The sequence below is a fragment of the Pelophylax lessonae genome, assembly GCF_965119305.1.
Source record: "Pelophylax lessonae genome assembly, chromosome: 10".
Classification (NCBI taxonomy): domain Eukaryota; kingdom Metazoa; phylum Chordata; class Amphibia; order Anura; family Ranidae; genus Pelophylax; species Pelophylax lessonae.
Window position 1 is genome coordinate 236634945 of NC_138777.1, and position 125210 is coordinate 236760154.

General features: G+C 46.3%; 2 protein-coding genes across 3 annotated transcripts in view; one reads left to right on the forward strand and one right to left on the reverse strand.

Annotated features, from left to right (window-relative positions):
• Positions 1-7445, forward strand: part of ZNRF1 (zinc and ring finger 1) — a 50220-nt gene extending 42775 nt beyond the window's left edge. Inside the window, exons 3-6 of one of the 2 annotated variants that reach the window (XR_014225766.1) lie at positions 1564-1669; positions 3549-3638; positions 5932-6502; positions 6619-7445. Coding sequence is in view for 1 of the 2 variants with exons in the window: in XM_082269616.1 (XP_082125742.1) it covers positions 1564-1669; positions 3549-3606 (164 nt within the window). In the remaining variant the exon portion in view is untranslated. Of the gene's footprint in view, positions 1-1563; positions 1670-3548; positions 3639-5931; positions 6549-6618 lie in introns of those variants that run through there. The other variant, XM_082269616.1, reaches the window with a different exon arrangement.
• Positions 7446-30446: 23001 nt separating this feature from the next.
• PLLP (plasmolipin) lies at positions 30447-78337 on the reverse strand. Its single transcript, XM_082269615.1, has 4 exons — positions 78055-78337; positions 39534-39707; positions 33370-33489; positions 30447-30939 (listed from the first exon to the last, which is right to left on the reverse strand). The coding sequence occupies exons 1-4, from the start codon at positions 78187-78189 to the stop codon at positions 30844-30846; spliced, it is 525 nt and encodes a 174-aa protein (XP_082125741.1). The 5' UTR covers positions 78190-78337; the 3' UTR covers positions 30447-30843.
• Between the last annotated feature and the right edge of the window lie 46873 nt (positions 78338-125210).

A 125210-nucleotide genomic window follows, 5' to 3' on the forward strand; every position in this document is an offset into this window, starting at 1 on the left:
ACAAGTGCAGCAGGCACTGCTGCTCCACTGAAAAGCCATCCAGGTGTATTTGACCGAAGGTGAGAATGTTTCCTCCTCACCATGATTATCCCCGCCTCTTTAAGGTTGCCCCCCCCGGCCTGTAGTGTGTACTTGTCTGTCCAGAGCACTTCTGTCTGCTTCCTCCTCCCTCTATCTTCTGATAAGTTTTCCTGACCCCAAGAGAAGAAAAAGGACAGTTGAGGGAGCTCCAGCACACAGCCTGTGATTGACACTCTTTGCGCTATTCCTGTGTGCGGTGTGAAGGGGGCGTGTCCCTTCCCTCCAATCTGCTCTCACTGAGCTCTGCAGAGCGTAACTTCAGCTCTCCGACCCCTTTTTTTTCACAGCTCAGCTCAGGCTGTATACATTTTGGACTTTGAACAGAGGTAGAGAAGAGAACGCTGATGATAAACGGGTACAACTTCTGGAGGATTTATCACTGTGTATCACCTGAGGCCAGTTACTTTACTGGGGATATCGAAGGGTTTACCACTACTTTAATATCTGAAACTGAGCACTCAGAGTGAGTCAAAGCAGTGACACCCCCCCCCCCCCCCCACACACACACACCACCTCACCTTCTGTACAGTTACATTTGAGGTTTCAATTGGAGACAGGTTGTCTGAAAGGAAGAAGCTTCTGCTCTGTTAGATAATTGTAAAGCTCTGTGAATTTTGTATCATGGGAGCATCCTGTATTAAACATTCGGATTTCTGGCCGATAATTCGGTGTTTTTTTTGTACTTGCTGGATTTTGCACCCAGGTCATACGTTGGAGAGGTGGGAAGCGTACGTTGGAGAGGTGGGGAGAGTACGGTGGAAAGGTGGGGGGCGTACATTGGGGAGGTGCGGAGTGTACGTTGGAGAGGGGGGGGCATACATTGGCAAGGTGGGGGGGAAGCCTACGTTGGAGGGGTGGGGGGGAGCGTTGGGGAGGTGGGAGAACGTACCCTGGAGAGGTGGGAGGTGTGCAGCGTACGTTGGGGAGGTGGGGGGGAAGCGTACATTGGCGAGGTGGAGGGGGGGAAGCATACATTGGCGAGGTGGGGGGGAGCGTACGTTGGTTATACGTTGAAGGCGAGGTGGGGGGAGCGTAGGTTGGGGCGGGGTGGGGGAGCGTAGGTTGGGGCGAGGTATGGGAGCGTAGGTTGGGGCGAGGTATGGGAGCGTAGGTTGGGGCGAGGTATGGGAGCGTAGGTTGGGGCGAGGTATGGGAGCGTAGGTTGGGGCGAGGTATGGGAGCGTAGGTTGGGGCGAGGTATGGGAGCGTAGGTTGGGGCGAGGTATGGGAGCGTAGGTTGGGGCGAGGTGGGGGGAGCGTAGGTTGGGGCGAGGTGGGGGGAGCGTAGGTTGGAGGGGTGGGGGGAGCGTACCGTGGAGAGGACAGAATGATTTATTTTGCTCACTTATACATAATAGTGGAATTGTCTACAAGTGTATGATGTCATAGTTCAAGTCTTATATTTATATATAATTAAGAAGAACCCCCGTCCTGATTTTCATGCTGTAATAACGGAACGTTTTGTCCTTCTTGTCTCTGCAGACGACGTGCTGACGAGGGACGCGGGCGAATGTGTCATCTGCCTAGAGGAGCTCTCACAAGGGGACACGATAGCCAGACTGCCTTGTCTGTGCATTTACCACAAAAGGTACCCCCTCTGCTCCCTCTGTATACACATCAGTGCTGATCCATGCGTGTTTTCTGATTGCTGCTCTTGTACTGAGTGTGTATTAAAGTGGAACTCCAGAGAAAACTTTCTGTAAATATTGGTAAAGTTAGAACCTCTCCGTTTTTTTTGCTTTGGTTTTTACCTGGTCTTCTGGTCCTATTTACTAGTGCTGCCCTTCCCCCCCTCTATAAGCAGAGCTATTCTGATTTGATCAAAGCAGTCGCGCAGGGTGGAGGCGGTGGGGAGGCACGGCACGCTGGTTAGAGTGGGCGGGGGCTTCCCAAGTTAATTTCCACATTAATGCGCAGGTGATTGATTCCTAGGACGCAGGACAGTTCTAACAACCAGTAACTAGTTGGCTCCAGCAGGTCCTGCTCACTGTGCAGTGCTGCTGTGCCTCCCGCCCTCTACTCTTGTGTGCCCCTGGGAGGTAGGAGGGTTAAGGGGCTAGGACAGGGCTGTAAAAGGATGGCAGGGGTTGAAGCAAAGGGGGACAAAGGAGAACACTTATGGGGGTGAAGGGGGGGGCAAAGGAGGACGTTGATGTGGGTGGCGAGTAGAAAGGGGTAGAGGAGGTGGCGAGTAGAAGGGGCAGAGGGTGTATACAGAAAAGCATCCTGCAGCTGCGAGGCATGACGATCCTCCCACTTCTGTGATGGAAGCTGTCAAGGCAACGCGTTTTGAGGCACTTCCCCTTTTCCCCATTCTTGTAGTCCGATTCCACAGGCTTTCGTACCGATGCTGAGACTGCATCCTTTAGTCACATGGTTATGTACTGTGCAACCTCCCTCTCAGGATGTTTGCACAAATCTGGGCGGTGCTCAAACCAGACACGCCTCTACACCCAGTGTTGTATGAATGCGAGTCTTGCGTTTCAGGAAAATGGGGAGATTGCAGCTTGGGGGGGGGGGGGGTTTTGATGGAAGTCATTTGGAAAGACAATCTAGCGGGGGGGGGAGATGATCTTAGGATGGGTGAAGGGGTTAATCCCGCCTGTGTTCTCCTCCCTTTCTATCCTTGTCATCTGTCGTTTCCCCTGTAATTTGGCTGCCATTAGTCAGCGGAGTTCTCCCTGCTGTGCCGGGCGCATCGCCTGTGTCTAGTTGTCCTGGTTACTTGGCGTGCGTCCCGGCTTGGTGTGCCCCGTGGTTACTGTAGTAACCTGACTGCTGGAAGCCGTCTCCTGTCAGGGACCGGCCCCGGGGGGGGGGGGGGGGGATAATTACTGACAAGTAATCCACCTCACTGGGCACATTAACTCCTCTTCTGCTAGGTCACTGCTGTCTTGACTGCTTTAAGGAGAAGTGATTGAAGGTGACCTTTCACCCTGTCACCTGACCATTTCAACAACACGCTTTCCGTGAGATTATTTCTGCATTTAAAGCCCAAATCCATGGGAGAAAAAAAATCAATCTCCCCCCCCCCCCCCCCAGCTCTGCGCCCTGCCCTGTAATTACTCATGTGGGGACACTTCATTTATATTACAGGTAGCAGCAGACTTCAGATAATTTACAACACACAATGTCTTTGGTCACCGGGGGGGGGGGGTGTACAGTTATGAGATGAGGACTGACTTTTAGGGTCTATAAAGCGGTTCAGGTCAGCCACTTAGAAAGTCTTAAAGTCAGACAGCCAGGTAGTTGGCATTTTCAGGAGGAGGGAGATAATTACAGTCTCGGTGTCATGTCAATGATAGGGAGGTGGGATGCCGTGGCTGGGGAGGTGTGATATCGGGGGGGGGGGGGGGGGGGGGGTGTAATGGTCCGTACTGTCGCTCTGATTTTTGGCAGCTTATCTCCTGTATGTCTATAATCTGCACTGAGGACTGTCTGGTCTGACATGTTTCTGTCTCTTCCAGCTGTATAGATTCCTGGTTTGAAGTGAACCGGTGCTGTCCGGAGCATCCTTCTGATTGACTGACGGCCACTCTGTCTGGCTTTATTTTAAGGTGAGTCCAGGTCACCCCCTCACTGCACTGTATGGGTTTTTTTCCAGGCTCAGTATGGCTTTAGACCACTTATGGACCATCAGGGCTGGTGAAATCAGTGAGTGGGGGGGGGGGCTTGAGTCAGTGAGTGGGGGGGAGGCTGGCTGGGTCAGTGAGTGGGGGGGAGGCTGGCTGGGTCAGTGAGTGGGGGGGAGGCCGGCTGGGTCAGTGAGTGAGTGGGGGGGGGGGGGAGGCCGGCTGGGTCAGTGAGTGAGTGGGGGGGGGAGGCCGGCTGGGTCAGTGAGTGAGTAGGGGGGGGGGAGGCCGGCTGGGTCAGTGAGTGAGTGGGGGGGGGAGGCCGGCTGGGTCAGTGAGTGGGGGGGGGGCCGCCTGGGTCAGTGAGTGAGTGGGGGGGGAGAGGCCGCCTGGGTCAGTGAGTGAGTGGGGGGGGAGAGGCCGACTGGGTCAGTGAGTGGGGAGGGGGAGGCCGGCTGGGTCAGTGAGTGGGGAGGGGGAGGCCGGCTGGGTCAGTGAGTGGGGGGGGGAGGCCGGCTGGGTCAGTGAGTGGGGGGGGGAGGCCGGCTGGGTCAGTGAGTGGGGGGGGGAGGCCGGCTGGGTCAGTGAGTGGGGGGGGGAGGCCGGCTGGGTCAGTGAGTGGGGGGGGGAGGCCGGCTGGGTCAGTGAGTGGGGGGGGCCGCCTGGGTCAGTGAGTGGGGGGGGCCGCCTGGGTCAGTGAGTGGGGGGGGGGGAGGCTGGCTGGGTCAGTGAGTGGGGGGGGGGGAGAGGCCGGCTGGGTCAGTGAGTGGGGGGGGGGGGGGGAGGCCGGCCGGGTCAGTGAGTGTGGGGGGGGGGGAGTCGGCTGGGTCAGTGAATGTGGGGGGAGGGCTGCGGCTGTGTCTCAGCTAATCAGGATTGCGAGTCCCGGACAGCTGAGGGACTTGTGTACATTGCTGGACAGAGATGGGCTCAGGTAAGTTAGGAGGTGAGGAGGGCTGCTGCACACAGAAGGCTTTTTATCCTAATGCATAGAATGCACCTTCTGCCTTTACAACTCCTTTAAAGAATGGTTGCAGTCATGGTATTTTTAAATAGTTACATTGTTCCGATGTATACATCATACCTGGCCGATGCCCCTGGAAGCTGTAAATCGCTGTAGTAGACAATACTATTACAGCGCTACTACAGTGATCTTTACTTTCCAGGTCCATGCTGAGCGGCCGGTCTGATGCAATCTGAACACAGGAGGTTGGCTGCTGTGCACACACTCTATTCAGAAAATGAAAAGCTTTCTGTGATTGGAAGAGGTGGGCTGGTGACGTCCCTTTAATCCGTCATCTATCCAAAACTTTAACTTTTTTTTTTTTTGGCTACTGAAATACTTTACTGTTGCTTTGCCTGCCTCACCAGATCCCAGGTCATCCCTATTCGAAATTATTTCTCTTTCGTTCATCGACGGACACAGCGCTCCATGAATCATACCTACTGGGTTATATTGCCTCCTCCAGGAGTAGGACTAGGCAGAAAAAACACTTGGCTACGCCCATGGGCCGTCCTCAGCTGGTATATAACCCCCCTCTGCCCCTGGGCCGTCCTCAGCTGGTATATAACCTCTCTGCTCTAGGTAATCTGCTTTTTAGTCTGTCTAGTCAGGACCTAGGCTCCCAGCTGGGATCTCTTGGTCCGAGCGATTTTATTCTCCTTCCTTGCGCCTTTTTTTTTTTTCTTGGGAGGTCTGCAATTAACTGCCGGTCCGGGTTGGCCACGGGCTGGATAATCTGGTCTCCCCCACCATCCCCCCTCTGTAAGAGACCTGGGGTTAGTGTGTCCTGCCCTGGTAGTATGGAGGGATCTCCGTATAGGAGAACCCCCTGGGTGCATGCCCTACTGGTTGGTGCAGTGTGGTTATAGTGCAGGGGGGCTCCCAGTGTAGAGAGCGGTGCAGAGTACGCAGCAGAGTCTTCCCTAATGTAAAATCCATTTCTCTGAGTTCGACGGACACAGCGCACACCCCTTTATAGACTTCCGATACTTCTCATACTGCTTGCTACTAAACTGATTACCTAGAGTGCAGAGGGGGGGGGGGTTATAAACCAAGCTGAGGATGGCCCATGGGCGTAGCCAGGTGTTTTTTGTTCTGCCTAGTCCTACTCCTGGAGGAGGTGATATAACCCAGTAGGTATGATTCATAGAGCGCTGTGTCCGTCAATCTCGGAGAAATGGATTTTACGGTAAATTTCATATTTCGCTTCTACTAGCAATGCCACCAGCTCGCTATCTCAGGCACTGACTGACTGACTCTATTTTTGTTTTGCAGGTTACTGGGTCTCGCCCGCTTTAGGATCACAGAGTTCGCACTCCGCGTCCTCTCCGGGATGTCTAAACTGCTTTACACACACGTCCCCTCTTTCATGCGTTCCCTGTGTAATCCAGACCGGAAGATCTGGGGAATGGCAAAAGCCAAACTGAAGCCTCTTCCTATCATCTTTTAAGTCCTTACGGGAGCGAGCGTCGGGGGAGAAGCCGCAAGAGGCGTAATCTTTTGTGCAGCCCAGCTATCGTTCCTCCCAAATGTGGACAACGCCAAGAGGGCTTTAAATCAGCAGCTTTCTTTTTTAACGAGGGACTGAACCCACGCAGTACGAGGACCCTGCCCACATTTTAGCCCTTTCACTGCTATTGAACACAGCAGAACGCGTTGTATAATGTGACGCCACGAAGGACACAGAGGGATACATTGTGTAATGTGACGCCACAATGGACATCAAGGAACGCGTTGCATAATGTGACGCCACGAAGGACACAGAGGGTTTGCGTTGTGTAATGTGACACCATGAAGGACACAGAGGGTTGCATTGTATAATGTGACGCCACGAAGGACACAGAGGGTTGCATTGTATAATGTGACGCCACGAAGGACAGAGGGTTTGCGTTGTGTAATGTGACGCCATGAAGGACACAGAGGGACGTGTTGTAGAATGTGACGCCACAAAGGACAGAGAAGGATATGTTGCGTAATGTGACGCCACGACGGACATAGAGGGATGCGTTTTATAATGTGACGCCACAACGGACACGTGTAGTTTTTATTTCCTTGGCAATTTGCACTGAACATTTGAAGTTTATAAGGGCACGGAGACGCTGCCTGCATGCAGTGGTCTAGAGTTGGAGGACTGCGCGCACAATGGCGTGCTTGCGGATAGACATTTATTTGGTAAGAAGCTGTAAGTGGAGTTTCTTCTAAACCAGGGTCCTTTCCCAGTGCTTCCCAGAGGTCTGTAGGAGCCAGGCACTGGCCTGTTTAGCGGGGAGGGGGATGGTGATGGTGGTGGGGGTGGAGTTTGGCTGAAAACCATCTCGTCTCCAGCCGAAATGAGGTTTTTGCACATAACTTTATCGCAGAGCTGAGGAGAGTCCGGAGAAAAAGCGTATTTTACCCAAATGAGGATACAAGGTCGGGGTAAAAAGGTGTTTACTTAGACAAGCTTGTAATTGCCAACTTCCCGGTCCTTTTCCTGTATATTATAGATAGGATAAATAAATTATTTCTGCTGGATAGTGTCAGACACATTTTGAGGGATCTGTTGGTGTTTACAATCTGTTCCCGCCCCCCCATTTCCCCTTCCTGATCCCTTCTGTTGCCCCCCCCTCCTTGGGGTGGCCACATTACATTAGTGTTATTTTGTATATATTGCAGTAATAGTACATCTTAAGGTGCTGGAATTTGGGGACTCCTCCCGTTTTACACATTGCTGGTCCTTGCCGCTGTAGCTGAGCCATCAGTCATGTTCGCTGCTCCGCTTCCATTTTGTTCCAGGACTTAGAGAACTTCTTAGGCGCTGAAGGTGGTGCTGAGGTGCCGGTGTTGGGTTTAACCCAACGATGAAAAGGACACGGCTATTGAGGACAATGTCAGACCGGTGTTTATAAACCCCGCTGCATTTTTCTTACTAGAAAACCTCAACGGATCTTTTTAAAGCTGAATTCCAGGGATGGATTTTATTATAGTCACCTTGCTCCATCTTGGACCAATGTAAGCATTCGTATGCCATGCTTGTTGGACCGCCATGGAAGTGGAGAATCGCTTTAGGAAGCCACTGTTCCATACCTATCTTCTAGGTCCGTGTCAAAAAAGCGACCCCCACCCCCTCACCCCCGTGGCTACTATGAAGTAGGGCAGCTGCTCATTTGGCACGGGCGCTATTCACAGAACGCCTTGCAATTTTCTCAATAAATGTAATGCGTTCTCCTGGACGAAGTTGAAATTGTGACGTCATCTTCTCATCTTTTCCCCCTTGTCCAGTCAGCAAACACCTTCCATTCATTAAGAAAAATGCAAAGCATTCTGTGAATGGCACCCACACCCTACACTGACTCCACTGCACTGGTATGTTTCCACACATGCGGTAGTTCTGATAAATAATATACACAGATTAGCGAATTGCACAGACTGTATTCCATTATATTGTTAATGGCCCTTCACAGTAACTGCAAGGTGTTCTCTTATTGGGCGAGGTGGAAATTGTGACGTCATCTTCTCGTCTTTCCTTTTTATCTTTGTCCAGTCAGTAAACCTCTTGCATTCATTAGGAAATATGCAAGGGGTTCTGCAAATGGCCCCTGGGAAAGTGAGCTGGTTATCGTGGAGATGGTGGCAGCCTCAACTTACTCAGGGCAAAGCGTGTTGAACGTGGCCTAGACTCGGGGCTTGGTCATGGAGATCCAGAATTGACTAATTTCCAGCCTTCGCCCTCCAGAGGCATCCACCAATTGGGGCCAGAGAAGTCTGAGCAAAGATCCAAAGCTGAATTCAGGTTTAAAATGCCCCCCCCCCCCCCCCGGGTCTTCTGCTCACTTGACCCAGGCGCCGCTTACAGAACTAGGCGTTCTTATTAGACAAGTGAAAATTGTGGTGTCTTCTCCTCTCTTCCCCTTTTCCCCCTGCACAGTCAGCAAACTCCTTTCATTCTTAAAGAAAAATGCAAAGCATTCTGTGAATGGCACCCACACCCTACACTGACCCCCTGCACTGGTATGTTTCCACACAAGAGGTAGTTCTGATAAATAATATACACAGATTAGCGAATTGCACAGACTGTATTCCATTATAATATTAATGGCCCTTCACAGTGAATGCAAGGTGTTCTCGTATTGGACGAGGTGGAAATTGTGGCGTCCTCTTCTCATCTTTCCCTTTTTATCCTTGTCCAGTCAGTAAACGTCTTTCATTCATTAGGAAAAATGCAAGGTGCTCTGCAATTGGCCCCTGGGAAAGGCATAGAAAGGATTGCAGTAACGGCACACTCTACTGAGCTGTTTATCGTGGAGGTGTTGGCAGCCTCGGCTCACTCAGTCTAGGCCACGTTCAACGCGTTTTGCCCTGTCTTGGGGCTTGGTCATGGAGATCCAGAATTTACTAATTTCCAGCCTTCACCCTCCAGAGGAATCCACCAATTAGGGCCAGGGAAGTCTGAGCAGAGATCCAAAGCTGAATTCAGGTTTAAAATGCCCCCCCCCCCCCCCTCCAGGGTCTGCTGCTCACTTGACACAGGCGCCGCTTACAGAACTAGGCGTTCTTATTAGCCGATTGGAAATTGTGGCGTCTTCTCGTCTCTTCCTCTTTTCCCCCCTGCACAGCCAGCAAACGCCTTTCATTCTTAAAGAAAAATGCAAAGCATTCTGTGAATGGCATACAAAGCATTCTGTGAATGGCATACAAGTGGAGCGAGTGACCCCTTGTGGTTACTATGCAGCACAGCAGCTCACTTGACACAGGCGCCATTCAAAGAACGTCTTGCCTTTTTCTCTATAAATGCAAGGCATTCTCTTATTGGATGAGGTTTAGATCATGGTGTCCCCGTCTTGTCTTTTCCTTGTTTCTCCTTTTCCGGTCTGCAAATATCCTTGCATTCATGTAATGCAAGGCCTTCTGTGAATGGTGCCTACACCAAGCAAGTTACCCCTTGTGGCTACAATCCAGCAGGGCAGCTGCTCACTTGGCATGTGCGCCATTCATAGAACACCTTGCATTTTTCTCAACAAATGCAAGGCATTTTCTTATTGGATGGAGTGGAAAATGCGGCATCCTCTTTTTCCAGTCGTCCAGTCAGCGAACACTTAGCATGCTTTAAAAAAAATGCAAGGTGTTCTCTGAATGGCACCAACACCCTTTGCCGACCCCCTGTGGTTACTATGAAGCAGAGCAGCTGCTCTGCACCCAAAAGACAGCAGCAGTCACTGTAGTAGTGGCGCCTACTACCATGATTTTCTGTTTCCACTACGGTCCTAAAGGTATGCAATATGTATGCTTTACATTGGTCCAGGCTGTGCAGTACATGGAGTTCAGCTTTAACTTAATTGAGGAACGCTTTCCTTCTGTCACACAACTTGGAGACCCGACAATCTCTAAACAAATCGAAAGACCAGATCCGGGAGTATGAAGTCTACTCTGCTCGCCTCTGGCGGCCTTCTCTTTGCTCCAATTCTGCATTCTCCATAAGACTTGTTGGCATTCAACTTTTCCAAGAGTGTTGGCACCTAGGTCCCTCGCCACATGGTAAGAGGGGGGTAGAGGGCTGTGGGGCCCGTGCTGAAGGGGGGGGTAGAGGGCTGTGGGGCCTGTGCTGAAGGGGGGGGTAGAGGGCTGTGGGGCCCGTGCTGAAGGGGGGGGTAGAGGGCTGTGGGGCCGTGCTGAAGGGGGGGGGGTAGAGGGCTGTGGGTCCCGTGATGAAGGGGGGCTAGAGGGCTGTGGGGCCCGTGCTGAAGGGGGGTAGAGGGCTGTGGGACCCGTGCTGAAGGGGGGGGGGTAGAGGGCTGTGGGACCCGTGCTGAAGGGGGGGGTAGAGGGCTGTGGGGCCCGTGCTGAAGGGGGGGGGTAGAGGGCTGTGGGGCCCGTGCTGAAGGGGGGGTAGAGGGCTGTGGGGCCCCGGGCTGAAGGGGGGGGGTTAAGGGCTGAAGTCTCTTGGTGGAAGCAGTCCAGTTCCAGATGTTTGCTTTTAGCAGTCTGGAGAGGACCAATCTCCCCCCAATGTTCAACTGATCTAAAGCTGACCAGAGGTCCGGGAACCCCATCTTAATGTGCCTGCTGTGCAGGGCTGTGAATTCGGAGAAATAGAAGAATCTTGGGGCACCATTCACATCTGTGCGTTGGAAAATCATGATGTTCCAGAGGGACAGTTAAAAACCGGATCCGCCTTTTCATTGGCTGTTCAGATTTCTGTCCTGTCTCCTGTTCCCTGGGCCCCTATGAGTGAATGGCAGCTGTTGATGCCATTTTATCATCTTCTGTTTTGCATGGAGAATTTTTAAATATTTACTGCCATCTTTTCCTAGAACATAAAAAACGGATACCAAAGAGAAAACCTGTTTTTTTAATTACATTTTTTTTTTTTTTTTTTAAACTTGATTGTTTACCTGCTTGACTTCATGCTGATAGATGTGAATGGGGCCCTCAGTTGCTTTACTCTCCAGGCTCCCCCTGCAAGTGAAATATGACTTCCACATGGACCGGTCTCCTTACCTGACCTCACCGCGACAAATCTCCAACCACAGGATAGCTAAAACGGACAGAAAATGGTCACCTGATTCTGTGTCGCCTCCTTATTGGCCGGTTATGTGAGGAGTCACTGCGAGGGAGTGATGGCTTTCTCATTGGGCCAGTGGGTGATGGGAGTACTTCTCTACCTTTGTGTGGCCCCCATAGTGATATGTCATCGGACAGGAGCACTAGTGTGACATGGGGGGGGTCTCTCCCTCACTGGCTGGCTGAGTCGTTGCTCCCTCATTGGTGGAAGGGCTGCATAATGGAAGTTCCCAGTGAGGGAGCGATGCCTTGCTTATTGGGCCAGAGGTAAGCGGAGTGTAGACCCGTATGGCAATCTGTCACTAGCAACGAGAATGACCTCTTAGTCATTGGGCCAGAGGTAAGCTTGGTACTTCTCTACCTTGTGTAGACCCAAATGGTGGTCTTTCCCCAAGGACAAGAACATTGGGTCTCTCCACCACTGGCCAGATGAGTGAGGAGCCACTTCCTCGCTTGCAGGAAGGCTGCTCAATGTTCCTAGTGAGGCAGTGACCTCTTAGTCATTGGGCCAGAGGTAAGCTTGGTACTTCTCTACCCTGTGTAGACCCAAATGGTGGTCTTTCACCAAGGACAAGAACATTGGGTCTCTCCACCACTGGCCAGATGAGTGAGGAGCCCCTTCCTCACCCGCAGGAACGCTGCTCAATCTTCTCAGTAAGGGAGTGACCTCTTAGTCATTGGGCCAGAGGTAAGCTTGGTACTTCTCTACCTTGTGTAGACCCATATGGTGGTCTTTCACCAACGACAAGAACATTGGGTCTCTCCACCACTGGCTAGATGAGTGAGGAGCCACTTCCTCGCTCGCAGGAACGCTGCTCAATCTTCTCAGTAAGGGAGTGACCTCTTAGTCATTGGGCCAGAGGTAAGTTTGGTACTTCTCTACCTTGTGTAGACCCATATGGTGGTATTTCACCAACGACGAGAACATTGGGTCTCTCCACCACTGGCCAGATGAGTGAGGAGTCTCTTCCTTGCTCATGAGAAGGCTACCCAATGTAAGTCACCAGCGAGATATTGATGTCTAATTGGGCCAGTGGTTGAAGGTTGGTGGGGTGTGTAGCCCCATATAGTGATCTGTAACCAGGAACACCAGTGCAGCCCTAAAGAAGACTTGTCTCCTTGTTCATTTTCTACCTGTGACCTCATCGGGGGGGGGGGGGGGGTTCCTTCTCTTCCTGTCCTGGTAACTGATCTGCCAGTGGCTCAGGATGTGCGGTAATTTCAGACAGCAATAACCTGGTAAGTTCTAACTTGTCCCCATCTCAGAGCTCGATCGATTGGACCTCCCTGGTCATACAAGCTCGGTGGGGAGAGGGGCGCCATATGCTGTAGATTTGGGCATGGATTTCTGCGCCCCCACATCAGACGCTGGTCATCAGGTTGAGGGAATTAGGCCATGCGGTTTCTTGTACATACTCCTGACGTTGCCCCTAAAAGTCCAAATTTCCTTCCATTTGAGGGTTTCTCTGATTTCTTTTCCTGTGCTGCCTGCAGCCCATTTTCCGTTCTTGGTTGGGTAGCGGGGAGACGTTTACAGTCCCCAATCTTCTTTATGAGCGCCAGATAAATGGCTAAATACATTAACCAAACCATTATACCTGCCATTGGATTTGTAATTCTGTTCAGCTGGTCCTGTGATTCACACACCTGCACAGCCAGAAAGGTGAGGCCCCCCCCCTTTCCCCCCTCTTGAGCTTTGCTGCTCTGATTGGGCGGTGGGGCTTCTTCAGTGATAAGATCTACAGAGATGAATCTGTGCCGCCATCTTCCTGGCTGTACGGTGTGGGAATTGCAATCCGCTGACCCAACAGAAGCCTCCACTTCCTAAGGAAGGTGAAACTTCAGAATTTTTGTTCAGTTGCTTGCTTAAAATTCAGTTTTAAACACCAACCAGACCAAACTTAGTGCCAAAGTCAAACCTCTCAGACGTCCAATTGATTATTGATACATAGAAGCGGTGGGTTTCTAGTCTGAACCCCTTTGCTGATATTTTAGTTCAGAGTGACAGCCCTGTTATTGGGACATGCTGTGTTCTGATTGGACAACACTCTGACCATGTGACATTACATGTCTTGAGTTGAGTTGCTCATTAAATACCCGATCGCCCTTAAATATATTTTTAAAAAAAAATCCATTTTGTATTCCGTCTCTTCCTCACTTGTGTCATGCTGTATATCTGGATAAGGCAGCCTTTGGCTCTGAATGGAAAGAACATATCCCAACAGGCAAAGCATGCTGGGATTTGTAGTTCTCCATCAGCCCTGCTGCTCCACCAATGCTGTATAGTCGATTGTTTTCAGGCCAGTAGAGACGGCTGTAACTGTTGATCGCCACCTAGTGGCGAGTTCATATAGTACAAGTTGTCCTTTTGCATTCTTCTTCCTAGGGATTGGTTGGGGGGGGGGGGGAGGTGCCAATGTATCATCCATTCACATTTTATCCTGATAGAACAAGGCCAGCTTTATTTTTTAATTGAAGTTCTATTTAATTGCTTCATTTTGTGGTTTCATACAGCATATAATGCTGGAGTCTGGCACGCTGTTTATTCCATTGCTTCTTTTCACCCTCATTGAAGGACATTTATTAGAACCCATATTGACTTTTTTTATTTGCATGTTAACGGAGAGGCGCATACAAGGCGGATGTGAGTCAATTTCCCCTTGATGCCCCTTCGCTTCCCTGGGGGGAGGAGTTTGCACTGTCTTTTTATTGCCCCAAAACTGCTGGAATGACCCTTTTTGTTGACCTAACAAAGCTTTGGGGTCGGGGATTCCCCCGGAAAGGCCAAACGTCATTCGCCCTCTTCTGATTTTTTTTTTTTTTTAATTTTATAAACTCGGAGGGAGGTGAGATACAGACTGTGTTGTATATCTGTTGTTATAAAATAAAGGAATGTGTCTTTGCAGATCTGTGACTCCGGATTGTTGTCTGTATTTTACTTTGCTGAGAAATGGAATTTTAAAGCTGATCTCTGGGCACCGAAATTCCGGCCCCTACCTAGAGGGGGCCCCAGGAGGACATTAAAGGCCCATTCACAGCAGGTGCAGGAGGATGCATTTTTATGTCTGCCTTCTAACTGCATAGAGCAGAGTGTCCCAACCACTGAGTGCATAGAGCAGAGTGTCCCAACCACGGACTGCATAGAGCAGAGTGTCCCAACCACGGACTGCATAGAGCAGAGTGTCCCAACCACTGACTGCATAGAGCAGAGTGTCCCGACCACTGACTGCATAGAGCAGCGTTTCCCGACCACGGACTGCATAGAGCAGCGTTTCCCGACCACGGACTGCATAGAGCAGCGTTTCCCGACCACGGACTGCATAGAGCAGCGTTTCCCGACCACGGACTGCATAGAGCAGCGTTTCCCGACCACGGACTGCATAGAGCAGCGTTTCCCGACCACGGACTGCATAGAGCAGCGTTTCCCGACCACGGACTGCATAGAGCAGCGTGTCCCAACCACGGACTGCGTAGAGCAGTGTGTCCCAACCGCGGACTGCATAGAGCAGTGTGTCCCAACCGCGGACTGCATAGAGCAGAGTGTCCCAACCGCGGACTGCATAGAGCAGCGTTTCCCAACCGCGGACTGCATAGAGCGGCGTTTCCCAACCACTGACTGCATAGAGCAGCGTTTCCCCAACCACTGACTGCATAGAGCAGCGTTTCCCCAACCACTGACTGCATAGAGCAGCGTTTCCCCAACCACTGACTGCATAGAGCAGAGTGTCCCGACCACTGACTGCATAGAGCAGCGTTTCCCAACTACTGACTGCATAGAGCAGCGTTTCCCCAACCACGGACTGCATAGAGCAGCGTTTCCCCAACCACGGACTGCATAGAGCAGCGTTTCCCCAACCACGGACTGCATAGAGCAGCGTTTCCCCAACCACGGACTGCATAGAGCAGCGTTTCCCAACCACGGACTGCATAGAGCAGAGTGTCCCGACCACGGACTGCATAGAGCAGCGTTTCCCGACCACGGACTGCATAGAGCAGCGTTTCCCAACCACTGACTGCATAGAGCAGCGTTTCCCAACCACTGACTGCATAGAGCAGCGTGTCCCAACCACTGACTGCATAGAGCAGCGTGTCCCAACCACGGACTGCATAGAGCAGCGTTTCCCAACCACGGACTGCATAGAGCAGAGTGTCCCAACCACTGACTGCATAGAGCAGCGTTTCCCGACCACTGACTGCATAGAGCAGCGTTTCCCGACCACGGACTGCATAGAGCAGAGTGTCCCAACCACTGAGTGCATAGAGCAGCGTTTCCCAACCACTGACTGCATAGAGCAGAGTGTCCCAACCACGGACTGCATAGAGCAGCGTTTCCCCAACCACAGACTGCATAGAGCAGCGTTTCCCCAACCACGGACTGCATAGAGCAGCGTTTCCCCAACCACGGACTGCATAGAGCAGCGTTTCCCCAACCACGGACTGCATAGAGCAGCGTGTCCCAACCACGGACTGCATAGAGCAGCGTGTCCCAACCACGGACTGCATAGAGCAGCGTGTCCCAACCACGGACTGCATAGAGCAGCGTGTCCCAACCACGGACTGCATAGAGCAGCGTGTCCCAACCACGGACTGCATAGAGCAGCGTGTCCCAACCACGGACTGCATAGAGCAGCGTGTCCCAACCACGGACTGCATAGAGCAGCGTTTCCCAACCACGGACTGCATAGAGCAGCGTTTCCCAACCACGGACTGCATAGAGCAGCGTTTCCCAACCACGGACTGCATAGAGCAGCGTTTCCCAACCACGGACTGCATAGAGCAGCGTTTCCCAACCACGGACTGCATAGAGCAGCGTGTCCCGACCTCCTTTCAGTTAGGGCAATGTTTAAAAAGTATGAAAACAATTCTAATAGTGCAGCACCATCCGCACATAGGACACCCAATGTTGGAGGTGATTCATTCTTCCAAAGCAAATACTTTTGAGGGGGAAGAGAAACATTGGACTAGTATTCCAATGTTTCTCTTCCCCCTCAGTTTTGCTCCATCACTTAGCTAATGTGACCCCCAACACTGAGGGAGAGGGGCAGGGGGAGGGACAAACAAGAATGCTATGCAGGCAACTGACATCCTTCTTATCACCTGATGATGCTCTTCGTTAGGATGCCGGCAGCTAGAAGGTTATAATGGTGCACAATGAAAACTCTGTAACTAAAAAGCTTCATCCACACACCGGCTTGTATACAATTTTTGGGTAATTTTTTAGGCATTTTTGCCAAGGCACCGCACCTTGGTTGCAAAAGGCTGGCGTAGACCACGGGTGTCAAACTCCATTTTATTGCGGGCCGCATCAGCATTATGGTTGCCCTCAAAAGGCGGTTTGTATCTGTTAGACTGTATGTCCAGAGCACCCCCCCCAACCAATTACATTAGCTGTCCAGAGCAACTCCCCCCCCCCTCTTACATTAGATGTCCAGAGCACCCCATCCCCTCTTGCATCAGATGTCCAGAGCATCCCACCCCCCCTTACACTAGATGTCCAGAGCATCCCACCCCCCCTTACATTAGATGTCCAGAACACCCCCCCCCCCTCTTACATTAGATGTCCAGAGCACCCCCCCCTCTTACATTAGATGTCCAGAGCATCCCACCCCCCCTTACATTAGATGTCCAGAACACCCCCCCCCCTCTTACATTAGATGTCCAGAGCACCCCCCCCTCTTACATTAGATGTCCAGAGCACCCCATCCCCCTTACATTAGATGTCCAGAGCACCCCCTCTTACATTAGATGTCCAGAGCACCCCATCCCCCTTACATTAGATGTCCAGAGCAAACCCCTCCCCCCCCTTCTTACATCAAATTTCCCCCACCATCAGAAGTCCAAGAGTCCCCCACTCTCCCTTACATCATAGTGTTCTCCACTTACCATGTGCTGCTGCCAGGAAGGAGCTGGGAAGCAGAGAGTGCAGGGTCTGGAGGAGGACCAGAAGAGAGCTGGAGTCTGCTGCATGCTGAGACCAGGTGAGGTGGAGACGAGGGGGGTGCTAGGAATTCTGTCCTCCTCTCTGCTGCCAACTGCTGAGATGGGGAGGCGGAGACAATCCTAGCTGCAGATGCACAGAGAAGTGCAGGATCTGTATAAAAGAGTTCTGTTCTCTCTGCTGCCGATTGCTGAGGCAGGGTGGGAGCGGAGATGGGGGGGGGGGGCACATTAAATGCCTTGTGCCTGACATGTGCCTTAGACAGTCCAAAATCCATTTTTATCCTGTGGGCATGTTTCACACTACTGCAGCGCAGTGAAAAAGGTAGAACAAGCTGCATTTTTCTGCATTGCAAATTTATGCAAAATACACGGCAATGGAGTGCAGTGGCCATCGGGGGATATTCACACCACATGCGGTGGGACTGCGTTGGGTGGCTATTCAAGCACAGTCACTGCATGGACAAGGCAAAATGCCGTTTCTCCTATGTGCCCGGTTCACATCATTGCAATGCGGTGGTATGCGGGCACAGTGTACTGCGTGCAGGACTTTTTTTTTTTTCTTGTTTCTATTTTTTTTTTTTTTTTTCTTTGTTTCTATTTTTTTTTTTTTTTTTTTTTTCTTTTTGTTTCTTTTTTTTCTTTTTTTTTTTTCTTTTTCTTTTTTTTTTTTTCTTTTCTTCTTTTTTTTTTCTAATCTTTTCTTTTTTCTTGCATTACCAGGTATTGGTAATTTTGGCAGTGTGGGCGCTGCCAAGTCCTGCTGGAAAATGAAATCAGCGTCTCCATAAAGCTGGTCAGCAGAGGGAAGCATGAAGTGCTCTAGAATTTCCTGCTAGAGGGCTGAGCTGACTTTTTCTTTTTTTTTTTTTTTTTTTTTTTTTTTTCTTAAGATCCAATTCACTGGCTTGCCAGTTATACTTTGAGATGTCTGTGGCATCTCAATAAAGTCTTTTTTTTTTCTTTTAAAAAGAGGAAATGGTGCGATCCGCCAAGCCCAGAGCACTTTTAGTGTGCATAGCTCCGCCAGGTTGCATTGCACAGCTGCTGCGCGGCAATGCAGTGGCTGGTATGAACCAGCTCGAAATGCACCACAAATGCATGCAAATGTGCATAACATAACACAAATCAAATGCGTAAACCTCATTTCTAGTATGAAAGTTGCTAATTTACTGCAACAAGGTATTTTTTTCTTCTCCCGAGGTCGGAGGGCTCCAGAGAGTTGTGCAGCAGTGGCAGTTGGGAGCAGGAGTCTGCAGGGCATCCTATGTTGTATCCTTATACTGTATATATATATAGCCCCCACTATACTGTGTGTGTGTATGTATATATATATATATATATATATATATATATATAGCCCCCACTTTTACACATACAGGATCATCTCATAAAATTTGAATATCATTAAGTGAATTTGCTTTAGTAATTCAATTCAAAAAAGTTAAACTCCTATATTTTATAGAGATGTGTTACACACAGAATGATATATTTCAAATATTTCTTTCTTTTAATTTTGATGATTATGGCTTACAGCCGGTGACACCCCAAAATTCAGTATCTCAGAAAATTAGAATATTACAGAAGACCAATAAAAAAAAAAAAGGATTTTTAATACAGAAATGTTGTCTTAGTGAAAAGTCTGTCCATGTACAGTATAGTGGGAGAAGTCTGTCCATGTACAGTATAGGATGAGAAGTCTGTCCATGTACAGTATAGGAGGAGAAGTCTGTCCATGTACAGTATAGGAGAAGTCTGTCCATGTACAGTATAGGGGGAGAAGTCTGTCCATGTACAGTATAGGGGGAGAAGTCTGTCCATGTACAGTATAGGAGGAGAAGTCTGTCCATGTACAGTATAGGAGAAGTCTGTCCATGTACAGTATAGGGGGAGAAGTCTGTCCATGTACAGTATAGGGGGAGAAGTCTGTCCATGTACAGTATAGGAGGAGAAGTCTGTCCATGTACAGTATAGGAGAAGTCTGTCCATGTACAGTATAGGAGGAGAAGTCTGTCCATGTACAGTATAGGGGGAGAAGTCTGTCCATGTACAGTATAGGGGGAGAAGTCTGTCCATGTACAGTATAGGAGGAGAAGTCTGTCCATGTACAGTATAGGAGGAGAAGTCTGTCCATGTACAGTATAGAAGTCTGTCCATGTACAGTATAGGGGGAGAAGTCTGTCCATGTACAGTATAGGAGGAGAAGTCTGTCCATGTACAGTATAGGAGAAGTCTGTCCATGTACAGTATAGGGGGAGAAGTCTGTCCATGTACAGTATAGGATGGGAAGTCTGTCCATGTACAGTATAGGATGGGAAGTCTGTCCATGTACAGTATAGGAGGAGAAGTCTGTCCATGTACAGTATAGGAGGAGAAGTCTGTCCATGTACAGTATAGGAGGAGAAGTCTGTCCATGTACAGTATAGGAGGAGAAGTCTGTCCATGTACAGTATAGGAGGAGAAGTCTGTCCATGTACAGTATAGGAGGAGAAGTCTGTCCATGTACAGTATAGGAGGAGAAGTCTGTCCATGTACAGTATAGGATGGGAAGTCTGTCCATGTACAGTATAGGGGGAGAAGTCTGTCCATGTACAGTATAGGATGGGAAGTCTGTCCATGTACAGTATAGGATGGGAAGTCTGTCCATGTACAGTATAGGATGAGAAGTCTGTCCATGTATAGGATGGGAAGTCTGTCCATGTACAGTATAGGAGGAGAAGTCTGTCCATGTACAGTATAGGGGGAGAAGTCTGTCCATGTACAGTATAGGATGGGAAGTCTGTCCATGTACAGTATAGGATGCACTCAATACTTGGTTGGGGCTCCTTTTGCATGAATTACTGCATCAATGCGACGTGGCATGGAGGCGATCAGCCTGTGGCATTGCTGAGCTGTTATGGAAGCTCAGATTGCTTTGATAGCGGCCTTCAGCTCATCTGCATTGTTGGGTCTGGTGTCTCTCATCTTCCTCCTGACAATCCCCCACAGATTCTCTATGGGGTTTAGGTCAGGGGCGAGTTTGCTGGCCAAACAAGCACAGTGATCCCATGATCATGTGACCAGGTATTGGTAGATTTTGCAATGTGGGCGGTGCCAAGTCCTGCTGGAAAATGAAATCCACATCTCCATAAAGCTGGTCAGCAGAGGGAAGCATAAAGTGCTCTAAAATTTCCTGCTAGAGGGCTGTGCTGACTTTGGACTTGATAAAACACAGTGGACCAACACAAGCAGATGACACGGCTCCCCAAATCATCATCATCATATGGTGAGTAGCTGTCCCCCCTCTCCCCCTGGAGGGTTTTGGGGTGGACGTGGGCCCCTCCTTGGGTGGTCAGACCCCGGGTTCCCCTCCTTTCCGTCAGGCACCCCCTCATCCATTCCCCTATCCTTCCCCCCCCCCCCACCCCCACTTCTGCTGCTTCTGTGTGGGTGGTCTGGGCCATCTCTACGAGTAGGGGCAGGGCGCTATGCTGGGGGGGGTGGGTGCTGCTGGCAACTGGACCGATCGGTTGTGGGCGGGGGAGGGAAATGAGGCTGCCCTGTTGGGGGCTCCTACCTGTGTCTGTCTTTAAAGGCCTAGGGATCCCTCCTGGTGCTGCCATTTTGTTGTAGCCTGTGCGTTCTATGCACGGTGGCCATTTTGCCATGGTTTGCCATAGACCACAGCGGCTGTGGTGCTTTCTGGGTGGCGTTTTTGGCGGTGGGAGCCCCTCCTCATCTGGTGGGGACTCTTGGATCCTTTCATTTCCTAATCGCTGCACGTACAGTGCAGATTATACTGGTGACTGCAGGTGCCTGTTTCTGCTGGGTGGTGAGTCTGGTGGGGTCTTCTCCCTCTTTGCTGAGGATTGATTGGTGCTCTGTGACTGGCAACCGGATGGTGCTGCCAGAGCGGTGGGGGTTGTCCCTTAGCAGCGTTTTACACTTTTTTTTTGTGGGGTCCCCCTGGTGACTCATAGAGTCTTTGGAGCACATCTCCCCACCTGATTTCCTCTCTGAGGCTGTGGGGCCCTCCGGGTCCCAACCATCCATTGATGCACTGACGGCGGTCCTGGAGTCGTTTGTGTCACAGGTGGAGGTGGCTGTTTGGCGACGGGCTAGCGAAAAGCACCACCTGCCTCATCAGAACCTGAATCTGATTCAGCCGTCGCGGATGTCACCTTGCTGGGTCTGTGACCACGTGCCCTAAATCCTCAGATAGTGAGGATGGTTCCTCCACTTCTGCAACCGCGCACGAATAGGCACTGTTGGACGCACTGATTGTATCTGTGCGTGAGACCTTAAAGATGGAGGCTGCAGCTGCAACAGAGGCGCAGGTTCTCTTTGGCACCCACGAGCCATCCGGAGCAGCAAAGATGTTTCCTTTCCGCTCCTATTTTGACAAAATTATCACTACCAGACAGAGCGTCCCATTGGGGTCCCTAAATGATTTGCTTGGGCAATACTCCTATGAGGAGTCCCTTCTCAAGAAGTGGACTGGTCAACCGGTGGTGGACCCCTTCGGTTTCCGGATTAAACAAGGCAACCATGATTCTGGTGGAAGAGTCTTTAACCTTCCTAGCGGTATTCCCGAGCGTGACAGGGGTTAAATTTTAGAGCCAAAAGCGGTAACCCCGAGCCACACTCGGGGTATCGCTAGGAAGATCGCCGGATCCTGGTAGAGGTTTTACTTACCTTGTCACCGAGATCCAGCGATGTATGCGGGCGGTGAGCGGCGGCGGCGGAAGCTTCCTCTCGATAGTCTGTGAGCCCCGGCTTCCGTCTCCTGCGACGTGACGTCCGCAGGGGGGTGGAACTGGCGGCAAATTCAAAAAGTATAACACTGATACACTGTAATCCTATTGGATTACATTCCCTAAATAAAATAAATTGACCTTTGATTGACCCCCAGTGCTTTCTCCATTGCACTTCCTGCATTTTTCCTATACATTGTGTCTGGACATTGCAGAGCGACCATGGCCTCAAACAAGCGCGCCGCAACCTCAAAAGCGGCATATGACCTGCTGGGCGAGAGCGACAGCGATCCTGAATCGCTTGCAGAGTGGAGTGACAGCGATTCATGGGGAACTTCGTCATCTGACGCAGAAAGTGAGTTCAGTGATGATGCTGTGACTGTACTGCTGCGTGATCGACTGCGGTACGGAGCACGTAGCGCCCCCAAGGTTCCCGTTTACCGGAGCGCCTGGTATCAAAGTCGATGTTGAGGAGGACAACCCCTTGGCATACCTGCAACTTTTTTTTGACCGATGAGGTTATCGAAAAAATTGTTGTGGAAACCAATCGGTACCAGGAGCAACAAGCTGCAGCGCATCGGCGGTTTTCAAGGAGCAGGATGTGGGAACCCGTGACCAGTGTGGATATCTGGAAATTCCTGGGCCTAATTATTCTGCAGGGAGTGGTGGGGAAATCCCTGCAGAAGTGGTATTGGACCACCAACAAATTATTGGCCACTCCTTTTTTTGGCACCGTTATGTCGGAGTACAAATTTTCCCTCATTATGAGGTATTTGCACTTTACCAATAATGACGATTTTGATGAGACTTCTCATCCAGCTCCGAAGCTCAAAAAGATCTGGGACCAGGGCCAGATTAACATAGGGGCTCTTGGAGCTGCAGCTCCAGGCCCCTACCTTAATATAGGCCCCGGGTTGGCCATATTCACTGTTACCGCTCTTCTGTCACTTGTAAACACAGAAGTCTGGCTTCTATGCTCGCTTCCCCAGGCAGCACCCTCAGAACCTCCCCACACAGCATGAAGGCCGGACAAGGAGGGACAAATGCCGATGCATGGATGTGTTTTATGGGCTTCAGAGACAGCATCCCATGTTGAATTAGGCATGCATGGCTGCACCCTTCCTCCTCTGGGTGCATGCCAAGGCACGGCCCTTAAGGCCCTTCAAAATCCTCAGCACCAAGCCCATGATGCTCTTAATCCGGCCCTAAAAAACAATAAGGTGTAGCCACCCTTCTCCTGCGCTTGGTATCCAGACCCCTTGACCACACACTTCACAGGACTGACAACTGGCTTCTCAGATGGCTAAGGTCTTGCTGCCCTTACGCACTGGGGTAGTCCACCGATACTAAAGGCAAAAAAGAACAAAAAAGGGGCGCACCGACATTGCGCATTATCCTCAATAAAAGGCTTTATTTAAATAACATAAAAAAATTAATGCTCTTAATCCGGCCCTGTCTGGGACATTTACCAACTCATTTTGAAAAGTTTCCAGGAGTCCTATGTCCCAGAAAGAGACATTTGCATAGACGAAAGTCTAATGGCCTATAAAGGGAGACTGAGCTGGATACAATATATTGCGTCCAAGCGAGCACGCTTTGGAATCAAATCATTTATGCTGTGTGAATCCAGCTCTGGCTATATTTGGAACTCGGTCCTATATACCGGAAGAGGAACCAAGTTCAACCAAAGGTTCAGCAGCTATGGGATGGCAACCGCTTCTGTTCTGACGCTGATTGAGCCTCTGCTGGATCAGGGGTACTGTGTCACCACAGACAATTTTTATACGTCCCCAGAACTATTTGAGTTCCTCCTACAACATAAGACAGATGCGTATGGGACCGTCAGAGCAAACCGGTGTGACATGCCCCCAACCTTTGCCAACAAAAAGCTGAAGCCGGGAGAATTAGTTGCCTGGCAGAAAGGAAAAATGTTGGCACTGCGATGGCGTGACAAAGATGTCTGCCTGATGAGTACCATCCATAACACCGCCACTGTCATGGTACATACAAAAGGGGGAAAAGATGTTCTGAAACCGCAACTGGTCCTGGATTATAACAACACCATGGGAGGTGTGGACAGAGCTGACCAGGCCATGACTTTCTATCCGGCAATGCGGAAACAACAGAAAAAATATTATAAAAAAATATTCAGGCACCTCCTGGAGCAGTGTTTGTGGAACGCATTCATTCTCCTAAAAAAGAAAAGTGACCGGCCTATGATCCATGCGGACTTTGTGTGGAAAATTGCTGAGCTCATTTTTCTCAGGCACCAGAGACCAACAGTAAGTCGATCCAGACGCCGTGCTGCTGGTGTTGTGAACCCCGAACGCCTGACCGGTCGTCATTTTATGGACCACATTCCACCGACGGAGAAGAAGACTGCACCCACAAGGATGTGTGTGGTTTTCTGTTCTAAGCACGACGACACCGGGCGGAAAATCAGAAAGGAAACGCGGTACTACTGTCCTGACTGTGACGTTGGACTTTGCGCTGTACCCTGTTTCAAAATTTTCCACACCCGGGACGTTTATTGAAGCAATTTGACCACTAATATTGCATCCTTTTTGGGGAAAAAAAAAAATATGTTGCATCCTTGTTTGACAAAAAAAAAATGTCAGTGTTTTTGATTTATGTTATTTACTATAATTTATTGAATAAAAAGTGTTATTTTTTGGAAAAAAAAGTGTTATTGTTATATTATTATTTTATAGTTATTTATTATATTCTAATTTAGGATTTTGTGTTTCAAACTTTATCATACCCGGGATGTTATAAAGAAGGACGCACAGTAAAAATAAATCATATATAAATAGTTGGTTTGGGCTGCTCATTAAGAATTACATGCAAAATAATGGCACCGCTTTCAGCACCTAAAATCGGAAAGAATCATACCGCCAGGGAGGTTAAGAACCCGGCTGACAGGAAGGCGGTGGCTGTGGCCCGCAATACGTACACTCTGGCTGGTTTGGCACTGAGGCCGGTTCTCACTATTGCCCTGGTGTCGCAGACTCTGACCAAATGGGCTAAGCTTTGCACCGTGACCTGGACGGGGAGCAGCTCCCCCCTGCCTTTGCTGAGCTGGTGGCCCAGCTAGTCCAGGGGTTGCAGTTTATCGGTGAGGTCTCTTTGGATGCGGTTTCCCTAGTGCCTCGGCTCTGTTTTGGCAATGGTCTTTTGGCCTCAAATGCTGGTCTGTGGACCAGAATTCTAAAAAGGCCTTGACTGATCTTCCCTTGCAAGGGGATCACGTGTTTGGTGCTGCCCTGGATGACATCATTAAAGGTCTCACAGGGGAAAGAGAACCTTTCTTCTGCAGGCTACTAAGGGCAGGGACACGTATCGTAGACGTCGGCCTTCCTTCTCGGCTCATAAGAAGTTTTTGTTGGTCCCTCAGCGTCGACTGACAAGGGATTGAAGCCTTTCAGGGCCTCCACTGGAGGATCCAAACAAACCTGGTCTGGCAAGTCAAGAGTGGGCTTCTCCAGACCTGCAGACAAGGCCCCTTCAGCATGAAGGTGCACCCTCACCCGTATCTGGTGTGGGGGGAGGACTTTGCTGGTTCCCGGACCCATGGACTTCCCTGGTACAAGACGAGTGAGTCCACAAAGTCATACAGTCCGGCTACAAGATAGTTTTGTTCTTACCCTCTGGAAAGGTTCTTTCCTTCCAACGTGCAACTGTCCTTGGTCCACTCACAGGCTTTCTTTGGGGCGCTGCAAGACCTTTTGCTTTAAGGGGTGATCGTCCAGCTTCCGACATCGGAAGGATTTCAGGAATTTTTACTCAAACCTGTTTACAGTCCCCAGGAAGGAAGGGAAGGTGTGTCCAATTCTGGACCTCAAGGCGCTGAACTGCTTGCCCCCATCGCCATCAAGGATGCTTACCTTCACATTCCACTTATGCATCGGTCACCAACGCTTCCTCCGCTTTGCTGTGGGAGAGAAGCATTATCAGTTCTGGCATTACCCTTTGGTCTCACCTCCACTCCTCGGGTCTTCACGAAAGTGTTTCATCAGTGTATCAATCGATCCCTAATTAGACGGGGTCCTAACCTACAACAGGGGTATTTAAACTATGGCTATCCAGTTGTTCGGGAACTACACTTCCCATCATGCCTAGTCATGTATGTGAATGTCAGAGTTTTACAATGCCTCATGGGTTGTGTAGTTCTGCAACAGCTGGAGGGCCGTAGTTTGAGGATCCCTGCCCTTCAGCATTCCCATTCCTATCCCTAGTACTTTAGATTTTTCCAGTTTAGGCCACTTCTACTGTGGATGTTTATTGCCACCTAGTGACAAGTTCTGGAATTACATTTCTTCTCACTTCTGATAAGATCCAGGGATACCGCATAAAGAAGTCATATTATAACAAAATCTGCCATTGTAGAAAAGCAATTGTATCAAATGTTTCTACGGATCGTCGTCCTTGCGGGTGCAGGAGATCGTAGATGGTGACACAGTGGAGTTGATTTACTAAAACTGCATTGTGCAAAATCTGGTGCAGCTCTGCATAGAAACCAATCAGCTTCCAGGTTTTATTGTCAAAAGAAAATATTTATACAGGATTAGGAGGTACTGGGAATAAATGTCCTCTTATCGAGGGGTGCAATTACTGACTCTGAGGGGGGGAGCCCTATAGAAGGAGCTTTGCACACCTCCCAAATGTTGCACTGGATTGGGATTTCCACCTTTACACTACAATAATAAATTCACGTTAATTGAAGAAGAAGGTGATGTGCTTGTTTCCTCCTATGACTCTGTTCTGTACAATGCTGCAGCACCCTACCAGGTAAGGCTTGGGTCAGTATGATGTGCGTTGGAGGTACTATAGCAACTAAGGGTAAGTCCAGCATGGTGTTCAATTGTGGTGCTATAGAACCCTATTCTATCCAGCATGGTATGACTGGAACAATGAGGGAGTGGGACACCTTAAACATTGGGGACTGTCCTACTGGAAGAAGAACACTTGGCAACTATGGATAAGCAAAGCCTCTAGAACAACCATTCTCAACCAGAGTTCCATGGAATCCTAGATTTTTCCAGAGGATATGGATACTTAAGCAGTGGCTGATTGACCTCTCATTTAATGGTACCTTCTTTGGGCCAACACCACTTAGCAGAACCAGCACCGGTGTTCTTTCTGGTCAACGATTCCCAATAGTTCAAATGAATCATAGGGTTCCTCCAGAGGTTTCTAGGGCTTTTGAACTGTGGTTGACAGATCTTCTGTCTGATGGTGCCTGCAAAGGTTTGGGGCCAACATCACTTGGCAGAACCAGCAGCACAGCACAAATTATCCTTTTGATCAGCCATTCTTAACCAAAGTTCCAAGGAAACCTAGGGTTTTTCCAGAGGTTGTTATAAGTACCCTTAGCTCTAGCTGATTGACCTCCAATCTGATGGTGCCTTCATAGTCATTGGGTCAACACCACTTGGTAGAACCAGAAACATGACACTGGGGATCTTTCTGATCAGCCATTCTCAATATAAGTTCCAGGGATCCCTAGGGTTCCAAAAAACAACAATATCTCTCCTGCGCTCAAGTGGTATGCGGGAAGGTGAATCTTCTAGGCGGTTTTATGACACAAAAGAAGTGGTCTTGCTGCCCCCCCCCCCCCCCCTCAGGACCAAGGGTATCCAAAAGGCACTACAAGAAAATCGAGTGGCGATTTTGGCTCTGAAGAAGAGGGTCCTCCCTCGAAACGCGTAAGCCACATCAGGTTTTGAGGACGCCATCACGCTATCCAGCAGTAGAGAAGTGTCCTGGAAGCGAGCGGTGCCCATTTCTTATATGCTTGTTCATATGCTACGTTTGTGAGTATATTGTATGCTACCTTCTTTGATTTTAATAAACTTTTAAGTGGTAATGCACAAGGTCGGTGCACCCTTCTCTTGTTGTTTTCTTGTAATCCCTAGGGTTCCTCCAGAGGTTTCTAGGGTTTTTTTGAACTGTGGTTGGCAGATCTTCTATCTGATGGTGCCTGCATAGTTTTGGGACCAACAGCACTTGGCAGAACCAGAAACATGACACTGGGGATCTTTCTGATCAGCCATTCTCAATATAAGTTCCAGGGATCCCTAGGGTTCCAAAAAACAACAATATCTCTTCTGCGCTCAAGTGGTATGCGGGAAGGTGAATCTTCTAGGCAGTTTTATGACACAAAAGAAGTGGTCTTGCTGCCCCCCCCCCCCCCCTCAGGACCAAGGGTATCCAAAAGGCACTACAAGAAAATCGAGTGGCGATTTTGGCTCTGAGGAAGAGGGCCCTCCCTCGCAACGCGTAAGCCAATTCAGGTTTTGAGGACGCCATCACGCTATACAGCAGTAGAGAAGTGTCCTGGAAGCGAGCGGTGCCCATTTCCTATATGCTTGTTCATATGCTACGTTTGTGAGTATATTGTACGCTACCCTTCTTTGATTTTAATAAACTTTTAAGTGGTAATGCACAAGGTCGGTGCACCCTTCTCTTGTTGTTTTCTTGTAATCCCTAGGGTTCCTCCAGAGGTTTCTAGGGTTTTTTTGAACTGTGGTTGGCAGATCTTCTATCTGATGGTGCCTGCATAGTTTTGGGACCAACAGCACTTGGCAGAACCAGCAGCATGGCACCAATAATCTTTTTGATCAGCCATTTTTAACCAGCGTTCCAAAGGAACCCTAGGGCAGTGATGGGGAACCTTGGCACTCCAGATGTTTTGGAACTACATTTCCCATGATGCTCATGCACACACTGTAGTTCCAAAACATCTGGAGTGCCAAGGTTTGCCATCACTGCCTTAGGGTTTCTCCAGAAGTTGTCAGGGGTACCTTGAGCAATGGCTGATTAACCTCCCATCTGATGGTGCCTGCATAGTTGTGGGACCAAGACCACTTGGCAGAACCAGAAACATGGCACCAGTGTTCTTTTACGATAAGCCATTCCCAATAGCGATTTCAAGGAACTCTAGGCTTTCTCCAGAGGCTCCTAGGGGTTCTTTGAACTGTGGTTGATTGACCTCCTACTTGATAGTGCCTGCATAATTCCAGGGCCAAAATCAATTGGCAGAACCAGCGGCATGGCACCAATTGTCTTTTTGATCAGCCATTCTCAACCAGAGTTCCAAGCAACCCTAGGATTCCTCCAGAGGTTGTTACGGGTACCTTGAGCTGTGGCTAATTGACTTCCCCTTTAATGGTCCTTCATAGTCTTTGGGTCAGCACCATTTGGAAGAACCAGAAACATGCCACCAATATTCTTTCTGATCAGCCATTCCCGATAAGAATTCAAAGGAACCCTAGGCTTCCTCCAGAGGTTACTATGGGTTCTTTGAACTGTGGTTATCTGACCTTCCATCTGATGGTGCCTGCATAATTCAAGACTGTAAGGGTGGTATTCTTACCAATGTAAGAGACATTCTTCCCACTGATCACCAATGTAAGGAGCATTCTTCCCACTGATCACCAATGTAAGGAACATTCTTCCCACTGACCTCCAATGTAAGGGACATTCTTCCCACTGACACCTAATGTAAGGAACATTTTTCCCACTGATCACCAATGTAAGGGACATTCTTCCCACTGATCACCAATGTAAGGGACATTCTTCCCACTGACCACCAATGTAAGGGACATTCTTCCCACTGATCACCAATGTAGGGATATTCTTCCCACTGATCACCAATGTAAGGAACATTCTTCCCACTGACCACCGATGTAAGGGGCATTCTTCCCACTGATCACCAATGTAAGGAACCTTCTTCCCACTGACCACCAATGTAAGGGGCATTCTTCCCACTGACCACCAATGTAAGGGACATTCTTCCCACTGATCACCAATGTAGGGATATTCTTCCCATTGACCTCCAATGTAAGGGATATTCTTCCCACTGACCACCAACGTAAGGGACATTCTTCCCACTGACCACCAACGTAAGTAGTATTCTTCCCACTGATCACCAATGTAAGGAACATTTTTCACACTGATCACCAATGTAAGGAACATTCTTCCCACTGACCACCAATGTAAGGAGCATTCTTCCCACTGATCACCAATGTAAGGGGCATTCTTCTCACTGACCACTGTAAGGGACATTCTTCCCACTGATCACCAATGTAAGGGACATTCTTCTCACTGACCACCAATGTAAGGGACATTCTTCCCACTGATCACCAATGTAAGGGGCATTCTTCCCACTGATCACCAATGTAAGGGGCATTCTTCTCACTGACCACCAATGTAAGGGGCATTCTTCCCACTGATCACCAATGTAAGGAGCAATCTTCCCACTGACCACCAATGTAAGGGGCATTCTTCTCACTGACCACCAATGTAAGGGACATTCTTCCCACTGATCACCAATGTAAGGGACATTCTTCCCACTGACCACCAATGTAAGGGCCATTCTTCCCACTGACCACCAATGTAAGGAGCATTCTTCCCACTGATCACCAATGTAAGGGACATTCTTCCCACTGACCACCAATGTAAGGGACATTCTTCCCACTGTCCACCAATGTAAGTGGCATTCTTCCTACTGAGGTTCCCTGAGACCTAATATTTCTTTCAAGAGTTCCCTTAGGGTAAAAACATTGAGAGGCCGACCTAAAAGGTATAAAAGTCCAATAATATAATATTAGTGTATGGAAATATCATATCTCTAATCAAGGCAAGCATTTTATATGACCATCAGTAAAATTTGATTCTGTCCTGAGGAAATTGAGCTAATTGTACAAATCCTGTTTGTATAAAAGCAATCCAATAAAGACCATTATAAAAACATCTTTATATTGGTGGCTCCCATCACACTCCGAGATCCAGAAAGCCATTGGGTTAGAAGCTGCATATTCAGACTTTGTCCGATCTCTAGATTGTTTCGTCAAACTTCCTGGTGGCGTTCAGATTCACAAGTGAGATGTCCGGTAAAAGTTTATGCGCGTCAATATTTCTTTTACAAAAAATATGTATATATATACATGGGGTCTGCAGGAGAGGAAGATCAGGCTTAAGCAGAAGCTGCGTTCGATCCGGGACCTCGCCAGTCGGTGAAACTGAAGAAGGTGCTTGCACCGTAGGCAATCATCACCAGGCAGGCAAAGAACTGTAAGACAAAGGTCAGAGGTCATCAGGGTGTTTAGGTGATTGATAGGGTTCATCAACTGACCCAAAGCAAGCATGTGCGTATCAGGTGACTAATTGTCAGGAATATAGTGATGTGACTGTGGAAAGGGTGATTAGTGGGCCGGCAACTCCGGCACACCTAAGGATTCCCAAAATGGCCTTGGGTTTGTGGCTGAGATAGGTAAATCTAGAACTGAAGTGCCACACTGTAATATTTGGGTCCAAAAGAATACGTTTTTTTCAAAGCACATAATGTATATAAATGCCAACGTGTTTCAAGAGCTAAACTCCACCCCCTTTTATCAGAGCTTGACGAAGCAAAGAAAGAGAATCAGCTGCTGATGGTTGTTGTGCTTATCTATTTACAGCCATAATATTCTCATCATCGTCAACACACTTAGTTTCTTTGCTTCTTCAAGCCCAGATGAAACAACAGACTGTAGCCCCTGAAACATTTTGGCTTTTATATATAAGCCCTGATGAAGGGGTGGAGTGTAGCCCCTGAAATTGTTGGCTTTTGTATACAAGCCCTGATGAAGGGGTGAAGTGTAGCCCCTGAAATATGTTGGCTTTTATATATAACCCCTGATGAAGGGGTGAAGTGTAGCCCCTGAAATTGTTGGCTTTTATATACAAGCCCTGATGAAAGGGTGGAGTGTAGCCCCTGAAACGTGTTGGCTTTTATACATAAGCCCAGATGTGGGCACAGATTTTAGCCCCCAAAACATGTTGTATTTTTTATACAAGCCCTAATGAAGGGGAGGAGTGTAGCCCCTTAAATGTATTTTCTTTTATATGCAAACTCTGATAAAGAGGCTGAGTGTAGCTCCAGAAACGTGGTGGCTTTTGTATACAAGCCCTGATGAAAGTGTGTAACTTGGCCCTTCAAACATGTTGTTTCTTATAAAATAAAGCCCTGATGAAGAGTTGGATTTTAGCACCTGAAACGTTTGCTTTTATATACAAACCCTGATGAAGGGGAAGAGTGTAGCCCCTGAAATGTGTTGGCTTTTATATGCAAGCCTTGATGAAGAGGTGGTATTTAGCCCCTGAAACTTGTTGGATTTTATATTTAGGCCCTGAAAGGGGCAGAGTTTAGTTCCTGAAACGTGTTGGCTTTTAAATGCAAGCCCTGATGAAGGGGCAGAGTTTAGTTCCTGAAACGTGTTGGCTTTTATGTGCAAGCCCTGATGAAGGGGCAGAGTTTAGTTCCTGAAACATGTTGGCTTTTATATGCAAGCCCTGATGAAGGGGCAGAGTTTAGTTCCAGAAACGTGTTGGCTTTTGTATACAAGCCCTGATGAAAGTGTGTAACTTGGCCCTTCAAACATGTTGGTTCTTATAAAATAAAGCCCTGATGAATTTATTGGATTTTAGATTTAAACCCTGATGCAGGGTCAGAGTTTAGTTCCTGAAATGTGTTGGGTTTTATATGCAAGCCCTGATGAGGGGGTGGAGTTTAGTTCCTGAAACTAGTTGGCTTTCATATACACGCCCTGAGGAAGAAGTGTAGTTTAGCCCCTAAAATGTGTTGGATTTTGTATATAAGCCCTGATGAAGGGGTGGAGTTTAGCTCCTGAAACACGTTGACTTTTATATGCAAGCCCTGATGAAGGGGTGGAGTTTAGCTCCTGAAACACGTTGACTTTTATATGCAAGCCCTGATGAAGGGGTGGAGTTTAGCTCCTGACAGGCTTTGGCTTTTATATACAAGCCCTGATGAAGGGGTGGCATTTAGCCCCTGAATCTTGTTGGATTTAATATTTAAGCTCTGATGAAGGGGCAGAGTTTTTTTCCTGAAACGTGTTGGCTTTCATATACAGGCCCTGATGAAGTGTAGTTTAACCCCTAAAATGTGTTGGATTTGGGGTGGAGTTTAGCCCCTGAAGTGTAAAACCCAGCCTAGCGGTGTGTTCATGATCCGGCTGCCATTGGAAATTGTGGGACCCCATACAGCCTTGCCTGGCAGCGCCGGGCCCCCACCACTCCACCCCACATAGGGAAGGGACTTTACATACCTTATAGAGCATGGACCGTAATCCTGCCTGGCTCCCCAGCAAGGCAATCAATGTTTCCCGGGGCCCTTCAGTTCAGCAGCAGGGCCGGGATAGAGAAGGGAATTTTTACTTATTTTCAGGATCAGGCAGAGTAATCCGCCATGCCAGGATTACTTTAAAAATGAGTAAACAGCCCCCTCCCTGTCCCGGGCCCCGGCTGCTGAACTGATAGAGCCCAGGGAACTTGGGAGCCATGGCTTATGGGAGTACTGTGCATGCACACAAAGGTCTCCTCTATGCCCCCTGCTAAACTGATGGGGCCCAGACCGGTACAGAAGGGCCGACTCTATCAGCGGCTCATGATCTGATATCTCTATAAATTACCCCCCGGCCCGGGCTCTGTTCTCACTTACCGAAGCGGCGGCTCTTTTGTTGTAGTCGCTGTAGTATACGATACCCACCCGTGTGGAGGCGGCGCAGGTGATGAATCCGGTCACATAGAGGATGGTGGCTGCAGCATGATAGATGAACAGCTGGAGGAAGAGGATGTCAAGATGTAAAGAATTCCTCTACATACAATGGTAACATCAAGCCACGCCCCCAGGGATTCAAAATTCTGTCCCCGTGTGCGTCAAAACCTTTCCCATGATGCAACAGGGGCATCCCCTTTTTCTGCTCTATGTTGTCATGATGGGGTGGATTTACTAAAACTGGAAAGTGCAAACCTGCATACAAGCCAATCAGCTTCCAGGTTTTTTTTTTTTTTTGTAAAAGCTTTATTGAACAAGCTGATTGGCTCCCATGCACAGCTGCCCTAGATTTTGCACTCTCCAGTTTTAGTAAATCTACCCCTATGGCCATAGACCTGTGTAGGGGGTGTGCCTGGGCACACTGTAATTTCCCCCACTCATAGGCGTGCGCACAGGGTGTGCCAGGTGTGCCTGGGCACACCCTAATCACCCCATCTACATTAACATTATCACTTTTTATGCTGGCAGGAAGATGGCAAAAATCTCTCTTACTGGCTCTGCCATAAGAGAAGTCTTTAGGCACTTGCCTTTCAATGTGCCAGCAAGGGAGATAAATGTGCTGGGGTCATATATATGTAGACACACACAAACACGTGTGTTTGAGCTTTGGGGTGCACACCCTAATTTAATAGGCTGCGCACACCTATGCCCCCACTGCTCGGGCTCACCCCTGTGTTGCACCCCCTGCAGTGCTGCTGGCTTTCCTCCTCTTCTCTCCTCTCCCCCCCCCCCCCCCCCGGCTACTGCAGGGGATGTTTTAGGATGGAGAGCAGGGGAAGGGGCTAACCATTATGTCATTTACCGGCCCCTTCCTTTTCTAAATAAACACACTCACTCACTGTGTTCATTCATAGCTGAAGCATAGTAAAGAGTTTTACTTACTGTTTACTATGCTTCAGTTTGTGAATGAACTGGAGAGGCCTCTCAGCACAGAGCACTTCCCATTCATTCACTGTCCAGTGCAGCTGAGGCTGCAGAGAAAGCCGTGTGTTTGGGCTTTGGGGTGCACAGTGTAATGTAATAGGCTGCGCACACCTATGACAACACCCCAGGCTGTAATTGCATTGCTACTTACTGTTGGTTGCACACCAAAGCACATATATAATGAGCGATCGCACACCATAACCAGCAGGTGTGAAAATGTGGTGCAGGTGCTATTTTTCATATGCTGCGTGCGTTTATGGCCTTCTCAAAATGAACGAGCTTCCTAATGCAATGCGCCTTAGGCCCCTTTCACACTTGTGTGCGACTTGTCCTGCGATTTGGGACTGCAAAGTCGCATGATAAGTTTTACTCCGGGATTTCCAATGAGTACCGTTCAAAGTAATCCCTGCACTACTTTGGGCCGATTTTAACCACTTTACCACCGGAGGATTTTCCTGCTTTACGTCCAGGCCACTTTTTGCGATTCGGCACTGTGCGACTTTAACTGACAATTGCGCGGTCATGCAACGCCATACTCATACGAAATTTACATCCTTTTTTTCCCACAAACAGAGCTTCCTTTCGGTGGTATTTGATCACCTCTGCGCTTTTCATTTTTTGCGATATTAATAAAAAAAAAGCGACAATTTTGAAAAAATAACAATATTTTTCTACTTTGACAGTTAAAAAATATCCAATATATTCAGTTATTGTCATATATTTAGGCCAAAATGGATTTAGCTACATGTCTCTGACAAAAAAATTCTTAATGAGCGTATTTTTAACCGCTTTAAGACCGGTAGATTTTACCCCATTCCTGACCAGGCCATATTTTGCGATTCGGCACTGCGTTACTTTAACGGACAGTTGCGCGGTCGTGCGACGCTGTACCCAAATTAAATTTATGTCTTTGTTTTCCCCACAAACAGAGCTTTCTTTTGGTGGTATTTGATCACCTGTGCGATTTTTACTTTTTGCGCTATAAACAAAAAAAGAGCGACAATTTTGAAAAAATAATATTTTTCACATTTTTTTATATGAAATTCCCCCCCAAAAAAATTTAAAATTTAAAATTTTTTAACATTTTTGGCCAATTTGTTTTCTGCTACATATGTTTTGTAGAAAAAATTGCAATAAGAATATTTTGATTAATTTGCGCAAAAGTTATCGCAGCTACTAACTACGGGAAATTTATGTCATTTTTATTGTTTTTTTTTTTTAACTAGTAATGGCGGCGATCTGCGATTTTTTTTTGCGGGACTGCGACATTGCGGCAGACAGATCGGACCCTTGACTGACATTTTTGACACTGTTGGGGGGACCAGTGACATTACTACAGTAATCAGTGCTAAAAATATGCACTGTTACTGTAAAAATGACACTGGCAGGGAAGGGGTTAACTTTTATTGGTGATCAAGGGGTTAATGTATGCCTGGTGCTTACTGACGTGTGTGGGGGGAGGGGATTGTGTGACACAGACACAGATCGCAGGTTGAGCTATGCTGAATCCTGTAATCTGTCTCTGTCTGTCACTTAGGAGATCCGCCCGCTTTTTTCCCCAACGATCGGGGAAGAGCAGCAGTGATCACTGCCGCTCCTCCCCTGGCCCGACTCCCACTGTGTCATAATACAGCGGGAGCGAGCCTCCGGCGGCGCACGCTGCCCACTTGGGGAGGAGTCCAGCGACGTAGGTCTACGTCGCTGGACGATATCGAGCCACTTTGCCGCAGTACGCTCCATGTGAGCGGTCGGCAAGTGGTTAATGCATTTTGAGGTCCATAGACATAGGATTCAAGTCCAGTCAAAATCGCAGGAAAAAAATCACAGTAAAATCGTGCGACTTTTAGGTCGCACAAGTGTGAAAGGGGCCTTAACCACTTAAGCCCCGGAAGATTTTACCCCCTTCCTGACCAGGGGGTATTTTGCGATTCGGCACTGCGTGACTTTAATGGACAATTGCGCAGTCGTGCGACGCTGTACCAAAACGAATTTGACGTCCTTTTTTTCCCACAAACAGAGCTTTCTTTTGGTGGTATTTGATCACCTGTGCGATTTTTTGATCACGCGCTATAAACAAAAAAAGAGCGTCAATTTTGCAAAAATAACAATATTTTTCACATTTTTTTATGTGAAATTCCCAAAAAAAAAAAAGTAAAAATCAAAATTTTTTAACATTTTCGGCCAATTTGTTTTATGCTACCTATGTTTGGTAAAAAAAATCGCAAAAAGCGTATTTTGATTGGTTTGCGCAAAAGTTATCGCGTTTACTAACAAAGGGAAAGATTTTTGTCATTTTTGTTGTTTTTTTTTTTAACGCGTAATGGCGGCGATCTGCGATTTTGTTTTGCGGTACTGCAACATTGCGACGGACAGATCGGACCCTTGACTGACATTTTTGACACTTTTGGGGTTACCAGTGACATTTCTACAGTAATCAGTGCTATACATATGCACTGTTACTGTAAAAATACACTGGCAGTGAAGGGGTTAACTTTATTTGAGAGGGAGGGGCTGTGTGTGTCCCTAGGGGCGTGATTCTAACTGTGATTGGCTGTGGCTTGAGGTGTAGTTACACTGATCAACGGATCTACATAGTAGAGCCGTGTGATCAGTGTCTCTACACAGGGAGAACTGACAGGCAGCTTGTTTCTCCCCCGACGATCGCAGAGTGACCGGCGGACATCGGGTCTGCTGGTCACACGTGCGGGGGGGGGGGGGTGCGTGACCGCGCGGGAGCGCGCCGCGCGCTCGCTCCCCAGACCCTCCCAGGCTAGTGACGTACCGCTACGTCACTCTGCCTGTGAGGGGCTGACCGCCGACGTATATAGTCGGGCGGCGGTCGGCAAGTGGTTAAAGAGTAACTCCACTTTTGTTGAGAATAAGCCCCCCCCCCCTCTGGGTGATCTCTGTACATTGCAGGGATTGTAACAAACTTTGTTGCAGATTCCTATCTTTTGTTATTCTAAATAAATAGCTGTTTGTTTCTCTGAGTGAATGTGAATGGGAGTGATTTTATAATTATCAATCAGCTGCTGCACCTGCAGGCTTCTGAGGAAAGTAGTGGGGCCTGCATCCCTTTAGATGTGATTTTCCGTTGGGAGTATCTCACAAAAAATACATTTGTGTTGCAGGGGATGCCCAAAACCTGACTTGTATCTTATTGCAGACTTCTGGGAAAAATCAGTGAGCAAATCACAATAGCAGCAAATGACATTTCTGGGGGGAGGGGGTCTGTATACCATCTGTGTACAGAGCGCCTCCAGGTGGCCATATTGCATTTTACAGAAAATTACAGCGGCTGCAGATTGAAAAGGAAAGGTCATTTTTAATATCATTCAATTATGCAGGGCCATCCGATTCCTCCTGTATTGAATTGTATTGTAATTGTATTGTCTGCGCTCATGTTGTAAAGCGCTGTGCAAACTGTTGGCGCCATATAAATCCTGTATGATTATAATACTTATAATATGACTTGCGTTGCAATTTTATACCCTAGATTATTATTTATTTGGTTTTTTTTTGCAATTTTTTTCCAGTTAACCTTTCACTCCCAAAAATGTGAGGGCCACAAAGCATGCGCTCTTTATTCCTGTTCTGGTGACAACATTGAATTTAATCTCACTTTCTATTTAATTGACAACAGTTACCATAACAAAGAGGGTGAGTCGCCCCACTGGGGACACAGGAAGCAGAAAAACAGACAGGGGTTCTAACCTTTCCTCTTCTTCTAAAAAAAATAAAGTGTTGGCTATATATGCACTTCGGGGTATTTTTATAAAACATTCTTTGGATGAACATTACACATTCGTGCAAGCTGAACAAGTTTTAGCTGTAATTTATGTAACAGATTAATTCCTAGACTCATCAGCTCCATCTGGTGGCCAAAATGTGGGTTTTCTGAACTACCTTAATGAGATAATATACTGCATTTCGCCCACTAGATGGAGCTGCTGATCCTAGGAATTGATATACTACAGAATTTATTGCCACAATTTGTACAGTCTGCATGAATATGCATGACATTCGTCCAACTAATGTTTTATAAATAAACCCCTTTATTTTCAACCCTCCCACTGGGTGCACTGCATTGCACAGGGACCCAGTGATGACATCACTGAGTCTAAAATTAGGTAAGTACTGAAAAGAAAATTATTTAATTTCTCGAATTCTATCCCCCCCCCCAAAAAGAAGTGTTGGCTATATATGCACTTTAGGGTCTTTTTATAAAACATTCTTTGGATGAACGTCACACATTCGTGTAAACTGAACAAGTTTTGGCTGTAATTTCTGTAACAGATTAATTCCTAGGCTCATCAGCTCCATCTGGTGGCCAAAATGTGGGTTTTCTGAACTACCTTAATGAGATAATATACTGCATTTTGGCCACTAGATGGAGCTGCTGATCCTAGGAATTGATGTATTACAGAAAAGATGGCCAAAATTTGTGCAGTCTGCATGAATGTGCATGACATTCGTCCAACAAATGTTTTATAAATAAACCCCTTTATTTCCAACCCTCCCACTGGGTGCACTGCATTGCACAGGGACCCAGTGATGACATCATTGAGTCTAAAATTAGGTAAGTACTGAAAAGAAAATTATTTAATTTCTCGATTTCTATTCCCCCCCCCCCCCAAAAAAAAGTGTTGGCTATACATGCACCTTAGGGTCTTTTCATAAAACATTCTTTGGATGAACATTACACATTCGTGCAATCTGAACACGTTTTAGCTGTAATTTATGTAATAGATACATTCCTAGGCTCATCAGCTCCCTCTGGTGGCCAAAATGTGGGTTTTCTGAACTACCTTAATGAGATGCATTTTGGCCACTAGATGGAGCTGCTGATCCTAGGAATTGATGTGTTACAGAAATGATGGCCGAAATTTGTGCTGTCTGCAGGAAAGTGACATTCGTCCAACGAATGTTTTAGAAATAGCCTCTTTTATTTCCAACCCTCCAACTGGGCACAAGCCCGCATTGCACAGAGACGTCTAAATATCACTGAGTCTAAAATAAGGTAAGTACTGAAAAGGAAATTATTTAATTTAAAATGTTGATGGGGGGGGGGGGAGCAAAGGAGAGCAAAATACTTGAAAATTAAACAGGAAATCTGGACTTACCACCATTGGCCACGGAATAACAGGAATTCTCCTCTGTAACTGGAAAATGAGGAAGATGAAGAAGATGAGGGTCACCACCCAGCAGAAGATGGCCACGAACATCACCCAGCCATATGCAGGGGCCCACCAATAATGACTGTCCGCCACCAGCGCCCAGACCAGCAGTCCAAACACCTGAGAGACGGGAATAGAAGACACATTGAAGTAAATAAAACGTCATTTCAAAAGGCGAATAAAAATAAATTAAGTTGCTTTTAATCTTTAACAATCTGCAGCTTTCATCGGGGCCCAATCACACGTGCGCATTGTGACCCTGGGTGCCAAAACACGCATTAACTGCATTACAACAATGCATTGCAACGCACCGGTTCTACATGACAGTCATTGTGAATGGCACATTCTGTGAGAATAGGTGTAGGTACTCACCTCTTCCAAGCTACCACATGTCTCCACCCCCTACCCACCTCTGAGTAAAGTCCTTTGGTTCAGCCCCCTACCTACCTCCGAGTAATGTCCCTTGGTTCAGCCCACTACCTACCTCCAAGTAACGTCCCTTAGTTCTGCCCCCTACCCACCTCTGAGTAACGTGTTTTTTATCAGCCCCTCACCCATCTCTGAGTAACGTCCCTTGGTTCTGCCCCCTACCCACCTCTGAGTAACGTCTGTTGGTTCTGCCCCCTACCCACCTCTGAGTAACGTCCATTGGTTCTGCCCCCTACCCACCTCTGAGTAACGTCCCTTGGTTCTGCCCCCTACCCACCTCTGAGTAACGTCTGTTGGTTCTGCCCCCTACCCACCTCTGAGTAACGTCCATTGGTTCTGCCCCCTACCCACCTCTGAGTAACATCCCTTGGTTCCGCCCCCTAACCACCTCTAAGTAATGTCCATTGGTTCCGCCCCCTACCCACCTCTGAGTAACGTACCTTGGTTCTGTCCCCTACCCACCTCTGAGTAATGTCCCTTGGTTCAGCCCCCTACCCAACTCTGAGTAATGTCCCTTGGTTCAGCCCCCTACCCAACTCTGAGTAACGTCCCTTGGTTCAGCCCCCTACCCACCTCTGAGTAAAGTTCTTTGGTCCCGCCCCTCTACCCACCTCTGAGTAATGTCCCTTGGTTCCACCCTCTACCCACCTTTGAGTAACGTCCCTTGGATCAGCCCCTTACACACCTCTGAGTAATGTCCCTTGGTTCCGCCCCCTATCCACTTTTGAGTAATGTCCCTTGGTTCAGCCCCCTACCCACCTCTGAGTAACGTCCCTTGGTTCTGCCCCCTACCCACCTCTGAGTAATGTACCTTGGTTCCGCCCCCTACCCACCTCTGAGTAACGTCCTTTGGTTCTGCCCCCTACCCACCTCTGAGTAATGTCCCTTGGTTCCACCCCCTACCCACCTCTGAGTAACGTCCCTTGGTTCCGCCCCCTACCAACTTTTGAGTAACATTCCTTGGTTCAGCTCCTAACCAACCTCTGCGTAACCTCCCTAGGTTCTGCCCCCCTACCCACCTCTGAGTAATGTCCCTTGGTTCCACCCCATACCCACTTCCCAGTACCGCCCCTTTTGGAGAATATAGAATCAAGTATCATTTTGTGGTGCTGAGTAATTTGTAAGAAATGTGTTAATGATAACAAAAAAAGCAGTAAAATCTGCCAGGAACAATAGATCCCCCCGCAACAACAGGATCCCCCCCCCCACCAACAATAGATTCCCCCGCAACAACAAACCCCCCCCCCCCTTCACCAACAATAGATTCCACCCAGAAGCAATAGACTCCCCCAACAAACCCCTCCAGCAACAATTGATCCCACCAGCAACAATAGACTTTCCTTACAACAAAAAACTCCACCAGCAACAATAGATCCACTCCTGCAACAAGAGATCTCCCAGCAGCCAGCATCAATAAACCCCCTCCCTAAACAGTAGATCTCTCCCAGCAACATAAGACCCTCCCAAAAAGCAACAATAGACCCCCCAGCAACATTACATCCCCCAGTAGCCAGCATCAAAAGACCCTCCAGCTAGGGTGACCACATTTCCAAACTGCCATTTAGGGACACAGTGCCCCCCTCCCCAAAAAAATATATATTTTTGATACTTTTTTTTGCTAATTTTTGGAGAAATAAAAGCAAACATTCACCAGTTTAGACAGATGATATACTATCAATGCAACATCTTGTTTAAAAACTATTGTTTTTTAGTGATGCTTAACGTGCAACAATAAAAATGAAAAATTCCTTTTAATATAGTGCCTGGGGGGTCCTTAGACTGCCTGTATGTGGCGCATCTGTAGCATGTATAGAACCTGCTGCAGAAAAAATAGCATTTCTAAAGAAAAAAAAATGAGCCCAAAAAAAAATAAAACATCGTAGGTCCCCCCCAAACCGTACCAGGTCACATGGCCTCAACACGGGAGGGGGGGTGTTGCTTTGGGGCAGGGGGGATCTCTTCCCCACAACCCTGGCCAGTGGAGAAAAAGCGAGAAAGTACATATACAGTACAGTAGAGCAGAGACAGGACGTAGATGTAGAGCTAGGTTTGCAAGAAGAAGCATGCTAATGAGCAGGCACGCGCCATGGCGCTCGCAGAGGTTCTGGTGCCTATTTAAACCCGAGTCCTGCTTAGTATCATTGCTGGATCTTCAGCTTTACCCGGTGACTTGCGTCCCTGCTTGTTTGATCCTGTTACTGTCCCGGCTCCGTCTGACTCTTCTTTGGGTTCCTCTTGCCTGCTATGTCTGCTGCTAATTCCTGTTCCTGATCCCAGCCTGGACTTTTGACTAGAATTCTGTCTGCTGATTTTGTACTTCGACGCCGACTCTGGCCTGGATCCTGATCAGGATTCTGTAGCGCTACCCCAGAAGGGGCCACTGGCCTTAACTGGTACTTCCCTAAGGCTGGGTTCACATCTCTGAGGGCGGTTCCCGCCATGGGTCCGCGCCTGTTCCTGCAACTGCAACCACCCGCACAGTGAAACGCAGCAGGTGTGTGCGGGTGCCATTAATCCTAATGGCAAGTCGCACCCACAGGAAATCGCTCCCGCAGTGGGAAACGCACTGCCCTTGCAGTTCCTGTGCGAGCTGCGATTTCTAAAATGCTGCAGGGACTTTTTCCCTGCGTTTCAAGAGGCACAGCAGCCCATCCATTTGATGCAAATCCCAGGTCGTAGAGCCACAGAAGTGTGAACCTTGTTGTCTAATAGTACAGAGGGTGCCCACCACCACAGGCACCAGTCCATGCATTCCAGCACCAAAAAAAGTCTAGGGATCAGGTGTCAAACACAAGGCCCAGGGGACAAATCCGGCCCTCCAGGTCATTTCATGTGGCCCTTGCACCTCACCTGCAGCTGTGGCAACCCCCTTTGTTTCTACTGCCACCTTGTCTCAGCAGAGAAGAGAACAGAACTCCTCTGCCAGATCCTGCACTTCTCTGTGCAACTGTGGCCACAGCATCTCCTCATCTCCACCTCCCCTGGACTCCAGCAGCTGATTTTAGTCCTCCTCTGGTCCTCCTCCAGACCCTGCACTTTCTGCTTCCAAGCTCCGCCTCCAGCTTCTTCCCAGCAGCAGAACATGGTAAGGGGGTGCACTGTGATGTAAGGGAGAGTGAGGGACTCTTGACTTCTGATGTAGGGAGGGGGGTGCTCGGGACATCTAGTCTTAGGCCCCTTTCACACAGGCGGACCGTTCAGATCCACCTGTCCGTTTTTTTGGCGGATCTCAACGGTCCCCTCATGCATCCCTATGGGACATCAGATGTCAGCAGAGACATGTCCGCTGACATCTGATCTGATCCGTCAAATCTGAACGGATGGAAACCCTATTTTCCATCCGTCCAGCGGATCGGATGGGATCGGATGAGAACGGACCGACGGTCCTTTCCCATCCGATTTCCCCCATAGAGATGTATGGGGAACTGAGAGCTGTGTCTCCGCACACAGCATGGAGACACAGCTGTCATCCTCCTGCTCGATGGACGGACTGTTGGAAAGGGGCCTTACAGATACAACTGGTCCTTTGATGGGCAACCCATAATGCAGGTGCGGCCTGCAATGAAATTGAGTTTGACACCCCTGGTCTAGGAGATATCATTTTTGGATGTATTGCTTGAAGAAACTTTAACAGGTAAGAGGATAGCACAAAGCAGCTAGAGGACAATCCTCTCCTTATTTAGGATTTGTGAGGGTTGGACAGTCTGATACCTCACAGCTGGGGACCATCAGGCAAGTCTCTTTGGCATCCGGTTACCTTGCGCCAATGCACAATATAAGGCTGGCACCTTCCAGCTCCCTCCAGACACGGTCCAGTGAGTGAGACAAATACTGTAAAACTATCAGCGCAATAATTATATAGAAATTGTGCAAAAATAAATAATTGTGACACACGATGTAGAAAATATCAAAAGCAAACTAACAATGTCCAGCTGCAAACACTGATTGCGCTCCCACTACACAAAACAATAATATAAAGCCAAGAAAGTGCAGCGCTACACCATAAATATCTGCAAAATCCCAGCACATTTTAACTTAAAATTAAATATAACACAACTTCTCCTCATTCACACCTGAGACCTTGTAACACTAACGAGTCACATGACACCGGGGAGGGAAAATGGCTAATTGGGACCAATTTGGACATTGTCACTTAGGGGTGTACTCACTTTTGTTGCCAGCAGTTTAGACATTAATGGCTGTGTGTTGAGTTATTTTGAGGGGACAGAAAATTTACACTGTTATACAAGCTGTACACTCACTACTTTACATTGTAGCAAAGTGTCATTTCTTCAGTGTTGTCACATGAAAAGATAGAATAAAATATTTACAAAAATGTGAGGGGTGTACTTACTTTTGTGAGATACTGTATATACTTTGGCAAAGTGGCGCTATTGCGTGAAACTTTGTACCTGTACGTCGTTCTGTTCAATAGCCACAAGATGGCGCCATCGCGTCGCCGGGGGGGGCAACCATGAATGCCAAGATGTACTGTGACATACTGAAGCAGAGCATGATCCCCTCCCTTCAGAGACTGGGCCGCAGGGCAATATTCCAACATAACGACCCCAAACACCTCCAAGATGACCACTGCCTTGCTAAAGAAGCTGAGGGTAAAGGTGATGGACTGGCCAAGCATGTCTCCAGACCTAAACCCTATTGAGCATCTGTGGGGCATCCTCAAACAGAAGGTGGAGGAGCGCAAGGTCTCTAACATCCACCAGCTCTGTGATGTCATCATGGAGGAGTGGAAGAGGACTCCAGTGGCAACCTGTGAAGCTCTGGTGAACTCCATGCCCAAGAGGGTTAAGGCAGTGCTGGAAAATAATGGTGGCCACACAAAATATTTTTGGGCCCAATTTGGACATTGTCACTTAGCCCCCGTTCACACTGGGGCGACCTGTGAGGCGACCTGGTCGCCTCACAGGTCGCCGTAGGTCGCCTTCCATAGGGAAGCTGCGGACCCGTTCTAATAGGAGCGACACAAGTCGCTCCGACTTAGAAAAAGGGTCCGGAGCTTCTTTGGGGCGACCCGGAGGCGACCGCCATAGACTTCAATGTTATGAAGTCCGTGGCGGCCGCTCCGAGGTCGCGGCGCGCTGCTCGCACCGCGACCTCTGAGGTCGCCCCTGGAAGTAGCGTCGCTCGTATGTGAACGGGCACTTAGGGGTGTACTGACTTTTGTTGCCAGCGGTTTAGACATTAATGGCTGTGTGTTGAGTTATTTTGAGGGGACAGTAAATTTACACTGTTATACAAGCTGTACACTCACTACTTTACATTGTAGCAAAGTGTCATTTCTTCAGTGTTGTCACATGAAAAGATATAATAAAATATTTACAAAAATGTGAGGGGTGTACTTACTTTTGTGAGATACTGTAACTTTTGGTCGGAGGAATAGTGATATTAAAAACTAAAATGACATTACATATAAACATATAATATAACTGTAATTCAAGAAAGCTTCCTTGTCATTATATTTTAGATCAAATCAATATTATTTTGATCCGCTATTACAGGGACCTTAGGCTGGTGCCTACTCTGTCTATTTGGTAATCCAACAATGGGCTTGTTCACACTAGTAATTGGGAGAGGGCGGTAAATGCTTGTAGTTGAGCAACACTTTTCCTGCCCCCCCCCTTCAAAACTCTACCCCCTTTAACACACAGGGGCAGCAGTTGGGGGTGGGGGTGGGGGTGCACATGCCATTGGCGCAATGCTTCAAAGCTGAGAAAAATAACCTCCTGACGCTTAAATGAATGAAGTCGCTCTGCATGTCTCCTGTAATGGGCATGCTGGTGTGGGGTTCAGGGGGGTTCAAGCATTTGGTGAGTAGCCACAGCCTGTCACATGCCCTCTGAAGAGCCCTCTGAACATGGATTGCTCTTTAGAGACCAAAGCATGTGTGAATGAGGCCTTAGTGTGTTTTTATTTGTTCTGTAGACAACGGATTCTCTCCATTATCATTCTGGTGTCATTGGGAGAGGAAATGAGACAAAATCCAACCAATGGGGTCACAGACAGAAATAAAAGAATGTTGGGAATTTCAGCACTTTCCTATTCTATACAAAGTTTATTTTGCATTGTCTGGTGTTCGGTTTTGGAGAGAATAGAATATCTGGAATGGCCGCACAGATCTGCGATGTTTTGTCTTCACGTTGAGGCTTTGCCCAAGGTGTCCCCTATGAGGTCATCGCACCAACTGGTTTGCAGTTTCGGGTGCTCCCCCGGGGCTCGGGGCGGAGAAACGCTGACAGCGTTCTGTAATAATAAGCCGCCTATCATTTATTTATCCTGACCACTTCTTCATAGCCGCAATTCCAGGGGGGGGGGGGGGGGGGGAGAGGAAAAAAAAATCACAACTTCCAGAAACACATTTATAGGAACTTGTTGTTTTCTTCAAGGTGAGGATTGTGCTAAAAAAAGGTGTCGGGAGCGTTTCCACCATCAGATACATAAATACCATGCAAGAGGTATGAGGGGAGGCGGAGGTAGCCAGGGGGCACGAATGTCCCAAAAATGAGCTAAAAACTAATTACCAAAAAAAAAAACGTACATGGGGGGGAGTGGAGGAGCCGGTCATACATGGTTAGATTTATGTTCAAACATAAGTAGACAAACTACTTGTCGGAATGTTCTTTCTCCCCATCATGGAGTCTACAAACTTCACTTGAAATCCTTTAAAGTCTGACTATGGACATGATACAAGAGAGGGTCAGAGACTGCAGACATGATACAAGAGATGGTCAGAGACTGCAGACATGATACAGGAGGTGGTCAGAGATTGCAGACATGATACAGGAGGTGGTCAGAGACTGGAGACATGATACAGGAGGTGGTCAGAGACTGGAGACATGATACAGGAGGTGGTCAGAGACTGCAGACATGATACAGGAGATGGTGAGAGACTGCAGACATGATACAGGAGATGGTCAGAGACTGCAGACATGATACAAGAGATGGTCAGAGACTGCGGACATGATACAGGAGATGGTCAGAGACTACAGGCATGATACAAGAGATGGTCAGAGACTGCAGACATGATACAGGAGATGGTCAGAGACTGCAGACATGATACAGGAGATGGTGAGAGACTGCAGACATGATACAGGAGATGGTCAGAGACTGCAGACATGATACAGGAGATGGTCAGAGACTACAGGCATGATACAAGAGATGGTCAGAGACTGCAGACATGATACAGGAGATGGTCAGAGACTGCAGACATGATACAGGAGATGGTGAGAGACTGCAGACATGATACAGGAGATGGTCAGAGACTGCAGACATGATACAGGAGATGGTCAGAGACTGCAGACATGATACAGGAGATGGTCAGAGACTGCAGACATGATACAGGAGATGGTCAGAGACTGTAGACATGATACAGGAGATGGTCAGAGACTGTAGACATGATACAGGAGATGGTCAGAGACTGCAGACATGATACAGGAGATGGTCAGAGACTGCAGACATGATACAGGAGATGGTCAGAGACTGCAGACATCAGGGCTGATCCTAGGGTAGCAGACGCCTGGGTGCAGAAATATTTATGGCGCCCCCCCTGCCGTGTGCCTGGGCTCCCGACAGCTCTGCCAGCTTCCCTGTCCCTCCAGCGGCTGTGGGTACACAGGAGCATCTGTCAGGATGGAGAGTAGTGAAAGTGGCCAGTAAATATGTCATTTACAGGCCCCTTCCTTTAGTGAATGAATGGACATAGTGTGCGATCGGTACTGATCGCTCCTGTGTCTACTGATAACTAAGTATAGTAAACTGTGTTTACTATGCTTCAGTTTATGAATGAACAGGAGCCTCTGTCTCCTGTTCGTTCTTCTACAGTGCAGCTAAGGCTACAAAAAATGGAATTGAAGAATGTGTCCTCAAATCCTTCCTCTGTCTCAAAGATGAGATATCAGGGGTCTGTTTAGACCCCTGATATCTCACCAAAGGACCCCCCCCCCCCCTTCCTTAACAGAGTTGTAAAAAAAAAAAAAATATTTTAAAATGTAAAAAATATATTGTTAAAAAAATATTATTTTTAAGAAATTGTACAAAAATAATTTTCAAAAATGATGAAAAAAATTTACAAAACGTAAGGTCTTGTTCAAACTGGTTCTCTGACCATAAAGTGTGAATGAGAAGTTTGCTGGAGCCACCTGTTACTCTATGAGGATGCAATGGCTGTATAAATACAGCCACAGTTCCTAAATTCTCAGGTGTGAAGATGAGAGGCCCCGAATGCATACTGTCTGTGCTTAGGGCCTTCCACCTGCACCCACACACCTATCAAATTACCACCTGCAGGTGTGTTCGTACTGCTGCTGCGTCCCCATAGGGTAACATAGCCGGCCTGGACACAGCAATAGCCACTAATTCACACTGTATAGGCCACAACACCTATGTGAATGAGCATGAGGAGAACATGGGATAGAGGAGATGAGACTGGAAGAGGAGGAGGACATGTGATGGAGAAAGAGGACATGGGATGGAGAAAGAGGACATGTGATGGAGAAAGAGGACATGGGATGGAGGAGATGGGACTGGAAGAGGAGGAGGACATGTGATGGAGAAAGAGGACATGTGATGGAGAAAGAGGACATGGGATGGAGAAAGAGGACATGGGATGGAGAAAGAGGACATGGGAGGGAGGAGATGGGACTGGAAGAGGAGGAGGACATGTGATGGAGAAAGAGGACATGGGAGGGAGGAGATGGGACTGGAGGTGGAGGAGGACATGTGATGGAGAAAGAGGACATGGGAGGGAGGAGATGGGACTGGAAGAGGAGGAGGACATGTGATGGAGAAAGAGGACATGGGATGGAGAAAGAGGACATGGGATGGAGAAAGAGGACATGGGATGGAGAAAGAGGACATGGGAGGGAGGAGATGGGACTGGAAGAGGAGGAGGACATGTGATGGAGAAAGAGGACATGGGAGGGAGGAGATGGGACTGGAAGAGGAGGAGGACATGTGATGGAGAAAGAGGACATGGGATGGAGAAAGAGGACATGGGATGGAGAAAGAGGACATGGGATGGAGAAAGAGGACATGGGAGGGAGGAGATGGGACTGGAAGAGGAGGAGGACATGTGATGGAGAAAGAGGACATGGGAGGGAGGAGGTGGGACTGGAAGAGGAGGAGGACATGTGATGGAGAAAGAGGACATGGGAGGGAGGAGATGGGACTGGAAGAGGAGGAGGACATGTGATGGAGAAAGAGGACATGGGAGGGAGGAGGTGGGACTGGAAGAGGAGGAGGACATGTGATGGAGAAAGAGGACATGGGATGGAGAAAGAGGACATGGGAGGGAGGAGATGGGACTGGAAGAGGAGGAGGACATGGGATGGAGAAAGAGGACATGGGATGGAGAAAGAGGACATGGGATGGAGAAAGAGGACATGGGAGGGAGGAGATGGGACTGGAGGTGGATGGAGGATATATAAAGGTGTAAGAATTTTAAAAAAAAAGTGGGTGCACTGAAGGATTCTGTGGGAGGGCAGTGGGGAATGTTGGTGGTCAGGCCTGGGGGGACCCAGGCCTATAGCTGTGTAAAGGACCCCATCATTTCTGATGGCTGCCCTGACAGGAAGCCTGTTATCCATGGCAGAGAAGTACTCAGCCCCACTTTTTTAAATCTATAGGGGAAAATCTTGAAAGTAAATTCTGGTCAATTTCAAGGCTAATAGGAAAGGAATTGTCAAACAAAGGACATGATGGAGAGCCAGTCACTGCCACAGAGGACATACAAAGAGAAGAGGGTCCTCCTTTTTATGTGACTGTGGTATGTTTCACTTTTAAAAAAGAGACATGCTGCCTTGGCACTGAGAATGAGTGACCAAGCTCTGCTGTGCCCTGAAAACTATTAGGGACAAGCGGGAGTAAACAATATAGGAGTATATTTATAGGCATGCACAGGGGGTGTGCCAGGTGTGCCTAGGCACACCCTAACTACTGTGTGCGGTGCCAATTGCCCCCATTGCCTGGCCTCCCCCCCCCCCCCCCATATCACGCTCCCAGAAAATTGGTCAGTCCCTGATGAAGCAGCAGAATTTCAACTTATCAGATTCTATGGCCAGCTTGAAGAGGATACTACAATAACTGATGGAGTCAGTGACGGAGGGGATCAGGCTGCAGCAGCCAGCGCTGATCTCACATCCACATGGGGGGAGGAGAGCTCACCTATCTTGGTCCCTAGCTCCGGGGGGATCCTCCGCTCGGTCCCGGGATCTCCTTTGCAATGGAGAAAAGTGCGGCAGTGTGCCGACGGAAATTACCTCGCGTCGCCGCTAGATGGCAGTGAAGAGGCGGCAACAGCTAAGCAGGCAGAGTCTGCGCGTGGCAGTCACGGTGTACAGAGTCTCCGTTCTCTCACTGCTGCAGTGACAAAACTCCCGCGACTTGCGGGAGATTTTTAGGGTTATGTGCGCCCCCCTCACGCGGCGCCTGGGCGCGGGGCACCCCCCGAACCCGCCTAGGATCGGCCCTGGCAGACATGATACAGGAGATGGTCAGAGACTGCAGACATGATACAGGAGATGGTCAGAGACTGCAGAGATGATACAAGAGGTGGTCAGAGACTGCAGACATGATACAAGAGATGGTCAGAGACTGCAGACATGATACAGGAGATGGTCAGAGACTGCAGACATGATACAGGAGATGGTGAGAGACTGCAGACATGATACAGGAGATGGTGAGAGACTGCAGACATGATACAGGAGATGGTGAGAGACTGCAGACATGATACAGGAGATGGTCAGAGACTGCAGACATGATACAGGAGATGGTGAGAGACTGCAGACATGATACAGGAGATGTTCAGAGACTGCAGACATGATACAGGAGATGGTCAGAGACTGCGGACATGATACAGGAGATGGTCAGAGACTGCAAACATGATACAGGAGATGGTCAGAGACTGCAGACATAAGTCAGGAAATAATCAGAGACTGTGGGCACTCTACAGGAGATGGTCAGAGACTGCAGACATGATACAAGAGATGGTCAGAGACTGCAGACATGATACAGGAGATGTTCAGAGACTGCAGACATGATACAGGAGATGTTCAGAGACTGCAGACATGATACAGGAGATGGTCAGAGACTGCAGACATGATACAGGAGATGGTCAGAGACTGCGGACATGATACAGGAGATGGTCAGAGACTGCAAACATGATACAGGAGATGGTCAGAGACTGCAGACATAAGCCAGGAAATAATCAGAGACTGTGGGCACTCTACAGGAGATGGTGAGAGACTGCAGACATGATACAAGAGATGGTCAGAGACTGCAGACATGATACAGGAGATGGTCAGAGACTGCAGACATGATACAGGAGATGGTCAGAGACTGCACATGCCATTGGCACGATGCTTTGCAGCTGAGCAAAAATTGACTCCTGTCACTTAAATGAATGAAGTCGCTCTGCATGTCTCCTGTAATGGGCATGCTGGTGCGGGGTTCAGGGGGTTCAAGCATGTGGTGAGTAGTCACAGCCTGTCACATGCCCTCTGAAGAGCCCTCTGAACATGGATTGCTCTTTAGAGAGCAAAGCATGTGTGGATGAGGCCTTAGTGTGTTTTTATTTGTTCTGTAGACAACGGATTCTCTCCATTATCATTCTGGTGTCATTGGGAGAGGAAATGAGACAAAATCCAACCAATGGGGTCACAGACAGAAATAAAAGAATGTTGGGAATTTCAGCACTTTCCTATTCTATACAAAGTTTATTTTGCATTGTCTGGTGTTCGGTTTTGGAGAGAATAGAATATCTGGAATGGTCGCACAGATCTGCGATGTTTTGTCTTCACTTTGAGGCTTTGCCCAAGGTGTCCCCTATGAGGTCATCGCACCAACTGGTTTGCAGTTTCGGGTGCTCCCCCGGGGCTCAGGGCGGAGACACGCTGATAGCGTTCTGTAATAATAAGCCGCCTATCATTTATTTATCCTGACCACTTCTTCATAGCCGCAATTACGGGGGGGTGGGGGGAGAGGAAAAAAAATCACAACTTCCAGAAACACATTTATAGGAACTTGTTGTTTTCTTCAAGGTGAGGATTGTGCTAAAAAAGGTGCCGGGAGCGTTTCCACCATCAGATACATAAATACCATGCAAGAGGTATGAGGGAGGCGGAGCTAGCCAGGGGGCACATATGACACAAAAATGAGCTAAAAACTAATTACCAAAAAAAAAAAACGTACATGGGGGGGGAGTGGAGGAGCCGGTCATACATGGTTAGATTTATGTTCAAACATAAGTAGACAAACTACTTGTCAAAACTTGACTAAAATAATAGACGGTGGAGGTGCAGTAGACATTGCATATCTAGATTTTAGTAAGGCTTTTGACACTGTCCCACATAGAAGACTTATCAATAAACTGCAGTCATTGAGCATGGACTCCCATATTGTTGAGTGGATTAGGCAGTGGCTGAGTGACAGACAACAGAGGGTTGTAGTCAATGGAGAACATTCAGAACAAGGTCATGTTACCAGTGGGGTACCTCAGGGATCTGTACTGGGACCAATTTTGTTTAATATCTTCATAAGTGATATTGCAAAAGGCCTCGATGGTAAGGTTTGTCTTTTTGCTGATGACACAAAGATATGTAACAGGGTTGATGTTCCTGGAGGGAAACGCCAAATGGAAAAGGATTTAGGAAAACTAGAAGAATGGTCAGAACTCTGGCAACTGAAATTTAATGTGGATAAGTGCAAGATAATGCACCTGGGGCGTAAAAACCCAAGGGCAGAATATAGAATATTTGACACAGTCCTGACCTCAGTATCTGAGGAAAGGGATTTAGGAGTAATTATTTCAGAAGACTTAAAGGTGGGAAGACAATGTAATAGAGCAGCACGAAATGCCAGCAGAATGCTTGGATGTATAGGGAGAGGTATAAGCAGTAGAAAGAGAGAAGTGCTTATGCCGCTGTACAGAACACTGGTGAGACCTCACTTGGAGTATTGTGCGCAGTACTGGAGGCCATATCTCCAGAAGGATATAGATACTCTAGAGAGAGTTCAGAGAAGAGCTACTAAACTAGTACATGGATTGCAGGAAAAAACTTACCAGGAAAGGATAAAGGACCTTAACATGTATAGCTTGGAAGAAAGAAGAGACAGAGGGGATATGATAGAAACTTTTAAATACATAAAGGGAATCAACTCGGTAAAGGAGGAGAGCATATTTAAAAGAAGAAAAACTACCACAAGAGGACACAGTTTTAAATTAGAGGGGCAAAGGTTTAAAAGTAATATGAGGAAGTATTACTTTACTGAGAGAGTAGTGGATGCATGGAATAACCTTCCTGCAGAAGTGGTAGCTGCAAATACAGTGAAGGAGTTTAAGCATGCATGGGATAGGCATAAGGCTATCCTTCATATAAGATAGGGCCAGGGACTATTCATAGGATTCAGATATATTGGGCAGACTAGATGGGCCAAATGGTTCTTATCTGCCGACACATTCTATGTTTCTATGTTCTTTCTTCCCATCATGGAGTCCACAAACTTCCCTTGAAATCCCTTACAGTCTGACTGCAGACATGATATAGGAGATGGTCAGAGACTGCAGATATGATACAAGAGATGGTCAGAGACTGCAGAGATGATACAAGAGAGGGTCAGAGACTGCAGACATGATACAAGAGATGGTCAGAGATTGCAGACATGATACAAGAGATGGTCAGAGACTGCAGACATGATACAAGAGATGGTCAGAGACTGCAGAGATGATACAAGAGATGGTCAGACACTGCAGACATGATACAGGAGATGGTCAGAGACTGCAGACATGATACAGGATGTGGTCAGAGACTGCAGACATGATACAGTAGATGGTCAGAGACTGCAGACACGATACAAGAGATGGTCAGAGACTGCCGACAAGATATAAGAGATGGTCAGAGACTGCAGACATTATACAATCAATGATCAGAGACTGCAGACATGATACAGGAGATGGTCAGAGACTGCAGACATGATACAGGAGATGGTCAGAGACTGCAGACATGATAAAAGAGATAGTCAGAGACTGCAGACATGATAGAGGAGATGGTCAGAGACTGCAGACATGATAGAGGAGATGGTCAGAGACTGCAGACATGATAGAGGAGATGGTCAGAGACTGCAGACATGATAGAGGAGATGGTCAGAGACTGCAGACATGATACAAGAGATGGTCAGAGACTGCAGACATGATAGAGGAGATGGTCAGAGACTGCAGACATGATAGAGGAGATGGTCAGAGACTGCAGACATGATAAAAGAGATAGTCAGAGACTGCAGACATGATACAGGAGATGGTCAGAGACTGTGAGTATATTATAAGTGTTCTGTAGACTGGGGAAATGCTTCAGGAGATAATAGACTGGGGACATACTGTATGACATGAGACTTCTAGAAATCACTACTATAACAGGGCAATAGGGAAACACAGATTAGCGTCTGCAGGGGCCCCGAGGGTGGCAAAAAAGGTCTTCCCCTGGGTGCAGGTTGGGCACCGGGGCTTTCACACATTGTCCCCTCCAAAGCAGGTTAAGTTATAATATGTATGATGATTTGATATGATTATGATTTGTTGAAAGAAAACCACATTTACATTTACAAAATTTGTTTATTCAAGAAAAATCTTCCATTACGCTCCTCAGATTTTCTCATCGCTCTGGATGAAAACAAACGCTGATTTTCCCTCAGCTGACCATTAAAAAATCTTACAAAAAAAAAAAACATGGTTCATTGCCAGCTCTAGAACCTCTGTCAGGTTTTTATTGCTAATACAGAAGAGAAACCCCATCAGAGAACGGGACGGAATAGAGAAACCCCCCCCAGAAAAATCGCCCTTTATGCCGATTGTCAGCTTCGCTAAAAAAGAGCGCAGGTTCTATATATATACAGTATATAGCCAATGTGATTCACTTTATTAGATTGGTGCTGATGCTGTGGCTCATCCACCAGTGTCCTAGCAACCAGTGACACTGTGTGGTTCTGTGGCTTTGATTGCTAGGACACTGGCGGCTGGGCCCCCATAATGTTAGTGGTTGCTGGGATGCAGGCAGCTGGGCTGTAGAGCATCATTGGTTGTTATAGCATAGGTGGCCATCAATGGTTGCTAGGACACTGGCGACTAGGTCCCTTAATGTCAGTGGTTGGTAGGATGCAGGCAGCTGGGCTGTACAGCATCATTGGTTGCTATAGTACAGTTGGGAATCATTGGTTGCTAGGACACTGGCGACTAGGTCCCTTAATGTCAATAGTTGGTAGGATGCAGGCAGCTGGGCTTTACAGCATCATTGGTTGTTATAGTTCAGGAGAACATCACTGGTTGCTAGGACACTGGTGGCTGGGTCCCATAACGTCAGTGGTTGCTAGGATGAAGGCAGCTGGGCTGTGCAGCATCATTGGTTGTTACAGCGTAGGCAGCCGTCGCTAGTACACTAGCAGCAGGGCTTCATAATGTCAGTGGTTGCTAGGATGCAGGCAGCTGGGCTGTGCAGCATCATTGGTTGTTATAGTGCAGGCAGCCGTCACTACTTGCTAGGACACTGGCATCTGGGCCCCATAATGTCAGTGGTTGCTAGAAAGCAGGTAGCTGGGCTGTACAGCATAATTGGCTGTTATAGTGCAGACAGCCATCATTGGTTGCTAGGACTGGCGGCTGGGCCCTATAATGTCGGTGATTGCTAGGATGCAATGAGCTGAGCTGCACAGCATCACTGGCTGTTAAGTTGGGTGCAGGTGGCCGCCTGCACCATAACGACCAATACTGCTTTGCATCCTAACTGTCAAATAGGAGATTTTCTACCCCCCCCCCCCCCCCCCGCGTTGTATCTCAAGGACAGGAAGTGAGAGGTATTCTCCCCAGCAGGACTCAGATACAGTTTACAGAATGCAAAGTCACATTTGCTCTTTTTTTGTTAGTGGAGAGGCCTAGTTATGCCGTAGTTAGCCGGGGAGAAATGAGAGGGGGCTGGAAAAGAAGCACTGAGATGGAAGATGTCTGTTCTGATTAGATTGTGAGCTCTTCTTCAACGCTTGCAATGGGCGCCCTCAGCATCCCTTGAGATGAGCACAGCAGGGGATGTTGTATTACAAATTTAAAGGTGGAAAACCTCTTATTCTTTTCCTCTCCATTCTATATCCGCTTACCCCGAGGTGCCACAGCCCAGGAGGGGTCTTGCTGAGCTGCATAAAACTGCCACCGACCATTCATTTTAAAGCTCAGCCTGAGTGATACCAAACTACAAATTATGTATCAGAGAAGCAACAATCAGACCATTAACCTCTGCTAAGCGCTTTTTCATACATGCAGCCAGGGGACAGCAAAAAAATGGTGGCTGAGCTGACTCTCTATGGGTGGAGCTGGCTCTCTGTGGGTAAAGCTGGCTCTCTATGGGTGAAGCTGGTTCTCTGTGGGTAAAGCTGGCTCTCTATGGGTGGAGCTGGCTCTGTGTAGGTGAAGCTAGCTCTATATGTGTGAAGCTGGCTCTCTATGGGTGGCGCTGACTCTCTGTGTGGGTGAAGCTGGCTCTCTGTGTGGGTGAAGCTGACTCTCTATGGGTGAAGCAAGCTCTCTATGGGTGAAGCTGGCTCTGTGTGGGTGAAGCTGGCTCTCTGTGTAGGTGAAGCTGGCTCTCTATGGGTGGAGCTGGCTCTATGTAGGTAAAGCTGGCTCTCTATGGGTGAAGCTAGCTCTCTATGGGTGAAGATGGCTCTCTATGGGTGGCGCTGACTCTCTGTGTGGGTGAAGCTGGCTCTCTGTGTGGGTGAAGCTGACTCTCTATGGGTGAAGCAAGCTCTCTATGGGTGAAGCTGGCTCTGTGTGGGTGAAGCTGGCTCTCTGTGTAGGTGAAGCTGGCTCTCTATGGGTGGAGCTGGCTCTATGTAGGTAAAGCTGGCTCTCTATGGGTGAAGCTAGCTCTCTATGGGTGAAGATGGCTCTGTGTGGGTGAAGCTGGCTCTGTGTAGGTGAAGCTGGCTCTGTGTGGGTAAAGCAGGCTCTCTATGGGTGTAGCTGGCTCTCTATGGGTTGAGCTGGCTCTCTATGGGTTAAGCTGGCTCTCTATGAGTGAAGTTGGCTCTCTGAGTGGAGATGGCTCTCTATAGGTGGAGCTGGCTTTATATGGGTAGAGCTGGCTTTTAATGGGTGGGGCTGCCTCTCTATGAATTAAGTTTGCTCTCTATGGGTGGAGCTGGCTCTATGGGTGCAGTTTTCTCTCTATGAGTGGAGTTGGCTCTCTATGAGTGGAGTTGGCTCTCTATGGGTGGAGCTGGCTCTATGGGTGCAGTTTGCTCTCTATGAGTGGAGTTGAATTTCTATGGGTGGAGCTGGCTCTCTGTTGGTGGAGCTGACTTTCTATGGATGGAGCTGGCTCTGTGTGGGTGGAGCTTGCTCTCTGTGGGTGGAGCTGGCTCTCTATGGGTGGAGCTGGCTCTTTGTGGGTGGAACTGGCTCTCTATGAGTGAAGTTGGCTCTCTATGAGTGGAGATGGCTCTCTATAGGTGGAGCTGGCTTTTAATGGGTGGAGTTGGCTCTCTATGAGTGAAGTTTGCTCTCTATGGGTGGAGCTGGCTCTCTATGGGTGCAGTTGGCTCTCTATGGGTGAAGCTGGTTCTATGGGTGCAGTTTGCTCTCTATGGGTGCAATTGGCTCTCTATGGGTGGAGTTGGCTCTCTATGGGTGCAGTTGGCTCTCTATGGGTGGAGGTCTCCTTATTTTTATTTTGCTATGCAGAGTTTGGTGTCATATTATTTTCCTGATTTATAGATGGAGGTTTATTGGAGTCCTCTTGTTTACAGTCACATTCTTTGAAATTCTTTGTGTCATTGCATAACAAGCCGTGTCGTAGCCAAGAAAACACAGTGAAAGCCTTCAACACACACTTGGAGCACACACTGCGGCCAAATTCCACCATTTAGCATTTCTAGTGGCTTATCGGGCATTTGCTGTTGCTGGGCAACTTTGTTTTCTGACTCCTGGCATTCATCCTTCACCCGATGGCTGCCACACTCACTCACACCCAACTTCAGCCAAAACTATTTCTTTTTTTTTTGTAGTTGCAGACTGATTCTCCGTACGGATCAGTGGGAGTAATGATGCCGAAGGATCACCATGATTCAGGAAAGCAGCATTTTTAAAGTCATAGGCTGGCAGTGGCAGGCTCTATCCTTCCGGTCTGACAGGTTTCCTTTACCGTCCATTTACATGTTTGTGGAGCGTTCTTGCACGTGTGTGCATTGCATTAAGATGTCCGAAAATCGGAGTTGCCACAGAATTTGTAACGCAACGCACTGTGGTGCATTGTTGTGCGCTGCAAGATATGTGCATTGCGTGAATGGCACCACTACACCGCAATGCATGTAACACGGGATGCTGGAAGCTGTGATAACGCACAGATATAAATGAGCCCCCGAGGGGTACGACGGTGTTGGCCAAGTTATTTCCCCACTCTCTGCATCTCTCAGCACGTTCCCAGTGTCCAACTGACAGCACTGTTTAAAAAAGAGGCTCAGATCTATGCAGCCGGGGAGGGCTGGCAGCCTTTGGCCTGGGGGTCAAGTCCAGTCAAGTGGCCCATTGAACCATCGAATGAGCTCACCATCCATGCCCACCTGGTTTTGGACTGACAGCTGTATACAGTGCCTGGCCCCTACATTACTCCAGCCCTGAGTGCAGCCTTTTTACCAGTTTTTACCACTTTCCAGAGTGGCCCGGGGGGCAATTGCCCCCCTGCCCCCCTTGCCAGTCCTCCCCTGCTATGCAGGTTGGTGCGTTGCTTTTTTGACACGTTTTGCAGGTTTTTTTTGCTAATAGGAAAGTATGAAAGTTCTGTTTGTGCAACTTTCATGCAACTTTACACTCTCTGGCACTCAAGTAGCATCAAAGAAGTGCAGGAACCTTCATGTGTCCAAAGTCAAATGTTAGAGTTAACAGAAATAGTTAGGGATGGGATTAGCTGTAATTGTTAGGCTAAGCATTAACCCTCACAATTACCGCTAACCCTAACTCTATCTGTAACCCTAACATTTAACCCTAGCCCTGAACCCTAACTCTATTTCTAACCCTAACATTTAACCTTATCTCTGAACCCTAATTCTAGCCCTTAACCCTAAGATTTAACCCTAGCCCTTAATCCTAACCCTATCACTTAATCCTAACCCTAACATTTAACCCTAGTCCTTAATCCTAACCCTATCAATTAACCCTAACATTTAACCCTAGTCCTTAATCCTAACCCTATCAATTAACCCTAACATTTAACCCTAGTCCTTAATCCTAAACATATCACTTAATCCTAACCCTAACATTTAACTATAGCCCTGAACCCTATCTCTATTTCTAACCCTAACATTTAACCTTATCCCTGAATCCTAATTCTAGCCCTTGACCCTAACATTTAACCCTAGCCCTGAACCCTAACATTTAACCCTAACCCTATCACCTAATCCTAACATTTAACCCTAGCCCTGAACCCTAACTCTAGCCCTTAACCCTAACCCTAACATTTAACCCTAACCCTATCACCTAATTCTAACCCTAACATTTAACCCTAGCCCTGAACCCTATCTCTATTTCTAACCCTAACTCTTTTTCTAACCCTAACTATTTCTAACCCTAACATTTAACCTTAGCACTGAACCCTAACTCTAGCCCTCAACCCTAACATTTAACCCCAACCCTAGCCCTTAACACTAACCCTAACATTTAACCCTAGCCCTTAACCCTAACTCTAGCCCTTAAACCTAACTATTAACCCTAACATTTAACCATAGCCCTGAACCCTAAATCTAGCCCTTAACCCTAACCCTAGCTCTTAACCCTAACCCTAACATTTAACCCCAGCCCTTAACCCTAATTAACGCTAACATGTAACTTTAGACACAAAGTTTACTGCACTGCTTTGATGCTACTGGAGTGCCAGAGAGTGTAAAGTATCAACAAAGTCACACTGCATGAACAGAACTCTCATACTTTCCTATTAGCAAAAAAAAACAACACAAAATGCATCAAGAGGACATGGGATGGAGAAGGAGGAGGACATGGGATGGAGAAGGAGGAGGACATGGGATGGGGGAGGAGGAGGACATGGGATGGAGAAGGAGGAGGACATGGGATGGAGAAGGAGGAGGACATGGGATGGAGAAGGAGGAGGACATGGGATGGAGAAGGAGGAGGACATGGGATGGGGGAGGAGGAGGACATGGGATGGAGAAGGAGGAGGACATGGGATGGAGAAGGAGGAGGACATGGGATGGGGGAGATGGGACTGCAGAATGAGGAGGATGTGGGAGATGAGAGTGGAGGAGCAGGAGGACATGGGGTGGAGGAGGAGAACATGGGATGGAGGAGGAGGACATGGGATGGGGAGATGGGACTGGAAGAGGAAGAAGATCACATGGGATGGAGAAGGAGGAGAACATGGGATGGAGGAGGAGGAGGACATGGGATGGAGAAGGAGGAGAACATGGGATGGAGGAGGAGAACATGGGATGGAGGAGGAGAACATGGGATGGGGAGATGGGACTGGAAGAGGAAGAAGATCACATGGGATGGAGAAGGAGGAGAACATGGGATGGAGGAGGAGGAGGACATGGGATGGAGGAGGAGAACATGCGATGGGGGAGATGGGACTGGAAGAGGAAGAAGATCACATGGGATGGAGAAGGAGGAGGACATGGGATGGAGAAAGAGGAGGACATGGGATGGAGGAGGAGAACATGCAATGGGGGAGATGGGACTGGAAGAGGAAGAAGATCACATGGGATGGAGAAGGAGGAGGACATGGGATGGAGAAGGAGGAGGACATGGGATGGAGGAGGAGAACATGCGATGGGGGAGATGGGACTGGAAGAGGAAGAAGATCACATGGGATGGAGAAGGAGGAGGACATGGGATGGAGAAGGAGGAGGACATGGGATGGAGAAGGAGGAGGACATGGGATGGAGGATATGGGAGTGGAGGAGGAAGATGACATTAAATGAAGGATATATTAGGTTGTAATGTATTTAAAAAAAAAGTGGGTGCACTGAAGGACTTGGTGGGATGGCCAGTGGGTGGATTTGGTTGGACAGCCAGTGGGCGAGCCTTGAGGAATGTTTGTGGTCAGCCCCAGGGGGGCCCAGACCTAAAGCTGTGTAAGGGGCCCCAAAATGTCTGATGGCTGCCCTGTCCCATTCAATCACTGTCCAGTGCAGCTGAGGCTGCAGAGAAAGACACGTGTTTGAGCTTTGGGGCGCACACTCTAATGTAATACTCTACAGCTGCGCACACCTATGACAACAAGGCTAATGTAATGTTGGAAGACGGGCAAAGTGTTGTCACCTCATAACAGGAAGTGCCTGAACAAAGACCTCCATGGCAGGATCAGCCGGGATTATTTCATGAAAGCTGAAATGGCATTTACATTTTTAAATGTATATATGAGATTTCGATGATTGGGTTCACATACTGTATATATATATATATTTTACAAATTCAGTATTGGATTGGAGAGTCATTTTATAGTTTAATAATTGTCTGGAATTTCTCCGTAGTCACTGTGAGACATTTATCTGTGACAGATAATAAAACGTTCATAAACCGAACATTCTTTGTCTACAAAAGTTTCTCAACCAGGGTGCCATTTGGGTTCCCCCGGGGTGCTGTGAACACAGGACCCAGTCTACCCTGGATCAGAGATGGATGTGAGGAGGAGGGGGGGACTCTGATATGTTGAGGAGATTAATGTGATGAGGGGACTCTGATGTGAGGGGGGACTCTCATGTATGGGGGGGGCTGATATTTTGAAAGCCTCTGATTCTGTTTGGGTGACTCTGATGTGATTAGAGCCTCTTAATCTGTGGTAGGGGGACTCTGTGATGATGAAGGGGGGGTACTCATGTATTGGGGGGCCTCTGATGATGGGGGGGGGCTCTGACATCAAGGGGGTACTCATGTATTGAGGGGCCTGTGATATGATGTGGACCTCTAAATCTGTGGTGGGTGGACTCTGTGCTGATGGGGCTCTCTGATGTATTTGGGGGGTTTTGATGTGATAGAGGGACTCTGATGTTAAGGGGAGGCTCTGATGTGATGAGGGGACTCTGATGTGAGGGGTAGCTCTCATGTATGGGGGAGGACTCTGATAAGTGAAGGCCTCTGACTCTGATGTGATTAGGACCTCTGATTCTGTGGTAGGGGGACTCTGTGATGATGATTGGGGTAAGGGGGTACTCATTAAGGGGGTACTCATGTATTGGGGGGACTCTGATGTGATGGAGACCTCTGATTCTGTGGTGGGGGGGACTCTGTGCTGATGGGGATCTCTGATGTATATGAGGGGCTTTGATGCGATAGGGGGACTCTGGTGTGATGAGGGCACTCTGATGTGAGGGGTGGCTCTCATGTATAGGGAGGAGGACTCTAATATATTTAAGGCCTCTGATTCTGTGTTTGGGATACTCTGATGTGATTAGGGCCCCTGATTTTGTGGTAGGGGGACTCTGTGATTATAAGGGGGGGGGGACTCCGACATCAGATATGATGGGGACCTCTGACTCTGTGGTGGGGGACTCTCTGGTGATGGGGCCCTCTAATGTATATGGGGGGGGGGCTGAGATTTTGCAGACTTTTAAAGGGGCCATGACAGAAAAACGGTTTTAGAAACTCTACGCTGTCCCGGGAATAATTCTAATAAATATTCAATCTTGGACTCCTTTAGTAAGACTCTGCTCAGGAAAAACACCCGATTTTCATGTTTCCGCGCATCAACACACCGCAGTGCATTACTCTTTGATGGCGCTGAGACGTTTACATTGCAAACAAACTTTATTTATGTTTCCTATGGTGAGAATGTGAACTTTTCACACACTAAACCGTCAAACGTTCTAATTGGAGATCTCAGCTATTACCTGGTCGGTCGGTCAGGATGATGAATGATTCCACTGACTGACATTGAATAAACTCACCAGTAATGGTCACCTGTAGGAGGGCCGCCTATTATTCTGGGTTGATGAGCCAGTTCCCGGAGTCAAAGGAGGCCCCATGTGGTCCTCAGCTTTGAAGGAACAGAGAGCTGAGATACCTCACGTGTCCCATGGAGCCCAAACTACAAACACTTCCCAGGTTCCACCTGTGTTCTTGTCATTGCTGAGGCCTCTCGGTACCTTGGTTGTAGGAGGATTCCAGTATGGTCACCACCCATATCTGAAACCTGTTTAACATGGTGCCCAGATATTTCAGTAGGTTCACTGGTGGAGCCTTCCCAGTCATGGTAGACAACGACCACCATTCCCCATCCTAAACTGGTTGCTACCTTGTCAGCCAGGCTGATGAATGATTGAATATTTGTCTCCCTCACCTATTGATTGAAGACCACAATATTTGTTCAGGGGTTGTCCACTGCAGGATTAGACCCTGCCTCACCCCACTTGGGTAATTTGGCTGGCTGGTATATAATAAACTCACATGTAGTGGTCACATGAGGGGGGGGGTTGATTGAAGACCACAATAGTTGTTCAGGGGTTGTCCACTGCAGGATTAGACCCTGCCTCTGGGTGCAGACGGATTTAGAAGTGCATGAGTAATGTGTACTTTGTTGACCGCACCCACTTGGGTAATTTGGCTGGCTGGTATATAATAAACTCACATGTAGTGGTCACATGAGGGGGGGGTTGATTGAAGACCACAATATTTGTTCAGGGGTTGTCCACTGCAGGATTAGACCCTGCCTTTGGGTGCAGACGGATTTAGAAGTGCATTAATAATGTGTACTTTGTTGACCGTACCCCACATGGGTAATTTGGCTGGCTGGTATATAATAAGCTCACATGTAGTGGTCACATGAAGGGGGATTTGGTTAATACCTGATCCGGGCCTAAAGGGAGCCCCATGAGGTCCACAGCTTTGCAGGAACAGCAGGCCAAAGCTCCACACTTGTCCCATCAGTTCCAAAGTATAAACACTTCTTGGGTTCCACAACTCCGGCTGCAGGCCTACTTGGAAGTATTAGGGCCCTGCCACTGCAAAGGCCTCTATGTACTGTGGTTGTAGGATAATTCCAGGATGGTCACCACCCATATCTGAAACCTGTATAACATGGTGCCCAGATATTTCAGTAGGTTCACCAGTGGAACCTTCCCGGTCATAGTAGACAAATACCACCACTGGTGTTAATGAAAATAACAACAGGTGCACTACATGAGCAACAATGAGACAACTGCCAAAACAGGAAGGGTTTTACAGGTTGAGGGATACCTAGACCCTATAGAGGTTGCACAGGCAGTCCAACTCCTCCAGGATGGCACATCAATACGTCCCATTGCCAGAAGGTATGCTGTGTCTCCCAGCACAGTCTCAGGAGCATGGAGGAGATTCCAGGAGACAGGCAGTTACTCTAGGAGAGCTGGACAGGGCCGTAGAGGGTCCTTAACCCATACCAGTATAGATCCTAACACATTACTCAGTCCATACCAGTATAGATCCTAACACATTACTCAGTCCATACCAGTATAGATCCTAACACATTACCCAGTCCATACCAGTATAGATCCTAACACATTACTCAGTCCATACCAGTATAGATCCTAACACACTACCCAGTCCATACCAGTATAGATCCTACCACATTACCCAGTCCATACCAGTATAGATCCTAACACATTACTCAGTCCATACCAGTATAGATCCTAACACATTACCCAGTCCATACCAGTATAGATCCTAACACATTACTCAGTCCATACCAGTATAGATCCTAACACACTACCCAGTCCATACCAGTATAGATCCTACCACATTACCCAGTCCATACCAGTATAGATCCTAACACATTACTCAGTCCATACCAGTATAGATCCTAACACATTACCCAGTCCATACCAGTATAGATCCTAACACACTACCCAGTCCATACCAGTATAGATCCTAACACATTACCCAGTCCATACCAGTATATATCCTAACACGTTAGCCAGTCCATACCAGTATAGATCCTAACACGTTACCCAGTCCATACCAGTATAGATCCGAACACGTTACCCAGTTCATACCAGTATAGATCCTAACACATTACCCAGTCCATACCAGTATATATCCTAACACGTTAGCCAGTCCATACCAGTATAGATCCTAACACATTACTCAGTCCATACCAGTATAGATCCTAACACATTACCCAGTCCATACCAGTATAGATCCTACCACATTACCCAGTCCATACCAGTATAGATCCTAACACATTACTCAGTCCATACCAGTATAGATCCTAACACATTACCCAGTCCATACCAGTATAGATCCTAACACATTACTCAGTCCATACCAGTATAGATCCTAACACACTACCCAGTCCATACCAGTATAGATCCTAACACATTACCCAGTCCATACCAGTATATATCCTAACACGTTAGCCAGTCCATACCAGTATAGATCCTAACACGTTACCCAGTCCATACCAGTATAGATCCTAACACATTACCCAGTCTATACCAGTATAGATCCTAACACGTTACCCAGTCCATACCAGTATAGATCCGAACACTTACCCAGTTCATACCAGTATAGATCCTAACACGTTACCCAGTCCATACCAGTATAGATCCTAACACATTACCCAGTCCATACCAGTATAGATCCTAACACATTACCCAGTCCATACCAGTATATATCCTAACACGTTAGCCAGTCCATACCAGTATAGATCTTAACACGTTACCCAGTCCATATCAGTATAGATCCTAATACCTTACCCAGTCCATACCAGTATAGATACTAACATGTTACCCAGTCCATTCCAGTATAGATCCTAACACATTACCCAGTCTATACCAGTATAGATCCTAACACGTTACCCAGGTCATACCAGTATAGATCCGAACACGTTACCCAGTTCATACCAGTATGGATCCTAACACGTTACCCAGTCCATACCAGTATAGATCCTAACACGTTACCCAGTCCATACCAGTAGAGATCCTAACACGTTACCCAGTCCATACCAGTAGAGATCCTAACACGTTACCCAGTCCATACCAGTATAGATCCAAACACGTTACCCAGTCCATACCAGTATAGATCCAAACACGTTACCCAGTTCATACCAGTATAGATCCTAACACATTACCCAGTCCATACTGGTATAGATCCTAACACATTACCCAGGCCATACCAGTATAGATCCTAATACGTTGCCCAGTCCATACCAGTATAGATATCCAGCATGAGATTTTTCCCCATTAAGATCTGATGTGTTTTTAAAGTTTTCCTTTAATTATTTTGAAATATTAATTGTTAAATAAGAGAGTGACATGCCACTTTAAATACTCAGAATGAATATGACTTGTTTATGTATTGCTGCGGTATAGGATGGAGGGATGAAGGGCGGGTTGGAATTTTAATTGGATTTTTTTTACTGTGGTTTTTTAACAATCTGCTTGGGTAATAAAGATCTAAACAAGGGCACAGCTCTATAATTATTTTTGTATGTGCAATACATTGAACAAGAGAAATCTATACAGTTTAGTCCATGTAGACATTTTTAATGACACCCTAATGCATTTCCAATAAAAACAAACAAACGCACCTATATGCTTACATTACCAAAAATAGTGCAGGTGCGTTGTTTCATAATCAAGGGCAGATTTTTGGGGGGAAAAAATGAGCAAATAAAAAAATAATAATAATATAGTGTATACAATTGCTACACAAGTCATATTATAATTGAATGTTAATAAAAATTCCCTTTCCTTTTCAATCTGCAGCTGCTGTAATTTGCTGTAAAATGCAATATGGCCACCTGGAGGCGCTCTGTACACAGATGGTTTACAGACCCCCTCCCCCCAGAAATGTCACTTCCTGCTTTTGTGATTGGCTCACTGATTTTCCCAGAAGTCTGCACTAGGATACAAGTCAGATTTTTTGCATCCCCTGCAACACAAATGTCATTTTTAGTGAGATACTTCCAAAAGCAAATCACATCTAAAGGGATGCAGACCCTGCCACATTAGAACCCTGCAGCTGCAGCAGCTGATTGTTAATTATAAAGTCACTCCCATTCATTCTGGCCCCAAGCTTCAGGCTGTGGGTGGTCCCTCGGCATCACCATGTACAGTGCAGGGCTATTACAGAGCGTGCTTGCAACTGCGGCCTGAAAGTGATTGTAAAGGCAGAAGGTGCATTTTATGCATTAGGATACAAAAACCTTCTGTATGTAGCAGCCCCCCTAATACTTACCTGAGGTCCATCTTTATCCAGCGATGAGGTCATTGGCTGAGACAGTGAAAAAACAGAAACGACCAGCGCTATGGTATGTGGGATAAGAAAATGATATATGCAGGTGTAAGCAGCCACCAACCTTCCTTTGTGAAACAAGGGTACAAATGTGGAAAAGGAAGAACAAAGGTTGGGAAGGGCGCTACCTGTTTCGAAGTGGAATAGTGCAAAAAATCTTATAAAACCATCTCCATAATAAAAATGATCCAACATAAAATAAACAAATAAATAAACGGTATATTGGTGGTGAGTAAAGTGCATGTGCCAGAAAGAAACGTTGATTGGGCTTAATATCAAAGCACCCAAAAAGTGCTCAGTGCCCAAAGCATAATAATTGTATGCACTATAAATAAATCAAAGGCATTGGCTCTAATTGCACCATTCAGAACTGGAATTTTAGGTAGGGGGACCAGACGTCCCCGGTTTCCGGGGACAGTCCCCAGATTGAGGACACTGTCCCCGGTCCAAGTCTGTCCCCGGTTTTGTCCCCGGATTCAGGGCCGGATTATTGTAGACAGGGCATCCCATGCTGGCTGAGAAACAGCCTATTTGCTGAGATGCAGACGCCCCCTGCTGGACGATCTCACTGCCGCTCCTGTGTATTATGCAGTCCTGTGCCCAGCGTTCTGTTTATTATGCTGTCCTGTGCCCAGCGCTCTGTGTATTATGCAGTCCTATACCCAGAGCTCTGTGTATTATGTAGTCCTCTGCCCAGCGCTCTGTGTATTATGCAGTCCTGTGCCCAGCACTCTGTGTATTATGCAGTCCTATACACAGAGCTCTGTGTATTAGGTAGTCCTGTGCCCAGCGCTCTGTATTATGCAGTCCTGTGCCCAGCACTCTGTGTATTATGCAGTCCTGTAGTGTACCCAGCGCTCTGTGTACTATGCAGTCCTGTGTCCAGCGCTCTGTGTATTATGCAGTCCTGTGCCCAGCTCTCTGTGCATTATGCAGTCCTGTGCACAGCGCTCTGTGTATTATGCAGTCCTGTGTCCAGCACTCTGTGTATTATGCAGTCCTATACCCAGCGCTCTGTGTATTATGCAGTCCTGTGCCCAGAGCTCTGTGTATTATGCAGTCCTGTGCCCAGCACTCTGTGTATTATGCAGTCCTGTGCCCAGCGCTCTGTGTATTATGCAGTCCTGTGCCCAGCGCTCTGTGTATTATGCAGTCCTATACCCAGCGCTCTGTGTATTATGCAGTCCTATACCCAGCGCTCTGTGTATTATGCAGTCCTGTGCCCAGCGCTCTGTGTATTATGCAATCCTATACCCAGCGCTCTGTGTATTATGCAGTCCTATACCCAGCGCTCTGTGTATTATGCAGTCCTGTGCCCAGCGCTCTGTGTATTATGCAGTCCTGTGCCCAGCACTCTGTGTATTATGCAGTCCTGTGCCCAGCACTCTGTGTATTATGCAGTCCTGTGCCCAGCACTCTGTGTATTATGCAGTCCTATACCCAGCACTCTGTGTATTATGCAGTCCTATACCCAGCACTCTGTGTATTATGCAGTCCTGTGCCATTTGCCAATAAAAAAAAAAAATATGTCCCCGGATTTCATTTAAAAAATCTGGTCACCTTAGTTTTAGGACTTCCTTGCGTTCCCTGTTAGAAGTGATAATGGCTTTGATTCTCAGGGGTCAGAAGTCACTCAGCTGCAGTAAAACTTTTCCTCTAATTCATATTTAATGAATTTATGAGATGGGTGTCAGAGAGGATTTGGGTTTCTTACACATTTGTGGTCACAATCAGGATATGTGGTGGCCTAACCTGCTTAGTCACCAACAAAGGTGTCAGGAAAAGATGCCGGCCAAAATCTGAACGGGGGATTTCTATGCTAATTGTATTCATTGGGTTTCCTACAATTGTCTGTTATGGTAATGCTATCTCTTTTTATTACTGAAAGCAATAAAACATATTTAATAAAAAAAAAGGATTTCCTTTTGTCATTGTTTAGGGAGGAAGCATTCATTCAACAAACTTGTAAGTAACCGAGAGATCAAAGTTTAAACTACGTGCAAACGCAATCACTAACATCCGATATAAGCACCAATTTGTTTTATCCCTCCATGCCTAAACCTTTTTCTGACATTTGTTGTTTACAAGTTAAAATCAGTATTTTTTGCTAGAAAATTACTTAGAACCCCCGAACATTTTATATATATATATCTTTTTAAGCAGAGAATAAAATGGCGATCGTTGCAATATTTTATGTCACACTGTATTCGCACAGCGAATGCAATTTTTTTTTGGAAGAAATACCGGTACACTTTCATGAATTAAAAAAAAAAACAACAGTGAAGTTAGCCCAATTTTTTTGTATAATATGAAAGATGATGTAACACCAAGTAAATAGATACCTAACATGTCACGCTTTAACCACTTAAGCCCCGGAGGGTTTGGCTGCTCAAAGACCAGGGCCTATTTTGCGATTCGGCACTGCGTGACTTTAACAGACAATTGCGCGGTCGTGCGGCGATGTACCCAAATGAAATTGACGTCCTTTTTTCCCCACAAACAGAGCTTTCTTTTGGTGGTATTTGATCACCTGTGCGATTTTTACTTTTTGCGCTATAAACAAAAAAAGAGCGACAATTTTGAAAAAATAACAATATTTTTCACAATTTTTTATATGAAATTCCCCCCAAAAAATGTAAAAATCAAAATATTTTAACATTTTAGGCCAATTTGTTTTCTGCTACATATGTTTGGTAAAAAAAAATCACAATAAGCGTATTTTGATTGGTTTGCGCAAAAGTTATTGCGTTTACTAACTACAGGAAAGATTTATGTAATTTTTATTGTTTTTTTTTTTAACTAGTAATGGCGGCGATCTGCGATTTTTTATGGGGGACTGCGACATTGCGGGGGACAGATCGGACCCCTGACTGACATTTTTGACACTTTTGGGGGTACCAGTGACATTACTACAGTAATCAGTGCTATACATATGCACTGTTACTGTAAAAATGACACTGGCAGGGAAGGGGTTAACTTTATTAGTGATCAAGGGGTTAAGTGTGTCCCTAGGGGCGTGATTCTAACTGTAAAGGGGCGTGGCTTGTGATGTAACCACAGAGACATACGATCCTACATAGCAGGATCGTATAATCTCTGCTGTTACATCAGGGAGAATGACAGGCGGCTTTGTTTACATCAGCCGTCTGCCTTTCTCCCTCTCCAGCGGGAGATCGCGAGTGACCGGCGGACATCGGAGCCGCTGGTCACTCGCGCGGACATGTCAGGGAACGAGCGGGGGCGGGAGCGTGCCCCCTAGAGGCTCGTAGGCGAGCGTCGTAGCCCTACGTCGGTTTGCCTGTACGGGGCTGACTGGCGCAGTAAATAGTCGTGCGGCGGTCGGCAAGCGGTTAATTAAAAAAAAAAACAATAGTGAAGTTAGCCCAATTTTTTTGTATAATATCAAAGATGATGTTACACCAAATAAATAGATAACCAACATGTCACGCTTTAAAATTGCGAACACTCGTGGAATAGCGACAAACTACGGTACTTAAAAGTCTCCATAGGTGACGCTTTAACATTTTTTGACAGTTTCCTGTTTAGAGTTACAGAGGAGGTCTAGGAATAGAATTATTCCTCTCACTCTAACGTTTGTGGCGATATCTCACATGTGTGGTTTGAACACTGTTTACATTCGCGGGCGCGACTTACGTATGCGTTCACTTCAGCGCGCAAGCACGAGGGGACAAGGGCACTTTAATTTTTTTTTATTATTTATTTTATTTATTTATTTATTTTTTACACTGAATTTTTACATATTTTTTTTATCACTTTTTATGCTGTCACAAGGAAGGTAAACACCCCTTGTGACAGTAATAGGCAGTGACAGGTACAGGTGTTACGTTTGCATGAAGGGGTTAATGTCATTACAAAAGTAATTTTCAATTTGTTTTAAAAATCTGCACCCTTCATTGAAGTAATCATCGGTGATCCTGCCATGAAGGCTCCTTTATAGGCATTTCCTGTTAAAGTGATACTAAACACACGCTGTGTAATTTCCATTCTCCCTTCTATTTCTGTTTCTGTTTAAAGTATCTTTTTCCTAATCAATATCCAGCTGTCACATGACCCGGCTCTCTCCCAGCCTGTATGCAGGGAAACATAAGCAGGAGGAGCTTCTAGTTCTCTGCTGCTGCTGGTCACATGTTCAAAAAAGAAGAAAACAGCCTTTGGAATACAGAGAAAAATAAATAAATAATATCAATAAACTGTTTCACATTGTATATATTTGAAATCAAATCTTTATCATTTTTTGGCAATAACATGGTGTGAGTGGAATGCTGCCAGTCACAGGCTGTGGCATACCCACCCCCCTCCAGCCTTTGTATTAGAATAACAGGGAGGTGCAGACATGATACAGGAGATGGTCAGAGACTGCAGACATGATACAGGAGATGGTTAGAGACTGCGGACATGATGCAAGAGATGGTCAGAGACTGCAGACATGATACAGGAGATGGTCAGAGACTACAGACATGATACAAGAGATGGTCAAAGACTGCAGACATGATACAAGAGATGGTCAGAGACTGCAGACATGATACAGGAGATGGTCAGAGACTGCAGACATGATACAGGAGATGGTCAAAGACTGCAGACATAAGCCAGGAAATAATCAGAGACTGCAGACACAATACAGGAGATGGTCAGAGACTGCGGACATGATACAAGAGATGGTCAGAGACTGTGGACATGATACAGAAGATGGTCAGACACTGCAGACATGATACAGGAGAGGGTCAGAGATTGCAGACATGATACAAGAGATGGTCAGAGACTGCGGACATGATAAAAAGAGAGAAAAGGTAAGAGGGTGTGAAAGGAATAAACCTAACAATATGCACCTAGGAAGGGAAAACAATGACTGTTGGCTGCTGGGGCCCCGCGCCACATAAGAGGTGTCAGAAGGGCCAATACGGGTTGGGCACCCGCGGCCTGGACCAATCAGTGTTAGAGGAAGTACAAATATTTCCATTCTTTGGCGTTCCCCAGCCGATGGGTTGGCCAGAGGTTGCACAAGAATGGAATGAGTCCAATATTGACTGTAGCCAAAGACATCATCCTTTCCATGATACACTGCATTCCTGACCCACAGAGCTTACCATCTGATTACGCTAACCAATTCAGCAACTAGATCTGAGATGAGATGTACGAATTCTGTGTCCCGTTTTTTGAGACAAGAAACATAAGTCCCCGTTTACTGTCCCTGTTATCTTTGTACATGTGACTGTAATGGATACAGAGTACAGGGTTACAGATAACAAGCAATCGTCACACTTGTACCTGGCAGCACAATGGCTCCCAGGGGCACCCGGGGAGGGAGAGGAGAGGAGGAGGAGGAAAGCAGCAAACAAAGACAAGGATTTCACTAAAAAAAAATCTAAAGGATCACTTTAACTGCTCCAATGGGAACTCTAATCTGTAGATCCAAGAGGACCAGCAAAACATAGATCCCTGGACGAGAAGCTATTCATTAACATAACAAAGTGAGATTGCACCATAGACAGCAGAGGCGGTCCTGGCAGCGGTTTTAGGAAACGTCACGTTGTAGATATCTCCAGGGTTTGGTTCCCACACCTTAGCAAGCCCAAGACCTTCCGCAATCCAACATCAATAGGAGAAGGACAATGAATAACAAAGGTTCAGCACCCTAAATGGAGGCTGAGGCTAGGGTTGCCACCTGATTGCCTTTAAACCCCAGCTTGGTTAGGCTGTAATATAAGAGCCTTCATTGCTATATGGCGATATGCTGTGCCATAATACTATGGATTGCCACGTGGTGGGCTTCAGTTTCTTGTGTACACCCCCCTACCCTTTTTTCCTGAATTAAACATTGGAGTGTATTATTGGAAGGACAATAGCCACAAATACTGTACAGTGGCTGGACAGTTTGTAAGCAGCTTTGCTAGTCCATAATGTAGGAGGGGGAGACCAGGTAGGTTTTACACATTAGAGTAGATTATTCTCTTTAATCCTGTCATTGGTGCTCCAACGAGCCACAGTCCTTACCGGGGGGTGCTGCCCTTGTTGCTGGAAGCCTAGTTTAATTCATCTGAAGAAAAGAAGTGAGACACCCTTCCCTGGTTTGTATACTCCACCACCGGAGATCCTAGAAATCTTCTGAAGCATCAGCCTCAGCTAGGGTTGCCACCTCATCCCTTTAAACTCAAACAAATATGAATTACACAGGTTCTGGGGCTAATTTAATACAGACAAGGCTCCAATTGAGTTTAATTACCACCTTATTCAGCCCCAGTACCTGTGTAATTAATATGTAGTGGGTTTTAAAGGGATGAGGTGGCAACCCTAGCTGAGGCTGATGCTTCAGAAGATTTCTAGGATCTCCGGTGGTGGAGTATGCAAACCAGGGAAGGGTGTCTCACTTCTTCTCTTCAGATGAATAAAGTAAGTTAGGTTTCCAGCAACAAGGGCAGGAACTCCTGGTAAGGACTGTGGCTAGTTGGCGCACCAATGAAAAGATTAAAGATAATAATCTACTCTAATGTCTAAATCCTGCCTGGCCTCCACCTCCTATATTATGGCCTAGCAAAGCTGCCTACAAATTGTTCGGGGGGGGGGGGGGGGGTACAAGAGTATGAAGCCCATCGCATGGCAATTCACAGTAGTATAGTACATCATATCACTATATAGCAATAAAGGCTCTTATATTACAGCCTAACCAAGCTGCTTATGAAGATGAAAAACAACATGGGTTTACTTGAGGGAGATCATGTCAAACAAATCTTATAGATTTTTTTGACTGGGTGACTAAAATAATAGACGGTGGAGGTGCAGTAGACATTGCATATCTAGATTTTAGTAAGGCTTTTGACACTGTCCCACATAGAATACTTACCAATAAACTGCAGTCATTGAGCATGGACTCCCATATTGTTGAGTGGATTAGGCAGTGGCTGAGTGACAGACAACAGAGGGTTGTAGTCAATGGAGAACATTCAGAACAAGGTCATGTTACCTGTGGGGTACCTCAGGGATCTGTACTGGGACCAGTTTTGTTTAATATCTTCATAAGTGATATTGCAAAAGGCCTCGATGGTAAGGTTTGTCTTTTTGCTGATGACACAAAGATATGTAACAGGGTTGATGTTCCTGGAGGGAAACGCCAAATGGAAAAGGATTTAGGAAAACTAGAAGAATGGTCAGAACTCTGGCAACTGAAATTTAATGTGGATAAGTGCAAGATAATGCACCTGGGGCGTAAAAACCCAAGGGCAGAATATAGAATATTTGACACAGTCCTGACCTCAGTATCTGAGGAAAGGGATTTAGGAGTAATTATTTCAGAAGACTTAAAGGTGGGAAGACAATGTAATAGAGCAGCACGAAATGCCAGCAGAATGCTTGGATGTATAGGGAGAGGTATAAGCAGTAGAAAGAGAGAAGTGCTTATGCCGCTGTACAGAACACTGGTGAGACCTCACTTGGAGTATTGTGCGCAGTACTGGAGGCCATATCTCCAGAAGGATATAGATACTCTAGAGAGAGTTCAGAGAAGAGCTACTAAACTAGTACATGGATTGCAGGAAAAAACTTACCAGGAAAGGTTAAAGGACCTTAACATGTATAGCTTGGAAGAAAGAAGAGACAGAGGGGATATGATAGAAACTTTTAAATACATAAAGGGAATCAACTCGGTAAAGGAGGAGAGCATATTTAAAAGAAGAAAAACTACCACAAGAGGACACAGATTTAAATTAGAGGGGCAAAGGTTTAAAAGTAATATGAGGAAGTATTACTTTACTGAGAGAGTAGTGGATGCATGGAATAACCTTCCTGCAGAAGTGGTAGCTGCAAATACAGTGAAGGAGTTTAAGCATGCATGGGATAGGCATAAGGCTATCCTTCATATAAGATAGGGCCAGGGACTATTCATAAGGATTCAGATATATTGGGCAGACTAGATGGGCCAAATGGTTCTTATCTGCCGACACATTCTATGTTTCTATGTTTCTATGAACTGTCCAGCCACTGTACAGTATTTGTGGCTATTGTCCTTCCAATAATACACTCCAATGTTTAATTCAAGAGAAAAGGAGGGGGAGGTTGTACACAAGAATATGTAGACCACCACTTATATTGCAGTCTAATTTAGCTGCTTGTAAACTGTCCAGCTACTGTAAGTATTTGTGGGTATTGTCATTCGGATACCACACTCCAATATTTAATTCAATAAAAAAGGTGGGGGAGGGTGTACACAAGAATATGTAGCCAACCACACCACAGTCCACAGTATTATGGTACATTATATCACCATGTAGCAATGAAGACACCTATATTACAGCCTAACCAATCTGCTTACAAACTGTCCAGCCACTGTGCAGTATTTGTGGCTATTGTCCTTTCAATAACACACTCCAATGTTTAATTCAAGAAAAAAGGTGGGGGAGGGTTGTACACAAAAACATGTAGCCCACCACACCACAATCCACAGTAAAATGGCACAGCATATCACCATATAGCAATAAAGGCTTCATTTAACCTGCGGCAGGGTCTACCTCCCCTCTGAAAAGTGATCTGTGGTGGATCGCTTTTTAAGAAGGCGGTAGAGCAACGGCTTCCAGGCCTTCAGGTGGCGATGCTGAATACCTCCTGAATGCCTCTTTTTGGGCTGATCTTTGGGTTTTACAGGGAATTACCACACCGCAACACCTGACTGGTCCCTTTGACATCAATGGTGAGTTTGACAGGCAGTGTTAATCTTGCTGCAGCTTGCGTAAGGCTTATGTTTTAGGTGGGTGGTAAAACCATGTCTCTGTTTTTACCGCCCCTGTGTAAACGACACCTTACTCTCCTTGCACAGACTGTCAGCTCTTGCTAAACTACTCCAATGCACATTGACACATGGCTGCTGGGAACCCACTGTTTTATAGTGAAGGAGGCTTACATGGAGCAAAGCCCCCCAGTTTTGGCCCCTTCTAGGCCAAGTTCAAAGGTCAGGCAGAGCATTATGGTTACAAGGAATTCCCTCATTAATTCACCAAGTCTGGGAACCCCCAGAACATGTAGGGCTCATTTGGAACCCATGGTAGCACCATACCTAAACCCAGTGCCAGGACAAGGTCATCTAGATTTCAGGGCAAACATCCCAAATTGTGCCCCCCATTCCCCAAAGATGTATGAGCATTATGTGTCAGCGAAACTCCCCCCCCCCCAAAAAAAAAAAAAAATCAAACACTTATCTGCATGCTCACCCCTAAGCATAAACACCCCCTTCTCCCACTACAAATCTGTCCTCATGCTGAAATTCTCCCTCCCAGCACACATCTTTGCATCCCATCCCCCCAGCTCAAATCCTCTCTCTCCTCATATGTCCCCAGCACGAATCCTCCCTCCCCCCCGCAAAAAAAAATCTCCCCTCCTAGCACAAATCCTCTACCCCTCAAATTTCCCCACGAAGCACAAATCCTACCCCCCCCCCCACTCCAAATCCCCCCTCTCTCAGCACAAAGTCCCCTCCCCCAATCCCTTAGACCTAGCACAAATCCCTCCCACAAATTTTCCCTTCTAGTACAAATACCCCCAAATCATCCTTACTAGCACAACCCCCCCCCCCAAAAAAAGAAATTTCCCTCTACCGTTTACTTTTATAGCACAAACCCCCCAAATCCCTCCTCCTAGCACAAATCCTCTTCCCCCATCCCCCATCCCGAAACAATTCCCCCCAAATCACCACTCCTAGCACACCTCCTTAAATTTGCACTCCTAGAACAATTAGTACCCCCTGCGGCTCCCCCCCCCCAATTCCCATTCACAGCGCAAATCTCTGCCCCCCCAATCTCCTTGTAGTACGCCCTCATCAATCTCTTATCCTAGCACAAATCCCTCCCACAAATTTCCCCTTCTTGCACAAATACTCCTCAATCATCCCTACTAGCACAACCCCCCACCCCCCTCCCAAAAAAAAACATAGTTTGCCTCTACCGTTTTATTTTTATAGCACAGTGGTTCTCAAATCCGGTCCTCGGGACCCACTAACAGGCCAGATTTTAAGTATTACCTTGGGGGATGCAGACTAGAATACTGCAATCACTGAGAAGCAAATGAGATCACCTGGGATGTAATTTAGTTATCTTGCAAACCTGGCCTGTTGGTGGGTCCCGAGGACCGGATTTGAGAACCACTGTTATAGCACAAACCCCCCCAAATCCCTCCTCCTAGCATAAATCCTCTTCCCACACCCCCCCTCCCAACAAAGACCCCCAAATCACCACTCCTAACACACCTCCTTAAATCTGCCCTCCTAGAACAATTATTACCCCCTAAAAAATTCCCCTTCACAACGCAAATTCCCCCCCCCCCCCCAATCCCTTATCCTAGCACAAATCCCTCCCACAAATTTCCCCTTCTAGCACAAATACCCCCCAATTATCCCTACTAGCAACCCCCCCCCCAAAAAAAATATTTCCCCTCTACTGTTTTACTTTTATACCACAAACCCAAATCCCTCTTCCTAGCACAAATCCTCTTCCACCATCCCCCCCTCTTAACACAGATCCCCCCAAATCACCACTCCTAGCACCCCTTCCTAAAATTGTCCTCCTAGAACAATTCTTACCCCCTGCTGCCCCCCCCCCCCCCACAAATTCACTTTCACAACACAAATCTCCTCCCTCCCAATCTCCTTGTAGTATCCCCCTCCCCCCACATGATACCACAGTGCCCAGGGCAACTACCCCTCCTGCCCACCCCTTGTCCCTGCACTGCCTGAACCTCATTCCTAGACTGAATCACGGTACTCACAAGCTCAACAACCATCAGGATGGCAGGGATGGACCTGAGGAAGGATAAGTCCGGCCGAAAGAAGGATGCCACTCCATGGCCGGCAGCGTCCGGCGTGCTGGTCTGTGTGCTGACTTTGGCAGGGAATTCAGCCATGGCCGGGCGATGGGTTCAGCGTAACGCAGCAGAGAAGAATACCTGAGCCTGGTATGAGGTGTGTGAGGGCAGCCAAGCAAACACAAAGGCAGGTCTGAGGTTCTCCCTCTACCTGTCATAGGTAAGCTTCCCTAACAACGCCCCAGACATCAAGGTGCACGAGGGGGCGGAGCAAGCAGGTTACACAGTAACAGGATCCCTGACACACGGTGCAAAGTCTGGTACAGCCGGTTCCCACCTGTGCTGGGCACAGAGCGAGCGCTCTCCCTTTTAATTAACTCCGAACACGCCTGATTGTCAGCAGAGTGCATCTACACCCAGTACCAAAATATCAATTATTTCAGATTGCCAATCCTTGGATGTGACGGCTGCATTCCTTTTCTTTTTCAGGCTGGTCAGAGATGCCTCGTTTTTTTTTTTTTTAGATCGAATAAAAATAAATGGATTCCTCCATGCACACAAACAAGACGGATGGAGGAATCCTCCCTGCTATCAGCATACAATGGCACAGCGGGGAGGATTCCTCCATCCGTCTCGTTTTGTGTGGATGGAGGAATCCATTTTTTTTTTTTTTTTCAACAAAAGTTTTTCAACATTCCCGTTCCAACAGAGGTCGATCGCTAGCAGCGACGGCCACCTATTACAGCTGCACCATTCTGGATAAAATGAGAATCACTTTTTTTTTTTGCTTAGAATAAAGATCACGATTATTGGCGTAAAGTCATGTTTCACATTATACAAAAAAATATTGGGCTAACTTTACTGTTTAGTTTTATTTTAACCACTTAAAGAGGTTGTAAACCCAAATTTATTTATTTTTTTTTTTCACCCTGAAAGAGAAACACATAATGAGCTAGTATGCATCGCATACTAGCTCATTATGAAATACTTACCTTAGAACGAGCCCCCGCCGTGCCGTCCGCTTACCTCTATGACGGGCGACATGTTCAGTCGCCCGTCTTCCGGGATCACGGCATCCGGCCATCTGATTGGCCGGAGCCGCGGTGACGTCACTCCCGCGCACGCGCACGGGAGCCGACGGTCACGGCGCGGGGCTCTGAAGGAACAGCACGAGCAGCCGTTCCTTCAAAGCGCATGCGCCAGTGACGTCACTGGCTGCATGTAAGGTAAATATCTCCTAAACGGTGCAAGTTTAGGAGATATTTACAGTACCTATAGGTAAGACTTATCATAGGCTTACCTATAGGTACAACTTCCTGAGGAGGGTTTACTTCCTCTTTAAGCCCCGGAGGATTTGGCTGCTCAAAGACCAGGCCCTATTTTTTGCGATTCGGCACTGCGTGATTTTGACGGACAATTGCGCGGTCGTGAGACGCTGTACCCAAATCAAATTCATGTTTTTTTTTTTTCCCCACAAACAGAGCTTTCTTTTGGTGGTATTTGATCACCCGTGCGATTTTTATTTTTTGCGCTATAAACAAAAAAATAGCGATAATTTTGAAAAAATAACAATATATTTCAAGTTTTTTTTATATGAAATTCTCAAAACAAAAAATGTAAAAATCTAAATTTTTAAACATTTTAGGCCAATTTGTTTTCTGCTACATATTTTTGGTAAAAATAAAATCGCAATAAGCGTATTTTGATTGGTTTGCGCAAAAGTTATTGCATTTACTAACTACGGGAAAGATTTCTGTCATTTTAATTGTTTTTTTTTTTAACTAGTAATGGCGGCGATCTGCGATTTTTTTTTTGCGGGACTGCGACATTGCGGGGACAGATCGGACCCCTGACTGACATTTTTGACACTTTTGGGGGTACCAGTGACATTACTACAGTAATCAGTGCTATACATATGCACTGTTACTGTAAAAATGACACTGGCAGGGAAATGTATCCCTAGGGGCGTGATTCTAACTGTGGGGGGGGGCGTGGCTTGTGATGTAACCACAGAGACATACGATCCTACATAGCAGGATCGTATGATCTCTGCAGTTACACCAGGGAGAATGACAGATGGCTTTGTTTACATCAGCCGCCTGTCTTTCTCCCTCTCCAGCGGGAGATCGCGAGTGACCGGCCGACATCGGAGCCACCGGTCAAAAGCGTGGGGATGTCCGTGAACGAGCGGGGGCGCACGCTCGCCCCCGGCGGCGCACGCTCGCCCCCTACAGGCTCCTGGGCGAGTGACGTAGACCTACGTCGATTTGCCCAGGAGCGGCTGACTGCCGCAGTTAATAGTCGTGCGACAGTCGGCAAGTGGTTAATTTATTAACCACTTGCCGACCGCCCACCGCAGTTTTACTGCGGCAGGCTGGCTTGGCTGCGCGAGACGACGTAGCTCAATGCCGGTCGCGTGTCAGAATGAGAAATCACAGCAACTCGTCTGTTCACAGGATTTCTGGCAGGGTCAGCAAAGGGGATTTTTTGCTCTTATCATACAGAAAGCTCTCAATGGTGTAATTCGTCGACCAAAAGTCAGCAAATAAGAGAAGTTCATTGTCAGGGATTACGTATATTTAAACTGCAGATGGGTGGAAACCTCATTCATGGCATGGAGAAAATTTTTTTATATTTCCATTAGAGTACAATGGATACTTCAAAAGCCTGTGCAGGCTAACTCCACTTTTGTTGAAAATAAAAACCCCTCCCCCCTCTTGGGTGATCTCTGTACATTGCAGGGATTGTAACCAACTTTGTAGCAGATTCCTACTTTTTTTTATTGTGAAGAAATACAGTATATCACAAAAGTAAGTACACCCCTCACATTTTTGTAAATATTTTATTCTATCTTTTCATGTGACAACACTGAAGAAATGACACTTTGCTACAATGTAAAGTAGTGAGTGTACAGCTTGTATAACAGTGTAAATTTGCTGTCCCCTCAAAATAACTCAACACAGCCATTAATGTCTAAACCGCTGGCAACAAAAGTGAGTACACCCCTAAGTGATAATGTCCAAATTGAGCCCAATTAGCCATTTTCCCTCCCCGGTGTCATGTGACTCGTTAGTGTTATAATGTCTCAGGTGTAAATGGGGAGCAGGTGAGTTACATTTGGTGTTATCGCTCTCACTCGCTCATACTGGTCACTGGAAGTCCAATATGGCAACTTATGGCAAAGAACTCTCTGAGGATCTGAGAAAAATAATTGTTCCTCTACATAAAGATGGCCTAGGCTTTAAGAAGATTGCCAAGACCCTGAAACTGTGCTGCAGCACGGTGGCCAAGACCATACAGCAGTTTAACAGGACAGGTTCCACTCAGAACAGGCCTCACCATGGTCGACCAAAGCATAGACGTATGAGTGCTGCCAGCATTGCTGCAGAGGTTGAAGGGGTGGGGGGGGGGTCAGCCTGTCAGTGCTCAGACCATACACCGCACACTGCATCAAATTGGTCTGCATGGCTGTCATCCCAGAAGGAAGCCTCTTCTAAAGATGATTCACAAGAAAGCTCACAAACAGTTTGCTGAAGACAAGCAGACTAAGGACATGGATTACTGGAACCATCTCCTGTGGTCTGATGAGACCAAGATAAACTTATTTGGTTCAGATGGTTAGTACATGGAAGGTTGGGAAGCAAGGATTTTGTTGGCACTCGAAGTGATTAAAATGTCATTTATTTGAATTCACATAAAAGCAAAAAAGAAAACACAGGAACAAACATATTCTATATATATATATAAAAATATGGCTTGTGAACAAGCTCACAGTCATGTACAGATTAAACAGCAGTTCTTGGATGTTTAATTTCATGCACAGGTAGGAAAAGATTATACAAATCCTTAAAGGAATAAAGATTATAGCACCAGGAGAGTCCTGCCGGCGGCTTGCCTGTAGAACAATGACCGTCCAGCAGGGTCAGCTGATGTTGTATTTGTATAACAGTTCAATTGCTCAACATGTTTCGCCTTTTTCAAAGCTTCATCTGGAGATTATATATGAATAAACTCTGTACGATTGTTGTGCAAGATACACATCTCAGCAAAACTTTTTTCTAATTAACGAAGAGGTAGTCATGGATTTTTCAGAGCTTGATACCTTGAGGGGTAGAACTAAACTTGGACGTGTAGCCGCCAAGGAGTGGTATACACCTGGCTGACATCAGTAAGTCAATGCCAATAAAGGACTCGCATCAGAGGCGTAACTAGAACCTTCAGGGCCCCGGTGCAAGAAACCATGAAGGGCCCCCTGGACCCCTGGCCGGGGCCCTTCCCTTCAAGCCTGGGGCTCTTCCCACTGATCTTTGGACCCTTTACTTTCGTTACGGGGCCCTTTATCATGGTCCCGCAGCGGGACCCTTTCACAAGTCCTGCAAAGACAGCAGAATACAAGTGAACTGGATAGGAGGAGTGGCGGGGGCAGCATACAGAAGAATCGATCTCCTCCATTTTCCTCCTGCAGCTACAGGAGGAAAAAGGAGGACAGTGATTTTTCTACATGCTGCCCCCCGACGCCCCTTCTATCCAGGTGTACAGGGGAGCCACACAGGCCCCCTGGAGCATGGGGCCCGGTTGCAATCGCACCCCCCGCAACCCCTGTAGTTACGCCCCTGACTCGCATATGAGCCCATGGGATAGGCACTTGTATGTGCTCTGATCAGATGTCCATGATTATCCTCTCCGGATGGGGAACCGCCGCCATGATGGCCATCTCTTCAGTCCCCGCGTCTCCTCAGTCCTCCCACCTCCTCCTCAGCCAATGGCATGGGCTTTGCCTTTCGGACAATCAGTAAGCGGGAGGACCCGCTCCCTGATTGGCCAGGAGGAGGATCCGTGTGACAATAGCGAATTTTCATTCGCTATTGTCACACAATGGGTGGGCTCGGGCGCACTGCTCTGCTACCCGGCCGCCACAGTAAAACCGCGGCCCGGTTACCTTCACGTCGTCTGCAGCTGCGCGGTCTGAATTTGTGCTGCGCGGGAACTTCAATTAGACTGCGCGTCCGCACATGCGCGCAGCTTAAAGGGAGCATTGGTTAGGACCATACTTATGGTTTTATGTTTTTCTTTTTTATCTACAAGGCTCCAACCATGATATATACTGTATGTTTCTATGTGTGATCTATGCCTTCGTACGGCTTCTAACCATGATGTCTTACCTTTGTTTACAATGTATTACCTATATCTATAACCTGTTATTGATTTTTCAATAAACATTTGGTTTTATACACATATTTCTCTGTCTTTGGCAGTTAAAAATTAACATGATTTATGCTACTTATCAGTATAGCGACACGCCTCATTTAAAGTCCCATTTTTATCCTCCCCCCCCCCCCTTTTTTGTCTTTTTGTATTCAGTAAATTTACACTGTTATACAAGCTGTACACTCACTACTTTACATTGTAGCAAAGTGTCATTTCTTCAGTGTTGTCACATGAAAAGATAGAATAAAATATTTACAAAAATGTGACTTTTGTGAGATACTGTAGCTGTTTGTTTCTGTGAATGGGAGTGACTTTAGAATTATCAATCAGTTGCTGCACCTGCAGGGCTCTTGTCAGGATGGCAGGAGGAGCCTGATTAATAGAGAGAACTCTCACCTGATAAAAAACCGCGGTAGAAGAGCTGGATGCTGGATGGACACTAAGGTAAGTACTCTGATAAGGACACAGGTTCACCTGAGGTGCGGAGTCTAAGTGTTAGCTGGTTTTCACCAGAGCCCCTAATGGTGGGGATGGACTACGCTGCAAGCTAGCACCAGGTCGCGGTCCCCAGGATCACCCAGCCAGCTAGAGTGCAGGTTCCGGTCCAGAAGCGGAGAAGCAGACAAGGGATAACCAAAAGAGTAAACAGACGAGACAAAGGTCAGGGCAGGCAGGAAGTAGCCAGGTCAAGAGGAAGCCGGGTCAAATAATCAGGAACAACAGGTACACAGGATCACAAGGAAGAGCTGAAGATAACACCGCAATTACCTGGAGTAACTGCTGTGTTTAAATAGGCCATTTTGGCGCCAATTTAGTAGCCTCAAACTTTTCCAAGGTAGCCTCGAACTATTCCAAGGTAGCCTTGAACTATTATAAGGTAGCCTCTAGCTATTGAAGGCGCCTCTTCATACGCGCATGCGCATAGGCGTTCGCCGGTTTGTGGCGCCAGTGCGCCTGCGCATGACAGTGGATCCCTGACAGCTCTAATGAGGAAAGTGGCTGGGACTGCATCCATTAACCACTTGCCGACCGCCGCAAGTACATATACTACGGCGGTCAGCCCCTCCTGGGCAAAGTGACGTATCGGTATGTCACTCGCCCGCGAGCCAATAGGGAACGAGCGCGTGCCACCGGAGGCGTGCTCCCGCCCCCGCTTGTTCACTGCCATCCCCGCGTGAGTGACCGGAGGCTCCGATGTCCGCCGGCCACTCGCGGTGCAGAGGGAGAAAGGCAGGCGGCTGATGTAAACAAAGCTGTCTGTCATTCTCCCTGGTGTAACTGCAGAGATCATACGATCCATAGCAGGATAGTATGTCTCTGTGGTTACATCAAAAGCCACGCCCCTTTACAGTTAGAAGCACGCCCCTAGGGGCACACTTAACCCCTAGATCTCTAATAAAGTTAACCCCTTCCCTGCCAGTGTCATTTTTATAGTAACTGCATATGTATAGCACTGATTACTGCAGTAATGTCACTGGTACCCCCAAAAGTGTCAAAAATGTCAGTAAGAGGTCCAATCTGTCTGCCGCAATGTCGCAGTCCCGCAAAAAAAATCGCAGATCGCCGCCATTACTAGTTAAAAAAAAAAAACAATAAAAATGACAGAAATCTTTCCCGTAGTTAGTAAACGCAATAACTTTTGTGCAAACCAATCAAAATACGCTTATTGCGATTTTTTTTTACCAAAAATATGTAGCAGAAAACAAATTGGCCTAAAATGTTAAAAAATTTTGATTTTTACATTTTTTTTTTGAGAATTTCATATAAAAAAATGTGAAAAAATATAATTTTTTCAGAATTGTCGCTCTTTTTTTGTTTATAGCGCAAAAAATAGAAATCGCACAGCTGATCAAATACCACCAAAAGAAGGCTCTGTTTGTGGGAAAAAAAGGACGTCAATTTAATTTGGGTACAGCCTCGCACGACCGCGCAATTGTCCGTTAAAGTCACGCAGTGCCGAGTCGCAAAATAGGCCCTGGTAATTGAGCAGCCAAATCCTCCGGGGCTTAAGTGGTTAAAAATGCCTCGAAAACATGCATTCAGAAACACCTGGACTGGATTTCTATGGTGTGAACCGGCCCTATTACCTACTTTTCATGCGTTTCTGATGCAGAAAAAAAAGAAACGCACTGGACTGCATGCAGTGTGAACTGGCCCTAAGGTTGCATTTAACCCCTTCCTGCCCCTCCTGACCCCGTTAAAAAGTTCTGAACGTTGGGGGGAAGGGAGGGTCGGCCATCATGTGACCACTGTGTGATTGGCTGTCACAGGTCACATGACCGGGAGCCGACCAGCGACCAATTATTAGCAGGGACGCAGAGTTGTCTCTGTGCTGGGGGTGCGCAGTGAGCGATTTCCTGGCACAGGATCATTGGCCGCACGGTGACACATTTATAGAGTCGAGGAATTCTTTTGTTAGCGTGTAATATCACCTGTGTAACCGATACCGCCAATCAGGGAAATTAAATGATACATTTGTCAACAGTATTCATTACCTTGCTTGGTGGAGGCTCGCTTCACACTGCTGCGACCGCAAAGTCACACGACTTTGCCTGCGACTTTCCCCTGGGCCTTCCTTTCCGACTTGGATGCTATTTAGGATCTGTACAAAGGCTGAAATCGCATCCAAGTGGGACCAAAGTAGGGCAGGAACATTTTCTAAGGTCGGAGCCCCTTGTGTAGTATCAGATAAGACAGCTCTCATAGGGAAACATTGCATTTGGCGTGCGATGCGACTCGTGTAGTATCAGATAAGACAGCTCTCATAGGGAAACATTGCATTTAGCTTCCGGCCACCCGCGATCCCCGCTGAGAGAGAAGAACGGTCGGATGTTGTAAACACAGCTGACCGTTCTTCTCCCTGGAATGATCACAGAGCGCCTTCTATATAGGAACACAGGTCTCTATGATCATTTCACAAGCCACGCCCCCCCCCAAAGTTAGAAAGTACCCCTTAGGCTCACACTTAACCCTTTTATCGCCCCTAGATTAACCCCTTCCCTGCCAGTGTCATTATTAGAGTAACAGTGCATATTTTTAGCCCTGATTACTGTAGTAATGTCACTGGTCCCCCCAAAAGTGTCAAATGTGTCAGTTTGGGGTCCGATTTGTCCGCCGCAATGTCGCAGTCCCGCTAAAAATCACAGATCGCCGCCATTACTAGTAAACAATAAATAAATAAACAAAAATGAAATAAAATTCAATAAACTTTTCACCTAGTTTGTAGATGAGAACCTTTGTGCAAACCAATCAAAATGAACTTCTTGCGATTATTTTTTTTTTTTTTTTTACAAAAAATATGTAGCAGAATACAAATTAGCCTAAAAGGATGAAAACATATATTTTTACATTTTTTTTTTATTGGGAATTTTATATAGCAAAAAGTGAAAAATAGAATTATTTTTTTTGTTTTTTCAGAATTGTCGCTAGTTTTTGTTTATAGAGCAAAAAATAAAAAATCGCACAGGTGATCGAATACCACCAAAAGAAAGCTTTATTTGTGGGGGGAAAAAAGGACGTAAATTTTATTTGGGTACAGCGTCACACGACCGCGCAATTGTCCGTTAAAGTAACGCAGTGCCGAATTGCAAAAAATGTCCTGGTCATTAAGGGGGGTAAAACCTTCTGGTCCAGAACTGGTTAACTGACAATTGCGCGGTCGTGCTACACTGTACCCAAAAAAACAATTGTTGTCCTTTTTTTTCCACAAACAGAGCTTTCTTTTGGTGGTATTTGATCACCTGTGCGATTTTTATTTTTTGCGCTATAAACAAAAAAGGAGCGACAATTCTGAAAAAAAAAAAAAATATATTTTTTTACTTTCTGCTTTAAAACATCCAATTAAAAAAATGTTGAAAATATCGAATTTATTCAGAATTTTAGACCAATTTGAATTTTGCTACATTTTTTTTTTTTTTAAATGAAATCCCAAAAAAACATTTATTGATTGGTTTGCGCAAAAGTTATCGCGTCTAAAAACTAGGGGAAAGATTTACGGGCTTTTTATTTTATTTTTTTTTGTTTATTCCTATAGAGGGGAAAAAGCCTAAAAAAAAAAAAAAACGAATGCAGTCGCCACATCTGATGATTGGGCTGCGATAAATTACATTTCTGGTTTGGGGTATATTTCCGCTTTGAATCTTTATATCCAGACAGAGAGAGCTGTTGGTGAGAAGTGAAGGTCGCTGCGCGTTCTCTGGTTGCATTGACTCTGTTTTGTTACACCTGGAAAGGTGTCAGCGCTCCTTAGAGCGGGTGCAGGGTGTCAGGGTGTGTCCACACCCAATCATTGCTGTGATTCATCCCTCTGTTTAGACATCGCTGTGTTATAATAACACGTTCTGTGCAGTACATGCATACGTGATGCATTGCAACCCATTTACAGCGATTATAAACCTGATTCTTACAATTATATACAAACTTTGACTCTCTAATTTTAGCTTCCAATTCATTTTTATTATTATTTAAATCTGCAGCTTTCAATAAAGTAACATCTTGTAATTCAGCTTTAAAGGGAAACCTGCGAGAATTAGACACATTCTACCCTTGTAGTGCGTCCTTCCAGCACTGCAAGGGTTAAATGTCTGCGCTATTCCTCCCACTGACACCAATGATGGGGCACTATTCCTCCCACTGACACCAATGATGGGACACTATTCCTCCCACTGACACCAATGATGGGACACTATTCCTCCCACTGACACCAATGATGGGACACTATTCCTCCCACTGACACCAATGGTGGGGCACTATTCCTCCCACTGACACCAATGATGGGGCACTATTCCTCCCACTGACACCAATGATGGGGCACTATTCCTCCCACTGACACCAATGATGGGGCACTATTCCTCCCACTGACACCAATGATGGGGCACTATTCCTCCCACTGACACCAATGATGGGGCACCATTCCTCCCACTGACACCAATGATGGGGCACTATTCCTCCCACTGACACCAATGATGGGGCACTATTTCTCCCATTTCACCAATGATGGGACAATATTCCTCCCACTGACACCAATGATGGGGCACTATTCCTCCCACTGACACCAATGATGGGGCACTATTTCTCCCACTGACACCAATGATGGGACAATATTCCTCCCACTGACACCAATGATGGGGCACCATTCCTCCCACTGACACCAATGATGGGGCACCATTCCTCCCACTGACACCAATGATGGGGCACTATTCCTCCCACTGACACCAATGATGGGGCACTATTTCTCCCACTGACACCAATGATGGGACACTATTCCTCCCACTGACACCAATGATGGGGCACTATTCCTCCCACTGACACCAATGATGGGGCACTATTTCTCCCACTGACACCAATGATGGGACAATATTCCTCCCACTGACACCAATGATGGGGCACTATTCCTCCCACTGACACCAACAATGGGGCATTATTCCTCCCACTGACACCAACGATGGGGCACTATTCTTCCCACTGACACCAATGATGGGTTACTATTCCTCCCAAATGATAACAATGATGGGGTACTATTCCTCCCACTGACACCAATGATGGGACACTTGCAGGGAAAGGCGGTTCTACAAAGTATTGACTCTGGGGGGTGAATACAAATGCAGCCACACTTTTCACAGATTTATTTGTATAATTTATGATTTTCCTTCCACTTCACAATTATGGCCACTTTGTGTCGGTCTATCACATAAAATCCCAATAAAATACATTTATGTTTTTGGCTGTAACATGAAAAAATTTGGAAAATTTCAAGGGGCGTGAATACTTTTTCAAGGCACTGTAGCTCAGCACCCAGAGGAGAGATGTAGGTAGAGGACCTAAAATTAAATTGAAATTTTTATAGTAAAAGGGAATTCCTTTACTTCTGTCCTCTAATGTTCCCCAATTACATCCATAACTCACCACACCTGTGAAGGGTCAGATAATATTTTCAATTATATACTTTAAATTGCTTCAGTGCAGCTTTATATGGCATTCCTGTCCTGCCTCATAATGTGTACCTTTGTCATTAGGGCTATATCTTCATATATGTGTATTAGTATATTATTGTTGTATATAAATAATTCATTGTCATTGTATGTATTTATTTGTGTTTTGGAAAGTTGCTGTCACTTATGCCCCATACACACGTGCAGATTATCTGCAGACTTACCTTTTCTATGTAGTGCAAGGGCCTGCCGGATTGCATACAAATTGAAAGTGTTTAGGTTTGACCTCATATTATATGGTTTTGGTAAGTCTGCAGACAAAAGTCTGCAGATAATCTGCACGTGTGTATGGGGCATTAGTCCCCGTTCACAATAAGGCGACCTGTGAGGCGATAGGGAAGCTGCGGACCCGTTCTAATAGGAGCGACACAAGTCGCTCCGACTTAGAAAAAGGGTCCGGAGCTTCTTTGGGGCGACCAGGAGGCGACCGCCATAGACTTCAATGTTATGAAGTCCGTGGTGGCCGCTCCGAGGTCGCCCCCCGAAGTCGGATTGCCCCTGTGTGAACGGGGCCTTATTCCTGTTCCACCACGGCCACTGTGCTATGGGGTTACTGAAGGCTAAGTTACTGCACACGGAGGCCAAATGTCTGACTTTGCATGTCTGGCCGCGTGCCATTATGTAGATTACCTATGTATTTATACATAGAGATCATATCCCATCATATCCCCCCTTATGTATTTATACATAGAGATCATATCCCCCCTTATGTATTTATATATGGTGATCATATCCCCCCTTATGTATTTATATATGGTGATCATATCCCCCCTTATGTATTCATACATGGAGATCATATCCCCCCTTATGTATTTATACATGGAGATCATATCCCCCCTTATGTATTTATACATGGAGATCATATCCCCCCTTATGTATTTATACATGGAGATCATATCCCCCCTTATGTATTTATACATGGAGATCATATCCCCACTTATGTATCTATACATGGAGATCATATCCCCCCTTGTGTATTTATACATGGAGATCATATCCCCTTTATGTATTTATACATGGTGATCATATCCCCCCCTTATGTATTTATACATGGAGATCATATCCCCCCTTATGTATTTATACATGGAGATCATATCCCCACTTATGTATCTATACATGGAGATCATATCCCCCCTTGTGTATTTATACATGGAGATCATATCCCCTTTATGTATTTATACATGGAGATCATATCCCCCCCTTATGTATTTATACATGGAGATCATATCCCCCTTATGTATTTATGCATGGAGATCATATTCCCCCCCTTATGTGTTTATACATGGAGATCATATCCCCCCTTATGTATTTATACATGGAGATCATATCCCCCCTTATGTATTTATACATGTAGATCATATCCCCCCTTATGTATTTATACATGGAGATCATATCCCCCTTATGTATTTATACATGGAGATCATATCCCCCCTTATGTATTTATACATGGTGATCATGTCCCCCCTTATGTATTTATACATGGTGATCATATCCCCCTTATGTATTTATACATGGAGATCATATCCCCCTTATGTATTTATACATGGTGATCATATCCCCCCCTTATGTATTAATACATGGAGATCATATCCCCCCCTTATGTATTTATACATGGAGATCATATCCCCCCCTTATGTATTTATACATGGAGATCATATCCCCCTTATGTATTTATACATAGAGATCATATCCCCCCTTATGTATTTATACATGGAGATCATATCCCCCCTTATGTATTTATACATGGAGATCATATCCCCCCTTATGTATTTATACATGGTGATCATATCCCCCCCTTATGTATTTATACATGGAGATCATATCCCCCCCTTATGTATTTATACATGGAGATCATATCCCCCTTATATATTTATACATGGCGATCATATCCCCCCTTATGTATTTATACATGGAGATCATATCCCCCCCTTATGTATTTATACATGGAGATCATATCCCCCCTTATGTATTTATACATGGTGATCATATCCCCCCCTTATGTATTTATACATGGAGATCATATCCCCCCCTTATGTATTTATACATGGTGATCATATTCCCCTTATGTATTTATACATGGAGATCATATCCCCCCTTATGTATTTATACATGGTGATCATATCCCCCCTTATGTATTTATACATGGAGATCATATCCCCCCTTATGTATTTATACATGGTGATCATATCCCCCCTTATGTATTTATACATGGAGATCATATCCCCCCCTTATGTATTTATACATGGTGATCATATCCCCCCTTATGTATTTATACATGGTGATCATATCCCCCCTTATGTATTTATACATGGAGATCATATCCCCCCTTATGTATTTATACATGGTGATCATATCCCCCCTTATGTATTTATACATGGTGATCATATCCCCCCCTTATGTATTTATACATGGAGATCATATCCCCCCCTTATGTATTTATACATGGAGATCATATCCCCCTTATATATTTATACATGGCGATCATATCCCCCCTTATGTATTTATACATGGAGATCATATCCCCCCCTTATGTATTTATACATGGAGATCATATCCCCCCTTATGTATTTATACATGGTGATCATATCCCCCCCTTATGTATTTATACATGGAGATCATATCCCCCCCTTATGTATTTATACATGGTGATCATATCCCCCCTTATGTATTTATACATGGTGATCATATCCCCCCCTTATGTATTTATACATGGAGATCATATCCCCCCCTTATGTATTTATACATGGTGATCATATTCCCCTTATGTATTTATACATGGAGATCATATCCCCCCTTATGTATTTATACATGGTGATCATATCCCCCTTATGTATTTATACATGGAGATCATATCCCCCCCTTATGTATTTATACATGGAGATCATATCCCCCCTTATGTATTTATACATCGTGATTATGAAAAACCTGGCAGGGGTGTTAACCCTTACCTACTCTATCCAAATTAAAAAAAAGTTCTAAAAAAAAAAAGTTCTTTACATTTATTTATGTATTTGTGTGGGGGTCTCTTTGTGATCTGCATTCAGCATTCCCAGGCTGGGCTGTAGATTGTTCTCAGATCTTCCTGAATCTGAGATTGTGAAATGTTTGCGATACTCTTGGCTCCTCCCAGTTACAAGCTCATGCCTGCGGGAATTGGGTGACATCCAGCACAGCAATGTCTTCTCTGGGTAGGCAGAGACACCGGGCAGTCAGCTGGAAAATCCGCCTTGTTTGCGTTGTCAGGTAATGTGTAACCAGCGCTGGAAAATATGAATGGATGAGTTGACACAGATGTGAATTAATCTGAATATGTGAAGGATGAAGTGAACTTTTCACCCCAATACTAAAACTCCTCACCGTCTGGTATGGTGCGAATCCCTGATGGACTTTCTGTGCTCTGAACTAAAGAAACCCTCCGCAGACCATTCATTGCCCCGAACTTCTTCTTATAGGAATATAAGCGCATTTATTGTATCTTATGCAAGTTATTTACGTTCTGAAAAAATATTTAGGGACACTTCTTGTTATGTAGGTAGAATTTTTTTTGGGGGGGGGGGGGGGGGGCAGCAGCAGGTACTAAGTAAAAGTCTTTTTAAATAAAACAAATGGAAAGGATCACTATGGTACATGGAAAGCAGGAAAGATCACTATGGCACATAAAAGGCAGGAAGGAAGGATCACTATGATACATGGAAAGCAGGAAGGATCACTATGGCACATGGAAAGCAGGAAGGATCACTATGGCACAGAGAAGGCAGGAAGGAAGGATCACTATGATACATGGAAAGCAGGAAGGATCACTATAGCACATGGAAGGCAGGAAGGATAACTATGGCACATGGAAGGCAGGAAGGAAGGATCACTATGGTACATGGAAAGCTGGAAAGATCACTATGGCACATGGAAGGCAGGAAGGATCACTATGGCACATGGAAGGCAGGAAGGATCCCTATGGCACATGGAAAGCAGGAAGGATGACTATGGTACATGGAAGGCACGAAGGATCACTATAGCACATGGAAAGCATTAAGGATCACTATAGCACATGGAAAGCAGGAAGGATCCCTATGGCACATGGAAGGCAGGAAGGATCACTATGGCACTTGGAAAGCAGGAAAGATCACTATGGCACATGGAAAGCAGGAAGGATCACTATGGCACATGGAAGGCAGGAAGGATCACTATAGCACATGGAAAGCAGGAAGGATCACTATGGTACATGGAAAGCAAGAAGGATCACTATAGCACATGGAAAGCAGGAAGGATCACTATGGCACATGGAAAGTCGGAAGGATCACTAAGGCACATGGAAGGCAGGAAGGATCACTAAGGCACTTAGAAGGCAGGAAGGATCACTATAGGACATGGAAAGCAGGAAGGATCACTATGGCACATGGAAAGCAGGAAGGATCACTAAGGCACATGGAAAGCAGGAAGGATCACTAAGGCACGTGGAAGGCAGGAAGGATCACTAAGGCACATGGAAGGCAGGAAGGATCACTATGGCACATGGAAAGCAGGAAAGATCACTAAGGCACATGGAAAGCAGGAAGCATCACTAAGGCACATGGAAAGCAGGAAGGATCACTATAGCACATGGAAAGCAGGAAGGATCACTATGGCACATGGAAAGCAGGAAGGATCACTAAGGCACATGGAAAGCAGGAAGGATCACTAAGGCACGTGGAAGGCAGGAAGGATCACTGAGGCACATGGAAGGCAGGAAGGATCACTATGGCAAATGGAAAGCAGGAAGGATCACTAAGGCACATGGAAAGCAGGAAGGATCACTATGGCACATGGAAGACAGGAAGGATCACTAAGGCACATGGAAGGCAGGAAGGATCACTATGAAACATGGAAGGCAGGAAGGATCACTATGGCACATGGAAAGCAGGAAGGATCACTATGGCACATGGAAAGCAGGAAGGATCACTATGGCACATGGAAGGCAGGAAGGATCACTATGGCACATGGAAAGCAGGAAAGATCACTAAGGCACATGGAAAGCAGGAAGGATCACTAAGGCACGTGGAAGGCAGTAAGGATCACTATGGCACATGGAAAGCAGGAAGGATCACTAAGGCACATGAATAGCAGGAAGGATCACTATGGCACATGGAAGACAGGAAGGATCACTAAGGCACATGGAAGGCAGGAAGGATCACTATGTCACATGGAAGGCAGGAAGGATCACTAAGGCACATGGAAAGCAGGAAGGATCACTATGGCACATGGAAGGCAGGAAGGATCACTAAGGCACATGGAAAGCAGGAAGGATCACTATGTCACATGGAAGGCAGGAAGGATCACTATAGCACATGGAAAGCAGGAAGGATCACTATAGCACATGGAAAGCAGGGAGGATCACTATGGCACATGGAAAGCAGGAAGGATCACTATGGCACATGGAAGGCAGGAAGGATCACTATGGTACATGGAAAGCAGGAAGGATCACTATAGCACATGGGAAGCAGGAAGGAAGGATCACTATGGCACATAAAAGGCAGGAAGGAAGGATCACTATGGTACATGGAAAGCTGGGAAGATCACTATGGCACATGGAAGGCAGGAAAGATCACTATGGCACATGGACGGCAGGAAGGAAGGATCACTATGGTACATGGAAGGCAGGAAGGATCACTATGACACATGGAAGGATCACTATGACACATGGAAGGCTAGATACCCAATAAAGCAGGGTTTCTCAACCTTTTTACCAAGGAACTCCTGGCAAAAAGTTTGAGACCTCCGCAAACCCCTGAAGTAATGTTCAGTTCTACAGCTCACGGAACACTGGTATGATCAGCGAGCTGTTGATATAATAATTCTTTTTGGAAATAGCATAAAAATATGAATAAAAATGAAAACTTACCAATTTAATGTGAAACTTGTGCTTGCATCATTCTGTGCAGATGCTCAATTCTGGGTCGAGCCTGGGATAAGCAGTGCACAAGGGGCAGCAGGGCAGAGCATGGGGGAAGCATAGCAAAGTATAAGAGTCAGCAGGTCAGAGCACAGGGGGTCAGGAGGGCACAATACATGTGTGTGTGTGGGGGGGGTCGGGCAGGGGGGCACAATACATGGGGAGCAGCAGGGCACATTACAGGGGGGGGGGCACGGTAGGACACATTTCATGGGGGGCAGCAGGGCACAGTAGGGCACATTACATGGGAGGGGGCAGAGGGGCAGATTACGGGGCTAGCAGGGAACATTATGGGGCACAGCAGAGAACATTACATGGGGCAGGAGAGCACATTATGGAGCGCAGCAGACTATATTACATGGGGACATGAGGGCACATTGTGGGGCACAACAGAGTACATTAAGGGGGACAGCATGGCACATTATGGGGCACAGCATAGCTCATTACAGAGGGGGCAAAATGATACATTATGGGGCACAGCAGGGCATATTGCATGAGGCAAGAGGGCACATTATAGGACACAGCATGATGCACACAGCAGGACACATCAGTGGGGCACACAGTAGGGCACATCACAGGGCACATCATGGGGCACACTGCAGGGCACACAGTAGGGCACATCATAGGACATACAGTAGGGCACATAGGGCATGGAGCACACAGTAGGGCACATCACAGGGCACACAGTAGGGAATATCAAAGGGCGCATCACGGGGTACACAGTAGGGCATGGGGCACATCACAGGGCACACAGGAGGGCATGGGGCACACGAGAGAGAGAGAGATAGAGAGAACTTTTTAAGCATCCACCACTACTCTGTGCCTGCTAGTGTCATGTTCACAAGGAAAAAATTACCTTTGAGCTGCCAAAACAGTTTTTGTCACCTCATGCTTCTTTGCAGGAGGGCTGGGATGACACCTTTGCCGACCATCCGCAAGTCGCACCCGGTGACCACAGAGCGGTGCAGCCTTTTTGTAGAGGATCAAGCTCCCCTTGCCCAGTCCACCCCTGTTCGGGACATAGCCTATTTTTTGGGATTCTGCCTGAGGTTCAAGTCTGGGCTCTGGCTGGGCCACTCAAGGACATTCACAGAGTTGTCCCGTAGCCACTCCTTTGTTATCTTGGCTGTGTGTTTAGGGTCGTTGTCCTGTTGGAAGATGAACCTATGAACCTTCACCCCAGTCTGAGGTCCAGAGCGCTCTGGAGAAGGTTTTCATCAAGGATGTCTCTGTACATTGCTGCATTCATCTTTCCCTCCATCCTGACTAGTCTCCCAGTTCCTGCCGCTGAAAAACATCCCCACGGCATGATGCTGCCACCACCATGCTTCACAGTAGGGATGGTATTGGCCAGGTGATGAGCGGTGCCTGGTTTCCTCCAGACATAACGCTTGCCATTCAGGCCAAAGAGTTCAACCTTTGTTTCATCAGAGCAGAGAATTTTGTTTCTCATGGTCTGAGAGTCCTTCAGGTGCCTTTTGGTAAACTCCAGGCGGGCTGTCATGTGACTTTTACTGAGGAGTGGCTTCCATCTGACCACACCCATACATGCCTGATTGGTGGAGTGCTGCAGAGATGGTTGTTCTTCTGGAAGGTTCTCCTCTCTCCAGAGAAACGCTGGAGCTCTGTCAGAGTGACCATCAGGTTCTTGGTCAACTCCCTGACTAAGGCCCTTCCCCCGATCGCTCAGTTTGGCCGGGCGGCCGCTCTAGGAAGAGTCCTGGTGGTTCCAAACTTCTTCCATTTACAGATGATGGAGGCCACTGTGCTCATTGGGACCTTCAATGCTGCAGAAATGTTTCTGTACCCTTCCCCCGATCTGTGCTTCCATACAATCCTGTCTCAGGGGTCTACAGACAATTCTTTGGACTTCATGGCTTGGTTTGTGCTCTGACATGCACTGTTACCTTTAGGACCTTATATAGACAGGTGTGCCTTTCCAAATCACGTCCAATCAACTGAATTTACCACAGGTGGACTCCAATCATGTTGTAGAAACATCTCAATGATGATCAGTGGAAACAGGGCGCACCTGAGCTAAATTCTGAGTGTCATGGCAAAGGGTGTGAATACTTATGTACATGGGAATTTTATATTTTTTATTTATAATAAATTTGCAAAGGCTTCAAAACAAACTTCTTTTTTTGGGGATTGTTTGTATAATTTTGAGGAAAATAATTTAATCCATTTTGGAATAAGGCTTTAACCACTTAAGCCCCGGAAGATTTTACCCCCTTCCTGACCAGGGCCTATTTTGCGATTCGGCACTGCGTGACTTTAACGGACAATTGCGCGGTCGTGCGACGCTGTACCCAAACAAATTTGATGTCCTTTTTTCCCACAAACAGAGCTTTCTTTTGGTGGTATTTGATCACCTGTGCGATTTTTACTTTTGCGCTATAAACAAAAAAAGAGCGTCAATTTTGCAAAAATAACATTTTTCACTTTTTTTTATATGAAATTCCCCCCCCAAAAAAATGTAAATATCAAAATGTTTTAACATTTTCGGCCAATTTGTTTTATCCTACCTATGTTTGGTAAAAAAAATCGCAAAAAGCCTATTTTGATTGGTTTGCGTAAAAGTTATCGCATTTACTAACAAAGGGAAAGATTTTTGTCATTTTTGTTGTTTTTTTTTTAACGCGTAATGGCGGCGATCTGCGATTTTTTTTGCGGTACTGCGACATTGCGGCGGACAGATCGGACCCCTGACTGACATTTCTGACACTTTTGGGGTTACCAGTGACATTACTACAGTAATCAGTGCTATACATATGCACTGTTACTGTAAAATTACACTGGTAGTGAAGGGGTTAACTTTTTTTGACAGGGAGGGGTGGTGTGTGTCCCTAGGGGCGTGATTCTTACTGTGATTGGCTGTGGCTTGAGGTGTATGAACAGTGATCAACGGTCCTATATAGTAGAACCGTATGATCACTATTCCTACACAGGGAAGAATGACAGGCGGCTTGTTTACATTAGCCGCCTGCCTTTCTCCCTCTCCACCGACGATCGCGAGTGACCCGCGGACCGGGGGGTCCGTGACCACTCTGGAGCGCGCCTCCGGAGGCGCGCGCTCGCTCCCTAGACCCTCACAGGCTACTGACGTAGTACTACGTCACTCTGCCTGTGAGGGGCTGACCGCCGCAGTAAATAATCGTGCGGCGGTCGGCAAGTGGTTAAGATATAATATGGAAAAGGTGAAGTGCTGTGAATATTTTCCGGATGCTCTGTATATCCAACCGTTATCTTCTATCTGTGAGATTGGCCCTTATTACGCAATAGGCTGTATAAGCAGATGGTGCATGGAATGTTATCATGCAATAAAGTGACATCAGTCGAAGCACGAGGAGATCTGTCATGTGGAGGAGATTGGAGAGCAGTGAGTGATACGCTCTTTACATAACTAAACCTATCAGACATCAGGCATGTGATGATGATCTATAAGCAGAGGCCATGTTTAGTGAAATCCACTCTAAAGATACATTATATTGTCAAAAGTGCCTTTACACTCACATGAACTTTAATGGCATCCCAGTCTTAGTCCGTAGGGTTCAATATTGAGTTGGCCCACCCTTTGCAGCTATAACAGCTTCAACTCTTCTGGGAAGGCTGTCCACAAGGTTTAGGAGTGTCTATGGGAATGTTTCACCATTCTTCCAGAAGAGCATTTGTGAGGTAAGGCACTGATGTTGGATGAGAAGGTCTGGCTTGCAGTCATAGAAACATAGAATGTGTCGGCAGATAAGAACCATTTGGCCCATCTAGTCTGCCCAATATATCTGAATCCTATGAATAGTCCCTGGCCCTATCTTATATGAAGGATAGCCTTATGCCTATCCCATGCATGCTTAAACTCCTTCACTGTATTTGCAGCTACCCCTTCTGCAGGAAGGTTATTCCATGCATCCACTACTCTCTCAGTAAAGTAATACTTCCTCATATTACTTTTAAACCTTTGCCCCTCTAATTTAAAACGGTGTCCTCTTGTGGTAGTTTTTCTTCTTTTAAATATGCTCTCCTCCTTTACCGAGTTGATTCCCTTTATGTATTTAAAAGTTTCTATCATATCCCCTCTGTCTCTTCTTTCTTCCAAGCTATACATGTTAAGGTCCTTTAACCTTTCCTGGTAAGTTTTTTCCTGCAATCCATGTACTAGCTTAGTAGCTCTTCTCTGAACTCTCTCTAGAGTATCTATATCCTTCTGGAGATATGGCCTCCAGTACTGCGCACAATACTCCAAGTGAGGTCTCACCAGTGTTCTGTACAGCGGCATAAGCACTTCTCTCTTTCTACTGCTTATACCTCTCCCTGTACATCCAAGCATTCTGCTGGCATTTCGTGCTGCTCTATTACATTGTCTTCCCACCTTTAAGTCTTCTGAAATAATTACTCCTAAATCCCTTTCCTCAGATACTGAGGTCAGGACTGTGTCAAATATTCTATATTCTGCCCTTGGGTTTTTACGCCCCAGGTGCATTATCTTGCACTTATCCACATTAAATTTCAGTTGCCAGAGTTCTGACCATTCTTCTAGTTTTCCTAAATCCTTTTCCATTTGGCGTTTCCCTCCAGGAACATCAACCCTGTTACATATCTTTGTGTCATCAGCAAAAAGACAAACCTTACCATCGAGGCCTTTTGTAATATCACTTATGAAGATATTAAACAAAATTGGTCCCAGTACAGATCCCTGAGGTACCCCACTGGTAACATGACCTTGTTCTGAATGTTCTCCATTGACTACAACCCTCTGTTGTCTGTCACTCAGCCACTGCCTAATCCACTCAACAATATGGGACTCAACTCTAATTCATCCCAAGGTTGTTCTATTGGGTTGAGGTCAGGACTCTGGCCAGGCCAGTCAAGTTCCTCCACCCCAAACTCGCTCATCCATGTCTTTATTGCTGCTCATCAGTGCCACCCATCAGTGCACATTAGTGCCATCTATCAGTGCCCATCACTGCCACCTATCAGTGCCTATCAGTGACCATTAGTGCCAACTATCAGTGCCCATCAGTGCAGCCTTTCAGTGCCCATCAGTGTTGCATATTAGTGCCTCCTCATCAGTACCCATCAGTGCTGCCTATCAGTGCCCATCAGTGTTGCATATTAGTGCCTCCTCATCAGTACCCATCAGTGCCGCCTATCAATGCCCATCAGTGTTGCATATTAGTGCCACCTATCAGTGCCCATCAGTGTTGCATATCAGTGCTCATCCATGCCACCTATCTTTGCCTATCAGTGCCCATTAGTGCCCCCTATCAGTGCCCGTCAGTGCTGCATATCAGTGCAGCCTATCAGTGTTGCTTATTAGTGCCTCCTCATCATTGCCCATCAGTGCCACCTATCAATGGCCCTCAGTGTTGCATATTAGTGCCACTTAATCAGTGCCCTTTAAAGCTGTCTCATCAGTGTCCATCAGTGCAGCCTATCGGTGTTGTATATTAGTGCCTCCTCATCAGTGCCCTTCAAAGCTGCCTGATCAGTGTACATCAGTGCAGCCTATCATTGTTTTATATTAGTGCCTCCTCATCAGTGCCACCTCATCAGTGCACTTCAGTAAAGGAGAAAAATTACTTATTTACAACATTTTCTGACAGAAACTAAAAACTTTTTTTTTTTCAAAATTTTAGGAAAAAAAAAAAAAAAAAAACCCAAGCGTGATTAAATACCACCAAAAGAAAGCTCTATTTATGGGAAAAAAATAATAAAAGAATAATTTTGGTACATTGTTGCATAACCGTGTAATTGTCATTCAAAGTGAGACAGCGCTGAAAGCTGAAAATTAGCTTGGGCAGGAAGGGGGTGAAAGTGCCTGGTATCGAAAGGGTTAAAGAACCAGCAAGGAGATGCAAATTGCTTTTTTCCAACACTATGCCTGCAGCTTGTGACGGCTTATCCTGCACCCAACTGCTCTGGGGTATCGCTTCATTATATTTGGGTTGTAGCACCGGAACTTTGCTGTATGGACTTTCACCTGTACTCCAGGTGCTCTTTTCCACCACCACACTATAGCAGGAGTAGATGGGTACCCCAATTTCCTGGGTCACACTCACACCGAACTTTGTGCCCTCTCAAAATGCCTCAACCACCATGGACAGAACCTCATTGGCCTCAGGCTTGTTACTTCTCCACTTTACTTTCCAGCTTGGGCTTGGTTAGGACAAAGGTTAATCAGAGATTTACTACTGCTTCTCCGGCTCCCCATGGACAGGACTTCACTAGGACAAGGGTTAATTAACGCTTCACTAGTGTGTCTTCAGCTTGTCATGGACAGGTCATCACTAGGACATGGGTTAATCAGAGTGTAGGTTCAGATACTTAGGTTACTCTCTCCTAGAGTAGTGTGTGAATAGTGTAATCAGGTGCTAGCTTCCTTTTAGCTAGAGCCCTCCTATAGTGGTGCCATGGGTAAGTCAGTGCCAATATATAAGCCAGGTTGCGAGGAGCCTTAGTGCTGGTGGGGCATGGGAGCCTGATACCCCACATTGTGCAGATGTAGCCAGCAAGTGGAGGCCTTGGACAGGACTGCACCACAGGGAGTGATAATCCTGCACCCAGAAAAGCCGGCTGTAGTCATCCTGTCTCTTACGGTGGTGGAGGCTAGAGCGGGTTGCAAAAGGCCTTTTAGGCCAAGTGTTCTCTGAAGAGAGTCTATCCCCCTGGAGGACCAGGGAGAAGTGTACAGGAGCTAGAGATGAAGCAGCTGTGATCTTGTCTGTGGAATGATAAGCACAGAGTCCTGAGCTGGACACAGATATCCTAAGGCAAGCCAGAGACCTTTGAGTATTAATGACCCTGGGAGGGAGAGAGACTGTAGAAAAGAAGGTGGCTGAAGGGTGAAGGGTTGCATGCTGATCTCACATGTGACTGCTGCGGACCGTCCACTATATGTGATTGACAAAGACCACAGATAGTATGTCTATGTGATGTGACTGTACTTGCCATCTTCTGAAGTAACATTGGTAAAGTGAAGCAACTATACTTTTTTGTGTAGACATTCCTTTCTTCGGAATATAAAGGCTAATGGCTGGGGATGTTGTGGGAAGCCCTCTGGCAAGGAGTCGGGCACAATATGGCGGCGGTTTAGGGCTTCAAGCAGGAGAGATTGTTCTAGCGATAAGAAACAGGACAGGGACCTGTAGTAGTTAGCGCCAACTTCGGTCAATCACAAGCCCCCTTACAAGTGTCCACTAGTATGTCTTTAGCTTGTCATGGATGGACAAGTCATCACTAGGACACAAGTTTATCAACATCCCACAAGTGTGTGCTTAACCTATCATGGACAGGACATAACTAGGGCACAGGTTCATCCTCACTCCACTGGTACCTCTTCAGCTTGCCATGGACAGGTTATCACCGGGACATGGGTTTGATAGCACTCCACTAGTGTGTCTTCAGCTTGCCATGGACAGGTCATCACCGGTACATGGGTTTGATAGCACTCCACTAGTGATGAAAACGAATTTATGCAGCGCTAGCTCAAATAAAGTGTTAAGTGCTGTGATATAAATAAAATATTCAATATTTTATAAAGTGCACACTGGATGATCAGATGTAAAAAAGTGCTAAGTGCTAAAAATATCTGAGTAATAACAAATAAATATAATAGTGCACAATAAACAAATAGGTGATTATAAATAGTCCAAATAAATATTCAGTGCTTGAAAAGAGTCCTTAGAGTGATCCAATTAAGGTGCCAAGGTGCCAAATAATTAAGGTGCTTGCAGAGTGATATGGTGCCCCTCAAGGTTCCCCACTCACCAGATTGCAGATAACCATAGACCTTCAAAATTGTTGCACATTGCCCGGGATCTTTACAGGACCAGAACTTCTCCTATGTAGCCTTGGAACTGGAGGGGTGGCAACCTTCCTTCTAACGTCTTTTAAACAAAAAAAAAAAGAAAAAGAACAAACTAACAGAAGGAATTTTTAATCTAAGCACTGCCACTTTTACAGAGGATGAACTCAAAGTTTTAAGTTTGGGATTAAAATATGCGCCAGAAAAAAATTTAAATAAATTCGATACCTATATCGATCTCCAAAAATTTGTGAGGTGGTTTAAAAGACGTTAGAAGGAAGGTTGCCACCCCTCCAGTTCCAAGGCTACATAGGAGAAGTTCTGGTCCTGTAAAGATCCCGGGCAATGTGCAATAATTTTGAAGGTCTATGGTTATCTGCAATCTGGTGAGTGGGGAACCTTGAGGGGCACCATATCACTCTGCAAGCACCTTAATTATTTGGCACCTTGGCACCTTAATTGGATCACTCTAAGGACTCTTTTCAAGCACTGAATATTTATTTGGACTATTTATAATCACCTATTTGTTTATTGTGCACTATTATATTTATTTGTTATTACTCAGATATTTTTAGCACTTAGCACTTTTTTACATCTGATCATCCAGTGTGCACTTTATAAAATATTGAATATTTTATTTATATCACAGCACTTAACACTTTATTTGAGCTAGCGCTGCAAAAATTCGTTTTCATCATATTTTCCTAAGACTTTCTTAGTGTCTGCAGCAGCTGCGCATTATTGCATTCATTCATATTTAAATTTTCACGTTGTGTAGCGCGGGTTTAATTTTTGTTTTTTAGCACTCCACTAGTGTGTCTTTAATTTGCCATGGACAGGTCATCACCAGGACATGGGTTTGATAGCACTCCACTAGTGTGTCTTCAGCTTGCCATGGACAGGTTATCACCAGGACATGGGTTTGATAGCACTCCACTAGTGTGTCTTCAGCTTGCCATGGACAGGTTATCACCAGGACATGGGTTTGATAGCACTCCACTAGTGTGTCTTCAGCTTGTCAAAGACAGGTCGTCACTAGGACTTGGGTTAATCAGTGTTCCACTAGTCTCTCTCCAGCTTGGGGTTCGCAAGAACACAGGTTTATCCGGACCTTTCTATTGTTTCTACACCTTGTCATGGATAGGACGTAACTAGGACACTAGTGTCTCTCCAGCTTGTCAAGGACAGGACATCACAAAGACATGGGTTTCACAGTGCTCCACTAGTGTCTCTCCAGTGGCAGAGAGTAGCCAATCGCCCACATCTCTCTCCAGACCACATGCAGGAAGGGGGTACTCAAAATCCACTTGGGAGGTAAAGTAGACAGGTACACAGCAATCATACTGCCCCAGGATGGGGGATCCCAAATATTGTGACTTCTCATCTGCAGTTTCCTCCAAGAGGACAAAGGAACAACCTTTCCTCAGGTCACCGAGGAACTGCTCTAATCCAGACTATGCATGCTGGTAGTCTTTCTCTTGACCACAAAAATCCACCAATCACAGACAATCACAGGGAACAGGCCACACGTGAAGATATAACCATATCTCCTGAAGGGCCTCCTAAAAGGTCAACCTTGATAGTTGAGCTTGGCTCCACCACCTGAGCCTTTATTGTGCAGGAGAGATGCAGGGAAGGTAGGAAAGGGGGACCCAAGCTTGACTTTTACATTAAGAGTCAAGATCTGTGTGTAACTTTAGCTTCCTAAATCTCTGTAACTAGTTACGTCTTTGATGTGCAGTTTTCCCTAAAGATGACTTCTGCTAATATATTTTTAGTATTAGTATAGCCCCCCTCCCCCTCTTGCAGCTTCCCAGTTGTTCCCGGGCCTACCTAACAGATTGGGGAAGCCCGGAAGCGATCCGATGCTGGCGGTAGCTGGGTATAGACACGAGTGAGGCCAAGGCCAAGATAGCCGACCAGAGAGAGACATCTTATGCCACTTCTGGTTCCCGGTCCATAGTAATAAATTTTATTTATTTATTTTTTATGCAAAAGTTTTAAAAACAAATGTGTTTTGGCTTTTAAAAGGTAAATGCAAGATTTGGGGTCTTTTTGAATAAAGAGGACCTGTCATCCTTGTTATAGGAATAAGACTCGGTTCACACTACGGCGATCCGACTTCGGGGGCGACCTGTGAAGTCGCATGCACCGCGACTTCGGCACGACTTGCACGGACTTCATAAAATGAATGTCTATGCAAGTCGCTCCAGGTCGCCCAGAAGTAGTACAGGAACCTTTTTCTAAGTGTCGCTCCTATTAGAACCGGTCCTGTACTACACTATGGGACGCGATGGTGCACGACTTGTCAGGCTGACCAAGTTGCCTGATAAGTCGACCAGTGTGAATGGAGACTAAAAGTGATAAAAAATAAATAAATAAAGGGACAGTGTAAATAAATAAATAAATAAATAGGGGAGCATTTTTTTTTTTTTTAAAGCGCCCTATCCCTCCGTGCTTGCGCACAGAATTGAACGCATATGCAAGTCACACAAGCATATGTAAACCGTGTTCAAACGCCACGAACGTTGAGAGAGAGAAAGAAATATTATTAGTGCAAAACCTCCTCTGTAACTCTAAGCTGGTAACCTGTAACCATTTTGAAATTGTCGCCTATGAAGATTTTTAAGTACCGTAGTTTGTCACCATTCCACAAATGTCAGCAATTTTAAAGCGTGACATGTTAGGTTTTTATTTACTCGGCGTAACTTCATCTTTCACATTTTACAAAAAAATTTTGGGTAAGTATTGTATTTTTTTTTTTTAATTTTTCCCCAAAAATTTGCTGCACAAATACTTTGTGTGACATAAAATATTGCAACAATTGCCATTTTATTCTCCAGGGTCTCTGCTAAAAAAAAAGAAAAAAGTTATATATATATATATATATATATATATATACACACACACATTTGTCAGAAAAAAAGTATATATATATATATATATATATAGTTTAAAGTGATTGTAAAGGTTTTTTTTTTTCAAACTAACTAACGTATTTTACTTACCTGCTCTGTGTAAAGGTTTTGCACAGCGCAGCCCCAAATCTCCTTTTTCTGGAGTGCCCCGGCGGCGCTTCCGGCTCCTCCTCTTTATCGGGTGCCCCCACGGAAATCTGCTTTCCCCAGTCCCACTGCTGCGTCCATTGAAACAGACAGCAGGACTTGGCCCCGCCCCCCGCTCCCGTGTCACTGGATTTGATTGACAGTAGTGGGAGCCAATGGCTCCTGCTGCTATCAACCTATCTAATGAGGACCCAAGAAAGTGACTGGAGCTGGAATGATCAGGTTCAGGTAAGAATAACGGAGGGGGGTCTAGAAGACACCTGCAACACCAAAGGTTTATCCCCTTAATGCTTAGAAAAAAAGAAAAATGATCCCTGTACTTGGTTAACTACTTCTGGACTGGAAGATTTTCCCCCTTAATGACCAGGCCATATTTTGCGTTACTTTAACAGACAATTGCGGGGTCGTGCGATGCTGTACCTAAATACAATTGATGTCCTTTTTTCCAAAAAATAGCGATTTCTTTTGATGGTATTCGATCTCCTCTGCGATCTTTATTTTTTGCGCTATAAACAAAAAAAGAGCGACAATTCTGAAAAAAAAAAAACAAAGTAGTGAGTGTACAGCTTGTATAACAGTGTAAATTTGCTGTCCCCTTAAAATAACTCAACACACAGCCATTAATGTCTAAACCTCTGGCAACAAAAGTGAGTACACCCCTAAGTGACAATGTCCAAATTGGGCCCAATTAGCCATTCTCCCCGGTGTCATGTGACTCGTTAGTGTTACAAGTTCTCAGGTGTGAATGGGGAGCAGGTGTGTTAGATTTGGTGTTATCGCTATCACTCTCTCATACTGGTCACTGGAAGTTCAACATGGCTCCTAAATGGCAAAGAACTCTCTGAGGATCTGAAAAAAAGAATCGTTGCTCTACAGAAAGATGGCCTAGGCTATAAGAAGATTGCCAAGACCCTGAAACTGAGCTGCAGCACGGTGGCCAAGACCATACAGCGACAGGTTCCACTCAGAACAGGCCTAGCCATGTTATACAAGCTGTACACTCACTACTTTACATTGTAGCAAAGTGTCATTTCTTCAGTGTTGTCACATGAAAAGATAGAATAAAATATTGACAAAAATGTGATGGGGTGTACTTACTTTTGTGAGATACTGTATATCAGGGTTCTTCAAACTATGGCCCTCCAGTTGTTCAGGAACTACAATTCCCATCATGCCTAGTCATGTCTGTGAATGTCAGAGTTGTACAATGCCTCATGGGATGTGTAGTTCCGCAACAGCTGGAGGGCCGTAGTCTGAGGATCCCTGCGTGTGTATATCATAGGGCAGTAAGCCTCAAAGAAATAAAGCGCTACAATGGTGTAGTAGTTCTAAAATTGCAAAGTAAGCTATTTTATTATAAGGAGATACACTAACATTCAATAAAAGCATCACAAACGTATCAGAAGGTGAAATGATGGCGGCTATTGTAGGCTGAAGAAGGCTTACAGGGGACAGAACGGTATTTATTGGGTGTAGAGGAAACCTCACTTCCTCGCTATTACATAATCCTCTTGTTGCTATAAACAGCTCTGTGTAATCCAGGCGCAGTGCTACACCCTGATATTGTTAGTGCCGACACGGACCGCGGATTCCCGATTGTTCATCTGTCATTATTGTGTCAGATTAAAGCCGGGAACCAGTGATGGGTGACACATCTCAGGCATGGGTTGTACTGTATGATGACATCACCGCACAACTCCTCACCTCTGCACAATATGAAAATGCCAAAAACACAATGGTTTTTATTACCCCAGAATTAATGGCTTTGTGTAGGAAACAGTTTATTGAATAGATTTCCCTTCCCTTCCTGTCCTGGAGACACAACAAGAAATTTCTCCACAGAAATTCCCTCTTGGTTAGAAAAGTGGTGGCTACATTCCTACATACAGGGGGACCAAGGCAGGGTGGCTACATTCCTACATACAGTGGGACCAAGGCAGGGTGGCTACATTCCTACATACAGTGGGACCAAGGCAGGGTGGGCTATGTTCCTACATACAGTGGGACCAAGAGAGGGTGGCTACATTCCTAAATACAGTGGGGCCAAGAGAGGGTGGCTACGTTCCTACATACAGTGGGACCAAGGCAGGGTGGCTACGTTCCTACATACAGTGGGACCAAGGCAGGGTGGCTACATTCCTACATACAGTGGGACCAAGGCAGGGTGGGCTATGTTCCTACATACATTGGGACCAAGGCAGGGTGGCTACGTTCCTACATACAGTGGGACCAAGAGAGGGTGGCTACGTTCCCACATACAGGGGGACCAAGGCGAGGTGGCTACATTCCTACATACAGTGGGACCAAGGCAGGGTGGGCTACGTTCCTACATACAGTGGGACCAAGAGAGGGTGGCTACGTTCCTACATACAGTGGGACCAAGAGAGGGTGGCTACGTTCCTACATACAGTGGGACCAAGGCAGGGTGGCTACATTCCTACATACAGTGGGACCAAGGCAGAGTGGGCTATGTTCCTACATACATTGGGACCAAGGCAGGGTGGCTACATTCCTACATACAGTTGGACCAAGGCAGGGTGGGCTACGTTCCTACATACAGGGGGACCAAGGCAAGGTGGCTACATTCCTACGTACATTGGGACCAAGGCAGGGTGGCTACGTTCCTACATACAGTGGGACCAAGGCAGGGTGGCTACATTCCTACATACAGTGGGACCAAGGCAGGGTGGGCTACGTTCCTACATACAGTGGGACCAAGAGAGGGTGGCTACGTTCCTACATACAGTGGGACCAAGAGAGGGTGGCTACGTTCCTACATACAGTGGGACCAAGGCAGGGTGGCTACATTCCTACATACAGTGGGACCAAGGCAGAGTGGGCTATGTTCCTACATACATTGGGACCAAGGCAGGGTGGCTACATTCCTACATACAGTTGGACCAAGGCAGGGTGGGCTACGTTCCTACATACAGGGGGACCAAGGCAAGGTGGCTACATTCCTACGTACATTGGGACCAAGGCAGGGTGGCTACGTTCCTACATACAGTGGGACCAAGGCAGGGTGGCTACATTCCTACATACAGTGGGACCAAGGCAGGGTGGCTACATTCCTATGTACAGTGGGACCAAGGCAGGGTGGGCTATGTTCCTACATACAGTGGGACCAAGGCAGGGTGGGCTACGTTCCTACATACAGTGGGACCAAGGCAGGGTGGCTACATTCCTACATACAGTGGGAACAAGGCAGGGTGGGCTATGTTCCTACATACAGTGGGACCAAGAGAGGGTGGCTACATTCCTAAATACAGTGGGGCCAAGAGAGGGTGGCTACGTTCCTACATACAGTGGGACCAAGGCAGGGTGGCTACGTTCCTACATACAGTGGGACCAAGGCAGGGTGGCTACATTCCTACATACAGTGGGACCAAGGCAGGGTGGGCTACGTTCCTACATGCAGTGGGACCGAGGCAGGGTGGCTACATTCCTACATACAGTGGGACCAAGGCAGGGTGGCTACATTCCTACATACAGTGGGACCAAGGCAGGGTGGCTACATTCCTACATACAGTGGGACCAAGGCAGGGTGGGCTACGTTCCTACATACAGTGGGACCAAGAGAGGGTGGCTACGTTCCTACATACAGTGGGGCCAAGAGAGGGTGGCTACGTTCCTACATACAGTGGGACCAAGGCAGGGTGGCTACGTTCCTACATACAGTGGGACCAAGGCAGGGTGGCTACATTCCTACATACAGTGGGACCAAGGCAGGGTGGCTACATTCCTACATACAGTGGGACCAAGGCAGGGTGGGCTATGTTCCTACATACAGTGGGACCAAGGCAGGGTGGGCTACGTTCCTACATACAGTGGGACCAAGGCAGGGTGGGCTACGTTCCTACATACAGTGGGACCAAGGCAGGGTGGCTACATTCCTACATACAGTGGGACCAAGAGAGGGTGGCTACATTCCTACATACAGTGGGACCAAGAGAGGGTGGCTATGTTCCTACATACAGTGGGGCCAAGAGAGGGTGGCTACGTTCCTACATACAGTGGGACCAAGGCAGGGTGGCTACGTTCCTACATACAGTGGGACCAAGGCAGGGTGGCTACATTCCTACATACAGTGGGACCAAGGCAGGGTGGCTACATTCCTACATACAGTGGGACCAAGGCAGGGTGGCTACATTCCTACATACAGTGGGACCAAGAGAGGGTGGCTATGTTCCTACATACAGTGGGACCAAGGCGAGGTGGCTACATTCCTACATACATTGGGACAAAGGCAGGGTGGCTACATTCCTACATACATTGGGACTAAGGCAGGGTGGCGATGTTCCTTCATACATTGGGACCATGGAGAATGGCCGCAGCCACTCTCTAACTGGAAGTCCGATCTCGGAAGGAAAAAAAAAAGGAATGTGAAGATCTGGAGGAGGCTGAGAGCAATAGAAGGGAATTTCCTGAGTAATGAGTACTGACTGGAATAGACTCTTTTTAAACCGAATATTATCACTTCCCCACTTCACTAAAAAATTCAAGTTTTACTACCTAAACCTTTCCTGATAGACATGTAGAAGAAACTGCTTATTATGAAGAGTGCACGCTCCATGTAAACACACCCAGCAACCCCCCCCCCCCCTCAAATGTTGGTCTAGTACAAATCCTCCCCCTCCTAAATTGCCCCCAGCAGAGCACATGTTTTCTTACCCCCCCCCCCCCCCCCCCCCCACCAAAATCACACCTCCAGGCACACATATTTGTTATTCTCCATCCTGGACAGATTGTAACTCCCTCCAGTGTAAATTTCCAATTTGCATTTCAGACCTCAGATCAGCACAGCTCCATTCCTTCTCCTAGGCTCCTCCTCCTGTCAGAGTGGAGGAGGAGCCTAGAGAATGCTTTCCTCACCCCATGGGACCCAGGCAGCACTTCAAGAGGGGCGGCAACAGGGGCACACGGCCCGAGGACCCAAGGCCCCCTCCCTCCCTCTGGGTATGTCTCTTTTCTAGAGGGGGCATGTCTATTTGTTGAATATATGGGGATGTCTCTTTGCTGGATTGGGCTGTCTCTTTACTATATGGGGATGTCTTTTTGCTTTATGGAAATGTCTCTTGTTGAATATATGGGGATGTCTCTTTGCTGGATCGGGCTGTCTCTTTGCTAGATGGGGCTGTCTCTTTGCTTTATCAAAATGTCACTTTGCTTTATGGAAATGTCTCTTGCTAAATATATGTGGATGTCTCTTTACTATTTGGGGATGGCTCTTTGCTGAATATATGGGGATGTATCTTTGCTTTATGGAAATGTCTTTGCTGAATATATGGGGATGTCTCTTTGCTGAATATATGGGGATGTCTCTTTGCTGGATCGGGCTGTCTCTTTGCTTTATGGAAATGTCTTTGCTGAATATATGGGGATGTCTCTTTGCTTTATGGAAATGGCTTTGCTGAATATATGGGGATGTCTCTTTGCTGAATATATGGGGATGTCTCTTTGCTGAATATATGGGGATGTCTCTTTGCTTTATGGAAATATCTCTTTGCTGGATGGCCGTGATCTTTTTGGATAGGGAGGCAGCATTTCATTCTTGGACCCAGGCAGCACAATGCCTTGGGCCAGCCCTGTTACCCCCTGTTCCCTGGGCCCCCTCATACCCCCGCAGTACTGCCGGCTTCCCTCTACCGCCGGCTGCTGCAGGTACACAGGGGGATGTAGAGTGAAGGGAAGGGGCGGTAAATATGTCATTTACTGGCCTCTTCCTTTTTTGAATTGGACACAGTGGAAGATTCGTACCAAACGCTCCTGTGTCCATTCATAACGGAGCATAGTAAACGGTGTTTACTATGATTCCATTTATGACTGAAGCCTCTGAGAAGCCTCTGTGTCCTGTTAACACATCTATAGCTGAGGCAACAGAGAAATGAAATTGAAGAATCTGTGTCCTCAATCCCTTTCTCTGTCTCAAAGGAGAGATGTCAGGGGGCTGATTAGACCCCTGAGATTTCACCTAAGCCCCCCCCCCTCCCCTGTCCTCAACAGCATTGCAAAAAAGTTGTAAAGAATAATTTTAAAAAATAAGGGCTCATGGACACGGGTTCATTGGCCCATACATGTGAATGAGCGATTTGTTTGTGTGGCTGGAGCCGTTACTCTTTGTTGATGCAGGGGCTGTATGAACACAGCCGCAGGTCCTAATCTGATGAGGGTGCAGGTGAGTGGCCCTGAATGCACACTGTCTGTGTTTGGGGCCGTAGACCTGCATCCACATGCCTGACAAATTAGGACCTGTGGCTGTGTTCGTACAGTGGCTGCGTCCCTATAGAGTAACTAGGATGTCTGCACACAGCTTCAGCCACACAAAAAAACTGATTCGTACTGTACATGCCGCAGCGCCTTTGTCAATGAGCCCCAGAGAGATTTATTTATTAACTCAATGCAGATTTATCATTTAGATTTAGTAGGGATTTATGGTATGTTTGTGTTCACTAATAATGATTTTAGTGTATTTTTAGTAGAAATAGCGCCACCTCCTGTGTCCACGCCTACTTCCTGTGTCCAACACTAGGTGGAGCACGAGGGCGGGAAGTGCCCGCCAGCGCCACCAGCTGTGTCCAACAGTAGGTGGAGCTGTGACCTTTGACCTCTGAGGCCACACCTCCTGATCTTTGACCTTTGGGGTGGGTCCATGACCCATTTCCTGAGTCAAAACCCTGTCCTGTGTCTAACCCTAACCCTAACACCCCAACCCTAACCCCTTAACCCTAACACCCCAAACCTAACCCCTTAACCCTAACAACCCAACCCTAACACCTCAGCCCTAACCCCCTAACCCCTTAACCCTAACACCCCAACCCTAACCTTAACCCCCTAACCATAACACCCCAACCCTAACCCCTTAATCCTAACCCTAACAACCCAACCCTAACCCCCTAACCCTAAAACCCCAAACCTAACCTTAACCCCCTAACCCTAACACCCCAACCCTAACCCCTTAACCCTAACACCACAACCCTAACCCCCAACCCTAACACCCCAACCCTAACCCCTTAACCCTAACACCCCAACCCTAACCCCCTAACCCTAACACCCCAACCCTAACCTTAACCCCCTAACCCTAACACCCCAACCCTAACCCCTTAACCCTAACCCTAACACCCCAACCCTAACCTTAACCCCCTAACCATAACACCCCAACCCTAACCCCTTAATCCTAAACCTAACAACCCAACCCTAACCCCAAAACCCCAACCCTAACCTTAACCCCCTAACCCTAACACCCCAACCCTAACCCCTTAACCCTAACACCCCAACCCTAACCCCCTAACCCTAACACCCCAACCCTAACCCCTTAACCCTAACACCCCAACCCTAACACCCCAACACTAATAGGGCCCTGTGAGGTAGGCTGTACGTGGCCCTGTGATTTCTAAGAGCACCCCTGACACAAAAGCACGTCTTTTTTTTTTTTTTCCTGAGCGTTTGAAAGCGCTGAACCGCAACGACTGTTAGGGCACGAACAAATACCATCAATCGACCCTGTATGGCTGTTGTTTTTCACCACAACCAATTAGACATGTGCAGTTTGTTTTGTTCCAAATAAATATTCAGACAAATTTTTCGTTAATTCGGAGATTCGGATATGTCCGAATTAACCGCTTCCTGACCGGAAGGATTTACCCCCTTAATGACCAGGCCATTTTTTGCGATTCGGCACTGCGTTATTTTAACTGACAATTGCGCGGTCGTGCGGCGCTGTACCCAAATAAAATTGAGGTCCTTTTTTTCCCACAAATAGAGATTTCTTTTGGTGGTATTTGATCACCTGTGCAATTTTTACTTTTTGCGCTATAAACAAAAAAAGAGCGACAATTCTGAAAAAGAAAAACAATATTTTTCACATTCTGCTATATAACATTCCTAATAAGAAAATTTTAAAAAATCAAATTTTTTCATCATTTTAGGCCAATTTGTATTCTGCTACAAATTTTTGGTAAAAAAAATCCCAAATAAGTGTACTTTGATTGGTTTGCGCAAAAGTTATCACGTCTACAAACTAGGGGAAAGATTTATGTTGTTTTTATTTATTTTTTTACTAGTAATGGCGGCGATCTGCGATTTTTAGCAGGACTGCACCATTGCGGCGGACAGATCGGACCCCTAACTGACATTTTTGACACTTTTGGGAGTACCAGTGACATTACTACAGTAATCAGTGCTATACATATACACTGTCACTGTACTAATGACAATGGCAGGGAAGGGGTTAACACCAGGGGCGATCAAAGGGTTAAATGTGAGCCTAGACCAGTGACGGCGAACCTTGGCACCCCAGATGTTTTGGAACTACATTTCCCATGATGCTCATACACTCTGCAGTATAGTTGAACATCATGGGAAATGTGTTTCCAAAACATTTGGGGTGCCAAGGCTCGCCATCACTGGCCTAGGGGGTGTTTTCTAACTGTGTGGGGGGTGGGTTTATGGAATCAACACAGGGACCTGTGTTCCTAAATAGTTTACAACAGCAGACCACCGTTCTCTCTCCATGGGGAGCGATCGCGGGTGCCCGGCGGCAATTTGCGGCCGCCGGCTTCGCCGATCAGCTTCCCCGCTAGAGGATGGGCACGCGCGCGTCCCCAGGGTCGCTCCCGTGAACTCCCGTACGGATTTGGCGATTTGCGGGAACCTGCTGCCGTATATCTGTAGTGGCTGGTTGGCAAGTGGTTAAAGTATAAACGAAGTTTACCAAATGCTCTGAAATTCGAATTGAATTATTAATCGAATTCCATTTGAATTGGATATTTCTGAAATCAAAGACTGTGTGTGTTACCATTTCGAAATATTGCTGTTTTTATAAAGAAAAAAGTGATTTAAAGAGTCATTGTAATCATTTGATGAAGATTTTTCTTTTGGTTGTTCACTTTGGCGCATTCGAATCGAAAAAAAAATCAAAAATTTTCGATTCAACCGATTCAAAATGTATCGATTTGAACTGAAAAAATCTGTAAATTCAAAGAAAATTTGAAAAAGACATAAAACGAATTCCGAATATGAATCCAAATACAAATTGAACGAATCAACCTAATTTAACTAGATTAACGAATCTAAATGAAACAAAATAATTTTTTTCGTCATGGACATGTCTACAACCAATCGACTTGGGTTGATTGAAACCATAACTATCTGTTGCTCATTGCTGTGACATGTTATTTTTGTCCGGCTCGATCGATGTCTGATTCCATTGTTTTGTGGAATCAGACATCAATCATTCCCTTATATCACCCCATGTATGGCCACTGTCAGTCTTTCCTATTGGATAACATTATGCATGGAAAGTGGAGGTGGGGCATGACCTAACTCTTGGGGTGGATGGATTCTAAAGGTCAGAGAACATAATGAACGTTGAGCAATCAGGTACAACCATTGGACTGGCTCAGGAATATTATACAATGTTGACGTTATGTAACATTTATGACCAAGAAGTCTCAGTGAAGTTATAATCAGATACAATGTGACTTTCACCGGTCTGACTCACCTGATCATCCAATGAGGTCAGTATGTGGGTGTAATATACAACTCCTGAATGGAACAGCCAGACCCCCCCCCCCTCCTCCTCCCAATCCACAACCAATGATGGTTTCTGGCTTACCAGATTGACAGATCCTCCATTCCGTATAGAATATCACTTCCTCGCTAAGTCGCTCCAGTGAAGCTCAATACGGTATCATGAAAGGAGAGACACTCATAAAAATGCTTCTTTGCTAAAACAGGGTCCCTGTTGACGGCCATTGGGACGAAACGCATTGAGTGAAATGTGTCTAGAGATTTGACACTGTGCCAAGTGTATGTAGTGTCTCTGCTGTTCGCTATATTGTTTTGCAGCTTTTATACAATTTTTTAACCGCTTGCCACCACAAGCCAATTCTGGCAATTCTCTCCTACGTGTAAAAATCATCATTATGCTAGCTGCTGATCTATTGTTGCTGGTGGAGATCTACTTTTGCGGGGTGGGGAAGGGCATCTACTGTTGCTCAGGAGGTCTATTGTTGTTGGTGGGGGGGGGGGGTCTACTGTTGCTGGGGGTGGGTCCTATGTTGCTGGAGGTCAGTTGTTACTGGGAGGGATCTAGTGATGCTGGCTGCAGGGAAATCTGTTGTTGCTGCTGGGGGTCTATTGTTGCTAGGAGACGTGGTATTTTGATGTGAGTGATACATTGTTGCTGGGGGAGGGTCTATTGTTGCTGGCTGCTGGAGAGTCTATTGGTGCTGGCTGCAGGGAGATCTATTATTGCTGCTGGGGGTCTTTTGCTGCTAGGGGACGGGGTATTTTGTTAAGAGTGATACATTGTTGCTGGCTGCTGGAGAGTCTATTGGCACTATCTGCAGATAGATCTGTTATTGCTGCTGGGGATCTTTTGTTGCTGGGGGAGGGGGTATTTTGTTCCGGGTGGTTCATTGTTGCTGAGGGGTCTATTGTTGCTGGCTACATGTGATCTAGTTTACTGTTTTTCTTGTTATTATTAACAAACTCCATACCAATTACTTAGTACCACAATTTTCTAAAAGGAGAAATACTTGAGAAGTGGGTAGGGGGTGGAGCCAAGGAATGGTGCAGGTAGGGGGCGGAGACAAGAGGTGACTCGGAAAGGGGAGTTCCTGCACGTATTGTCTGAGAAAAAAAGCCCTGCATATATCACTCAGAATATAAACAGATATACATAGCGCAATATTGCCAGCATATAGTAAACTTTATTAAAATACCAAACTATCTGCTCACATTAAAAAACAATGTAACTATTCCTATAAAATTTCAGGTTTAAATCTGCTCTTCACCGCACTTCCGTGTATCAGTGTCACCAGAAATAATGTCACAGGCTCCACCCATCGCGTTGCGTCACTGGTCACGTGACTCCTTCAGGGATAGCACTTTAAGCACTTCATGCCCGCCCACCGTAAAATTATGGAGTGGTGCAGCTCTCGTTCTGGGACGACATCATATGACGGCGCCCCAGAACGACCTCTCTCGCGTGCCCACGGGGGCGCGCAGTGCAGCGATCTTGGCTGCACCGTGTTGCTAAGAAAAGGCGCGAACCCAATCTTGGTAAAGAGTCAATGATGTGGCTCTTTACCCATGTGATCGGCCGTGTCCAATCACAGCCGATCACATGTAAATGAGGAAGTGCCTTTTATCGGTGCTCCTCGCCTCACACTGTCAGAGTGTGTGGCGAGGAGAGCCGATTAGTGGCTCCTCCTCAAAGGGGAGACCAGGACAGATAATCGGGGCACTGATCATCAGTGCCCTGATTACAGAAAAGTAAAAAACAGTGCCCATAAGTCACCCCAACCAATGCCCATCAGTGCCCACAATCAGTGCCCTCAGTGCCCACAATTAGTGCCCAAAGTGCTGCCAGTCAGTGCCCATCACTGCCTGCTCATCTGTGTCCATCAGTGCCGCCCGTCAGTGCCGCCTATCAGTGCCGCCTATCAGTGCCCATCAGTGCCGCATATTAGAACCTCCTCATCTGTGCCCATAAGTGCCACATCATCAGTGCCCATCAATGCCGCCTATCAGTGCTCATCAGTGCGGCATATAAGAACCTCCTCATCAGTGCCACCTCATCATTACCCATAAGTGTCACCTCATCAGCCCACATCAGTGAAGGAGAAAAATTACTTTTTTCTAAATTTTCTGTCTTTTTCGCTTCTTTTTTTTTTTTTAGTAAGAAATAAAAAACCCAGAGGTGATTAAATACCACTAAAAGAAAGCTCAATTTGTGTGGAAAAAAATTATAAAAATGTCATATGGGTGCAGTGTTGTATGACCGCGCAATTGTCATTCAAAGTGTGACAGCGCTGAAAGCTGAGAATTGGCCTGGGCAGGAAGGGGGTGAAAGGGCCCGGTATTGAAGTGGTTAAATTAAATTTTCACCATAAATGAACACACAATATTTACCTCAATTTTTTTGTGACCTTTTTGCGACATTTGTGACCCTGGTAGCTCCACCACTGGTGTATGTAGTTTTTTTTTTTTATATATATAATTTTTGTTATTTATTTGATTATTTTTTTTGCCTTTTTTTTTTTTTTTTACAATTTTATTTTTTTACAATTTTTGTAGGAGCCCCACTGGGGGGCTTTGGTGAGATATCAGGGGTCTGAGCTTCACCAGAAAGGAGGATGAGGACACAATTCTCAGTCTCCATCTCTGCCGCCTCAACTGCACAGGAGAAATGGACAGAAATAGCCCTGTACAGAGGCTTCTCGTTCATTCACAAGCTGAAGCATACTAAACACAGTTTACTATGCTTCAGTTATTAATGGACACAGGAGTGATCGGTACTGATCAATCACTGTGTCCATTCAGAAAAGGAAGGGGGGGGGGCAAATTACATATTTTTCCGGACACATTTGAAGGATAAAGGGAAATCCTATTTGCATTGATGGATTCCCGTCACCCTGCCTAGAAACAGAATCTGCCAGCCAGTTCTACAGGATCTGCAGGAATTTTACCAGGAAGGAAGATTATGGTGCACAGGGCCAGATTCTGAGAAATTCTTGCAGAAAGGTTACAGCAAGGCTTCCATCCACCAAGCTTTTCAGAATAATTTCTCAGTAGATATGATGACCCCTCCCAGGTGCCTCTGGTGGTAAGAAAAGAGACCACATGTCTTCAACATGGGTAGGGGGTGGCACCTTGTCCTCATGTTGATGAGGACACCGGGAAAGGCTTATGGGAGTCTACAGGGTTTGTCGAAATCTGGAAGTCCCCTTAAACAATAAAAGGGCACCCAGAAACCCCCCCATAAGAATAAGTAAGGGTAGATACATTGTGATGGTTACAAAAAAGATGGATTCCAGCCCAGTGGGTCCAATTGTCAACACTCAATTCAACACCAGTTATTATCCTTCCATCAAACGGACTCTCCAGAAGAACTGGAACATTTTCAAATTGGATCCGAAACTTGGCCCATGCTTACCACATTGCTCATGGGTTGTCTTTAGAAGGTTCCCCCCTTCCAAATCATACCAGGCCACATCTCTTCAAACTTGGTAGGGGGTGGCAAAGCACCTTGTCCTCATGTTGATGGGGACACTGGGAAAGGCTTATGGGAGTCTACAGGGTTTGTCGAATTCTGGAAGTCCCCTTAAACAATAAAGAGGCACCCAGAAACCCCCCCCCCCCATGAGAATAAGTAAGGGTAGATACACTGTGGTGGTAACAAAAGAGATGGATTCCAGCCCAGTGGGTCCAACTTTCACCACTCAACTCAACATCAGTTATCCTTCCATCAAACGGATTCTCCAGAAGTATTGGAACATTTTCAAATTGGATCCGAAACTTGGCCCATGCTTACCACATTGCTCAGGGGTTGTCTTTAGAAGGTTCCCCCCTCCCAAAGCATCCAAAAAAAATACATTTTAAGGGGAATTGCACTTTTAGGAAAGCAGCCATGACTGGGCTGAGCCTGAATATTTGTTTTATGACTGCTCAGCCTCACTGATGGATCTATACTTGCCCCATTTATTTATCATCATTTATTCTGCACCGAACTCTACAAATTACGAAACCGGGGTGGGAGGCGGCTCCTTATTAGCGGCCTGACCAAGCGGTTTTCCAACTTCTGAATGTGCATAGCAGTTAGGGATGCGCAGATACCAAGCATTTGAGCGAGTATCAATACTGAAGCAAATGCTGCCGCTACCGAATCCTATACTTTGCAGTGCGATTTGCGTCCATACAGAATGAATGGGTTCGAATTGCATGTGATTTGCACAGGAATGAGGTGCGATTCCTGTCCGCATCGCATGCCATTTCCCAGCACTGCTCATGTGTTTGTATAGAAAGGGAAAAGCGCCATCTAGTGGGCAGTTTGTTTAAAATGTTAGAACTGACAGTACATATGTGGCCAAATGCAAAATCTGCAGAGGTGTCCCGGTCCCGCCGATAATAGCGAATCTTGGCCGCCGCTGGAGGAGCTTACAGGGCTGGAGGAGATGTAGAGGTGGTCCGACCCCCAAGTGGACATCACTTCCGTCCTATACCTAAGGGGTCCCGAAACTTCTCCTCCAGCTCAGTGAGCACCCCCAACGGCTGTAATTTGCTTAATTGGCGGGACCGGCACACCTATGCAGATTTTGCATTCAGATATTTACTGAGAGTACTAACATTTTAACCTGTTCTGGACTGGAAGATTTGCCCCCTTAACCACTTTACCATCAGAGGATTTTCCTGCTTTACGTCCAGGCCACTTTTTGCAACTTGGCACTGCAGGAATTTAACTGACAATTGCGCGGTCGTGCAACCCTGGACCCAAACAAAATTTACGTCCTTTTTTCCCCACAAACAGAGCTTCCTTTTGGTGGTATTTGATCACCTCTGCACTTTTCATTTTTTGCGATATTAATAAAAAAAAGAGCACAAATTTTGCGAAAAAAATTGACATTTTCTACTTTGACAGTTAAAAAATATCCAATATATTTAATGTGTTTCATATATTTAGACCAAAATGTATTTAGCTACATGTCTTTGACAAAAAAATTCTCAATGAGCGTATTTTTAACCGCTTTATGACCGGAAGATTTTACCCCATTCCTGACCAGGCCATATTTTACGATTCGGCACTGCGTTGATTTAACGGACAATTGTGCGGTCGTGCGACGCTGTACCCAAACTAAATTGATGTTCTTTTTTTCCCCACAAATAGATTTTCCTTTTGGTGGTATTTGATCACCTGTGCGATTTTCTAATTTTTGAAAAAAAGAGCGACAATTTTGAAAAAAAAAAAAACAATATTTTTTACATTCTGAAATATAACATTCCCAAAAAAAAATTTATAAATCAAAATTTTTTAACATTTTAGGCTAATTTGTTTTCTGCTACATATTTTTGGTAAAAAAAATTGCAATAAGCGTATTTTGATTGGTTTGCACAAAAGTTATTGCGTCTACAAACTACGGGAAAGATTTATGTCCTTTTTATTGTTTATATTTTTTTTTTACAAGTAATGGCGGCGATCTGCGATTTTTTGCGGGCTGCGACATTGCGGCGGACAGATTCGGACCCCTAACTGACATTTTTTACAATTTTGGGGGGACCAGTGACATTACTACAGTAATCAGTGCTATAAATATGCACTGTCACTGTACTAATGACACTGGCAGGGAAGAGGTTAATACTGTGGGTGATCAATGGGTTAAATGTGAGCCTAGGGGAGTGATTCTAACTGTATGGGGGCAGGGCTTGGGAAATGACCATAGAGAGCTGTAACCCCTATATAGAAGGATCACAGGTGCTCTGTGATCATTCCAGGGAGAAGAACGGTCAGCTGTGATTACAACATCCGACCGTTCTTCTCTCTTAGCAGAGCGATCGCGGGTGTCAGGCAGCAATCAGAGCCGCCTGCCCCGTGCATTGAAGTCCCCGCTCCTGAGTGGGGGCGGGAGCGTGCCGCCGGCGACGCGCGCTCGCCCCCTAGCTTCCTGCGCACGACCAACGTAGACCTAAGTCGGTTTGCGCAGGAAAGCCACCCTGCCGCAGTAAATAGGCAGTGGGTGGTCGGGAAGTGGTTAAATAAGGACATGTGTGTTTCCAGTGTGTTTAGGTGCGTTTTTAATGCGTTTTAACCGAGTTGCAGTACAGTCCAGGGGAAGAAAAAAATGCGCCATGCTCTATTTTTTTTTTCTTCTGGAACTGACCGCACCGGTGTGAACTTTGCCACTGAAAACCGCATACCTTACTATGCATGCGTTTGTGATGCAGAAACTGGACTGGTTAGGGTGTGAACTGGCCCAAAAAAATGCATTTGAAATGCATCCAAAAACACATCAAAAACGCACTGGAAAGCATAAAAAAAAGTGTATAAGGGCAAGTTCACACCAGTGCAGTCCAGTGCTTTTTTTTTCTGCATCTAAAATGCATGCGCCGCGTTTTCTATGTATTCCCATAGCCCCATTTCACACCAGTGCAGTCCAGTGCTTTTTTTCCTCCCTGCATCTAAAATGCATGCACCGTCTTTTCTATGTATTCCCATGGCCCCAGTTCACACCAGTGCAGTCCAGTGCTTTTTTTCTGCATCTAAAATGCATGCGCCGTGTTTTCTATGTATTCCCATGGCCCCAGTTCACACCAGTGCAGTCCAGTGCTTTTTTTCCTCCCTGCATCTAAAATGCATGCGCCGTGTTTTCTATGTATTCCCATGGCCCCAGTTCACACCAGTGCAGTCCAGTGCTTTTTTCTGCATCTAAAATGCATGCGTCATGTTTTCTATGTATTCTTATGGCCCCAGTTCACCCCAGTGCTTTTTTTTCTGCATCTAAAATGCATGCGCCGTGTTTTCTATGTATTCCCATGGCCCCAGTTCAAACCAGTGCAGTCCAGTGCTTTTTTTCCTCCCTGCATCTAAAATGCATGCGCCGTGTTTTCTATGTATTCCCATGGCCCCACCAGTTCAGTCCAGTGCTTTTTTCTGCATCTAAAATGATTGTGCCATGCTTTCTGTGTATTCCCATGGCCCCAGTTCACACCAGTGCTTTTTTTTTTGCATCTAAAATGCATGCGCCATGTTTTCTATGTATTTCCATGGCCCCACCAATGCAGTCCAGTGCTTTTTTTCCTGCATCTAAAATGCATGCGCCGTCTTTTCTATGTATTCCCATGGCCCCAGTGCTTACCAGTGCAGTCCAGTGCTTTTTTTCCTTGCATCTAAAATGCACGCACCGTGTTTTCTATGTATTCCCATGGCCCCAGTTCACACCAGTGCAGTCCAGTGCTTTTTTTTCTGCATCTAAAATGCATGCGCCGTGTTTTCTATGTATTCCCATGGCCCCAGTTCACACCAGTGCAGTCAAGTGCTTTTTTTCTGCATCTAAAATGCATGCACCGTGTTTTCTATGTATTCCCATGGCCTCGGTTTACACCAGTGCAGTGCAGTCAGTTTTCATGCAGAAAAAAAAAAAACAACATGACACTTTTTTGGAATTTAGCAAAACTCATCAAAAACGCACCAGAATGAAGTGTAAGAAAAAAAACGTATCCAGAGTGCTTTTTTTGTGGTGTGAACTGGCACTAAAATGCGAATGCAGAAAACCGGCACGGATTTGGAGGACGTTTTTTTGCGCTGTAAACCGGCACTCAGCCTTTCTTCTATCGTCATCTGCTGATCCAGCCAGCAAGTCTGCCGTTTACAAAAGCACAAGCTCTCCAGCAGAATGTATCAGTTTACATGGATGAGACAAACCATTTACCACTGCCAGGGGTGCTTACAATGATCAGCTTTTATTCATTTATGTAAAACCTTTATCCCAAAAAGAAAAAAGAAAAACAGTTTGCTGTAACTGCTTATAAAGTGGAGTTTGGCTTCCATTTATTAATGTTTATAAATCTGCTAATACATACATCACTCCGCTCCTCCCAGATTAACAATGCTGCTGTCCAAAAGGTGCCCCCTGTGCTCCTTCATCCAGAGTGGGGCACTCTAATACAGGAGGGTGTGTTATTGGCCAAATCACAAGGTAAGAACAGAGGAGAAAAAAAATGTAAAAAAAAGAAAACGAATGCAGCCACCACATCCAATGGGTAAGCTGCCATAGGTTACATTTTTGGGTTATCGGACACCAGAATAGGGAGACGGCGTGAGGTCAGGGGGCAGAGACAGCACACGTGAGGTGACCTCTGACCCCTGGTTCCTAAAGGGTATAAGCCAGGGGTGACCAAACTACGGCCCTCCCTCCTGCTGTTCAGGAACTACAATTCCCATCAGGCATTGTAAAACTCTGACATTCACAGACATGACTAGATATGATGGGAATTGTAGTTCCTGAACAGCTGGAGGGCCGTAGTTTGGACATAGCTGGTATATGCCAATCCCGAACATCCACCTCTCCCTGAAGAGCATTTATTTTTCTTACCCCTTGTTCCTGGAGCGAGACACGCCCTTTATTACTTGTGACATCATCACTTGCTGGGAGCTCAGATCCTACTGACATAGGCACGCCCCCAGAACTACGCCATCCAAGGTCCCTTTCGCTGCTCACAGTGTGCATACAGACTCCTGGGAGTCAAGGCAGCAACACTGTTTTGCTGGGATGGAAAAATTAAAAAAATATATTTGTGTAGGCAAGAATAAAGTGGTAGAGGGGGTGGAGCTAGGCAGAGTCCTATAGCAGCTGAGCCGACAACACTGGTTGAATATTGAATGCAGCAAAAGGCACGGTGTCGTCAGCTCAAACAATTTAGGAACTCGCTAAACTTTTGGCAGATGGTCGGGTATTATTCTGGAGAAATATGAATGTATTGCAGAGATGTGCTGAATATTTTTATTATTTTACCCAGACATGCCCGTTCCTGACGACACGAGAATCAGCTTCAAAGTAAAGGTTAAGAGGGAGCAAAAATTATTTTCCTAACATTTTCCAACTCTATATTAAATTTTTTTTTTATTCTCAAAAAAAAAAAAAAAAGAAAAATCTGCACCCCCTGGACTATTATTAAGTGAATTAACAGCGGCTACACTAAAAAGTGTTAAAAACATCTCCGGCGAAAATTATTAATGCTGGACAGTGCTAAAAATGAATATTAATGCTAAAAATGAAGCTATATATATATTTATTATTATAAGATAGAGTTATATATTAGGATAGATAAAATAAATATATACAAGATAGAAAAGATATTTATATTACAATATTTATATATATTGTAATAAATATAAATATATTTTCTATTATATATATATATATATTTTTTTTATTATTATTTATTTATTTATTTTAGGCACAGTGGTGTAGTGGTTAGCACTTTCCCCTAGCAGCAAAGAGGGTCGCTGGTTCGAATCCCAACCACGACACTACCTGCCTGGAGTCTGCGTGTTCTCCCTGTGCCTGCCTGGGTTTCCTCCGGGTACTCCGGTTTCCTCCCACACTCCAAAGACATGCTGGGAGGTTTATTAGATCCTGTATAAAAAAAAAAAAAAAATTGGCCTTACTATGTGCATGTATGAATGTGTGAGATAGGTACCTTAGATTGTAAGCTCCTTGAGGGCAGGGACTGATGTGAATGTGCAATGTATATGTAAAGCGCTGCGTAAATTGACAGCGCTATACAAGAACCTGAAATAATAATAATAATAATAAATATAAATATATATATATATATATATATATGAT

Bases quoted from the DNA above. Each gene is read 5' to 3' on its own strand.
- PLLP (XM_082269615.1), bottom strand. From the start codon at position 78,189: ATGGCTGAATTCCCTGCCAAAGTCAGCACACAGACCAGCACGCCGGAC. The intron at 39,708-78,054 runs GTGAGTACCGTG...CCCGTCTCTCAG, and splicing joins TCCTGATGGTTGTTGAGCTT to GTGTTTGGACTGCTGGTCTG. The intron at 33,490-39,533 runs GTAAGTCCAGAT...CTCTTCCTCCAG, and splicing joins TTATTCCGTGGCCAATGGTG to CTGTTCATCTATCATGCTGC.